We start from the raw sequence: 143,291 nt of genomic DNA, 5'->3' as shown, positions 1-143,291 counted from the left end.
TTCCCTAGTCCCTATTCTCAAATCAAAGTTAGTTAAATTTCTTATTTTCCAAGAAGGCATGTGAGCTTTAGAAACAAATACCTCTTCACCCCTTGATTCTACTGCAGTTCAGTATATTAATTGAACAGTATACTTTACTACGTTTATTTTTTATAAAGTGTTCCATATCCTGACCTATTGTTTTATACTATTGGAATGTTCCAATTTAAACTATTGGATTTCCCTGGTGGCTCAGACGGTAAAGAATCCGCCTGCAATGTGGGAGACCTTGGTTCAATCCCTGGGTTGGAAAGATCCCCTGGAGAAGGGAATGGCAACCCACTCCAGTATTCTTGCCTGGAGAGTCCCACGGACAGAAGAGCCTAGCTGGCTACAATCCGTGGGGTCACAAAGAGTTGGATATTACTGAGCAACTTTGTGACTGACTGATTAGAATGTTCAGACCCCTGTTTCTTGAGTTACAGTTTAGAATATAAAATACTGAAATAATCATCCCATTAGGCCTTTTCTTAACTGATACGTGATTCTTTAAAAATTCTGGAATAAAATTGAGACTCTTATGTCTATGGATCTACTTTTTAATGACATAAACCAATTATTCAACCATTTAACATATAGCCAAAATTAACTGCTCAAAATTTCTTTTAAGATAGATTTTTATATTTCAGAGAGTGAGAGTAAAGGTTAATTTTGAAGTGTGTCTGGCACATATCTATGCCAGAGCCCTGAACATGAGTGAAGTATAGGTATACAGTGGGGGTTTAGAGTTGGGCTTCATCAGGATGTTAGAGATGGGGGAGAGAAGAGAGATGTGATTGAAGGAAACACAGAAATGAAGATGGGAAGGAAGGAAAACAAATTTTCCTATCTTTCTTCTAACTGCCCTGGTGATCTTTGGGGACATCCATGATCCGCTTTAATTGTAGTCTTATAACCTACAGTTATTAATTTGTAGGTCTGGGTATCAGGGTATTACTTTGCAATATTACTGATGGCATAATCTGACTGGGCCTGAACATGTGCACACAGGCAGCATGTGGTTAATAGAAACAGTGTAGTTCTAGGGCCACATAGAATGGCGAAGTCATATTCAAACTACATGACTATTAAACAAGTTACTTAATTTGAAGTTTAGTAAGATATCTACAAATAAACATCAATTAAAATATGAGTCAGTCACAGACACAGAAAATTTATGATTACCTAAGGGGAATGAAGGGCAGGGGTTAGGAGAGGGGAAGTGGGGAGAGATAAATTAGTAGTTTGGGAATAACATATACAGAATACTATATATAAAATAGATATAACAAAAAGACCTACTATGTAGGACAGGGAACTATACTCAACATCTTGCAATAACCTGTGATGGAAAAGAATATGAAATATATATGTATATGTATATAAAACTGAATCACTTCACAGTCCACTTGAAAATAATACAGCATTATAAATCAACTATACTTCAGTTTTAAAAACATGAATAAATTCCGTAGTTAGTGTTTTGTGGAGGTTGATATATAACTCAGATATATTTTTATCCTCAAAACATGCAACTAGGGCACATGCAAAATTATCATCATTAAGACCAAGACAATTGTTACTTTGAAGAAGCTTAATTTTCTAGACTTCAGTCTTATGATCTACTAAACAGCTACTGAACTGGTTTAAGGTACCCAGAAAGACCAGGACTTATTTTCTTATACCAGACATATGGTCTCAATTGGTAATTTTCACTCCAAATCTGGCATTTTACTTTTGTAAGGTGAAGGTGATTCAGCATAGTCATGAACACTTGAGCTTAGAAATGGAGTCTTATTCTTGTTCCATTGCTGATGCAACATCTTTGTTACATACAGAAGGCAGTTATACTCTCTCTTTCAGTTTATTAATCTGCCTAGTCCAGAACCTGACATATATTTCATATTCACTAAATTCTGTGGAAAAATCCATGCATATATTTACATGCATGTGCATATGCACGTTATATTTAATTACCAAGCTTGTTTAACTAGTGAACCTTGTTTTTAACTTTTGGAACATAAGCTTAATCTTCTAAACACAACATTCAAATCTTCATGTCAAAGAAAAACGACATCAACAGATTTTAAAAGAAAAAAAATATATTTCTGCTCTTTGCAGAGTGCCCATTTAATAAAAAAAAAGAAAGAAAGAAAGAAAGAAACTGCAATTGCAGGTCATATACAATTAATGTCTAATACTTCATAGGTCAGAGTTGAAAGAAATGCAAGATATTTAAGTTCTGGAAAGAATGAGCTGTTTCTGCAGTTTGCTGGCTTTTTTTTCCTGTTATCTTTTTCTACACGTTTTCACTGAACATTACTCAGTTTACTTACCTATACTTTCTAAGCTCCTGAAGATATTTAACTAGTTGAGTTGCTCCAAACCTAAATAGGAAATCTAGAACTGTCTATTTATATCTCCTTCTAAGCATTTCTCAGACCCAAGATCATCACCCCCGGGGGACTGAATTTAACTCCTCTCACAGAGATAATTTGGAGCTGGCTCTAGTACATAACCCTCAGGGAGAAGCACTCTTATTTTCTCTTGCTTTACAATGTGTGTGGCTTTTGCTCTGGCGAGAACTCTTGGACACCCTAGTTAAAACATACTGCTAAATATCCAAGTTTCCTTTATGTATCAGAGACTCAGACCACAGCAATGATATCTTGTCTCCATGGAGGCATCTGAAAATTTGAGTTGTCAATGCCACATACTGAAGAACTATACGCTTTCGAGATGGCCTTTAAAATTGGATTTTGTCATCTTATTTACCTTGAAAATTGAAGGCTGTTTGGCTTCGCCCCTCTTTCATTGGTCACACGGTAGGAATCGTTAGCATCACAGAGAATCTGCCAGCAACACAGGTCCAGAAATACTATCAGCTACTGCAGAGATCCCTTTCATCCTTTGAGGGATCCAGATGGAGGAAAGAAGAGGTGGAAACAAATTCCTTGATAGGTGGGACTCAAAACTGACTCCATGCAGATGAAAGATATTTGTGAAGGAAGATGTTTTCTTATTACCTTCTTCAAGTGAATCTTTCCAAATGTCATTATATGCTGATACTTAGTAAGGACTTCCGGGAAAAATTTTTACCTATATAAGTAAATTTCCTATAGATATGATGCCTGACCATGAGCTGCCTTTGACTGGACAATCAATGCTAAGCTAGTACCTGAATCATCCAATAAGTTACCTAGACATTTTATACGCACTGGCTAAGAGAGACTATATCTTATTCAGTCATTCAGTTCAGCCGTGTCCAACTCTTTGAGACCCAATGGACTGCAGCAAGACAGGCTTCCCTGTCCATCACCAACTCCTGGAGCTTACTCAAACCTGTCCTTTGAGTCGGAGATGCCATCCAACAATCTCATCCTCTGTCATCCCTTTCTCCTCCCGCCTCCAATCTTTCCCAGCATCAGGGTCTTTTCCAATGAGTCAGTTCTTTGCATTAGGCAGCCAAAGTATTGGAGTTTTAGCTTCAGCCTTTGTCCTTCCAATGAAAATTCAGGACTGATTTCCTTTATGATTGACTAGTTTGCGCGCCTTGCAGTCCAAGGGTCTCTCAAGAGTTTTCTCCAACACCACAGTTCAAAAGTATCAGTTCTTCGGTGCTCAGCTTTCTTTATAGTCCAACTCTCACACCCATAAATGACTATTGGAAAAACCACAGCTTTGACTAGATGGACCTTTGTAGGCAAAGTAATGTCTCTGCTTTTTAGTATGCTGTCTGGGTTTGTAATAGCTTTACTTCCAAGGTGCAAGCATCTTTTAATTTCATGACTGTAGTCACCATCTGCAGTGATTTTGGAGCCCCAAAAAATACAATCTCTCACTGTTTGCATTGTTTCCCCATCTATTTGCCATGGAATGATGGGACCAGATGCCATGATTTTAGTTTTCTGAATGTTTAGCTTTAAGCCAGCTTTTTCACTCTCTTCTTTCACTTTCATCAAGAGGCTCTTTTTAGTTCTTCACTTTCTGCCATAAGGGCGGTGCCATCTGCATATGTGAGATTATTGATATTTTTCCCAGCAATCTTGATTCCAGTTTGTGCTTGAAAATAATGTCTTATTACACAAGAGTAAATGCTGTTTGGAAGGACAGACACTCAATGTTCCCTGTATTTCAAATACTTTCCATAAAAAGGTTTTGAAACCATAAATGATGGTTAATGGAATAGTTTCTCCTTGACGGTTTGGACATAAAAAAAGAACAGTACTTATCTGCCCACTTGCCTTTGGAAAACGAATTAAGGGAACCAAAGCATGTCAAAGGAAAAGAGATTGAGGAAGAACAATGAGGAATTATGTGACCGTAAGAATTGGCCTCTGTGGTGATCAGAAGAACAAAGAATATAATCCAGAGGAGGAGGCTATAGGCTCTATTGATGAATTATTTTAATATTTCCAAATTTTGGAAATATATAGCTCTAGTTGTCCGATTTACTTGAAAAGTTCTGCATTTTTTGACCAAAAGCTTTTGTTAAATAATGATTTCTGAGATATATAATCTCAAAATAGCAGTGAGCCTTTACTAGTTTAAAATCCAGCTCTACTAATATCCTACAGAGATGAATTAATCATTATTCATGACCTTCAGTGTGTTCAATCTCTCATAGATATCTACGGGGCTTCCCTGGCGGTTCAGCGGTAAAGAATTCACCTGCAATGCAGGAGAGGTGAACAAGCAGATTTGATCCCTGGGTCAGGAAGATCCTCTGAAGAAGGAAATGGCAATGCAGTCCAGTATTCTTGCCTAGGAAATCCCATGGACAGAGGAGCCTGGTGGGCTCATGTCCATGGAGTCGCAAAGAGCCGGACACGATGAGCAACTGAGCACTCACACCAGATACCTATAGTCTGTCACCTGAACTCTTGGGGCCGTGTGTTTTAGGAAAATAATTTTCCAGAGTTTAGAAAGGTTACAAGATCATATTCTTGATGTTATATAATCATGTCACTGGGATCTTGATGATTTCATCCTAATTCAATAGATTGACATTATTTCAAAGAGCCTATGAATATTTAGCTATGCAGGATAAATAAAGATGATAAATATCCTTACATCAGTTCATGTCAGATTTTGCCATCACTTTAGATCAAGTCATGCAGCCAGAAGCTTCAGGTATCAAAATTCTGTGGATTTCAAGAGACAGATAAGCGATCATGGTTTTGTAACTAAGGTAGTGATAGAAATTCATTGGGCTTAAGCTTTCTATATGTTGATATTGGACTGATGGGGATTTTAGCTCTAAATCTGTTTTAGCGTTTAAGATGATCAAAACTGACTCTGGGGAACTGTTTGATAGGCAAATAGAGTCCTGAATGCTAGTTCTTCAGTTAGAAAGTGAGAGAACTCTCATTAAACTTTCAATTTCCTATAGGACCTAAAAAGGGAATGGTTAGAAAGGAACCCCAGATAGTCCTTACTTGGGACAGCTAATTTGGACATAACTGGATACCTTCCTTCATTTCATTCTTAAGACAATGCTGCTGGGAGTTTGTATTAGACAAAAAAGCATAACTATTTCCTTTTCATTAGTAAAATGTATCATTTTTCAGTGATTGGGAGCAGTAATTCAGAAGTCTTGAATTTTTCTCGAAGTGATTTGTTCTGACACAGTGAAGAATACGTTTAGTGACAGCAACTATTCTGTCCACTTGTTCTTTGTAAATCACTTTCCTGAGGATCTTTATCTGGGAAGAATCACTAATGTAGTATCTCTTAGATTTGCTACTATAAGGAACTTAAGGTTATTAGGTAACTTGTTCTGAGGAAAAATATACAAGGACTATCTGTAAGGCTTAAGGAGGTTTGTGCTTTTTCGAATATATTGTAAAATTTAGGCTTGACATAGACAAACGAGCATAGGGCCAGTGCAACTGCTTATATTGAAAAGAACAAATTTCAACCCTTTATTTTGTCTTTTTTAAATTTAATATGTTTTATTAGATTTGTTTAATTAAAAGAGTGATGCATGCTCATTATAACAAATCAAAAAGCAAATGTTAGTCATCTTTTTTTCCTCCTTCTGATGCTATCCAATATGATCAGGATGGAGACATTTTACCCCTTTGTCTGTGCTTAGTGACATGAAAACTTTATCTGAGCATGTTATCCCAGTTGGGAGATACTACATGTCTTATTTAGCATCTTATTTTTTCACAGAAAAAATCATAGGTTTCAATTAAGAAATCATTTAGGGATTTAAGAATCTGTAAATCAAGAATATTGATCTATATCCTTGTTTGTAACAGCTACATAATAATAAGCAGATGGATGTATGGATAATTTATTGTCAAACATAAATTATTCACTATTTATCTTTCCTTGAAAGCTAGTTTTCCTGACACTGCTCCTAGATGTTAACTAACTGTGCCCTGTCCCAAGCAACACAGGGCTCTGAGACACTCGGGCTTGCATTTCCAAGTGGCCTCACATCCAGAATGGTGAGGTTCACTCTGGCGATATCCACCTTTGTATGAGAGTTTTCCTTTCCCTTTTTTCCCTTTTGCTTAAGCAAAGGAAGCTGTTAGAGGAGAGTCTGAGCCTTTGATCCTCCATAACTGCTCACTTATAGGCAAAATGAGGGCTTCCCTGGTGGCTCAGCTGGTAAAGAATCTGCCTGCAATGCAGAACTGGGTTTGACCCCTGGGCTGGGAATATCCCCTGGAAAGGGAATAGCTACCCACTCCAGTATTCTAGCCTGGAGACTTCCATGGACTACATACTCCTTGGGGTCACAAGGAGTCAGACACGACTGAGTGAGTTTCACTTCACTTGTCTTTCCTTGAGTACTCAGATCTGAATGAGGGAAAGTTATCAGGGGAGAAAGATGCAATGAAATACACTGGTGGCTGTTTTTCAGTAACAAAATAAGATAGACTGACATGGTAATAGATGGAGAATGAAGATCACAGCTAAAGAAAAATGCATTTATTAAGTAATGCACATATAAAACATATTTGATTAATAGTTTTTCAAAGTTATAGTAGTGTGTTCATATAGCATGGGGAATAACTGGTATGCTATTTGGTAGAAATAAATACATAAAACTTAAAGACTGAACAAAACATGACTTGATATGACATATGAAGATGTAAAAAACACCAGAAACAAACTAATCTGACATAATGAGGTTTATTGACCTACTGCAAAGAGGAAGACAGCATACCAGAAGAACCAAAGGACATTTCCCAAAGAAATTAATAAAGTCATTATAGGATTCTGGGCAAAGTTGAGCCATAGCTAAAATTTAAATAAATCCATTTTTTCACAGTTTTATTGAGGTATAATTGCTATACAAAAACTGCACATATTTAATGTTTGAAGTTTTACTACATGGTGTTTCATGCCTAAGAAGGTAAGTCTCATATTGTGTTCTTATAACAAAACGAACAAATAAACACACAAAAGATACAAAGAAACTTTTGGAGGTGACAGACATGTCTATTACCTTGACTGTGGTGATAGTATCATTGGTGTCTGATATATATCCAAACTCATCAAATAAAGCCATATTTTAATAGGCAAAAGCAAGCACTCATACAGATTCTGATTTGGTAGGAAGACTAGAGCCCAAGATTCCACATTTCTTATGAGCTCCCAGATGGTGCTGAGGCTACAGGATTAGAAACCACACTTTTGGTAGAAAAGTTTTAAGATATAAATTCCCACGCAAAAGAGCTCTTGGCTGAGTTGATATTATTTTTAAAGTTTTAATCAGAAACATTCTAGAAAATGATGCATTTTAATTTTCCTCCTCTGGAAGTCTCTATCACTCTATCAGATTTTTCCTTTTTCAAGTAATGGTCACAAAGATCCCAGGGAACAGAAACATAGCCTCCTGTAGAAAATCCTTTGTGTATTTAACAATAAGATCACTTTAGAAAAATTAGGAGGTATAGTGTACAGTGAGTATCTGATTATGAATTTATTATAGCACATTACTTTTTACTAAAATCACATTTCGAATCCATGGCCATGTTCTGTCATTTGTAAGGGTCACTAATCTCTCCCATTCTGGACCTTAACTTTTTGATATGAGAGCTAAATGGATACCTGCTCAGCCGAGACTTTCTAATTTCCTGCCCCCTACTTCTGTCTCCACACCCCAGCTCTTTTAGCTTTCTCATGATTTGTTATGATTTCATTTTAGGGAGCAGTGCAATGACATGGCAGTCTACCTATAACAAAAGGAAAAAAGAAGAGAACCTATTTTTTTTAAACTCACCATTTTGGAAGTATTTCTTACCCAAGCTGGATTATATCTTTTAGGCTTTATAATAAAGTCATGTCAACTCCTAAAAGGTCATTGTTTCTCATTGGCTCTTCAGGCTACCAGACTGACAGCAGCCCCAGGGACGGACTGCTGAATTCATAGATAAAAGGTTTTTTAGCCCTTGAAAGCTAGGTTTCAAGGAATAATAGCTCTGATCCCTCCTATGAGATTATAGAATTACTGAACTAATTGTCCTCTTTGTCCCTGCACAGATATCTAAGTGACTCTTGTGTTCCTTCTTTTGAAAACATAACTAAATTATTTAGAAGGGAACCTGTGTTAATTTACATTTGAACTCAGAATCAGTGGTAAACAGTTTCACATTTACCTCTTTAGATCTTTAAAGATTCAAAACAAAATCGGCTTCTAGCCCAATGGCAATGGCAGTGAAGTCTGCATATAAAATGTGACAAGTAAGTCTGTATAAAAATAACAATTGTTATATAAAATATAGCAATTTAAATTAGATATGGTACAAGTAAAATCCAAAGTCGTATTTTGTTATATGTCCTCTTTACATTCTAGATCTACACTGTTTAATGCAGTAGCCACTGCATTGTCCAATGTAATGGCCTTTTAACATTTAAATATAGATGAAACACAATCAAATGGGGCTTCCCCAATGGCTCAGCAGGTAAAGAACCACTTGCAGTCCAGGAGACACAAGAAACATGAGTTCAAGCCCTGGGTCAAGAAGATCTCCTGGAGAAGGGACTAGCAACCCATTCCAGTATTCTTGCCTGGAGAATTCCATGGACTGAGGAGCCTGGTGGGCTACAGTCCTAAGGGCTGAACAATCAGACACAACTAAGTGATTAAGCACATTAACCACAATAAAACAGAGTTGAATATGTAGTTGCCCAGTTGTACTACTTACATTTCAAGTGTTCAGTAGCCATATGCAGCTAGTAGTCTGTGTTTGTATTTATTACTCTATTTTAGAGAACATCTTTATCATTTTAGAAAAATTATTGTTGCCGTTCAGTCACTAAGTCATGTCTGACTCTTCACTGCCCCATAAACTGTAGCACGCCAGACTTCCCTGTCCTTCACCATCTCCCAGAGTTGGCCCAAGTTCATTCCCATTGCGTCAGTGATGTTATCCAACCATTTCATCCTCTGTTGCCCTCTTCTCCTGCCTTCAATCTTTCCCAGCATCAGGGTCTTTTCCAATGAGTCAACAGTTCGAAGCAGGTGGTCAAATTATTGGAACTTCAGCTTCAGCATCAGTCCTTCCAAAGAGTATTCAGAGTTGATTTCCTTTTAGATTGACTGGTTTCATATCCTTGCATTCCAAGAGTCTCTCAAGAGTCTTATCCAGCACCAGTTTGGAAGCATCAATTCTTTGGTACTCTGCCTTCTTTATGGTCCAGCTCTCACATCCATGCATGGCTACCAGAAAGACCATAGCCTTGACTATGCAAACCTTTGTTGGCAAAGTGATGTCCTTGCTTTTTAACGCACTGTCTACATTTTCTTATAGCTTTCCTACCAAGAAGCAACTGTCTTCTAGTTTCATGGTTGCCATCACCATCTGCAGTAATTTCAGGGCCCAAGAAGAGAAAATCTGTCACTACTTCCATCTCCTCCCCCTCTATTCACTATGAAAAATGCTAGTGGACAATTCTGGCCCAGACAATCATCACAAAATTTCTGTCAGTTGGGTATTTTCCCTATTTTAAAGATTAAGTAACTGAATCTCAGATAATCAAAAATGCTTCAAGTTACCCACTTTTGAAACTAAAAGACCAAGTATTTGAATCTTACTTTGTTTCCATGCAAAAAAGTGCTCAAAAAGCCATTCTGGGTATGTTAAATAGGTTTATACATTTTTGAATATGGTTACAATTATGGCATTACCTATGTCTGTCTTGTTTACACAAATTTAGAAGGAATCCATGGAATGCATCAGATAGAATCTCCCACCTCCATCCCTAAAAACAGCTGACTTCCAAGACATAGGCTAGGATGGAACTTGTTTGAGGTGATTCTCTACATTTAAAGTGTGTTTTAAAATCAAGGATCATGGGTTCAGGGCTAAAGTCTTAATTAAAACAAAGTGTATTTTTGTATTGATATTTGCTTGTGTATTTTTACTGGTGTTATTTTGTTTTTTGAACACTGTAATATCTCAACATATTTTTAGAGAAAAGAGTCTGAGCATTCTGCTACGAATCTGTTGGATCTTGACACTGTAGATGATAGGGTTCATCAAAGGTGGAAAAAGGATGTAGATGTTGCCCATAAAGACATGGACCATTGGGGAGAGATGCTTGCCAAATCGGTGCACCATTGTAAGGCTAATGATAGGAATGTAGAACACAAGGACAGCGCAAATGTGGGAGATGCACGTCTGAAATGACTTATGCCGTTCCTCCCGAGAGGCAATTGCCAGAACTGACTTAAGAATCAGGACATAGGAGAAGAGGATAAGTACAGCATCCAACAATAGTGTGCAAATAACCAGCATCAGGGCATAGTAGCTATTGAATCGAATGTCTGAGCAGGCTAGGCGGAGAAGGTCTTGGTGCAGGCAGAATGAGTGAGAGAGGATGTGGGGATTGCAGTAGTGGAAGTATTTCAAACAAATGATAGGGGGCGTAATAAAGAAGAAACTCCTACCTAAGATGGTGAGTCCGATTTTGATAATTCTGGAATTAGTCAGGATGGAGGAATAATGCAGTGGATTGCAAATTGCAATGTACCGGTCAAAGGCCATAGTTAGGAGAACAGAGGATTCCATGAAGGACAGACCATGGATGAAATAGGCCTGGGTAATGCAGGAATCCAGGCTGATCTCTCGAATCAGCCCCAACAGGATCCCTAGCACTGTGTTCACTGTGGACAGTCCCATGCACAAATCAGTGATAGCCAGCATGGCCAGGAAGTAGAACATGGGTTGATGCAGGCTAGGTTCAGTCCAGATTACATACAGCACCAGGCAGTTACCCAAAAGAACAACAGCGTAAATGGTGGAGAAGGGAACAGAGATCCAGGGATATTGCTGCTCCAGACCAGAAAATCCTGTGAGAAGGAAGGAGGAGGAATTAGTGTTGGGGCTTACTAAAGCTATCATTCTGGATCTGAGATAATTTTTCGAGGCAGCAAGAAAGTACTTTTCAAAGAGAATGCTCTGATTTCAGATGAGGTAGAATTTCTAAGTAAACAAAATTATGCTAAAAGTTAACTAACTTTACATGATGTAGTCAAGCAACTCTGTCCTTTAGAGGCATATTATCTGTTGGCTGGAAGAGAAGAGTGTTCTCCTGATGTCATTTAAGTGTCATTATTCATCCCCTGGCAGAGATACCTTAGAAGACACCTGTAATGATGAACAGACTGGAGCAGGAAACTAATTTTTGGAAAGGATATGTTTTCTGGGACATTTTCCCAGGGGTGCTGGTGAGATGGTATCCCTATAAAATTGAGAGAGAAGATTCTCGAAAGAATTCTTAGTTTTCTCCTTCCAACTCATAAAGCATTTAGAATGAAGAGTACTATAAAGTCGTCACTCTGCACCCATATTTCTCCATTTGTATTGTTTCCAAGCATATTTTCCTCCAAATAGTAGAGTGGAAATGTTTCTGTTTTCTCCCACTCTAAATGACATAGCCAGAAATTAGTTTTTCAACCTTAGTGATAAGCCAAGAGGAATATTTATGCGTGAAACCTGTGGCAAGTGATTTCCCATGGGAGATTTTTCCCTCTGGGGTGTTCAGCCCATGTGTGCTCCTGTGACTTGGAGACTCGGGTTGAAGACACTTTGCCTCTGACATCAACCCAGAGTTCTCCACCCACTATTCATTCATGTCATCAGTTGGCTAAGTATTCATTTAATAGGCCCTTATTGAAAGGATGAGCAATTATTTTCTCTTCCTTAGAAACTGCCATTCTAAAGATCAGAAGGCCAATGTCGAATAACTAAATCTAAAGGCCTCTTTGCAGCAGAATTGATTGGCTCTTTTTTCACATTATTATCCTGATTTGAATTCTGGCCCTGGAAGTCATTGCAAAGATTTAATGGCTCATATCATGTAGGCAGGTGCTTAAAACTTTATATTGACTTTCATATTTGATTAGGAAACACGTTCATTATTCCAACATGTTAAAGTAGCTTCAGATTCTGGCTTCCATTTATAGCCTATCCTTCATCTTTATCATACCAGTCTCATCAGGCAGCTTCTTTTAGGAGCCTATCCATTTTTATTTCTTGCTCTGATCTTCCCCCACAGCTCAATGGGTAAAGAATCCACCTGCAGTTCAGGAAACACAGGTGATGTGGGTTCAGTCCCTGGATTTGGAAGATCCACTGGAGAAGGATATGGCAACCCACTCCAGTATTCTTGCCCGAAAAATCCCATAGACATGGGAGCCTGGTGGGCTACAGTCCAAAAGGTTGTAAAGAGTTGTGTAAGACTGAGCAACTAGGCATAAGCACAAGCAAGCCCCTCTCAACATTAGATAACTTAGTTCACTATTTTTAGTATATGTTTTTCATTGAGTGCCTGGACTTTCTTTGAACACGTTTATTTTTCAAAACCACCACTGCTTTTTTTTTTTCACAAGATGTTTCTCTTGATGTTCTCTCTGCCAATATGTGTTTCTCCATCTTCTCCCCAACCTCTTTATTCTCTTTTTCAAACAATCTTCCATTTTTTCATCTGAAACATCACTTTTCAGGAAGCCCCTTAACTTGGACAGATATTCTCCAAGTACTTATTATTTTGGTAACATACATTCATCTTTGTATAACTCATTCAGTTTATAATTTGATATTCATTAGATGACTTATTTCACTAAGGTTTCCGTTACACAGCAAACTGTAAGTTTCCTGAAAGTGAAGAGAGTGTCAGTTTTTACTCACTATAGTAGCCTGAAATTTACAAGGCTAAGTTTTTACTCCTTCTGTGATGTTAGACTCATCGATATAATTGTCTCCAGGATATCTCCACTTCGGTATTTAATCTAAAAATTATAATTATGGCAATTAAGTACTTCATCCTCCCCCTAAAAAATTATCTCCCTATTTCCTCCAAATATCACAAAATGACTCCACCAACCACACAATTGCTTACAAAAATTCTAAAACCATTCTTGCTATTCCTCCCCTCTCCATCAAATCCTTTATCAGTTTCTATCATTTCTACCCTAAAACATACCCTGAACCTGCTCACTTTTCACCAGTAGACCTGTATATTCCCAGTATCTTGGTTCATAACATCTTTTCTGTGGTTATTGCAATAATTTGCTAGCCAGCTTAATTGTTTTTGCTCTTGTCTCTAAAAAAGCAGAGGAGCCAGACTGCTTTTCTACAAAACTCTACTAGATAGCATAGCCTTTGTTTAAAAAAATATTCTGGTGGATTCTTATGTTCTTAAAATAAAATGCAAGTTATTTATCATGGATCTACTTCTACATCAAGGACCATTGTTGGCTTCACTCCCTAATCTCTAGGCATCTTTCTCTTCCTCAAAGCAAATTAAGAGTATTCCTGTCTCAGTATCTTTGACCTTGATCTTTTATCTGCTTAGAATTATTTGATTCAAGTTTTTTGTGCAAAATCTCCTTTAATCATTCAGGCTTCAGTTCAATGTTGCTTCTTTAGGCTGATTTTTATGACCCTGCCATTATTGGTTCCATTTTCTCAAAGAAGTCACTCTCATCGCAATATCCTGCTTGATATTTATACTATTTGCTATATGCTGATTGTCCCTTAGATCTACTGGAAGTTCTAGAAGACCAGGAGTTATGTTTGTTTGTTTGTTTGTTTGTTTTCTCCTGATCACTGATATATAAAATGAGATTTAGAATAGAGTGAGCATTTATCAAAGAAATATTTTATTAATGAATTTTATCTATGAAATAAGAGCTGCACACCTTACAAAAGGATTAAAAACAAGACAAGTTTGTAAATAGTTGCCATGAGACCTAAGCAGTCATATCTTAAGGTACTCATATCTGATCCCTGTTTGGCCACACATTTTCAATCTTGGGTCATCATATATAAGATTTATATGATATATAAAACAGATGCCATCCTAGAAATTCTTGCTGATCTTGGTCATAAAATACAAATTTTGAGTATGATTCCTATCATGCCCAGCGTGATCCAAACATATAGGGTCTACCCTAGGAATGATGCCAAAAGATGCAACTATTCTGTGAATGTAGGCCTGCACTGAAAGAACATACTCTCTGTCAAGCTTCTTCAGACAAGCCATGAATGTTAATGGTACTGCCAAAGAGAATATCAACATGAGAGCAACAGAAGAGTAATAAATGTTGGAAATTTTTTTTAAATTCTGTTTGAGATGCAGGATGGGAGCCAGGGAAGTACAGTGTTAATGAGAATGATAAATGAAGATTCCGTGGGGAAAGTATTCAGAGATGTTAGATGCCTCATCTGTACCAAGAGGAATAAAAGAGACCCATTATTTCCCCAAACATCATGCTGTGTTATGTGACCACCACAAAGTCAGGGTGAAGAATACTTCTTTCTGAATTTTGGGCAACCAGAATAATGTCTGACATAAAATACACTGGAGAGGACAAGCATAGGTGAGTTTCCATCCAATGTAACGATAGGATCATGGACTTCCTCTGTGCTCTTTGTCTGGAATGCTGATTTGGAAGCATATCTGGGACTGATTAAACAGAAAACTATTTTTAGGGCAGTCTTTTCTTATATTCTACAGTTTAAACAGACTTATGTGTTCAGACACCTATGGTACTTTTTTTCTGTCCTTTGGAAATAATTCCCTATGTGATTACTTCATGACTTTTTTTGGAATAGGTAATGACCAACAATCCTTGCTTAACCTAAAGGCATAAGAAGTGTTAGTCGCTCAGCTGTATCTGACTTTTTGCACCCCTGTGGACTGTAGCCTGCCAGGCTTCTCTGTTGATTAGATTTTTCCGGGCAGAATATTTGAGTGGATTGCCATTTCTCACCCCAGGGGATCTTCCCAACCCAGAGATGGAGCCTAGGTCTCTTGCACCTCCTGCATTGGCAGATGGATTCTTTACCACTTGCGCCACCTGGAAAGCCAAAGGCACAGAGGGAGAGCGTTAAGTCTAAAAGTCAGTATCTTTATAATTACATTGAATAAGAACAACTCTGTATTCCAGGACAATCCAGACTTTTGCTTGTACTTCAGCATAATTGTTTAATGACACTCACACTGGACCTGCCTCGAAAAATTCGTGATAGTGTCACTCTTAAATAGATGATTCTCATGATCCCAGCAGGGGGCAGAAGCAGGCTGTGAAAGTTTCCCTTTCTTCAAAGATGCATAATTTGCTTGGTAGGTCAGTCCTGTCAATCTCTTTGTGACCCCCGTGGACTGTAGCCCGCCAGGGTCCTCTGTCCATGGGGATTCTCCAGGCAAGAATATTGTACTGAATGGCCATGCTCCACTCCAGGGGATCTTCCCACCTCTTTTCCAGGGATCAAATCCAGGTCTCTCACTTTGCAGGTGGATTCTTTGCCATCTGAGCCACCAGGGAAGCCCCAAAGATGAATAAAATGAATAAGGCAGATTTGTTCCAAATTGAGAATATATAGGTCAGAACAAGTATTTAAGAGTTTTAGAATGACTGAAAAGATAAAAACCCTTTATAAGCTTAATCTAGAGAACTAGATGTTCAGGGGTTATAAATATATTTGCATAAGAGACAGCTTATTTGCCACAAATCTAGAATAGTCTTAAAATCGCAGTTTACGTGAATGACTATAACTATTCATTTCTTGAATGTTCTCCTTTATTATATACTATCTTTATGTATGTTTACATATCTGTACCTATGTATGTTTACATACCTATATGTATATTTACACATATTTATGGTAGCTCAACTGGTAAAGAATCCACCTGTAATTCAGGAGACTCAGTTCCATTCTTCGGTCAGGAAGATCTCCTGAAGAAGGACATGGCAACCCACTCCAGTATTCTTGCCTGGAGAATTGCCATGGACAGAGGTGCCTGGTGGGCCACAGTCCACGGGGACAAAGAGTCGGACATGACTGAGTGACTCAGCACAGCATATTATTTTACTTACTACGTATTGTATAAGATATCTATAAATAATATTCTTAAAATGAATGAGTATTGAAAAATGACTATCCATTACTTAGAAAGCATGATAAAAAATTATGTTGCAGGGTGCATCTAACTGTGGTCATCTGGGTGTTTAAGAAGTTCTCATCAGGATTTGTATGATCTGATTAGACTTAGCATAAATGAGCATCCATGCTCTTGTTAGCTGTCCTTGAAAATACTCAGCAACAGCAAAATATAAGAGGGCATTTGATGATCTATGCATCAGCCAACTGATAGACATTTTTATATTATTTGATATCTTTGTCTTTTTTTGGGCCCTGTGTTATTTCAATTGGACTGTTCTCAGACTGGTTCCTACCATTACATTTTCATCTCTGATTTGACCCCCTAAAATCTTTGACTTAAAAATGAGAGACTTTTCTTTAACTTGTTTCTTTCAACTTTAAAATTTGAAAATAATTCAACTTTCTTCTAGACATAGATGCTGCTAGCATGGTTGCCTTGTTGTTAATATCCATTTTAAAAAAGCCCCCAAATTCCCTACTCTTCAATATTGCCACCCCAGCCTGAGATGTTTTGCATTTAGGAAGAGATGTTAAATGAGTCAACTTACTCTTTGTAAATTCTCACCTGACATTAACTTGTGTTAAAAGTCAAAGTATGGAATTGTGTTGAGACTTTTTTTTTTCATTTTCCTGCAAAACTTAAAAATGACATGTTTATGTACCAAACTGACAGTTAGTAGATTTTTCACAAGGTCAGAGCTAATAAGTAGTAATGTTTTTTTCAACCCTGGCTGTATGATTTCAAAATGATGTTCTAAACTGTTAAACTATCTTGCTTTACTTGTCAATTGGCAGTGCAAACATCTTGTGAGTAATGGCTGAATTGTATCCTCTTGTCTGTGAATTTTTAACTTTAAGAATATGCTTCACTGTGTTCACCAAAATTTATAATCTATTCTATTCTATCCCAGGCAGTTTTGCTTCAATTGTCTTTCCTGTTTACCTGAAATTCTCAGAATACACAAAGACATTATTCATCAGTGATTTGGCCTATGCTATCTTCCTTTTCTTTTCTGACTTTTGTCTTCTTGTCTTCTGGACAATTGTCTATACTACTTATCTTTACCACCCCTTTCATAGCAAGGGCTTCATCCTCAGATCTCATAAAAGACTTGCATACTCATTTACAGTCACTTGTTAGGTGCATTACTTTCAGAACCTCCCCAGCTAGATTCAGAATAGGGAAAGGAGTATATCAAGACTGTGTATTGTCACCTTGCTTATTTAACTTCTATGCCAAATACATTATGCAAAATGTTGGGCTGGATAAAGCACAAGCTGGAATCAAGATTGCTGGGAGAAATATTAATAAACTCAGATAAGAGGAGCTAAAGAGCCTCTTGATGAAAGTGAAAGGGGAGAGTGAAAGAGCTGGCTTAAAAATCAACATTCAAATAATCAAGACCATCTGGTCTTATCTGGTCCCATCACTTGATGGCAAATATACAGGGAAGCAATGGAAACAGGGCTCCAAAGTTACTGAAGATGGTGACTGTAGCTATGAAATTCAAAGATGCTTCCTCCTTGGAAGAAAAGCTATGACAAATCTAGACAGCATATTGAAAAGCAGAGACATTACTTTACCAACAAATGTCCATCTAGTCAAAGCTATGGTTTTTCCAGTAATCATGTATGGATGTGAGAGTTGGACAATGAAGAAAGGCGACTGCTGAAGAATTGATGCTTTTGAACTGTGATGTTGGAGAAGACTCTTGAGAGTCCCTTGGACTGCAAGGAGATCAAACCAGTCAAACCTGAAGGATATCAGTCCTGAATATTCATTGGAAGGACTGATGCTGAAGCTGAAGCTTCAATACTTTGACCACCTAATGTGAAGAATTGACTTATTGGAAAAGACCCTGATGCTGGGAAACATTGAAGGCAAAAGAAGGGGATGACAGAGGATGAGATGGTTGAATGGCATCGCCAACTCAATGGACATGAATTTGAGCATGCTCCAGGAGTTTGTGATGGACAGGGAAGCCTGGCATGCTGCAGTCCATGGGGTCACAAAGAATCGTACACAACTGAGCCACTGGACTGAACTGAACAGAGATTCAGAATTAAAATGCCAGAGGAAACAAAGATTACAAAAAATTCATACATCATGTCCAGAATCAGGTATCCGGATAAGTGGTTATTGAAGGAGAGGATTAAACTAGCATATGTTGCTTCTGGTAACCCTATGTTAATGACTACAAAGGCGGAGAAACCATCAGAGACTGGGTAAAGAGGGCAGACCTCTAGTCACTTCCATGATATAGATGCTAAAGCATCCTGGGGAGAATGGAATTCTGTTTAGTGGAATCCCATGAAAGGATTGCAAGACAGCAGTGACTATCAAGTCACAAAAGTCCCTTTTTACATTCTCATCAATCCAATATTTATCACATTATAATACAAGCAAAGTGAGAGCAAACTACCTCCCCTTGCAGTCCATGGGATTGCAAAGAATCATACACAACTGAGCCACTGAACTGAACTGAACTGAGATTCAGAATTAGGATGCAAGAAGGAACAAGGATTACTCAATATTCATATGTCATTTCCAGAATCCAGGACAGAAGTATCCTTCAGGTAGATCTTTAGAAGATGACAGAGAAAACTAGGATACAAAGAGGTCAGGGGAGGAAGAGCAATGGGGACAGTAAAATGCCTAAAGAAAATTTTAAACAGTGGCGTCTTTAGGCAGAAGAACCTAACGGATTTCAGTGAGGTTCTGGACAATTAAAGAGAGAGAAGACATTTACAAGAAAAGATAAATAACATAATTCATTTAAATAAAACATACCAATGATCTAACTCCCAAATCAAGCTGCAACTTGAATTGCACGAAAAGTAAGACTAAGGGAGCAGAGCCTGTTTTCTAATAACATTAGCTGTTTACAACCACTCTTGTCATGGGGTCCAATATACTGATACATTTTCTCAAAGTCTCAACTTAGCCCTTCATTTATGTCTTCAGTGCTTTGCCATCCCATGTGCCCATCTGAGTAAGAGACAGTGAAATAATTTAAATACACCAGTGCAATGAAAATAAGTGTCTTTATTAGGCAAAGGCCAGATGCTCAAAATGCTTCATAATTTTTCCATATTCAGTTTTTGGGCTCTGAGGATGAAATAACATTTCCTGGAAATCAGGAAGGGGAGCTTAGTGATATCTGTGGGCCAGGGCATTGGCAACACCAGTCACCACCTTCTGAAAGTTAGCCTGCAGCTCCGGGGTGAATTCACCTCCAAAGCGGCGAGCCAGCACAACCACCAGCACATTGCCCAGGAGCTGTGTGGAAAAGACATTAAGCAAGGGCAGGGTTAGTGCAGGTACCCAGGTTAGATTCAGAGTATTTCAGATTCATCCCGAGCTGTGCCCCTAGGATATTAGCACAAAGATAACTGAAGTATAGATGCTACTGCTGATGTGAAGCTACACATATCAGGCTGAATTTATATTTAGAAATGTTTCTCTCTTTCTATCTTAATCCAGAACTTGTTATCATTTTTATTATTTTGAATCATTTCAAAAAGCAATACAACATTTTATCCCTTGAAAGGAACAGATAAGGGGAAAATATTAAATATCATTTTTAAAGTAGATGAAGTCTTTTTTGAAACTGAACACTCAGAGAGTATAATTAAAAAGAGAAGCCATTGCAGACAACAGAGAACAAGAATGAATCTGAAGAAATGATTATTGTGAGCAAAGAGGTTGCTGCTAAGTCGCTTCAGTCATGTCCGACTCTGTGCGACCCCATAGACGCAGCCCACCAGGCTCCCCCATCCCTGGGATTCTGCAGGCAAGAACACTGAAGTGGGTTGCCATTTCCTTCTCCAATGCATGAAAGTGAAAAGTGAAAGTGACGTTGCTCAGTCGTGTCCGACTCTTAGCGACCCCATGGACTGCAGCCTACCAGGCTCCTCCACCCATGGGATTTTCCAGGCAAGAGCAAAGAGGTTAAAAGAATCTAAATGGTTCAGAGAAGTCCTTAGCACTCTAACCAGAATACATCTTCTCCATTCTAAACCACGTCCTGCCATTCAGCCCTCTCCCCATGACATGAGCTTGACCATAAAAAGAAGAAGGAGAATATTCAGGACTCCACAAACTCACCCTGAAGTTCTCAGGATCCACATGCAGCTTATCACAGTGCAGCTCACTCAGTGAGGCAAAGGCACCCTTGAGGTCATCAAGTTGCTTCAGGCCCTCACTAAAGGAGTCTAGCACCTTCTTGCCATGGGCCTTCACCTTAGGGTTGCCCAAAATGGCATCAGCAGAGGACAAGTCCCCAAAGTGCTCAAAGAACCTCTGAGTCCAGGGGTAGACAACCAGCAGCCTAAGGGGAGAAAACAGCACAAGGTCAGAGGAAGTCAGCAGCTTTCAGAATCTCAGGGACCGGCTCAGTCCTCACATGCCCAGGTGCATTTCACTCTCCTTAAACCTGTCTTGTAAGCAGGATACCTACCTGCCCAGGGCTTCACCACCAACTTCTTCCACGTTCACCTTGGCAAATAGGGAGATGACAGAAGCCTTCTCCTCAGCACTCAGCATGGTGTCTGTTTGTATAGTTGCTAGTGAACACGGTTGTGTCAGAAGCAAGTGTAAGCAGCAGCTGGCCCAGCTCTTCCTTTTATGCTTAGCCCTGCCTCCTGCCCTCCCCGCTTCTGTGAGCAGATTGGCTCAGGCCAAGGTGTGGTTCCACAGGGTGAGGCTTGAAGGATGACAGTCATACATCTCCTTGGTCTTCCTGGCACTGACTTTAGACCTTCAGCCCTCTTTCTGGGCATTTCTAGGTCTCAGTCATTCCAGCAATACACATTGCTACTAAAATCATCTTCCTTAGCAAGTTTGCTTGTAGAGATTTTAGAGTCACAATGAGGTAACCTCTTGGAACCCACCTCCTCAATTTTCTTATTATGCAAATGAAGAATCCAGGCTCCAGAAAGTGGAAAGAATTTGTCCACTATGATTCAACTTAAGACTATGTGGATGGATCATCTCCTGGGACTTCAGAATATGCAAAAAAATTACATGGACAGCCTAGATAAACCCTCTGCCCCTGTTTTAAATATGCATCTCTTTTGTTTGCTTGTTTGGGATTAAATCGTTCTGGTATGAAAACAAATATTCATTTGCTTATCTACTCATTCAATTTTTTCTTAATTTAATTTATGACCAAATAAATAATGATAGAAAAATAGAATAAGTATGGATCAAGAGCTCCTATGAAATGGCTACTCCATTAATCCATAGATGAAAACATAGAGACCTCTCCATGTAGTAAGAAATACAAAGAAATAAAAAATCAATCAAGCCCCCAAAGTTTCAATAATCCTGAGAGAGGTAATGTGTTCAAAAACTAAATAGAGGCATATAAATTGTTTCCTCATGGACTGACCTGGGAAAGTATCTTGAAAAACAGAGAAGCTTCTCTGTGATTTAAAAGGAGGGATAAAATTGTGGAAAGACATTCCAGCTTGAATCAGATTATTTGGTCTTCTCCTCTAAACCTCTAAGAGTACTGTATGCATAAAAATTTCTTCTATTTCAATTCATCTTTAATTCTGTTTTCTCTATATACTTTGTTTATACCTTCTTTTACTAAAACTTATCCTTCTTTATCTACAGCTTTTCAAATATTTCTTCTCTCTTTGCATCTCCTCCAACCCATGTAATAAATCCTCTTACCTTCTTAGGGAAGAAATTCTGAAGTATAGAGGTCTGTTTCTTACTACTAGAAGATTCAGTGAAAAAGCAAAAGCATCAAGCATTTCTGAGCTCAGCATTAGATCTCAGAGTTCCCTGAGTGTCCCCTACTTTCTATCATCTCTACTTTCTGCATCTTCCCTTCTTCTTGAATTTCCACTTCCTTTCAGTAAGGATAGGAGCATAAATATTTACTTCCCTTCTCTCACCTTAGAACCTTCTCCTGATTCAGACAACTTGATGCCTAGAATCACCTTTCTGTCAACTTTGCCATCACTGGCAAAACGTGTTTTTAAAAATCTCAAAGAGACACAGATGTATAGAACAGACTTTTGGACTCTGTGTGAGAGGGAGAGGGTGGGATGATTTGGGAGAATGGCATTGAAACATGTATACTATCATGTAAGAAATGAATCGCCAGTCTAGTTTCGATACAAGATACAGGATGCTTGGGGCTGGTGCATTGGGATGACCCAGAGAGATGATATGGGGAGGGTGGTGGGAGGGGGATTCAGGATTGGGAACTCATGTACACCTGTAACGGATTCATGTAAATGTATGGCAAAACCAATACAGTATTGTAAAGTAAAACAATACAATAAAAATAAAGAGCACAAAAAAATAAATAAATAATTTAAAAAATCTCTCATTCTCTCAGCTCTATGTCTCTGTAACTCCAACTAATATATTTTTAGGGGAACTAGAAGGAAAGGACTTCTGCATATCTAGTTGTTACAAAGAAATTCATGAATGTCCAGTTTTCGTTACTCCATCTTCCAAAATATTTTTTCCATCATTGCTAGGTAAATGAAGATTCCTCACCCCTTTGATCTGGCCTATTCCCAATCAAGTACTTCTGAACAAATTCATTCTGATATTTTCAGACATGTAGAAAACTCTTGGATCTTGCCTGGCTCTCTGGAAGTTAGGGTAGGATTATATCCCCACAAGATTATAGGGGAAAAAAATATAGAGTTTAAATATTTTCAATTTATATTCACTCTTTTCTGCAACCTTCAAAGAAAAAGGCTCTAACTATTGGTCTATACTTAGAAAAAAATTTCCACATGTTGACTTCTGGGAAAAGAAATCTTTCAAATGTTTTAAATGTTAAAAACAAAAAACTACATTTGATTTGACCTTTAGTTTTGAGTTTCAATTGATTAAACTGAAATCTCTGTTAGCTTTATCATTTTTATTTTTGTTGTTGTTTTTTAATTTATATTTATTTATTTTAATTGGAGGCTAATTACTTTACAATATTGTATTGGTTTTGCCATACATCAACATGAATCTGCCACAGGTGTACATGTGTTCCCAATCCTGAACCCCCCCTCCCACCTTCCTCCCCATACCATCCCTCTGGGTCATCCCAGTGCACCAGCCCCAAGCATCCTGTATCCTGCATCGAACCTGGACTAGCAATTTGTTTCTTACATGATATTATACATGTTTCAGTGCCATTCTCCCAAATCATCCCACCCTCGCCCTCTCCCACAGAATCCAAAACACTGCTCTATTTGTACTCTTTAAAAGACCTATTTCACATCTCTGATATCAGAGGTCAGGCATATGTGAGTGAAAGGACTTCTTCTGGAAAACTTTGGACATATCTTTTCAGGAAGTCTGTGTTATGGAAAACTCACAGAACTTACTAAATAATAGTGTAGTCTATTCCTATATTTTCTTGTAAAGAAGCCAAATTGTCAGGGCTACAATTTTGCTGTCTTGACTGACAGAAATTAACATGTACTTAGACTTCCCCTATCATTTTCTGTTTTCAGAGATTATTTCCCTAGTTCATTAGCTTTGAATTAATTATTTTTAAATATTTGATCTATAATATTATATTAGTTTCAGGTATACAACATAGTGATTCAGTATTTTTAAAGACTATGCACCATTTAAAGTTGCAATAAATTATTGACTATGTTTTCTGTTCTGCACAATATATCCTTGTTGCTAATCTATTTTGTACATTGTAATTCTTATCTTTTAATCCCCTACCCCTATCCTGACCTTCCCTCTCCTCTCTCCCCATGGGTAACCACTAGTTTGTTCTCTATATCTGTGAGTTTGTTTCTGCTTTGTTATATTAATTTGTGTTGCTTTTTATGTTCCACATATAAGTCACAATAAACAGGATTTTGTTTTTCTTTGTCTGACATTTCACCAAGCATAATGTCCTACAGCTTCATCCAATTTGTTACAACTGGCAAAATTTCATTCTTTTTCATACCTGAGTAGTATTCCAGTATATATATGTGTGTGTGTGTATATATATATATATACACAAATAATTCTACTGTATCTTCTTTTTTAAGTCTTCCTTTGCCACGAATGGTCTATGACCCCCTCTGTTGTACTGACTGCTGCAGCCACCATCATGCAAGTCTCAGGGCAAGAGTTGTCTTTCACCATTGCTGCTGCTGCTACTGCTGCTAATTCGCTTCAGTCTGCTTGGTATGATTAAAGAGTGAAACAGGTTTTTCTTTCTATTACCATAACTCTGCAAGGACAAGGCTTCAAGTTGTTATAAGACAATCAAAAGTCAGGCAAAAATAAGGAAGAGTGAATAGTTATAGAAGTAGGGTGATGTTCAGAGCCTAAAGTGCAAATCCCGGCCGCTACTAAAAAGTTTCTGGAATGCTTCTTAGGCCCACTACTGTCTTCACCATCATGAGCTTTCTTGGACGCTGTGAAGGGATCCACAGCATGTCTGCTCTACTTTGTTTCCAGCCCCACTGAGCATTGAACATACACACACAAGCACACACTCATACAAATCCACAGAGAGGGAAATAAACAGGTTTTTGTTGTTGTTGTTTTTCCCCCTTTATTCCAGTCTGGCAAGGTCACCTAATTCCTAATGTTCTATACCAGGATGGGCCTACTCTGAGTATAATTAAGTGGGTAAATATTGACTTTCTTCAAGAGAATCATGACATTCATCCAGAGATGTGTGGTTACATCATTTAGTTCAAAAATTTCACTCAACTAGAATTCTTTTGTACATGCTTTGATGTTCAGTTTTAATTACCCAAGTAAAATATTTCACCAAACTCATCTGTATTTTTCTGGGTAAGGTAGCTGTTTATTCGATTATTTTCCATTAGTTTATGACAAGATAAAGCAGTTATTATTTATGCTTCTTTCCCAGATGTACAATATCTTATTTACCTCAGTTTTAGCATTGTTTCAAAAATAAAGTAAAATAAAATAAAATGAAGTAAATTCTTCTTGAAGAGCAGAACTCATAAAAACAGAGGTAATAAACAGAATAGTTTAGAAATGGTGCAATTTAACTCATGTTTTAAAAGGTCATTTTTTTCTGAAAACAGTAATATAGCAATAACTTTGATAAAATATATCCTAATTATTAGAGGACAGTTAATGTCTCAGTTTATCAATGGCATATTAATATTTCCTCCACTGGGCTCAGGTTTTAATTCATTCAGAATTAGCTTTTATTTACCTCAAAAGTGGGGTATGGTATTGATTTATCAAGAACAAAGGGGCAGTCTTTCTCAAGTGAAATTTGAAGCCGTATGTCTGGAAAGGCAGGATCATGGCTTCAGACTGGGCACCCTTGACAAATATATAAGGCATTAATTCCCAAAACCAACTTTTAGGGCACTTAAGCGTCTGCCTGGAATGCGGGAGACCCGGGCTCAATCCCTGGGTTGGGAAGATTCCCTGGAGAAGGAAATGGCAGCCCACTCCAGTACACTTGCCTGGAGAATCCCACGGAGGGAGAAGCCTGGTAGGCTACAGTCCATGGGGTCGCAAACAGTCGGACACGACTGAGCGACTTTACTTTACTTTACTCTCTGAGGCTTAAGAGATGGAAAATCTAGAATAACATCCTAAATTCCCATGACATTCAATTGGCTGATTTTAAAATGATTATGGAAATCAATGCACGACATTACTTACTTCTCGCTCTCTCTCCTCTCCTTTCTCCCCTCTCTTCTTCTTCCCTCCCTTTCTCTCACTCTGACTCTTGTGTCTCCCTCTCTCTCACTGTCCTTCTCTCCTTGTCTCTGGTCTCTTTCCATCTTTCTTTCTCCTACATATACACTATCTGCATTAACACATACTGAACATGATCTATGAAGCAACATGATAGGCTGGAACTAGAAGTAACTTGGGTACATTATCAAGTAAAATCAAATATTAAGGAATTAATTTTACTCTTAGACTTTTACAGAAGCTCCACTTTAGGAAGGAATGAAAACATATAACAAGCTGCCAAGTCTCTTTCCATCCTTTGACTTCCTCACTCCCAACATAGAGACACCAACACCAGCAATACAGCAACAGTTTGAACTTGATCCAAATTCCACCCCAGTGATGTTCTCTTGAATTCTACAGTATTGGGATTTTCAGTCCCAACTTCTTGCCTAGATTCATTGGCCAGTTCCAAAGGTAAAGGAATAAAAGAGAGTACAGTAAGTTCTTCAGATATTCTATAGTTTTTTATGAACATTTAGAAAGAAGAAGGGTACTTTGCTTTCTCATTCCAAATTGTGAAACACACAGTCTCTCTTATCCTCTTTAAAATCTTTTGAAAATGTCTAATTCTTATGATGACTTTTCTGTGCTCAGGAGTGTGAAAGGAAACTTCCTAAAATTTTCCTCAGATACCTCTGATTCTGGGATGTGACCCTGTGGTTATTAAACATAGTGTTGGGATGTAAAGGATTCTTGTTGCCTACTATGTATAAAAACATGAGAAGAAACAAATAAATATTTAAAACCTCATTTGCCTTCAGACAGTTCTAAATACAGTGGTGAAACAGTAAACTTTAATGCATTGTCTATAACCTGGTAGTAAGATAGAATTATTCTGAATATACATTTTATAGAAGGAAACAACATATTCTGTTTCAGATAGTCAAGTCTAAATTTAATCAACAGGAGTGTGATATAGATTTTAAGAAATGCATGCAAGTTAGAAGGTTCTAGAAGTCCTTCCAATTTTACATATTAAAAAAATTAATTTCACAAGGGATAGTTAGTTAGGGAGTTTGGGATGGACAAGTACACACTGCTATCTTTAAAACAGATAAATGACAAGGTCTTACTGAATAGCACTGGAAAGTCGATCAATAGCACTGGAAAGTCGACTGGAAAGTCGAGCCTGGATGGGAGGGATTTTGGGGAAGAATGGAAACATGTATATATATGGTTTAGTCACTTTGCTGTGTACTTGAAACTATCACAACAGTTTTAATTGGATATACTCCATATTAAATAAAGAGTTGAAAAGTTTTTAAGAGTATTACCTATAATCAGAAAGCAAGTATCTAATCAGTAATTTACCTTCCTGTGTGCTTCCTCATTGTATATTGTAGCACTAACACCAAAGAAACACTATGCAATAGCATATTTTTCAGATTGTTCTCTACCCCCAGGAGTTTTGGGACAAGAAATAATTGTTCATTCATTGATTACTTCACTTAATAAACATACACTTACTGTCTATGGAGGATCTGCTATATAAGACATGGTAATCAGGTAGGATAGTACAAAAGGCAGAAACCCTTATACAGCACACAGAGTGAGTATGCTAGACAGGAAAAAATTGGAAAGTTTGAAGTGGAAGGGTTTGGAAGAACCTTCTTAGGCAATACTGGAAATTTCACTGATGCCAAGGTCAAAAGATTCAAGCAACTGTTATGTGAGCACTGAACTTTTTAACTGAAATTGGAGGTTGAGGTTAATTTTGGAGGTGTTTTGGGGCAAGTGGAACAGGGAGATTATACATTAGAATGGGAACACCTGATGTAACAGCATTGTTGCCTAAAACGTGCAGGAAAGAGAAGTATGAAAAAAGGAAACGTTAGTAACAGTTTCTTGAGCAATCATTATGTCTCTGATTGAGCATATTATTTCTTTAGTAATTAGTGGGTACGGATCAGAGTGTTATCTTGAAGTTTCTGTCTAGATTTGAAGTTTCCCATGAGCCCCTGTAATGCTAGTATCCTCACTATATTTTAAACCTTCTTATAGTTCTTACGCTTTGAGACAGGAATGTCATCCAATATTGACTGTGTGTGGTCCCCTTACTTTTCTCATTTCCCTTGTTCTCTCTGTATAAGACACAAAGGCTCTCTATCTGTAGACCCTCAGGGACTTTCCCATATCCTTCAGTTCAGTTTAGTTCAGTTCAGTCGCTCAGTCATGTCCGACTCTTTGCGACCCCATGAATCGCAGCACGACAGGCCGCCCTGTTCATCAACATCTCCCGGAGTTCACTCAGACTCATGTTCATCGAGTCCATGATGCCATCCAGCCATCTCATCCTCGGTCATCCCCTTCTCCTCCTGCCCCCAATCCCTCCCAGCATCAGAGTGTTTTCCAATGAGTCAACTCATATCCTTAGCAGAAAGAAAAAAAAAAAAAATGAGTAAAATGAATCAGGAAATTGAGCTGAAAGTTCTTTATTAGGAAGAAGTCATATCATTGAGGGTGGACATTATTTCCCCAAGTTCAAAAGATAAAATCTGGAAAAATACTGGGACTTTCATGACAATCTAGTGTTTAAGACTTGGTCTAATGCAGGAGGTGAGAGTTCTATTTCTGTTCAGGGAGCTAAGATCCGACATGCCTTGTGGACTAAAAACCTGAACATAAAAACAACAGAAACAATATTTTAACTCAAAAATGACTTTAAAATTTTTGAATTATTAAAAAATAGAAAAATGTAGGGAAATAGGATCTTCCAGATGAAAGTTTTAATTTTTAGGTAGATTGATAAGGAGTCCAGGGCAGTCAAGGGGTCTGGAGATCTGGAGGAGGAGAAAAGGACAAATTATTTTTTTCTACATTACATTGTCTTAGTCACATAAGAAATTTTTTCTTAAACTTTGAGTTGTTTTGACAATAGTCTTGAAGATTAGCTTTCTTTAAGCCCAGAGTTAATATGGAATGAAGCAGGGCAAAGGCTAACAGAATTTTGACAAGAGAACGCAGTGGTCATAGCAAACATCCTCTTCCAACAACACAAAAGAAGACTCTAAACATGGACATCACCAGATGATAAACACTGAAAATAGACTGATTATATTCTTTGCAGCCAAAGATGGAGAAGCTCTATACAGTCAGCAAAAAGAAGGCGGGGAGCTGACTATGGCTCAGTATGACCTAAATCAAATCCCTTATGATTATACAGTGGAAGTGGGAAATAGATTTAAGGGACTATATCTGATAGATAGAGTGCATGATGAACTATGGACTGAGGTTCGTGACATTGTACAGGAGACAGGGATCAAGAAAATCCCCATGGAAAAGAAATGCAAAAAAGCAAAATGGCTGTCTAGGGAGGCCTTACAAGTAGCTGTGAAAAGAAAAGAAGTGAAAAGTAAAGGAGAAAAGGAAAGATGAGCATCTGAATGCAGAATTCCAAAGAATAGCAAGGAGAGATAAGAAAGCCTTCCTCAGGGATCAATGCAAAAAAATAGAGGAAAACAACAGAATGGGAAAGACAAGATCTCTTCAAGAAAATTAGAGATACCAAGGGAATATTTCATGCAAAGATGGGTTTGATAAAAGATAGAAATGGTATAGACCTAGCAAAAGCAGAAGATATTAAGAAGAGGTGGCAAGAATACACAGAAGAACTGAACAGAAAAGGTCTTCATGACCAAGATAATCACAATGGTGTGATCACTCACCTAGAGCCAGACATCCTGGAATATGAAGTCAAGTGGGCGTTAGGAAGCATCACTATGAACAAAGCTAGTGGAGGTGATGGAATTCCAGTGGAGCTATTTCAAATCCTGGAAGATGATGCAGTGAAAATGCTGCACTCAATATGCCAGCAAATTTGGAAAACTCAGCGGTGGCCACAGGACTGGAAAAGGTCAGTTTTCATTCCAATTCCAAAGAAAGGCAATGCCAAAGAATGCTCAAACTACCGCACAATTGCACTCATCTCGCATGCTAGTAAAGTAATGCTCAAAATTCTCCAAGCCAGGTTTCAGCAATGCGTGAACCATGAATTTCCAGATGTTCAATCTGGTTTTAGAAAAGGCAGAGGAACCAGAGATCAAATTGCCAACAACCGCTGGATCATCAAAAAAGCAAGAGAGTTCCAGAAAAACATCTATTTCTGCTTTATTGACTACACCAAAGCCTTTGACTGTGTGGTTCACAATAAACTGTGGAAAATTCTGAAAGAGATGGGAATACCAGACCACCTGACCTGCCTCTTGAGAAATCTGTATGCAGGTCAGGAAGCAACAGTTAGAACTGAACATGGAACAACAGACTGGTTCCAAAGAGGAAAAGCAGTACATCAAGGCTGTATATTGTCACCCTGCTTATTTAACTTCTATGCAGAGTACATCATGAGAAACACTGGGCTGGAAGAAGCACAAGTTGGAATCAAGATTGCTGGGAGAAATATCAATAACCTCAGATATGCAGATTACACCACCCTTATGGCAGAAAGTGAAGAACTGAAAGCCTCTTGATGAAAGTGAAAGAGGAGAGCAAAAAAGTTGGCTTAAAGCTCAACATTCAGAAAACGAAGATCATGGCATCTGGTCCCATCACTTCATGGGAAATAGATGGGGAGACAGTGGAAACAGTGTCAGACTTTATTTTGGGGGGTTCCAAAATCACTGCAGGTGGTGACTGCAGCCATGAAATTAAAAGACACTTACTCCTTGGAAGAAAAGTTAGGACCAACCTAGATAGCATCAAAAGCAGAGCCATTACTTTGCCAACAAAGGTCCGTTTAGTCAAGGCTATGGTTTTTCCAGTAGTCATGTATGGATGTGTGAGTTGGACTGTGAAAAAAGCTGAGCACCGAAGAATTGATGCTTTTGAAGTGTGGTGTTGGAGAAGACTCTTGAGAGTCCCTTGGACTGCAAGGAGATCCAACCAGTCCATCCTAAAGGAGATCAGCTCTGGGTCTTCTTTGGAAGGAATGATGCTAAAGCTGAAACTCCAGTACTTTGGCCACCTCATGCAAAGAGTTGACTCATTAGAAAAGACTCTGATGCTGGGAGGGATTGGGGGCAGGAGGAGAAGGGGACGACCGAGGATAAGATGGCTGGATGGCATCACTGACTCGATGGACTTGAGTCTGAGTGAACTCCGGGAGTTGGTGATGGACAGGACGGCCTGGTGTGCTGTGATTCATGGGGTCGCAAAGAGTTGGACAGGACTGAGCGACAACACTGAACTGAACTGAACTGAACTGAATGATTAAACAAAAAAACAATTCATCTTGCTCCTGGGTATGTTTTTCTTTAAGCTTTGTACCAATGATTATATAAAAACAATGGATGTTGCTTGAAGACATGGTTCTCCTTCTTAAGAACCTTCTGACTAATCCTGTTAGCTCAGGATTTAGGGAGAGGGTTTGATAAGACCTTTCTATTATTAGTAACCAATTGAAAAATTATATAAGGTCTTTATAAGACTAGCTAGTGGGGCATTCTCTTGTTCCCCTTCTGATATCTATGTCAGAGGCTTTCTCTGTCTATTTTTCACTGTATTAAAACTGGGAGAATGGCACTGAAATATGTATAATATCATATAAGAAACAAATCGCCAGTCTAGATTCAATCCAGGATACAGGATGCCTGGGGCTGGTGCACTGGGATGACCCAGAGGGATGGTATGGGGAGGGAGGTGGGAAGGGAGTTCAGGATTGGGAGCTCATGTACACCCGTGGCGGATTCATGTTGATGTATGGCAAAACCAATACAGTATTGTAAAGTAAAATAAGGTAAAATAAAATTAAAAAAAAAAAAAAAAAAACTGCCACGCAAAACCTCTGAGTGACCAAGTTTTGTCTCTGGGCCCAGATTGAAACTGTCTGCTCTGGAAGCCAAAAATCTGACACCATTCAACATACACTATCACAATGGTCATCAACTCAAAGAATTCAAATGGGAACTCTGTAATAACCTAGAGGGGTGGGAATGGGCCAGAGGTGAGAGGGAGATCCAGGTGGGAGGGGAAATATATACACCTATGGTTAATTCATTGGAGAAGGAAATGGCAACCCACTCCAGTATTCTTGCCTGGAGAATCCCATGGATGGAGAAGCTTGGTGGGCTACAGTCCTTGGGATCGCAAAGAGTCGGACACAACTGAGCGACTTCACTCACTCACTCATGGTTAATTCATATCAATGTATGATAGTAATCAAACCAATATTGTAAATCAATCATCAATCAGTTAAAAATAAATGTTCCTTTGGGGGCAACAAAATAGGACAGGATCTCAATGGTATTTGTAGGTGAGGGCATCAGCCACATCAGCCACCACCTTCTGATAGGCAGCCTGCAACTCTGGGGAATTTCTTGCCTAAGTTTCAAGCTAGTGTACTCACCAGTTTGTTGCCCAGGAGCTGTGTGGTAGAGATAAAAAGCAAGGACACTCTTAGCGGAGGCACCCAATTTGGACTTAGTATTTCAGTCTCATCCCAAGCTGTGCCCCTAGAATATAAGCAGAAAGATGGCTGAAGTGTAGCTGTTACTACTGATGTGAAGCCACCTGTATCAGCCTGAATTTATACTTAGAGATGTTTCTCTCTTTCTGTCTTAATTCAGAACTTGCTATCATTTTTTTTTGAACTATTTAAAGAAGCAACACATCATTTTGTCTTCCTTACTTAGAAAGAGATAAGGGAAAATCACGAGACAAAATTTTTAAGTGACTTAGAAGAAAGTCTTAATACTCAAACACTTAAACACCCAATATTTAAATATAAAGAAGATACTGCAGAGAACAAACAGAGAAAAACAAGAATGAATGAGAGGAAATGATGCCTGGAAACAAAGAAGGTAAAATATTCCCCATAAATCATCAAAGGACAAGTCTCCAAAATAGTCGAAGAACCTCTGAGTTGAAGGGTAGACAACCAGCAGCCTAGAGGGTGAAAACAGCACAAGGTCAAAGGGAGTCAGAATCTCTGGCAGATGCCTGCCAGAATCTCAGGCGATGGCTCTGTCCCCACTCGCCCAGCTGACATTCACTCTCCTTCAGCCTGCCTTGTAAGCTGAATACCTGCCTGCCTAGGGTTTCAACACCAACTTCAGCCACCCTCATCTTGCTCCACAGGGCAGTGACAAGTAGCCTTCTCCTCTAGAGTTAGATGCACCATGATGTGTGTTTACCCAGCTGCAAGTTGTGTCAAAAGCAGGTGTAAGCAGCAGGGGCCCTGGTCTTCCTTGTGAGCCCCACCCAGCCTCCTGCCCTCTCTGCTTCTGAGAGTAGATTAGCCCAGGGCATAACACAAGTTCATTGGTTTGGGGGAATGTAAGATGCACTCCTCTTCCTCAGTGTCCTTCATCTGTGATTGGCTGATCCAGTGCGTCTAGACTCAGAAACTCTGCTCTCCCTGCTCTTACCTCTTAGCCTCATTTCCTTCATCCATCCATTGCCTCTACAAATATATTCCCATTCTCATTTATGCATAAATATTTTAGTCTGATATTGTGTAATGCATCTTACAGCTTAAACCTATGAATTACATTTTATCTATGAAATTAAAAAGTTAAATTCGTAGATAAGAAAACTAAGACTTAGAAAGCAAAAATTTTATCAACTTGACTTTATATGGAGCTTCATTCTGTTTCTGGAAATATTTGTAAGAGGTTGAAATGGATAAATATTTGGTCATAGGGGTAACTTGCTTTCTTTCTCCTTGTGTAAATACTTTGGACCACAAAATTTGATTTTCATCCATCCTGTCATTGAAATAAAGCTCTATCAAGTTAATCAAAAATAATAAATATTGTCTTTCTAGAAGCTACTGAACTAGGTTTATGGAGCATGGATGATAATAGGAACAATTTAATGAGAAATAAAAAAATATATAACTGATACTTATGATATGACTGTAGAGAAAATGCAGAGGAATTGCAATCAAGATTCATCTTATTCAGCTTGATAAAGTCTGACAGGATTTCTGGGAAAATACCAAGTGCAGAAATTTCCACATCTGCGTCCTCAAGAAAAAAGTGAAAATGGACCCAGGAATGAACATTCAAATCAAATTTCATTCTTCTCAATTCAAATAATACTACAATGATATACAAATATATACCCACCAGCTCCCTGGAAAGAAGGAAGGAAGGAAGAAAAGAAGAAGAAAAGGAGGAAGGAAGAAGGATGGATGGAAGAAGGGCCTAGGAGAAAAGAAAATAATGTAACAAAAGGGAAGGAAGAGGAAAAGAATATAAAGAACAAGAGAGCTTGACAATTCCAACATTTTGCAAACCTGTAGATAAAGAAAAATATTCATACTTTGCTAGTGATAACGTAAAACAGTATAATTGATTTTGAAAATATTTGATGGTGTTTACTGAAGCAGAGTTATGACCTAAATCAAATCCCTTATGATTATACAGTGGAAGTGAGAAATACATTTAAGGGACTAGATGTGATAGACAGAGTGCCTGATGAACTATGGACTCAGGTTTGTGACATTGTACAGGAGACAGAAATCAAGAAAATCCCCATGGAAAAGAAATGCAAAAAAGCAAAATGGCTGTCTGAGGAGGCCTTACAAATTGCTGTGGAAAGAAGAGAAGTGAAAAGCAAAGGAGAAAAGTAAAGATACAAGCATCTGAATGCAGAATTCCAAAGAATAGCAAGGCGAGATAAGACAGCCTTCCTCAGCAATCAATGCAAAGAAAAAGAGGAAAAGAACAGAATGGGAAAGACAAGATCTCTTCAAGAAAATTAGAGATACCAAGGGAATATTTCATGCAAAGATGGGCTCGATAAAGGACAGAAATGGTATGGACCTAACAGAAGCAGAAGATATAAAGAAGAGGTGGCAAGAATACACAGGAGAACTGAACAAAAAAGATCTTCATGACCAAGATAATCACAATGGTGTGATCACTCACCTAGAGCCAGACATCCTGGAATGTGAAGTCAAGTGGGCCTTAGAAAGCATCACTATGAACAAAGCTAGTGGAGGTGATGGAATTCCAGTTGAGCTATTTCAAATCCTGGAAGATGATGCAGTGAAAATGCTGCACTCAATATGCCAGCAAATTTGGAAAACTCAGCGGTGGCCACAGGACTGGAAAAGGTCAGTTTTCATTCCAATTCCAAAGAAAGGCAATGCCAAAGAATGCTCAAACTACTGCACAATTGCACTCATTTTACATGCTCGTAAAGTAATGCTCAAAATTCTTCAAGCCAGGCTTCAGCAGTACATGAACCATGAATTTCCAGATGTTCAAACTGGCTTTAGAAAAGGCAGAGGAACCAGAGGTCAAGTTGCCAACATCCACTGGATCATCAAAAAAGCAAGAGAGTTCCAGAAAAGCATCTCTTTCTGCTTTATTGACTATGCCAAAGCCTTTGACTATGTGCATCACAATAAACTGTGGAAAATTCTGAAAGAGATGGGAATACCAGACCACCTGACCTGCGTCCTGAAAAACCTATATACAAGTCAAGAAGTATGAGTTAGAACTGGACATGGAACAACAGACTGGTTCCAAAGAGGAAAAGGAGTACATCAAGGCTGTATATTGTCACTCTGCTTATTTACTTCTATGCAGAGTACATCATGAGAAACACTGGGCTGGAAGAGGCACAAGCTGGAATCAAGATTGCTGGGAGAAATATCAATAACCTCAGATATGCAGATGACACCACCCTTATGGTAGAAAGTGAAGAGGAACTAAAAAACCTGTTGATGAAATTGAAAAAAGAGAGTGAAAAAGTTGACTTAAAGCTCAACATTCAGAAAACGAAGATCATGGCATCTGGTCCCATCACTTCATGGGAAATAGATGGGGAAACAGGGGAAACAGTGTCAGACTTTATTTTTGGGGGCTCCAAAATCACTGCAGATGGTGACTGCAGCCATGAAATTAAAAGACGCTTACTCCTTGGAAGAAAAATTATGACCAACCTAGATAGTATATTCAAAAGCAGAGATATTACTTTGCCAACAAAGGTCTGTCTAGTCAAGGCTATGGTTTTTCCTGTGGTCATGTATGGATATGAGAGTTGCACCGTAATGAAAGCTGAGTGCCGAAGAATTGATGCTTTTGAAGTGTGGTGTTGGAGAAGACTCTTGAGAGTCCCTTGGACTGCAAGGACATCCAACCAGTCCATTCTAAAGGAGATCAGTCCTGGGTGTTCATTGGAAGGAATGATGCTGAAGCTGAAACTCCAGTACTTTGGCCATCTCATGCGAAGAGTTGACTCATTGGAAAAGACCCTGATGCTGGGAGGGATTGGGGGCAGGAGGAGAAGGGGACAACAGAGGATGAGATGGCTGGATGGCATCACTGACTCGATGGATGTTAGTATGAGTGAACTCTATGAGTTGATGATGGACAGGGAGGCCTGGCGTGCTGTGATGAATGGGGTCGCAAAGAGTCGGTCACGACAGAGTGACTGAACTAAAGTGAACTGAACTGAAGTAGAAGGCATGATCCAAGATGGACGGATCATGCTGGAGAGTTCTGACAAAAAGTGGTCCACTGGAGAAGGGAATGGCAAACCACTTCAGTATTCTTGCCTTGAGAGCCATATGAATAGTATGAAAAGGCAAAAAGGTATAGCACTGAAAGATGAACTTTCCAGGTCGGTAGGTGCCCAATATGCTACTGGAGATCAGTGGAGAAATAACTCCAGAAAGAATGAAGAGAGGGAGACAAAGCAAAAACAATGCCCAGTTGTGGATGTGACTGGTGATGCAAGTTAAGTTTGATGCTGTAAAGAGCAATATTGCATAGAACCTGGAATGTTAGGTCCATGAGTCAGGGGCAAATTGGAAGTAGTCAAACAGGAGATGACAAGAGTAAACACAGATATTTTAGGAATCAGTGAACTAAAATGGACTGGAAAGGGTGAATTTAACTCAAATGACCATTATGTCTACCACTGTGGACAAGAATCCCTTAGAAGAAATGGAGTAGCCATCATAGTTAACAAAAGAGTCTAAAATGCAGTAATTGGGTGCAATCTCAAAAATGACAGAGTGATCTCTGTTCGTTTCTAAGGCAAACCATTCAATATCCAAGTCTATGCCCCACCAGTAATGCTGAAGAAGCTGAAGTAGAACGATTCTATGAAGACCTACAAGACCTTCTGGAACTAACACCCCAAAAAGATGTCCTTTTTCATTATAGGGGACTGGAATGTGAAAGTAGGAAGTCAAGAAACACCTGGAGTAACAGGCAAATTAGGCCTTGGAGTACAGAATGAAGCAGGGCAAAGGCTAATAGAGTTCTTCCAAGAGAATGCACTGGTCATAACAAACACCCTCTTCCAACAACATAAGAGAAGACTCTACACATGAACATTACTAGATGGTCAATACCAAAATCAGATTGATTATACTTTTTGAAGTCAAACATGGGAAGCCCTAGACAGTCAGTAAAAACAAGATGAGCAGTTGACTGTGGCACAAATCATGAAATCCTTATAGGCAAATTCAGACTTAAACTGAAGAAAGTAGGAAAAACCACTAGACCATTCAGGTATGACCTACATTAAATCCCTTATGATTATACAGTGGAAGGGAGAAATAGATTCAAGGGATTAGATGTGAGAGACATAGTGCCTGAAGAACTATGGACAAAGGTTTGTGACATTGTACAGAAGGCAGTGATCAAGACCATTCCCATGAAAAAGAAATGCAAAAAGACAAGATGATTGTCTGAGGAGGCCTTACAAATAGCTGTGAAAAGAAGAGAAGTGAAAAGAAAGGAGAAAAGGAAAGATATACCCATTTGAATGCAGAGTTCCAAAGAATAGCAAGGAGAGATAAGAAAGCCTTCCTCAGTGATCAATGCAAAGAAATAGAGGAAAACAATAGAATGGGAAAAGCTAGAGATTTCTTCAAGAAAATAAGAGATACAAAGGGAACATTTCATGCAAATATGGGCACAATAAAGGACAGCAATGGTATGGATCTAACAGAAGCAGAAAATATTAAGAAGTGGCAAGAATACACAGAAGAACTGTACTAAAAAGGTCTTCATAATCCAGATAACCACCATGGTGTGGCCCCTCACCTAGAGCCAAACATCCTGGAATGGGCCTTAGGAAGCATCACTACAAACAAAACTAGTGGAGATGATGGAATTCCAACTGAGCTATTTCAAATCCTAAAAGATGATGCTGTAAAAATGCTGCACTCAACATGTCAGCAAATTTGGAAAACTCAGCAGTGGCCAGAGGACTGGAAAAGGTCAGTTTTCATTCCAATCCCTAAGAAAGACAATGCCAAAGAGTGTGAAAATGACTTCACAATTGCATTCATCTCACGCACTAGTAAAGTAATGCTCAAAATTCTCGAAGCCAGTCTTCAACAACACATGAATCATGAACTTCCAGATGTTCAAGCTTGGTTTATAAAAGGCAGGGGAACCAGAGATCAAACTGCCAACATCCGTTGGATCTTCAAAAAAGCAAAAGAGTTCAAGAAAAGCATCAATTTCTGCTTTATTGATTATGTCATAGCCTTTGACTGTGTGGATCACAACAAACTGGATAATTCTTAAGAAGATGAGAATACCAGAGCACCTGACCTCCCTCTTGAGAAACCTGTATACAGGTCAAGAAGCAACAGCTAGAACTGGACATGGAACAACAGATTGGTTCCAAATAAGGAAAGGAGTACGTCAAGGCTGTATATTGTCAGCCTGCTTATTTAACTTCTTTGCAGAGTGCACCATGAGAAACGCTGGACTGGATGAAGCACAAGCTGGAATCGAGATTGCCAGGAGAAATATCGATAACTTCAGATATGCAGATGACACCATCCTTACAGCAGAAATCAATGAGGAACTAAAGATCCTCCTGATGAAAGTGAAAGAGGAGAGTGAAAAAGTTGGCTTAAAACTCAATATTCAGAAAACTAAGATCATGGTATCTGGTCCCATCACTTCACGGCAAATAGATGGGGAAACAGTGAAAACAGTGTCAGACTTTATTTTGTGGGGCTCCAAAATCACTGGAGATGGTGACTGCAGCCATGAAATTGAAAGATGCTTACTCCTTGGAAGAAAAGCTATGACCAACATAGACAGCATATTAAAAAGCAGTGACATTACTTTGCCAACAAAGATCCCTTTAGTCAAAGCTATGGTTTTTCTGACTCTTTGCCACCCCATAGACTGCAGTCTGTCAGGCTGTTTTGTCCATGGGATTCTCCAGGCAAGAACACTGGAGTGGGTTGCCATTTCCTTCTCCTCTGGACCCTCTAGCAGATTCTATAATTTTATACTACCCCACTGTTCTTAATTTATCTTCTTTGAATTGGATCTGACATGATGGATCTTGAATTTGTCATTTTTTCTCATAAATGGCCTTTGTCTCTACCAAAGGCTTGATAGAATTAAAAATGTTTCCCAGGTCACAGAGCTCCCAAATAATATATCATTAGTACCATGGCATGGCATACCCTTCAGTGTCTTTGCCTGGAGAATCCCATGGACAGGTTATATATATAATCTGGCAGGTTACAGTCCATGGGGTGGAAAAGAGTCAGACATGACTGAAGCAACTAAGCACGCCCCATTGAAGATGCAAGGAAAAAGTTGAGAGCAGAGCTGGGTGTCTAAAATACCATCTTCATTGCACCTATAGCTACTAAAAATACGACTCATATTAAATAAAAGTAGTCCAGAAAGAGCTCTATCCAGCATTTATACAAATAACAGACTATACAGGTCCCTTACTTTGTGTCCTAACAGCTCACTATTAACAATCATTTTGCATTTCTCAGGAGTAACTCCATTTCTTTCCTTTTTCTAAAGATCTTCTCTGTTTCAGGAGCTTAATTTCCCCTCCTAGGATTAACTACCCACTGAAGTCACTTTTACAGAATCTTATTAGGGTTCCTTCTATAACCTCCCCAAACTCTCAATTTCCAATATTCCCAGTTCCAATAAGAATGTTTCTTTTTCTTTTTCTTTTTTTTTTTTTGCTGAATCAACTTATAAAAGATAAAAACAAAGAGAAAATACAAAGATATTTGTTAGAGACCCTGACTTTTATTTGATTTGTATTATATTGGAGTTATGTCTGGAATCAGAGCTCTCTCCCTCTGTTTTCAGGAGATGAACTGCTGGGACACTGGGCCCTCAGATAGGCACCAACATGGTAGGCCAGGCAACTAGTGGTACTTGTGGGCCAGAGCATTAGCCACAGCGTTGGTCAGGTTTTGCTAGGCAGCCTGCATCTGCGGGGTAAATTCCTTGCTGAAGTGCGTTGCCAAGATAATCAATATCATGTTGCCTAGGAGCTGGGAATAAAAAGACAGTACATAACGAAGAGAAGGTCTCAGGCTGCCCTTCCAGCAAATAGATGCCACATCCATTTCCTTCTTCATAAGAGGGTGAGCAGCTTTCATGGCCATATTCCCACAAAAGTGCATCATTAGAGACCTGGCATTGGCTTCAGTGACTCCCAGCCCGAACCCCCACTGTGTTATATCCTTCTCCCATTTTCTCTGTCAACGTCCAAGCCTGAGCATTGCTATGGATTCCTTCTCTCCTTTTTTTAAAAAAGTAAAATTATAGTGCTGAAAGGGGACTTGATATACATATTGTGTCTTCAGATATTACATACATTCAGATTGTTTGGACATCCATTTGACAAGGAATCCAACACCTTGTATACAAAAACATTTCATCATTGCTAGAGACAAAGAAGGAGGCCTAAATCATGAAAAGTTGCTCTTATTTTGCCCTGTTTAGTCCTCATTCAAAACTCAAAAATCATAAAGAAATGTATTTATCAATTTTCATAGAAAATTTCAGTTATCAAAGGCAAGATATTCTTTTGCTTGGCTCAATTTGTGTTCTCCAGGCCAAAACACATAGCTCAAGTTTGGTTAGTGTTCTTCACAACATTTTTTCTTTTCTCAGAATTATTAGATGACCAGTGACCTCCACTAGTCATAGAATAATTACCTGGTCTTACCTTTGACCTCTGGAACAACCTACCAAGATCAAGCCTTTCTCTGAAATATTACCTCCAAAAAATACTTCGATAGCTTAAGTTAGTGTTCTCATTATAACCACAGCATAGAAACCTGGATGAAAGAACAAAGCACAGGCATGCCCAGAACTCACCCTGAGGTTCTCGGGATCCACGTGCAACTTGTCACAGTGCAGCTCACTTAGATCTGCAAAGGTGCCCTTGAGGTCATCCATGTGCTTAATGGCATTTCCAAAGGAGTTCAGCACCTTCCTGCTATGGGCCTTGACCTTGGGGTTGCCCATTATGGCAGACTCGGTGCATAAGTTACCAAAACTGTCACAGAACCTCTGGGTCCATGGGCAGAAGATCGGGAGCCTATGGGATGATCATAGTCACAGAACAGATGAGAAGTCAGAGTATGTAAGAAACCTAACCAGTCCCTCTTTTCTGGAACACTTTCTGCATTTCTACACCTTGTCTTACCTGTGTCCAGTGCTCGCCTTGCCACGCTCTCACCACTGACCACCTCCACATTCACTTTGGCCCACAGATTAGCAACAGCAGCCTTCTCCTAGGTAGTAAAATGCACCATGGTGTCTGAGAGCTTACTGGTGATCCTAATGGGCCAAAAGCAAGTCTGTGCCTCTGATTCACTGCATGGCCTTTTATTCCTCATCTGCTGTCCCAAGGCCCTTCCTTCCCCCAATAAAATGAGACTATTGGTCAAAGGTAGGTGGTCACTGCCAGGGGTGGGATTTGGGCAAGGGAGGGTCAGCAAGATGGACATCTGTGTCTCTGATAGTGTCAGTGGCTCTATCAGGGCTATTCTGCTGTGTTCTCCCCTTACCCTCTACTGTGCAATTCATATCTCAAGGTCCCCGCCTCCCTTCCTGAAGTGACCAGTAGACTGACCATGAAGCATAGCTAGACTTAGGAAGAGCATCATTTAGAACTCTGTTGAGGATTGTGTCGGGTGTTTATAAGACACTGTTCTGCTGTTTGGCCAGCGTATATTAGTAGGAGAAGCCACAGCTCTTCCTGGGTTACCAATGCTTCTAAAGCTTATATGGGGCTCATACTTTCATAGATGACACCACCCTTATGGCAGAAAGTGAAGAGGAACTAAAAAGCCTCTTGATGAAGGTGAAAGAGGAGAATGAAAAAGTTGGCTTAAAGCTCAACATTCAGAAAATGAAGATCATGGCATCTGGTCCCATCACTTCATGGGAAATAGATGGGGAAACAGTGGAAACAGTGTCAGACGTTATTTTTTTGGGCTCCAAAATCACTGCAGATGGTGACTGCAACCATGAAATTAAAAGATGCTTACTCCTTGGAAGAAAAGTTATGACCAACCTAGATAGCATATTCAAAAGCAGAGACATTGCTGTGCTGACTAAGGTCTGTCTAGTCAAGGCTATGGTTTTTCCAGCAGTCATGTATGGATGTGAGAGTTGGACTGTGAAGAAGGCTGAGCACCGAAGAATTGATGATTTTGAAGTGTGGTGTTGGAGAAGACTCTTGAGAGTCCCTTGGACTGCAAGAGATCCAACAAGCCCATTCTGAAGGAGATCAGCCCTGGGTGTTCTTTGGAAGGAATGAGGCTAAAGCTGAAGCTCCAGTACTTTGGCCACCTCTTGAGAAGAGTTGACTCATTGGAAAAGATCCTGATGCTGGGAGGGATTGGGGGCAGGAGGAGAAGGGGACGCCCGAGGATGAGATGGCTGGATGGCATCACTGACTCGATGGACATGAGTCTGAGTGAACTCGGGGAGTTGGTAATGGACAGGGAGGCCTGGTGTGCTGTGATTCATGGGGTCGCAAAGAGTCGGACAGGACTGAGCAACTGAACTGAACTGAACTGAACCAAATAAAAATGATCCCAATCCAGCATCAGTTTAGAAACACAATAGGTAAGAACTTCGTAAAATGTAGAGAAGAATTGAACATCAGCCCTTTGTTACTGAGTTCTATCAGTAATATGTGTACTTGTCTGAATAATTTTTTTCACTCTGATTATATGGAAAGTGTCTCTGGCCAGTAGATGTATCTATGCATCCATATCAGAGGATACACTAGTGAATGTTGGGGAATAAGTGCTTCTGTGTTTAATGAAGAGAGTATTAGAATTCTCCTTGGCAATGGCTCTGGATGAACTGAGTTGTCTCATGTACTGGGTCCACACTCCTGACTGAGTGTGATTTCTCTTCACATCTAATTATTCAAAGGCAACCTTCACTGACAGTACTCTACACACCACTGCCACTGTGATTTAAGGTACTTTGTTCTCATGCATCCAAATAAGCATGTACAAGATTGGGAAAAGCACATTTCTAGTGGGAGAGGGAATGATTCATTGTATTTCAGAATTTGTTGCTCCCACATTTTGACGTCCAGAAAGCTAGGTTATTTCTCCCTGACATCACTCTTACAAATATATGTACATATAATAAAAATAATTTTCATGTGTATTTACAGAGGGACCCTAAAACTTAGAGTTCAACCCAATGTGTTATATTGACAGCAAATTTCTACTATTAGAAAAATAAATCCTTTCTGTCTCTTTGATATAATGAAACACTTTTATCGATTCAACCTGAAAAGACTTAAATGTAAAATGTGGATAAAAATTTCTGTTTCTGGAAGCTGGTTTACCATGACAGAGTGGATAATCTGTGAGCACTGATTTATGTGAGCACTTCGGTACAAAGATACAAAGAACATAGTTTGGATTGCTGTCAAAAGGATTTGCTTCAAGAAAAGTGATCAGAGAAATAAAAGAAAGAAGAGGAAACTATGAACACAGCCAGGAATCTCTCTCACACTCAGCTGGGGTGTGTCTGGCCTGCAGGTTTGGCTCTGGGTACTTTCTATCTCTAGCCCTGATGCCCATCTTCAGTGGAGTATGTGCCCCCTGCAAGGCCGCAGACTCAGGGGCTTCTGCAGCTCTGAATGTTGGGGAATAACTGCCCATCTTTTCAGCAAAGCAGGCAATGATTTGGAAGTCACCTCTCATTCCTGATTTTCTCTCACACTCTTTAGACAGTCCCTCTCTCCGAGCAGTTTACAAAGGTCTCTCCTCTTTGAAATGCTGTAGCCAGCCTGCTCATGTGTGTCTCCATACGTGCAATGCAACAATCAATTTAACTTCCCCTCCCTGGTGGTCTAGTGGCTAAAATTCCTGACAACCAATACAAGAGCCACAGATTCCATTCCTGGTCAGGGAACTAGATCTTGCATGCCATATTTAAAGTTGCTGCATGCTGCAAAGTCGAAGATCCTGCCTGTCACAGCTAAGACCTGGCACAGCCAAATAAATAAATACAAATAAATATTTTAAAAAAAAAAAAAAAGCCCTGAAGGGGGGAAAAAAAAAAAAAAAAGCCTTCCTAGGCAGCTCTCTTCACTTAAACCAAACAGTTCTTTAGTAAAGCCCATGAACAATTCTTTGAAGTTAACTTTTAAAAGAGGGTATCCCCTGCTCTGATCTCCACCCCACCCATCCGAATCTCTCTTCACAAGTGCTGGGACAAGCCAGCTGCTTTTAGAAAATGCGTTCTTAGAATGGAATGACATCCTTACTTGGACATTGCCATCTTAAGACCTGGGCTAATTTTCCTGTAAAGAATCTCCACTTTGGTACTCTACCTCCATTCAGAACCTTTGTATTCACTTAAGCCTTTTTTGAGACCCACTTAATCATCTGATCCTGAGGCGTTCTTGTCCCCTGATACCCTTCCCCTCCCACCTGAATGCTCCTATATCTTTAACTGGAAAAACTCATGAGTATGTATTTATCCCAAGTGTATGTCTCAACCACATCCCTTTGGTGCTCTGTTTTAAATTTTCCTGCAGAAATTTCTACTTCATTCGAAAACTGAATGGTGAGCCTCCCCAGTCCCCCCAGCCCCCAATACAGTTCAACATAGAATCCCTAAGGTTTTCATGTATTTAAAAGCACATGAGAAAAGCAGACCTGAGGACAATTACCCTGAGGAGAACTCTTAGCGGAGCATTACTGCTACTGCTACTCTTGTTGTTGCTGTTATTATTATTATTAATTCAAAGAAGCTTTTCCTTAGTGACACTGCACTACTGGGCAGGGCCCTCAGTGATACTTGTGGGCCAGGGTGCTCACCAGTCCAGTCACTGTCATCTTCCAGGCAGCCTGCACTGCGGGGTTCATTCTGTATCAAAGTGGTTTGCTAGACAATCGCTAGCACAATTTCCAGGAGCTGCGGAGGTGTAAAGAGATATGCACAGTGAGCAGAGAGTTCCAGGCTGGCCTCTCTGGTCCCATTTTGAACCGAATGATATTAACTTCCTGCAAAGCCTGGGGCCTTGCCTTGTCTTTAAGCACAGCTAATTTGTTCCCCTTACTAGACTAGGACTTGACCATGATTTCCATCCCATATGCCTAGCACCAGCAACTTCACGTTTTGCGGGCATAAAAATAAACACTCATAGCTTTATTATTGTACTCACTCCAGCCCACGTGTTTCAGCTCTTTTCCTCCCTCAGAGACACTTCATCCCACTTCTGGATTTATAGGATGCAAACTTGAAATGGCTGTCTAGAAACAATTCTGTACAAGTGCTCAGCCAATGTATGAATGTGCTGTATGCTTAGTCAGTCATGTCCGATCGCATGGACTGCAGTCTGCCAGGCTCCTCCCTCCATGGGGATTCTCCAGGCAAGAATGCTGAAGCGGGTTGCCAGGCCATCCTTCAGGGGAGCTTCCCAACCCAGGGATGGAACCCAGGTCTCCCTCATTGAGGGTGGGTTTTTTACCATCTGAGCTACCAGGGAAGCCCTAATGTATGTATAGCCTTAGCAATGTATTTGTGAACTCTAAGTTCTTTCCTTATACAGAGCCAGCATATGCTGTATAGACATTTCTCCTTGGCATTTTTTCTTTTTCTGCCTCCAGGAGAGGAAAAGTGAAAAATAACAAAGGCACAGTTCCTTTCAGACAATTATACTTTCCAGTAGACACTTTCCTCATCCCTATATAGGTTTCTTCTAAAAGTAAACAAAGTCCAAAAAAACCCCTCTAGCCTTCTGAGGGCAGTCTTTAGTCCCGATTGCATTCCTCTTGGCCTTAGTTCAGCCTTCTGGAGTTTCTTTCCTTTCAACATCATTACTGCCAAAAGTTTCGCCTCCCACAGCTATTCTTGTTTCCTTACCATCCCTCTGTTTTTGGACTCATCTCTTCTCTTTCCTCTAGACCTGTCTTGCTGATTTCTCAAATTCAGGCTTTGAATTTTCCATTTCCTCAGAAAATGATCTTTTATTTCCACCAAAGCTCAATCAGTTTCAATAATGATAACTATCCTTATAGCTAAATATTTTTTAAAAAGCATTATTATTAGAGACAAAAGGTCACATATATTTATGAATACATATACACATATAATACAGCTAGATAGAGCTTATAGATAACATAAATACTACTGCCAAAAGATAGAAGTTATAGATACAGTCAATTATTTTTAGAGAAAGAGATAAAGAGAGCTTATGTTCCAGTTAGTGAACTAAAGATGTGAGATATATTAATGTATTTAATTCTCTAAAAAAATGAACTTAGATAAACATGATTGCTGAATGAGAGCTTAGGATATTAAGTGATGCATCTCAAATTGCAGAGCTAGCAGGATGCTCAAATTCAAACCAAAGCAGCAGATTCTAAGGTCTTAGAGCTGGCTCCCCATTAGTACAAATGACAACACCGGGGAAAGGCCAAGAAAGGGTCCTTGACTGTACTCTGAGAAACACATTCCATCTCAGGACAGCTGATCAAACATTATGTTTCTTACATTAAATAAAATTAGCTATAATGTTTTTTCAAACTTTCATTCCCATGGATACTTAAATGTACATTTGATAACTATTTGTTGCATGACTTTGTGTTATAATTGATCTATGTACTGGAGATTTAAGATACAAAGAACCTAATTTGGGGGTGGAAGATAGAGAAAATGAATAAGTAAACCCATCAACAAATAATTTCAGCTATTATCATTTGTTATGAAGGAAATTAATATCTGGACATAATGAGCTGCTGCTGCTGCTGCTAAGTCACATCAGTCATGTCCAACTCTGTGAGACCCCAGAGATGGCAACCCACCAGGCTCCCCATCCCTGGGATTCTCCAGGCAGGAACACTGGAGTGGGTTGCCATTTCCTTCTCCAATGCAGGAAAGTGGAAAGTGAAAGTGAAGTCACTCAGTCATGTCTGACTCTTCACGACCCCATGGACTGCAGCGCACCAGGTTCCTCCGCCCATGGGATTTTCCAGGCAAGAGTACTGGAGTGGGTCGCCAGTGCCTTCTCCAGGACATAATGAGAGAGGGACACAAACATATCAGAAATAAGTCTCTCTAAGAAGGTCATAGTTGAGGCAGCCCAGAATGAAAAGAAGGAATCTGTCAGCTGAGAGTATTAGGATAGAGGTCTTGAAGGTTGCGATAGTGGCTCCAAATCTCTAAGGAAGGTAAAACAAACGTCTGGTATGCTAGAGATATGAGTGATAGGGTGGTTGATATGTAAATAGTAAAAGTAAGAATGGCAGAAAATACTATTGTAGAGAAAGCATTAACCTAATAACTTAGAACTTCTCCTCAGTGATAGCGAATAAGAAGTCATTATAGGATTTTAAACCTAGTAATGACAATCTCTAAACCCTTTGGCTCTCAGTTAAATTAATATTCCCAGATAAATGTATTATCACATTATTTTTCTCAGCTGACTCTTATGGTCTATCAACAATAATTAGACACCTTTTCATCTATTAAAAATTTGAGCCCTCTAGACCTGAATATATGCATATATGTGTGTGTGTGTGTGTAAATTGTGTTTTTGTTTTCAGTTCAATTGTCCTGAGCTGGCAAAATCCAGATCTAAACTTAGAACATTAAGGGAGGAAGAATGTATCTTCTGTTTGCTCCCTCACCATCACCATCCCTGACCCCTTGATATTCAGAGTAAGAATAATAGTTGAGAGGCAAGAAGGATGAAAAAGAGATCAATTGATTTAAAAAGTACTTTGCTCTCATTTGTTGACTGACTGGATGAGGTTTCATGCCACAGAGAGTCTTTCTTTACTCTAGGGAAGGGAAGGGAAAGTTGCTCAGTCGTGTCCGACTCTTTGCAACACCATGGACTGTAGCCTACCAGGCTTCTCCGTCCATGGGATTTTCCAGGCAAGAGTACTGGAGTGGGTTGCCATTTCCTTCTCCAGAGGATCTTCCCGACCCAGGGATCGAACCCGGGTCTCCCGCATTGTAGGCAGACGCTTTACCCACTGAGCCATCAGGGAAGCCCTTCTTTACTCTATTTAGGGGCATATTAAGAGGCAATGGGGAACTTTCTTGGTGGTCCTATGGATAGGAATCCTCCTTACAATGCAGGGGACATGGAAACAATCAATCTCTAGCTGGGCAACTAGGATCCCACAGGCTGTGGGGCAACTAAACCCAGAGATGTAACTACTGAGCTCAAATGATACAACAGAGATCTCCCAACCATTACTAAGATCCAATGCACTCAAATAAATAAATAGGTAAGGGAGCACAGACAGACCAGTGTGTTGACAGTCTGCAAAAATGTAATCACTGGTCTTTTAGCCGCACTGTGAAGACAAAAGGCCGAATTCGAAGGTAATTCACAGGACATATTGACTCATTTGAAAATACCCTGATGCCCAGAAAGATTGAAGGCAGGAAGAGAAGGGGACCACAGAGGATGAGATGGTCAGATGGCATCACCGACTCAATGCACATGAGTTTGAGTAAACTCCAGGAGTTGGTGATGAACAGGGAGTCCTGGTGTGCTGCAGTCCATGGGGTTGCAAAGAGTCAGACACAACTGAATGACTGAACTGAACTAAACTGATTATAATTAATGTATGGAAGTAATGAAATGAATGCCTCATAGAGTTAAATTTGCCAGTCCTCAAGAGGACAATTTGACTCAAAGCCTGGAGCTCATGATTCCCTGAGCAATCTGGCAGTGATGCCCTCAAGAATAATTCAGTTAATGCTTCTCTGACATGAAACCCCCAGGTCATTGCAGGTTTCTTCTTGTTAGAGCCAGGCTGTGAGTTTTCTCAACTGCTGCCACTCTCTCTCTTCTCATCCACCCCAGTCAATCAGAAAATATGTCCTCTTTACTCTCCCCTTCCTCATCCTTCACTTTTTGCAGACCTCCCTGATCTTCTTCCAGGGCTTCCCTGGAGGTCAGCGCTAAAGAATCTACCTGCCAAGCAGGAGATGAAAGTTCCATCACTGGGTCAGGAAGATCCCCTGGAGAGGAAATGGCAATGAGCTTTAGCATTCTTGCCAGGAAAATCCCACGGATAGGAGAGCCTGGTGGACTATAGTCCATACAGTCACAAAAAGTCAGACACAAATAAACACACTGCTCTTCTTGGATTGAGTCCATTATATCTGTCCTCCTCAATTAGCATCCATGTCTAGTCTCTGAAATTTTCAATTCATTTTGTATGAGTTAAGCATATTATTTGCCCCCTCCAAATCCTACTCCTTGAGTCATTTAAAGTTCTAAGAATATTCATTGCTTACTCTTACTACTATCAAGGTAATAACTTTTATTTTTATCTTCAAAACCTTATATTATCTAGTCTTTCCTAATCCTCTACCTATGTCTTACTCTCTCTTCCACTTCCAGAGAGCCATTTTCATGCACATTGCCAAGCTCTGGCTGGCTAATTTTAGACTATGAGACTTAGTTAGTATCTTATCTCCTACATGAAGTCTTAGTCATCCCCCTGTTCATCTGAATTCATACACTATCCTAAATCTAATTTTACTTCAGTACACATTACATTCAATCAGAATATGATGTAGGATGATTTCAAGTGTCTTAGCCTTGGCTTTGTAAGGAGACAGTGGAATCCTTTAGAAAAGGGTAAGCTATTGTTGGTTCACAGAGATTTTTTGAAAATTCTCAGCCACCCATCAACTGATCTTCTTATCTCCAATTCAGTCTCATAAGATATATGATATCTTAGTTGACTCAAAATGTACATTAGAGCAAACTAAAAAAGTAACCCTAGTCTAGAAGATGAATCCCTACAAAGCTTTTATTTTTTTCTGCAAACTTTCTGGCACGTACTATAAATCTATCTTGTTTTCTCTCAGACACCACTTACTACATCTGCCTTCCTGCTACAGTAAGTTTTTGTCACACTGCCTTGTGGCAGTCAGTCCCCAACCGCAGAATAAACATTTCCAAACACAGAAAACTTCTTTCTCCACCTTAACTTTCTCCCAGTAATCCTAAATCCTACCAGAATGTCTGTCTTCCACTGATGAGTTTCCCAATGCTTCTCAAAGGACTGTTACTTCTTCCTATGTCTCTCCTCATCCTTCAGCGAATGAACCATTTCTCCTTTAGCACAAGATGAAATGATAGGGAAGATGCAATGTTAATTTTTGACCCCTGAATAGAATGTACTTTATTAAACAGAAGCTGGGCTCTCAAGGCCAAACCCCAGTCCCTGTGGGCAGAAAGAAGGCACCGGGGACACAAAATGGTGAATTGAAAAGAGGATTCAGTGGTATTTGTGGGCCAGAGCAGTGGCAACGCCAAAAGCAACAGCAGCTTCTGCCAGGCAGCCTGCATGTCAGGGGTGAATTCTCTGCCAGAGTCAGTAGCCAGAAGATAATCACATTGCCCAGGAGCTATTGGATGAGAGACAGAATGACAATTAAGTATGTCAAGTAGAAGTTTCCTAAAAGAGTTACAGAAAATAATGGCTTAGTACCTACACTCACTCCCAAGCCCACATCTTAAACTGCTCCATGGGTTGTTACCTATACAATAAACTCAGATGAGCTTGTCCTTCAATTTAATTTAAATTCTATGAGCCCTCCATTCAACATTTTTCTACCTGTATCCCCTGCCTCTCTCCTATTTCACTATTTTTATTTGCCTCTCTCCCTCCCTCTAATTTTTATATTCATAGGATTTCAGGATTGCATGGGTTCCTAGAATGAGTTTAGTAAAACCTCCAAACTAAGCCTCTACTTAGTCACGATACTGATGGGTAATTTAATAGAGAATTGATCTATTTTTCTTTAAGATGAATGGCCTAAAAATTATTCTCCCAAATATTTTCCTAACTTCAATCATCAGGAATCACATACGATATTTCTCCTTCCTTGAGGTTGGACTTCATCTATCAAAAGTCAGATTTTATTTCTCCTTGAACAAATATGCTATTCTTTGGTATTTTCTGGGGGTAAATACATCCAGTTCTGACAGAAGTTCCCAAAAATTTTTAAGCAAACTTAAGGCTGTTCACTGTGACACCAATGGTAAAGAGCCTTCCTACCAATGCAGGAGATGTAAGAGATACAGATTTGATCCCTGAGTCGGGTAGATCCCCTAGAAAAAGAAATGGCAACACATTTCTGTATTCTTGCCTGGAGAATCCCATGGACAGAGGAGCCTGGTGGGTTACAGCCATGGGGTCACAAAGAATCTGACACCTGAAGCGACTTAGCACGCATGCACAGTAAGGCTGCCCATAGCTCTTTATGTCACTAGTCCTGAATCAAGGTGGGCTCGGTATGCCCAGTGGAAACCTGTCTTCCTAACACCCAGTTTGATCTACGAATTCTGAGATCTTTGCTAGTCATTCCAATAAAACACTCAACTTCCATTATTATTGCAAAGTAAAAATCCAAAGGGAACACACGAACACTTCCTGAACTCACTCTGAAGTTCTCAGGACCCACGTGCAACTTGTCACAGTGTAACTCACTCAGCTCAGCAAAGGCACCTTTGAGGATGTCCAAGTTCTTAATAGCTTGTCCAAAAGAGGTCAGCACCTTCTTGCCATGGGCCTTGACCTTGGGGTTTCTCATTATGGCAGAGGCAGAGGACAAGTTGCCAAAGCTGTCAAAGAATCTCTGGTCCAGGGGTGGAGGACCAGTAGCCTATGAGATGGAACCAGCAGATAGAAAATCAGTGACTTGAAAATTTTTTCAGAATTTGCTGATCAATTTGCCAGGCTCATATTCACCATCCTCCCCCATGAAGTCCACTTCCTACCTGCCCAGAGCCTCGCCTCCAGCCTCTTCTACATTTACTTTGCCCCACAGGCCAGTGATAGCAGCCTTCTCCTCGGCAGTAAAATGCACCATGATGTCATGTCTTGGAGCTTACAGGTGATCACAGAAGCATCAGAAGCAAGTCTGTGCTACTGTTGTATGCTGCGGCCTTTATTCTTTATTGATGAACTTTTTCCCCTTTGCTCCTGCTTGTCCTTTGAAGTCATTGGTCAAGGTTAGGCTATGTCCCTCAGGCATGGAGTAAGAACAGCTGATGGTCACAAAGAAGATGTATATTGAGTGTATGATAACATGTTGGTTCCTAGACACCCTTCCTTTGTTATGTCCTCCTCCATCCTCAACACTATTTTCCACTCATTCCCCGTTTTTGCTCTCAGCTCTTCCCATGTCATCCTCCACGATGGCATCCATCTCTCCCATTCTCCTTCTCCCAGAATGATCCATGGAGTGTAGCTAAGCATCAGACTAGGAAGGAGTTCCATTCAAACCATTTTAGTGTTGGTTAAAGATGGTGAGATGCTGTCAAGGACAAAAACATGCTCAAGATAAAAAATACAATCGTAGACAAGAAACTCAATCAGTTCTAGCTCTCTTGAGGAGTGAATTATAGCCAAGCTCTGGGTTTTATTTTTCCAAGGGAGAAAAAAAAACACACACACATATGTATGGTTACTTCATGAAGCTGAATGGAAATGCAAGGGATCTACAATAGATCTAAGTGCTCAATCCCAAATTTAAATATCCAAAGGTTATTTCATAGAGAGAACAGGCAGAATAAGCTTGCATCCTGTGCTTCCAGGGAACTCTGTTCATTTCTCTGTGACAACAAGAGAAATTGTCCTCTGGAGACATTGCCCTGAGTTTTCTTCTTGATTTTCTCTTCTTATTGATACCAGTGAGGCAGATAAGAAGTCTGAAATTATTTAATACTAGGACTTGTGATCACACTAAGGAATAAATGAATTGATATGAGAGGCTAGGTGTTGGAGTATGTTTAATGTTTGTTGAATCCATCAGTGATGGGGACTTCAAATTTCTCTAGTGTCCTTGTTTTGTTTTGTATTTTGATGTCCCTGTTGTCTGTAGGCTCCCTAAGAACACATCATCATCATGAAATAGAGTCTGTACCTTACAACTTTTTCATCTACAGCCCACTGTTATTTTACTGGAGTCCTGTTGATATGATGGTAAGGAATGGGGGGAGGGGGAGAAGCAGCCCATAATTGTATAATTAAAAATCAGCCTTTAGTGGATCAGTTTTCCTGGGCTGTGACCTTCACAAGTATTTCTAAGCTTCCCCTCCCTTAAGAAAAATTAAAAAGACACCCTAGGATAGACTACCTAACCTCAGTCAGTTAGCTCAGTTGCTCAGGTGTGCCCAACTCTTTGCAATCCCATAGACTGCAGGATACCAGACTTCCTTGACCATCACCAACTCCCAGACCATACTCAAACTCATGTCCATCCTGTCAGTGATGCCATCCAACCATCTCATCCTCTGTTGTCCCCTTCTCCTCCTGCCTTTGATCTTTCCCAGCATCAGGGTCTTTCCCAATGAGTTGACTCTTCGCATCAAGTGGTCAAGTTATTGGAGTTTAAGCTTCAGCATCTGTCCTTCCAATGAATATTCAGTACTTGATTTTCTTTGTGATTGACTGGTTGGATCTCCTTGCAGCCCAAGGGACTTTCGAGAGTCTTCTCCAACACCACAGTTCAAAACATCAATTCTCCATACTCAGCTTTCTTTATAGTCCAACTTTCACATCCATACATTCCTACTATAAAAAAAACCATAGCTTTGACTAGATGGATCCTTGTTGGTAAAGTAATGTCTCTACTTTTTAATATGCTATCTAGGTTCGTCATAGCTTTTCTTCCAAGCAGCAAGGGTCTTTTAATTTCATGGCTGCTGTCACCATCGGCAGTGATTTTGTAGTTCAAAAAAATAAAGTCTCACACTGTTTCTGTTGTTTCCCCATTTATTTGCCATGAAATGATGTAACCAGAGGCCATGATCTTAGTTTTCTGAATATTGAGTTTTAAGCCAACTTTTTCACTCTCTTCTTTCACTTTCAGCAAGAGGCTCTTTAGTTCTTTGCTTTCTGTCATAAGGGCACTATCTATCATCTTCATATCTGAGGTTATTGATATTTCTTCCAGCAGCCTTGATTCCAGCTTGTGCTTCATCCTGCCTGGCATTTCACATGATGTACTCTGCATAAGTTAAATAAGCAGGGAGAGTATACAGCCTTGATGTACTCCTTTCCTAATTTGGAACCAGTCAGCTGTTCCATGTCCAGTTCTAACTGTTGCTTCTTGACCTGCATACAGATTTCTCAGGAGGCAGGTCAGGTGGCCTTTTATTCCCATCTCTTGAATAATATTCCACAGTTTGTTGTGACCCACACAGTCAAAGGCTTTGGTGTAGTCAATAAAGCAAAAGTAGATGCTCTTCTGGGACTTTCTTGCTTTTTCGATGACCCAGCAGATGTTGGCAATTTAATCTCTGGTTCCTCTGCCTTTTCTAAATCCAACTTAAATATCTGGAAGCTCACAGTTCATGTACTATTGAAGCCTGGCTTGGAGAATTTTGGTTTGCTAACAGGTGAGATGAGTGCAATTGTGCGGTAGTTTGAATATTCTTTGGCATTGCCTCTCTTTGGGATTGGAATGAAAACTGACCTTTTCCAGTCCTGTGGCAACTGCTGAGTTTTCCACACTTCCTGGCATATTGAGTGCAGCACTGTCACAGCATCATCTTTTAGGATTTGAAATAGCTCAAACCTAGGATGACACAATTCTAGGTCAAGAGAGCAGATATTTTATCACTGAAATAGAAGACCAATGAAAGGACAAGAAATGTCTGTCTACACTGTGAAGAACAGCCCTTGTGTGAATAAGAGTATTTTTTTCCTGGATTTGGTTTGCAATGTTATGCTAGTTTCAGGTGTTCAGCAAAGCAACTCAGTTACACAGTAAGCCCCTATATATGAACCTTCAAGTTGCAAACTTTCAGAGATGCGAACATGTGTTCCATCTGCTTCAGGTGTGAGTCAAATTGCAGCTTGTTCTCCATCTCCTATTGCTGATGATTCTCCAGCTCTGCCATCTCCCACTTCTTCTCCCTTCTCCAGGCAGTAACTCCTCTTGCCTGTTCACTTGATGCCAGCCCCTGTATGCCAGCTGCTGTGCGGTACTAGTGTAGTTTTCAAGATAGCGTGTTTTAAGATCAAAAACGTTGTCTTTATTTTTTGTATTTGTTTTTTATGGTATTTGTGTAAAAAGTATTGTAAACATATTACATACTGTACTATATGTCTGTTTATATTAGCTGATTATGTCAATTGACTGAGTGCATGCTCAGTCATGCCCAGCTCCTTGTGACCCTATGGACTGTAACCTGCCAGGTTTCTCTGTCCATGAGATTTTCCAGGCAAGAATACTGGAGTGGGTTGTCGTTTCCTTTTCCAGTGGATCTTTCTAACCCAGGGATTGAACCTATGTCTCTTACATCTCCTGGATTGCATGTGGATTCCTTACAGCTTGAGCCACCAGAAAAGCCTTGTTAGTTTGGTACCTAGGCTAACTTTGTTGTACCTAGGATTGAACCCTCAGAATTGAACTCATTCATACAGAGGGGACTTAATGTTTATATATATATTTTTTTCAGATTATTTTCCCTTATAGTCTATTACAAAATTGTATATAATTCCCTGTGCTATGCAGTAAGTTCATCTATTTAATACATAGTAGTGTGTTTATGTTAATCCCAAGCTTCTAATTTATCCCTTGCTCACCTTTCCTCTTTGGTAACCAAAAGTTTATTGTCTGCAGGTCTATTGCTCTTTTGTATGTAAGTTCATTTGTATTATCTTTTGTTGGGGGGCTTCCCTGGTGGCTCAGTGGTAAAGAATCTACCTGCCAGTGCAGGAGATGTAAGTTTGATCCCTTGGGCAGGAAGAGCTCCTGGAGAAGGAAATGACAACCCATGCTTGCCTGGGGAATCCCAAGGACAGGAGAGTCTGGCGAGCTACAGTCCATAGTAGTAGTGAAGTCGCTCAGTCATGTCCTGACTCTTTGCGACCCCATGGACTGTAGCCTACAAGGCTCCTCCATCCATAGGATTTTCCAGACCAGAGTACTGGCATGGGTTGAAGAGTCAGACACAACTTAGTGAGTAAACAACAATAGTACACATACACACACATCTTTTTTATCCATTCATCTGTTGAGAGACATTTAGATTTCTTACTTGTCTATTATTGTAAATAATGCTACTTCAAACACAGCAGTGCATGTATCTTTTTGAATTACATTTGATATATTAATTAGTAGACTTAGGGCTCTAGGATTCCAAGGCAAATTTCTATAGATCCACAGTATGAGGACAATGATTCTTTCTTTAGACCTTGGATATGAGGATCAGACATTGCCAAAGCCCAGGGAATAAGAATCAGATTCTATAAGACCAAGAGTTGGGGAAATAAATCCCACCTGAAGCAAACAGTTTGAATATATCCCATTCTCTTTCCAGAGTGTGGACACCAGCCTTCTTTTAAATTCAGGATGTGAGACTGGTCCCTCTCCTTCTCCCTCATACCCACTTCAGGGCTCTATATACTTCTCTGGAAACTGTCTTTGGGAACAGAACTGGCATGTCTCCAGGGATCTAATCCATCTCTTGCTTTCTTATTACTAAATGTTGTGGAAAAGGGCTTTAGAAAGGTTATAGGGTTGAAAGGCAGCATGTGTATAGCTTGGTAAAGCCTTATGAATTCCGATTCTGAAGTCACATAGCCTGAATAGAATTTCATTTTTACTTAGGTGCTTGCTGATTCAAGCTATTATCTCAGCTGCCCATTTTGAAATATTTTACTTATGCCTCCTATGAAATACCATGATTATTGTCTCTTTTTCCCAGATGAAAAACCCAAAGTTTAGAGAGATAAGTGATATGATTATCCATGATACATCAGAAAGATTAAATGGTAAGAAAAAAACTAAGATTATTCATTTAAGCCTATAAGTTAAAATTAAAATATTATATCTAAAGGTATTTGAATAAAAAGGACTTTTAAAATAAAATATCAATAACCTCAGATATGTAGATGACACCATCCTTATGGCAGAAATAGAAGAACTAAAGAGCTTCTGGATGAAAATGAAAGAGGAGAGTGAAAAAGTTGGCTTAAAGCTCAACATTCAGAAAATGAAGATCATGGCATCCGGTCCTATCACTTCATGGCAAATAGATGGGGAAACAGTGGAAACAGTGGCTGACTTTATTTTTCTGGGCTCCAAAATGACTGCAGATGGTGACTGCAGCCATGAAATTAAAAGATGCTTGCTCCTTGGAAGGAAAGTTATGACCAACCTAGACAGCATAGTAAAAAGCAGAGACATTACTTTCCCAACAAAGGTCTGTCTAGTCAAGGCTATGGTTTTTCCAGTGGTCATGTATGGATGTGAGAGTTGGACTATAAAGAAAGCTGAGCACAGAATTGATGCTTCTGAACTGTGGTGTTGGAGAAGTCTCTTGAGAGTCCCTTGGACTGCAAGGAGATCCAACCAGTCCATTCTAAGGAAAAACTGATGCTAAAGCTGAAACTCCAATACTTTGGCCACCTGATGCAAAGAGCTGACTCATTTGAGAAGACCCTGATTCTGGGAAAGATTGAGGGCAGGAGGAGAAGGAAAAAACAGAGGATGAGATGGTTAGATGGCATCAACAACACAATGGACATGGGTTTGGGTGGACTCCAGGAATTGGTGATGGACAGGGAGGCCTGGCATGCTGTGATTCATGGGATTGCAAAGAGTCGGACACAACTGAGTGACTGAACTGAACTGAACTGCTTATAAGTTAAAATTGATAAAATAAAAATATTATATTTGCTGCTGCTGCTAAGTCACTTCAGTCGTGTCTGACTCTGTGCGACCCTGTAGATGGCAGCCCACCAGGCTCCCCCATCCCTGGGATTCTCCAGGCAAGAACACTGGAGTGGGTTGCCATTTCCTTCTCCAATGCATGAAAGTGGAAAGTGAAAAGTGAAAGTGAAGTTGCTCAGTCATGTCCCACTGTTTGCGTCCCCATGGATTCTTTGGATCCATGGATTTCTCTAGGCCAGAATACCAGAGTGGGTAGCCTTTCCCTTCTCCAGGGAATCTTCCCAACCCAGGGATTAAACCCAGGTCTCTTGCACTGCAGGCAGTCTTTACCAAATGAGCTATGAAGGAAGCCTGTTGCTTTCATTTATTTTTATGATTAAATTTTTGAGAAATCCCAGGGGTTTTATGTCCAGTTTAAATACTATTACCTAATGTAGTCTATGGGAGAAGGCAATGGCACCCCACTCCAGCACTCTTGCCTGGAAAATCCCGTGGAAGGAGAAGCTTGGTGGGCTGCAATCCATGGGGTCGCTAAGAGTTGGACACGACTGAGCGACTTCACTTTCACTTTTCACTTTCATGCATTAGAGAAGGAAATGGCAACCCACTCCAGTGTTCTTGCCTGGAGAATCCCAGGGATGGGGGAGCCTGGTGGGCTGCCGTCTACGGGGTCGCACAGAGTCAGAAACGACTGAGGTGACTTAGCAGCAGCAACAGCAATGTAGTCTATGAACTAAAACATAGCATGTCATTGAAAAAGAAATCTACACATATCTGAAACAGGATAGATTTGAAGTTAAGTAACTAAGCAGGGCTTAAATGGAAGCAGTGCTGCTTATATTTAGATCCTACCCATTAATAAGATCATCTACTATGAGAAATTATGAGAAACTAGGATCCTTTGTATTATATGGTCTAGTGAGAGCAGTTAGGAATTGCTCCTCTCCCAAGCCCCTTTCCATGCCGTGCCATGCTATGCCACTTTAGTCATGTCTAACTCTCTGCGACTCTATGGATTGTAGCCTGCCAGGCTCCTCTGTCCATGGGATTCTCCAAGCAAGAATACTGGAGTGAGTGCCATGCCCTCCTCCAGGGGATCTTCTGACCCAGGGATCAAACCTGTACCTCTTAAGTCTCCTGCATTGGCAGGAGGGTTCTTTACCACTAGCACCACAGGGGAAGGCCCAACCCCCTTTCAAACTTTGCTCATTCTCGCCCCAGAAAGACTCTTTCAGAAACCAAATTTCCACAGACCCTACCTTACTGAGTCTGAGGTATGTCTGAGGGAAAGGAAAGCTTCTTAGATCCCTAGACCAACAAGCTACTGTAGTCCTGCTTTCTACTCTAGCCCATTCAGGCATTAGTGCCACCAATCATTTCCTGCACCTGTTTCATTTAGTCTTTTTCCTTTCCCTTTCCTTTATTCTTCTCCTTCTTCTTTTTCCTCCTCTTACCTGTCTCCTTCTCCTTCTTCTCTTCTATCTTATTCTTCTCCACCATCTCCTATTTCTTCTGTGTTCACATGCTTTCTGGGGCTTGGAAGGGGGTGGGACATTTATTTTATTTTGGTGTGTTTTTAATTAACAGAGATAGACAGATCCAGTGGTTTTCTTCTTCTGCATACCCTGGCTGGAGATAGCTCAGTGGATCAGAAAGTGTGAACATAGATAAGGGTTCAGGAGTACACAGAGCTGTGGCAAAGGAGAGTACTAGCTAAAGACAATGAAAGCCAGGGTGCTTCTTCAAAGACTCTGTCCTTAGTCTCCACGCAAGTAGATAAATGAAAGAGATTATGAGTTTGTGCTTGGGGGTCTTGCATGGTTAACTGTTCAGAAATGCCTGGTCAATATGCCCTGTGTAAAATGTGTGTGTGTGTGTGTGTGTGTGTGTGTGTGTGTGTGTGTGTGTGTGTTTATAAATAAGGTTACAGTGGCTAGATAAAAGGCAAGGCCTTGAAAGCCATATGAATAAATTTCACTCTAATTTTAATTGCAATTAAAAATAAACTTAGTTTAAAAAGTTATGAAAACTAATTTAAATACAAAAAACAGACACAACATCACCTGAAAGAAAAAGAATGCTTCTCAGGCCAGAAACTCTGAACTATAATCTTTGGAATGTTCCAATGTGTCAAAAGTGTGTTAATTGTTAGAGAATTGAACAATAAGGGAAATATAGGAAAAAGAAGGTTGCTCTGTTGGCTTAGAATCTAGAGACATTGAACCTCACATAATATTTATGTTCAGGCCATATCTATCTTTCTCATGAAGAGGATGAATAAGCCATGTCTGAACTTACTGTCAAGATGCTTTCTTGGCATGACTGAATCCAGCTACATGCTTTGTAAGTTTGCTTCCTCTACTTTTACTTGATTGATATAAGGAAAGAATGTATTACTCACGAAGACATGAAAATTCAAGTTATAAATCCCAATGTAAATTAATAAATAAGTACATTGATTTCTATTTTTAGGCTTGTGTGCCTTTTATTTTGACCAAAATAGGTCTTCAAGAGTTAATCTCAACCTACGAACAAATGGGCCACATTCTGAAACTAACTAATTAGATCAAGGCCCTGTTTGCTGAGGTGTAAATAGTGCTGATTGGCATTACCTCTTTTGACATTACTCCACTAATGTTTTTGTATGCGTGTAGTGGTGGGTGCTTAGGTATGTGTTCACACATGCTAAGTTGCTTCAGTCGTGTCTGACTCTTTGCAACCTGGACTGTAACCTGCCATCTCCTCTGTCCATGAGATTCTCCAGACAAGAATACTGGAGTGGGTTTCCATGACCTCCTCCCGGGGATCTTCCCAACCCAAGGACCGAACCTGTGTCTCCTGCATTGGCAGGTGTGTTCTTTACCACTAGGGCCAACAGGGAAGCCTGTTTAAATGTATAGGTGCCAACAAGCATGCATGCGCACTAAGTCACTTCAGTCTCATCCTACTCTATGACCCTATGGACTGTAGCTGGCCAGGCTCCTCTGTCACGGGGTTCTCCAGGCAAGAATACTGGAATGAGTTGCCATGCCTTCCTCCAGGGGATCTTCCTGACCCAGGGATTGAACCTCGGTCTCCTGTGACTTCTGCATTGCAGGTGGATCCTTTACCACTGAGCCACAGAGGAAATCCGTAGGTGCCAATATAAATATTAGCAATTGTTATTGTATGAAATTTGGCTTTATTATGAGTGATACAGGAAAATACCAGAGAACCTTGGACAAAGATATTACCATACACAATTTGCATTTTTACCAGTGTGTTTTGACTACCATATTGGGAAGACACTGTCAGGAGCAGCAGTAGAATGATCAGTTAGGAGTCTACACTAAGCATTGAGGTGGAGATTACATTGCCTTACACGAGGGAGGTGGTAGCAAGGAGTCAACCTGTAAAGAAATGTTTAACACCAAGTGGATTTTCTAATAGGATGTGGACTTTGTGAGCTGTTGGCATGTGTATGAGCATGCATACATGCACATGCTCTTGTACGTGCTAATTTCTGAACGTGGGTATCTGTGTGGAAGGATGTGAAAGCCAGACAAGGAGAGTCTTTATGTTGAGTTTGGTCAGTTCCTTTGTCCATCACACTAACTGCCTCAGAATTCTTGCTCTAAAATGAGGATAACTGTACCTCCCTGGTGGTCCTGTGGTTAGAAAAACACCTGTCAGTGTAGGGGATACAGGTTTAATCCTTGATAAGTCTGGAAAGATTCCATGCCACTGAGCAATTAAGCCTGTGGGCCACAACTGCTGAGCCTAAGCACCACAGCTGCTGAAGTCTGTGTACCCTGGAGTCCGTGCTCCGCAGCCAGAGAAATCACAGTGAGAGGCCTAAGCACCACAGCTGGAAAGTAGCCCTTGCTTGCTGCTACTAGAGAAAGCCTATATGCATCAATGAAGGACTAAGGCAGCCAAAATTAAATAGATAAAATGAAGATGGTGGATGGTAGGTAAGAAAATCAGAAAATATCTCTGGAGCATGTTCACACATTCAAATTTTAGCCAAAGTGACATGAACAGTGACAGCACTTAGCGGCTGCTGATCAGAGGCCTAGAAGGTAAGACATTTTCCCCTGAGAGCAGCAGCGCCAAGACAGGCCTGAGATGGTTCCTAAGGTCGGGCGTTCCCTGGTGTCATCCCCAGTCAGATCTGCCCAGCATGTCACAGGCCCTTTGTCAGCTGATGTCGGGGGTGCCCTAAAATCATTAATGATGTTTTCCTCTTCCTGTTTCATGCCCCCCTCTTTCATCCTCATATCTCAGTCCATAACCAGAGAACCCTGCAAAGAGGATGTACACTATGTGGAATTTTAAAAACATGATACCTAGGACTTGCCTGGTGTACAGTAGATAAGAATTTGTCTGCCAGAGGAAGGGACATGGGTTTGACCCCTGGTCTGGGAATATTCCACATGCTGCAAAGCAACTAAACCTGAGCTCCCTGGCTACTGAGGCTGCACCGGACTACTGAGGCCCACACACTGCTACTACAGAAGCCCATGCACCCGAGAGCATGTGCTCCACCAGGAGAAGACACTGCAATGAGAAGTCCACACACAATGAAGAGCACAGTTTCATCTCTGATTTGACCCCGTAAAACCTTTGACCTAAAAATGAGAGACTTTTCTTTAACTTGTTGATTCTAGATGTCCGTGGCAATTCAACTTTCTTTTAAATATGGATGCTGCTAGCATGGTTCCCTTGTTGTTAAGATCCATTAAAAAGAAGGCTCCAAAATTCCCTACTCTTCAATGTTTCCATTTCAGCCTGAGACCTTTTGCATTTAGGAAGAGATGTTAAATGAGTCAACTTACTCTTTACAAATTCTCACCTGACATTAACTTTTGTTAAAAGTCAAAGTAGAGAACTGTGTTGAGACCTTTTTTTCATTACCCTACAAGATTTAAAGACGACATTATTTACACATTATATATACAAATTGACAAGGGTAGCTGATTTTTCACAAGGTCAGAGTAGTAATTTTTTTCAGTCTTGGCTGTCTGATTTCAAAATGATGTTCTAAACTGTTAAACCACTCTACTTTACTTTTTGATTAGAAGTGCAAACATCTCGTGAGTAATGTCTAGATGGTATATTCTTGTTTGTGAACTTTTAACTTTAAGAATGCATCCACAGTGCACACCAAAATATGTTATCTATTCTATTCTATCTCAGGCAGTTTTTTTTTTTTTTCATTGTCTTTCTTGTTTACCTGAATTTCTCAGAATACACAAACACATTATTCATCAGTGATTTGGCCTATGCTATCCTCCTTTTCTTTTCTGACTTTTGTCTTCTTGTCTTTTGGACAATTGTCTATACTACTTATCTTTACCACCCCTTTCATACCAAGGGCTTCATCATCTGATCTCATAAAAACCTTGAACACACTCATTTACAGTCACTTGTTAGATGTGTTAGTTTCAGAATCTCCCCAACTAGATTCAGAACTGGGAAAGGAAAAAGTCAAAGCTTGCATATTTAACTTATACGCAGAGTACATCATGAGAAATACAGGGCTGGATGAAGCATAAGCTGGAATCAAGATTGCCAGGAGAAATATCAGTAACCTCAGATATGCAGATGACATCCCCCTTATGGCAGAAAGCAAAGAAGAACTAAAAAGCCTCTTCATGAAAGTGAAAGAAGAGAATGAAAAAGCTGGCTTAAAACTCAACAGTCAAAAAATGAAGACCATGGCATCCGGTCCCGTCACCTGATTGCAAAGAGATGGGGAAGCAATGGAAATAGCGACGGACTTTATTTTCCTGGGCTCCAAAGTCACTGAAGATGGTGACTGCAGCCATGAAGTTAAAAGATGCTTGCTCCTTGGAAGAAAAGCTATGACCAACATAGACAGCTTATTAAAAGGCGGAGACATTGCTTGGCCGACAAAGTTCCATCTAGTCAAAGCTATGATTCTTCCAGTAGCCATGTATGTATGTGAGAGTTGTATCATAAAGAAAGCTGACTGCCAAAGAATTGATGCTATTGAACTGTGATGTTGGAGAAGACTATCAAGAGTCCCTTGGAGTGCAAGGAGATCAAACCAGTCAAACCTGAAGGATATCAGTCCTGAATAGTCATTGGAGGAACTGATGTTGAAGCTGAAGGTTCAGTACTTTGGCCACCTGATGTGAAGAACTGACTCATTTGAAAAGACCCTGATGCTGGGAAAGATTGAAGGCAGGAGAAGGGGACAACAGAGGATGAAATGGTTGAATGGCATCACCAACTTGATGGACATGAATTTGAGCAAGCTCCAGGAGTTGGTGATGGACAGGGAAGCCTGGCATGCTGCAGTCCATGGGATTGCAAAATATCGTACACAACTGAGCCACTGAAATGAACTGAACTGAGATTCAGAATTAGGATGCAAGAGGGAACAAGGATTACTCAAAATTCATATGTCATTGTCAGACTCCAGCACAGAAGGTTCTGTCCTTCTTGTAGATCTTCATAAGATGATAGAGGAAAGTAGGATAAAAAGAGGTAGGGGAGGAAGAGCAATGGGGACAGTAAAATGCTTAAAGAAAATCTTAAAACAGTGGTGTCTTTAGGCAGAAGAACTTAATGGATCTAAGTGATGTTTTGGATAATTAGAGAGAAGACATTTATAAGAAAGGCTAAATAACATAATTTATTTAAATAAAACATACCAACGATCTAACTACCAAATCAAGCTGCAACCTGAATTCTTTAAGGCAGAGTAAGACTAAGGAGCAGAGCCTATTTTCCAATAACATCAGCTGTTTACAACCATCTTGTCATTGGGTCCAAGATACTGATATATTTTCTCAAAGTCTCAACTTAGCCCTTCATTTTTTTATGTCTTCATTGCTTTGCCCTCCCAAGTGCCCATCTGAGTAAGAGACAGTGAAATAATTTAAATACACCAGTGCAATGAGAATAAGTGTCTTTATTAAGCAGAGGCCAGATGCTCAAAATGCTTCATAATTTTTCCACATTCAATTTTTGGGCTCTGAGGATGAAAAAACCTTTCCTGGAAATCAGGAAGGGGAGCTTAGTGATATCTGTGGGCCAGGGCATTGGCAACACCAGCCACCACCTTCTGAAAGTCAGCCTGCAGCACCGGGGTGAATTCACTGCCATAGTGGCGAGCCAGCACAACCACCAGCACGTTGCCCAGGAGCTGTGTGGAAAGATATTAAGCAAGGGCAGGGTTAGTGCAGGTTAGTAAAGTGAAAGTTGCTCAGTCATGTCTGACTCTTTGCAACCCCACGGACTATACAGTCCACGGATTTCTCCAGGCCAGAATACTGGAGAGGGTAGCCTTTCCCTTCTCCAGAGGATCTTCCCAACCCATGGATGGAAGAACCCAGGTCTCCCGCACTGCAGGCAGATTCTTTACCAGCTGAGCCATAAGGGAAGCCCAAGAATACTGGAGTGGGTAGCCTATCCCTTCTCCAGCCATTCTTCCTGACCCAGGAATCGAACTGGGATCTCCTGCATTGCAGGCAGACTCTTTACCAACTGAGCTATGAGAGAAATTCAAGGTTAGATTCAGAGTATTTCAGTCTCATCCCAAGCTGTGACTGTAGGATATAAGCACAAGGATGACTAAAGTGAAGATATTACTACTGATGTGAATCTACCCATATCTTCCTGAATATATATTTAGAAATATTTCTCTCTTTCTAACTTAATCCAGAACTTGTTATCATTTTTATTATTTTGAATCATTTCAAAAAGCAATAGAACATTTTATTCCTTGAAAGAAACAGATAAGGGGAAAATATTAGATAAGATTTTTAAAGTTGATAAAATAAATATTTTTTTCAAATTAAACCCTCAAAATAAAAAGTACAATTAAAAAGAGGACATTGCAGACAACAGAGAACAAGAATGAATCAGAGGAAATGATGGTTGTGAGCAAAGAGGTTTAAAGAGTCTAAACGGTTCTGAGGAGTCCTTAGCTCTCTAACCAGAATACCTCTTCTCCATTCTAAACTGTGTCCTGTCATTCAGCCCTCTCCCCATGACATGAGCTTGATCATAAAGAGAACAAGGAAAACACTGAGGACTCCACAAACTCACCCTGAAGTTCTCAGGATCCACGTGCAGCTTATCACAGTGCAGCTCACTCAGTGAGGCAAAGGTTCCCCTGAGGTCGTCGAGATGCTTCATGCCGTTACTAAAGGAGTCTAGCACCTTCTTGCCATGGGCCTTCACCTTAGGGTTGTTCATAACAGCATCAGCATTGGACAAGTCCCCAAAGTGCTCAAAGAACCTCTGAGTCCAGGGGTAGACAACCAGCAGCCTAAGGGTTGAAAACAGCACATGGTCAGAGGAAGTCAGCAGTTTTCAGAATCTCAGGGACCGGCTCAGTCCTCACATGCCTAGGTGCATTTCACTCTCCTTAAACCTGTCTTGTAAGCGGGATACCTACCTGCCCAGGGCCTCAGCACCAACTTCATCCACTTTCACCTTGCCCCAGAAGCCGGTGACGGCAGCCTTCTCCTCAGCAGTCAGCATGGTGTCTGTTTGTGTATCTGCTAGTGAACACGGTTGTGTCAGAAGCAAGTGTAAGCAGCAGCTGGCCCAGCTCTTCCTTTTATGCCCAGCCCTGCCTCCTGCCCTCCCTGCTTCTGTGAGCAGATTGGCTCGTGCCCAGTTGTGGTTCCACAGGGTGAGGCTTGAATGGTGATAGCCATACCTCTACTTGGTCTTCCTGGCACTGACTTTAGACCGTCAGCCCTCTTTCTGGGCATCTCAAGGTCTCAGTCATTCCAGCAATACACATTGCCACTAAAATCATCTTCCTTAGCAAGTCTGCTTGTAGAGATTTTAGAATCACAACGAGGTAACCTCTTGGAAACCTACCTCCTCAATTTTCTTATTACATAAATGAAGAATCCGGGCTCCAGAAAATGAAAAGGATTTTTCTACTATGATTCAATTTAAGACTATGTGGATGGATCATCTCCTGTGCCTTCAGAATATGCAAAAGAATTACAAGTACAGCCTGGATAAAACCTCTGCCCCTGTTCTAAATATGCATCTCTTTTGTTTGCTTGTTTGGGATTAAATCGTTCTGGTATGAAAACAAATATATTCATTTGCTTATCTACTCATTCAATTTTTTTAATTTAATTTATGATCAAATAAATAATGATAGAAAAATAGAATAAGTATGGATTGAGAGATCCTGTGAAATACTTACTCCATTAATCTGTATGTGAAAACATAGAGACCTCTCCATGTAGTAAGAAATACAAATAAGTGAAAAATCAATCATAACCCCAAGGTTTCAATAACCCTGAGAGAGGTAATGTGTTCAAAGACTAGTAGAGGCATATAACTTGTTTCCTCATGGACTGACCTGGGAAAGTGTCTGGAAGAACAGAGAAGCTTCTCCATGATTTAAAAGGACGGATAAAATTGTGGAAAGACATTCCAGCTTGAATCAGATTGTTTTCTTCCTCTAAGCCTCTAAGGATATTGTGTTCATAAGAATTACTTCTATTTATTTCATCCATAATTTTGTTTTCTCTATATACTTTATATGTTCTTTCACTAAAATTTATTCTTCATTACCTACAGCTTTTCATATATCTTCTCTCTTTGCCTCTCCTCTCACCCATATAATAAATCTTGTTACCCTCTTAGGCAAGAAAAAACTTCTGAGGTATAGAGGTCTGTTTCTTACTACCAGAAGATTCAGTGAAAGCAGCAAAAGCAGCAAGCATTTCTGAGCTCAGCAGAACTTCAGAGTTCCCTGAGGTTCCCCTACTTTCTACCATCTCTACTTTCTGCATCTTCCCTTCTTATTCAATTTCCACTTCCTTTCAGTAAGGATAGGAGCATATATATTTACTTTCCATGATCTCTCTCCTTAGAACCTTCTCCTGATTCAGACAACTTGATGTCTAGAATCACCTCTCTCTCACCTTTGCCATCACTATCGAAACATGTTTAAAAAAATCTCTCATTCTTTCAGCTCTATGTCTTTGTAACTCCAACTAATATATTTTTAGGGGAACTAGAAGGAAAGGACTTCTGTATTTCTAGTTGTTACAAAGAAATTCATAAACGTCCAGCTTTTGTTACTCCATCCTCCAAAATATTTTTTCCATCATTGCTAGGTAAATGAAGATACCTCACCCCTTTGACCTGGCCCATTCCCATTCAAGCACCTGTGAACAAATTCATTCTGATATTTTCAGACATGTAGAAAAGTCTTGGCTCTTGCCTGGCTGTCTGGAAGTTAGGGCAGAATTATATGCCCACAAAAGATTATAGGGATAAAAAATATAGAATTTAAACATTTTCAATTTATATACACTCTTTTCTGCAACCCTCAAACAAAGAGGCTCGAACTATTGGTCTATATTTAGAAAAAAATTCCCACATGTTGACTTCTGGGAAAAGAAATCTTTCAAATGTTTTCAATGTTAAAAACAAAAAGCAAACAAAAAGCTGCGTTTGGTTTGACCTTTAGGTTTTGCATTTCAATTGTTTAAATTGAAATCTCCATTAGCTTTATAATTGTTTTATATTTGTACTATTTTATTTTTTTTCTTTTTTCTTTTTTTTAAAATTTTTATTTTTACTTTATTTTACTTTACAATACTATGTTGGTTTTGCCATACATTGACATGATGCAAGACAGCAAAATAGACACAGATGTGTATAGCGGACTTTTGGACTCAGAGGGAGAGGGAGAGGGTGGGATGATTTGGGGGAGTGGCATTGAAACATGTATACTATCATGTAAGAATCGAATCACCAGTCTATATTTGTACTATTTTAAACACCCTAATTCACACCTCTGATATCAGAGGTCAGGCATATGTGAGTGAGTGAAAGGACTTCTTCTGGGAAACTTTGAACATCTCTCTTCAGGATGTTTGTGTTATGGAAAACTCACAGAACTTACTAAATTATAGTATAATTTATTCCTATATTTCCTTGTAAAGGAGCCAAATTGTCAGGGCTACAATTTTGCTGTCTTGACGGACAGAAATTAGCGTGTACTTAAAGACTTCCTGTATCATTTTTTTTTTTAATCTTCAGAGATAATTTCCCTAATTCATTTGCTTTGAATTAATTATTTTTAAATATTTTATCTATAATATTATATTAGTTTGAGGTGCACAGCATAGGGATTCAGTATTTTTAAGGACTATCCACCATTTACGAGAAGGCAGTGGCACCACACTCCAGTACTCTTGCCTGGAAAATCCCATGGATGGAGGAGCCTGGTGGGCTGCAGTCCATGGGGTCACGAAGAGTCCAACATAACTGAAGCGACTTAGCAGCAGCAGCAATATGCATTTAAAGTTGCAATAAATTATTGACTATGTTTTCTGTTCTGTACAATATATCCTTGTTGCTAATCTACTTTATACACAGTAGTTTGTATTTCTTAATCCCCTACCCCTATCGTGACCCTCCCCTCTCCCCATGGGTAAATACTAGTTTGTTCTCTATACCTGTGAGTTTGTTTCTGCTTTGTTATATTAACTTGTTTATTTTGCGCTTTGTGTTCCATGTAAAAGTTGCAACATACAAGATTTTGTCTTTCTTTGTCTGATATTTCACCAAGAATAATATCCTACAGGTTCATCCAAGTTGTTGCAACTGGCAAAATTTCATTCTTTTTTATACCTGAGTAATATGTAATATTCCAGTATACATATGTGTGTGTGTATGTATAAATATATACAAATTCTTCTACTGTGTCTTCTTTTTTATGTCTTCCTTTGCCATGAATGGTCTATGAGTCCCACTTTTGTACTGATTGCTGCTGCAGCCACCATCATGCAAGTCTCAGAGCAAGAGTTGTTACTATCTTTCACACTTGCTACTTGGTATGATTAAAGAGTGAAATGGGTTTTTCCTTCTAACTCTGCAGGGACAAGTCTGAAAGTTTTTATCAGACATCAAAAGTTCAGGCAAAAATAAGGAAGAGTGAATAGTTATATAAATGGGGTTATGTTCAGAGCCTAAAGTGCAAATCCAGGCCACCACTAAAGTTTTGGAATGCTTCTTAGGCCCACTATCATCTTCACCATCGTGAGTTTTCTTGGACTCTGTGAAGGGATCCACAGCATATCTGCTCTACTTTGATTGAAGCCCTGTTGAGCATACATACACATGCACAAACTCACACAAGTCCACAGAGAGAGAGCCATTTTTTCTTTCTTTTCCTTTATTGCAGTCTGGCAAGGTGACCTAATTCCTAATGTTCTATACCAGGATGAGCCTATTCTGAGTATAATTAAGAGGATGAATATTGACTTTCTTCAGGAGAATCGTGACATTTCATTCAGAGATGTGTGGTTTCATCATTTGGTTCAAAAATTTCATTCAGATAGAATTCTTTTGTACATGCTCTGCTGTTCAATTTTTAATTATCCAAGTAGAATATTTCAGCAATCTAATCTATATTTTCTGGGTAAAGTAGATATTTTCTTCAGTTATTTTCCATTAGCATTTATTACAAGATAAAGCAGTTATTTACTCTTTTTCCCCAGATGTGCAATATCTTAATTACCTCAGTTTTAGCACTGTTTCAAAAATAAAGTAAAATAAAACAAAACAACAACAAATAATGCTTTGTGAAGAGCAGAACTCATAGATGTCATAAACAGAACAGTTTAGGAATGTTGTAGTCTAATTCATGTTTAAAAATGTCAAATTTCTTTCTAAAAACATTAAAATCAATATAGCCATAATTTTGATAAAATATACCCTAATTATTACAGACCAGTTAGTGTCTGTTTATCAATTCCACATTAATATTTCCCCCACTGGGCTCAGATTTTAATTCTTTCAGAATTAGCTTTTATTTACCTCAAAAGCGGGCTATGGTCTTGATTTATCAAGAACAAAGATGCAGTCTTTCTCAAGTAAAATTTGAAAGTGTATGTCTGGAAAGGCAGAATCATGGCTTCAGACTGGGCACCCTTGACAGATACATAAGGCATTAATTCCCAAAGCCAACTTTCAGAGTACTTCTCTGAGGCTTAAGAGATAGAAAATCTAGAATAGCATCCTAAATTCCCATGATATTCAATTGGGTGATTTTAAAATGATTATGGAAATCTATGTACAAAATTACTTCTCGCTCTCTCCCCTCTCCTCTTCTTCCCTCCTTTTCTCTCTCTCTGACTCTCTGTGTCTCCCTCTCTGCCTCTGTTCTTCTCTCCTTGCCATTGGTCTCTTTCCATCTTTCTTTCTTCCACGCATACCCCATTTGCATTAACACATACTGAACGTGATCAATAAAGCAACATGATAGGGAGGAACTAGAAGTAACTATTGGGTAAATTATCAAATAAAATAAAATATTAAGGAATTAATTTTACTCTTAGACTTTTACAGAAGCTCCACTTTAACAAAGAATGACTTCCCTTGACCTCCTCACTCCCAACGTGGAGACACCAACACCAGCAATACAGCAACTGTTTGAACTTGATCCAAGTCCCACCCCAATGATGTTCTCCTGAATTCTCCAGTATTGAGATTTTCAGTCCCAACTTCTTGTCTAGACTGATTGGCCAGTTCCAAAGGTGAAGGAACAAAAGAGAGTACAGTAAGTTCTTCAGATATTCTTAAAACTTTTATGAACATGTAGAAGGAGAAGGGTACTTTGTTTTCTCATTCAAGATTGTGAAACTCACAGTCTCCCCGTACACTCTTTCAAATCTTTTGAAAATCTCTTTGTCTCCTAATGTCTAATTTTATGATGACGTTTCTGTGCTCAAGAATGTGAAAGGAAACTTTCCAACATTTTCCTGAGATGTCTCTGTTTCCATGATGTGACCCTGTGGTTTTTAAACCTAGTGTTGGGGTGTAAAGGATTCTCAGTGCCTACTATGTATAATGACATGGGAAAAAAACAAATAAATATTTAAAAGCTCATCTGCCTTCAGATAATTCATATATAGTTGTGAAAAAGTGAACTGTAATGCATTGTCTATAACCTGGTAGTAAGATAGAGTTATTCTAAAAATACATTTTATAGAAGGAAGCAACATGTTCTGTTTCGGGTAGTCAAGCCTAAGTTTAATCAACAGGAGCATGATATGGATTTAAAGAAATGCATGCAAGTTAGAAGGTTCTAGAAGTCTTCCAATTTTACATATGACAAAAATAATTTCACAAGGGATAGTTAGGGAGTTGGGATGGACATATACACACTGCTATCTTTAAAATGGATAACCAACAAGGTCTTACTGTATAGCACAGGGAAGTCTGATCAATGATATGTGCCAGCCTGGATGGGAGGGAGTTTGGGGGAGAATGGAAAAAAAAAAATATATATATATATATATGTATATATATATATATATATACATATATATATATGCACACACACACACATATATATGGTTTAGTCACTTTGCTGTGCACTTGAAACTATCACAACAGTTTTAATTGGATATATTCCAATATAAAATTAAAAGTTAAAAATTTTCTAAAGATATTGTACTACCTATAATCAGAAAGCAAACATCTAATCAGTGATTTACTTTCCTGTGTGCTTCTTCATTGTATATTGTAGCATTAACACCAAAGAAACACTGTGTGATAGCCTATTTTTAAGATCATCCTCTACTCCGAAGAGTTTTGACACAAGAAATGATTGTTCATCCATTGATTATTTCATTTAATAAATGTACACTTACTGCTATGGTGGATTTGATGTATAAGACATGGTAATCATGTAGGATAGTACAAAAGGCAGAAACCCTTATACAGCACACAGGGTGAGTATGCTAGAAGAAATGTGAAAAGTTTGGAGTGGGAGGGTTTGGAAGGATTTCCTTAGGCAATACTGGAAATTTCACTGATGCCAGTGTCAAAAGATTCAAGCAAGTGTTATGTGAGCACTGAGCTTTACCTGAAATGGGAGGTTGGGGTTAATTTTGGAGGATTTTGGGGGCAAATGGGAGAGGGAGATTATGCATTAGATTGGGAACATCTGATGTAATGTATCACCATTGCCTACAATGTGCATGCAAGGGAAGTATGGAAAAAGGAAACAATAATGGTTTCTTGAGCAATCATTATGTCTCTGATTGAGCACATTATTTCTTGAGTAATTAGTGGATATGGATCAGAATTAGCCTGAAGTTTCTGTCTAGGTTTTCCATGAGCCCCTGTAATGCCATTATCCTGTCTATATTTTAAACCTTCTTAATAGTTCTTATGCTTTGAGGCAGACGCTTTGTCCATTATTGACTATGTGAGGCACCTTCCTTTTCTCATTCCCCTTGTTCTCTCTGTATTAGACACAAAGGCTCCCTATCTATAGACCCTTAGGGACTTTCCCATATCCTTAGGTGGGGGGGGGGGGAAGTAAGTAAACTGAATCAGGAAATTGAGCTGAAACTGCTTTATTAGGCAGAAGCCATACCATTGAAGGTGGATATTATTTCCCCAAGTTCAGAAGATAAATTCTGGGGAAATACTGGGACTTTCCTAACAGTCTAGTGTTTACGGCTTAGTGTAATGCAGGGGGTGAGGGTTCTATTTCTGTTCAGAGAGCTAAGATCCGACATGCCCTGTTGCCTGAAAACAGGAACATAAGAAACAACAGAAGCAATATCGCAACTGAAAAATGACTTAAAAAGTTAAATTGTAAAAAATAGAAGAATCTAGGGAAATAAAGTCTTCCAATTGGAGAGTCAATTCTTAGGTAGACTGATAAGGAATCCAGGGTGCTCAAGGGGTCTGGAGCTCTCAAGGAGGAGAAAAAGACAAATGTTTTTTTCTAGATTGCTTTGTCTTAGTCACGTAAGACATTTTTTCTTAAACTCTGGGTTGTTATGACAACAATCTTTAAGACTAACTTTCTTTAAACCCGGAGCTCTTTAAGCCCATGCATAACCTAGGTGGTTAAAGTAAAGGTAAAGGGCTTCCTTGGTGGCTCAGACAGTAAAGAATCTATCTGCAATGCAGGAAACCTGGCTTCGATGCCTGGGTTGGGAAGATCCCCTGGAGGAGGGAGTGGCAACCCACTCCAGTATTCTTGCCTGGAGAATCCCATGGACAAAGAAACCTGATGGACTCCATGGGGTTGCCAAGAGTGGGACACTGACTGAGCAACTAACACAGACGCAAAGAGGCCTATTTACTAGATGAAGGACAAAGAAGGAAGTGCCATCAAGTCCTGTTTCCAAGCCTATTCTTAATGATGGTGCCATTGCAGGATACATTCATGGTTTAGGTATTCTCCTTTGTGCTGGATGTAGTATCAGTGGCCAAGTCTCTTAGAGAAAGACTGATTGATCTTTACCAAACCTCTTCTGTAACTCAAGTGATTAGATCTTACTCTCCAAACAAGAAGAGCATGAGAGGCCAACAGAAACCTAGAAGACTTAAGTCCTTTTAAAACATACTGCTTTCCTACCTCCCATCGTTTGTCTCGTCTAAAAAAGTAGAGGGTCCCTTTCAATAGTCCATTTTCCTCCATTTTAGTTACACCAGAGACAGAGGCCTTACATGGACTTGTTTGCTCCTAAGATTTGCTTGGAGAAATGAGTGGAACTGCTTTTTTTACAGCTGGAATTTGGGAACCAGACAGTGCAGTGTTCAGGACCTGCAGACCAGTATAGGGTTATCTATGCTGTTTCGCCATAGTAATGCCGTTCATAAACATTTTAATCCTTATTTTTACCTCATCAAAGTGTTAAGAAATTTCTTTTCTGTTTGGCAACAAACTTCCTAATTTTAAAGTTAGGCTCAAAATATACTTTAATTGCTGAAAAAGTCAGTCCAAGGAATAAAGCTGACCTTCTACCATGGCTTCCCTGGTAGCTCAGATGCTAAAGTGTCTGCCTGCAGTGTGGGAGACCCAGGTTTGATCCCTGGGTGGGGAAAATCCCCTGGAGAAGGAAATGGCAACCCACTCCAGTACTCTTGCCTGGAAAATTCCATGGAGAGAAGAGCCTTGTAAACTACAGTCCATGGGGTCACAAAGAGTCGGACATGACTGAGTGACTTCACTTCACAAAACAATTCATCTTTCTCAAGGGTATGTTTTTCCTTAACTTTGTACTAATGATTATATAACAACAATGCATCTTGCTTGAGAACCTGGTTCTCCTTCTTAAGATCCTTCTGACTAATCCTGTTATCTTAAAATGTATGGTGTGAGAGAGGGTTTGATAAGACCTTTCTATTGTTAGTAACCAGTGGAAAAAGTATATAAGGTCTTGATAACACTAGCAAGTAGGGCACTCTCCAGTTCCCCTTCTGATGTCTATCTCAGAAGCTCTCTCTGTCCCTTTTTCACTGTAATAAAATTTCTGTCACGCAAAAGCTCTGAGTGATCAAGCCTCTTTTCTGGCCCCAGATTGAAATTGTCTCCTCTGGAGGCCACAAATCTGACACTGTTTACTGTTCACTTCAGTTCAGTCCCTCAGTCGTGTCCGACTCTTTGCGACCCCATGAATTGCAGCACACCAGGCCTCCCTGTCCATCACCAACAACCCGGAGTTCACTCAGACTCACGCCCATCGAGTCAGTGATACTATCCAGCCATCTCATCCTCCGTCATCCCCTTCTCCTCCTGCCCCCAATCCCTCCCAGCATCAGGGTCTTTTCCAATGAGTCAACTCTTCACATGAGGTGGCCAAAGTACTGAAGTTTCAGCTTTAGCATCATTCCTTCCAAAGAAATCCCAGGGCTGATCTCCTTCAGAATGGACTGGTTGGATCTCCTTGCAGTCCAAGGGACTCTCAAGAGTTTTCTCCAACACCACAGTTCAAAAGCATCAATTCTTCGCCGCTCAGCTTTCTTCACAGTCCAACTCTCACATCCATACATGACTGCTGGAAAAACCATAGCCTTGACTAGACGGACCTTAGTCGGCAAAGTAATGTCTCTGCTTTTGAATATGCTATCTAGGTTGGTCATAACTTTTCTTCCAAGGAGTAAGCGTCTTTTAATTTCATGGCTGCAGTCACCATCTGCAGTGATTTTGGAACCCAAAATAATAAAGTCTGACGCTGTTTCCATTGTTTCCCCATCTATTTCCCATGAAGTGATGGGACCAGATGCCATGATCTTCAATTTCTGAATGTTGAGCTTTAAGCCAACTTTTTCACTCTCCTCTTTCACTTTCATCAAGAGGTTTTTAGTTCCTCTTCACTTTCTGCCATAAGGGTGGCATCGTCTGCATATCTGAGGTTATTGATATTTCTCCCAGCAATCTTGATTCCAACTTGTGTTTCTTCCAGTCCAGCGTTTCTCATGATGTACTCTGCATAGAAGTTAAATAAGCAGGGTCACAATATACAGCCTTGACATACTCCTTTTCCTATTTGGAACCAGTCTGTTGCTCCATGTCCAGTTCTAACGGTTGCTTCCTGACCTGCATACAGATTTCTCAAGGGGCAGGTCAGGTCGTCTGGTATTCCCATCTCTTTCAAATTTTCCACAGTTTATTGTGAACCACACAGTCAAAGGCTTTGGCATAGTCAATAAAGCAGAAATAGATGTTTTTCTGGAACTCTCTTGCTTTTTCCATGATTCAGCGGATGTTGGCAATTTGATCTCTGGTTCCTCTGCCTTTTCTAAAACCAGCTTGAATATCAGGGAGTTCACGGCTCTTGTATTGCTGAAGCCTGGCTTGGAGAATTTTGAGCATTACTTTACTAGCATGTGAGATGAGTGCAATTGTGCGGTAGTCTGAGCATTCTTTGGCATTGCCTTTCTTTGGGATTGGGATGAAATCTGACCTTTTCCAGTCTTGTGGTCACTGCTGAGTTTTCCAAATTTGCTGGCATATTGAGTGCAGCACTTTCACAGCATCATCTTTCAGGATTTGAAATAGCTCAGCTGGAATTCCATCACCTCCACTAGCTTTATTCATAGTGATGCTTTCTCAGGCCCACTTGACTTCATATTCCAGGATGTCTGGCTCTAGATGAATAATCACACCATCGTGATTATCCAAGTCATGAAGATCTTTTTTGTACAGTTCTTCTGTGTATTCTTGCCACCTTTTCTTAATATTTTCTGCTTCTGTTAGGTCCATACAATTTCTGTCCTTTATCGAGCCCATCTTTCCATGAAATGTTCGCTTGGTATGTCTAATTTTCTTGCAGAGGTCTCTAGTCTTTCCCATTCTGTTCTTTTCCTCTATTTCTTTGCATTGATCGCTGAAGAAGGCTTTCTTATCTCTCCTTGCTATTCTCTGGAACTCTGCATTCAGATGCTTATATCTTTCCTTTTCTCCTTTGCTTTTTACTTCTCTTCTTTTCACAGCTACTTGTAAGGCCTCCCCAGACAGCCATTTTGCTTTTTTGCATTTCTTTTCCATGGGGATGGTCTTGATCCCTGTCTCCTACACAATGTCACGAACCTCATTCCATAGTTCATCAGGCACTCTATCTATCTGATCTAGGCCCTTAAATCTATTTCTCACTTCCACTGTATAATCATAAGGGATTTGACTGAGGTCATACCTGAATGGTCTAGCGGTTGTCCTGACTTTCTTCAATTTGAGTCTGAATTTGGCAATAAGGGGGTCATGATCTGAGCCACAGTCAGCTCCTGGTCTTGTTTTTGTTGACTGTATAGAGCTTCTCCATCTTTGGATGCAAAGAATATAATCAATCTGATTTTGGTGTTGACCATCTGGTGATGTCCATGTGTAGAGTCTTCTCTTGTGTTGTTGGAAAAGGGTGTTTGCTATGACCAGTGCATTTTCTTGGCAAAACTCTATTAGTCTTTGCCCTGCTTCATTCCGCATTCCAAGACCAAATTTGCCTGTTACTGCAGGTGTTTCTTGACTTCCTACTTTTGCATTCCAGCCCCCTTTAATGAAAAGGACATCTTTTGGGGGTGTTAGTTCTAAAAGGTCTTGTTGGTCTTCATAGAACCATTCAACTTCAGCTTTTTCAGTGTTACTGGTTCGGGCATAGACCTGGATTACTGTGATATTGAATGATTTGGCTTGGAAATGAACAGAGATCATTCTGTTATTTTTGAGATTGCATCCAAGTACTGCATTTCAGACTCTTGTTGACCATGATGGCTACTCCATTTCTTCTGAGGGATTCCTGTCCACAGTAGTAGATACAATGGTCATCTGAGTTAAATTCACCCATTCCAGTCAATTTTAGTTCGCTGATTCCTAGAATGCTGACGTTCACTCTTGCCATCTCTTGTTTGACCACTTCCAATTTGCCTTGATTCATGGACCTGACATTCCAGGTTCCTATGCAATATTGCTCTTTATAGCATCGGACCATTCTTCTATCACCAGTCACATCCACAGCTGGGTATTGTTTTTGCTTTGGCTCCATCCCTTCATTCTTTCTGGAGTTATTTCTCCACTGATCTCCAGTAGCATATTAGGCACCTACTGACCTGGGGAGTTCCCCTTTCAGTATCCTATCATTTTGCCTTTTCATACTGTTCATAGCATTCTCAAAGCAAGAATACTGAAGTGGTTTGCCATTCCCTTCTCCAGTGGACCACATTCTGTCAGACCTCTCCACCATGACCCACCCATCTTGAGTTGCCCCACGGGCATGGCTTAGTTTCATTGAGTTAGACAAGGCTGTGGTCCTAGTGTGATTAGATTGACTAGTTTTCTGTGAGCATGGTTTCAGTGTGTCTGCCCTCTGATGCCCTCTTGCAACACTTACCATCTTACTTGGGTTTCTCTTACCTTGGGTGTGAGGTATCTCTTCACAGCTGCTCCAGCAAAGCGCAGCCACTGCTCCTTACCTTGGATGAGGGTTATCTCCACACCACCGCCCTTCCTGACCTTCAACCTGTGATAGCTCCTCTAGGCCCTCCGTGCAGCCACAGCTCCTTGGACATTGGGTTGCTCCTCCCTGCCGCTGCACCTGGCCTTGGGCGCGGGGTTGCTCCTTCCAGCCGCCACCCGGGCCTTGGACGCGGAGTGGCTCCTCTCGGCCGTCGCCTCTGACCTCGGACGCGAGGTGGCTCCTCCCGGCCACTGCCTCTGACCTCGGACATGGGGTAGCTCCTCTCCGCTGTGCTTAGTGTGGCAATTGCGGTTTCCGCCTGTGCTTAGCGCGTTGGTGGTGGCAGCCTCACTGTAAGCTATCACAGTGTTCATCCACTCAAGGAATTCAAATAGGGCTCTGTAATAACCTCAGTTCAGTTCGGTTCAGTTCAGTCACTCAGTCATGTCCGACTCTTTGCGACCCCATGAATCACAGCACGCTAGGCCTCCCTGTCCATCACCAACTCCCAGAGGTCACTCAAACTCACGTCCATTGAGTCAGTGGTGCCATCCAGCCATCTCATTCTCTGTAGTCCCCTTCTCCTCCTGCCTCCAATCCCTCTCAGCATCAGAGTCTTTTCCATAGAGTCAACAGTTTGCATGAGGTGGCCAAAGTACTGGAGTTTCAGCTTTAGCATCATTCCTTCCAAAGAAATCCTAGAGCTGATCTCCTTCAGAATGGACTGGTTGAATCTCTTTGCAGTCCAAGAGACTCTCAAGAGTCTTCTCCAACACCACAGTTCAAACACATCAATTCTTCGGCACTCAGCCTTCTTCACAGTCCAACTCACCCATCCATACATGACTACTGGAAAAACCATAGCCTTGACTAGACGGACCTTAGTTGGCAAAGTAATATCTCTGCTTTTGACTCTACCAGTATTTTGCCACGGAGCTGTGTGGAAGGAATAAAAAAACAAGGACATAGTTAGCAGAGGCATCCAATTTGGACTAAAGAGTATTTCAGTCTCATCCCAAGCTGTGCCCCTAGAATATAAGTAGAAAGATGGCTGAAGTGTAGGTGTTACTACTGATATGAAGCCACCATATCAGCCTGAACTTGTTCTTAGAAATGTTTCTGCCTTTCTGCCTTAGTCTGTTATCATTTATTATTCTTTTGAACCATTTCAAGAAGCAATGCATCATTTTGTCTTCCTTGCTTTGAAAGGAAGAGGTAAGGGGAAAGAATGAGATAAAATTTTAAGTGACTTAAAATATGAAAGTGTTTTTAAACACTCAAAATGTTTAAATAAAAAGAAGATATTGTAAAGAACAAACAGAAAAAAAAAAACAAAACAAGATTGGATAAGAGGAAATGATGGCTGGGAACAAAGAAGGTAAAGGAAATGAAATGGTCCTGAGAAATCCATAGTGATGTAACCAGAATACCTCTTCTGCATTCTGAACTGTATCCTGCTGCTTAACTCTCTCCCCATGATAGAAACTTGACCACACACACACACACAAAAAAAAAAAAGATGGAGAATATTAAGGGTCCCGTAGACTCACTCTGATGTTCTCAGGACTGACATGCAGCTTCTTATAGTGCAACTCACTCAGCAAAGCAAAGACTCCCTTGAGATGGTCAACATGCTTCAGGCCTTCAGTAAGGAAGACTAGCACCTTCTTGTCATAGGCCTTCACCTTAGCGTTGCTCATAACAGCATCAGCAGAGGGCAAGTTCCCAAAGGACTCAAAGAACCTCTGAGTCCAGGGGTAGACAACCAGCAGCCTAGGGGGTGAAAACAGCATAAGGAGGGAGGGACTCAATGCCTGCCAGAATCTCAGGCAATGGCTCTGTCACCACACACCCAGCTGACATTCACTCTCTGTCAGCCTGCCTTGTAAACTGAATACCTGCCTGCCTAAGATTTCAATACCAACTTCAGCCACTCTTGTTCCACAGGGCAGTGACAAGTAGCTTTCTCCTCAAGAGTCAGATACACCACGATGTGTGTTTGTGCAGTTGCATGTTGTGTCAAAAACAGGTGTAAGCAGCAGGGGCCCTGGTCTTCCTTGTGAGTCCCACCCAGCACCTTGCCCTCTCTGCTTCTGAGAGTAGATTAGTCCAGGGCATAATACAAGTTCATTGATTTGGGGGAATGTAAGATGCACTCTTGTTCCTCAGTACCCTTCATCTGTGATTAGCTGACGCAATGTGTCTAGACTCAGAAACTCTGCTCTCCCTGTTCTTGTTTCTTAGCTTCATTTCCTTCATCCTTCCATTGCCTCTACAAATATATTCCCAGTTTCATTTAGGCATAAATATTTTAGTCTAATTTTGAGTAATGCATCTTACAGTTTAAGCCTATGAATTATAGTTTATCTATGAATTTAAAAAGTTGAATTAATAGGTCAGAAAATTAAGACCTAGAAAGGATATATTTTATCAAGTTGACTTTGCATGGAGCTTCACCTTGTTTCTGGAAATATTTGTAAGAAGTTGAAATGGATAAATATTTTGTCATAGATTTAACTTGTTTTTTTTTCTCCTTGTATAAATACTTTGGGCCACAAAAATCTTTTTTCACTTATCCCTTCATCGAACTAAGTCTCCATAAAGTTAATGAAAAATAATAAACATTGCCTTTCTAGCAGCTATTGAGCTAGGTTTATGGAACATGGATGATAATGGAAACAATTTAATTAGAAATAAAGAAAAATATCTGATACTTATGATATAACTGTAGAGAAAATGCAGAGGAATTGTAAACAAGATTCATCTTATTCAGCTTCATAGAGTCTGACAGGATTTCTGGGAAAACACCAAGTGCAGAAATTTCCACCTCTGCATCCTCAGGAAAAAAGTGAAAATGGACCCAGCAACGAAGATTCAAGTCAAATTTCATTATTTTCAATTCAAAATAATACTACAATGATTTACAAATATACACCCACCAACGTACCTGGAAAGAAGGAAGGAAGGAAGAAAAGAAGAAGAAAGAGAGGAAAGAAGAAGGATGGATGGAAGAAGGGTCTAGGAGAAGGGAAAATAATGTAACAAAAGGGAAGGATGAGGGAAAAGAATATAAAGAAGAGGAGAGCTTGACAATTCCAACATTTTGCAAACCTGTAGATAAAGAAAATGTTCATATTTTGGTAATGATAATATAAAACAGTATAATTAATTTGAAAATATTTGTTGGTGTCTACTGAAGCAGAGGGGCTTCCCTGGTAGCTCAGCTAGCTGGTAAAGAATCTGCCTGCAGTGCAGGAGATCTCAGTTCATTTCCTGGTTCAGGAAGATCCTCTGGAGAAGGGATAGGCTACCCACTTCAGTATTCTTGGGCTTCCGTGTTGGCTCAACTGGTAAAGAATGTGTCTACAATGTGGGAGACCTGGATTCAATCCCTGGGTTGGTAAGATCCCCTGAAGAAGGGAAAGGCTACCCACTCCAGTATTCTGGCCTGGAGAATTCTATGGACTGTGTAGTTCATGGGGTCACAAAGAGTCGGACATGACTGAGTGAGTTTCACTTTCACTTACTGAAGCAGAAGATGTGCAACACCTATGACCTGGCAATTGAAAAGCATGTTAGTGTGCATCGAAAGATGTGTATAGGAATGCTTATAGCATCCATATGCACCAGAATCTCAATTCAGTAGCAATTTTAATGTTCCTAATTTAGTGGAGCAGATAAATTTTGGTACAGTAAAATGATGAAATAGTTACAGCAATGGTAAGAATCTGCATCACATGCTGTAATACAGATTTATTGTATAACATAATGCTGTTTAAAAATTACCAGGGACAATAATTCAAATTATGTGATTTATATATAGAAAGATATGCAGTGTGACTGTGATTCAGATGACAGGGAAATGTTTTGTGATAGGAAGATGCTATGAATGATTTTTATGCTATGTTACAGATTTTTTTTCCCTTAACCTGAAAGTCAAGTAGAACTATTGAGAAATCCAAGGAATGGAGTGACATGACTGATTTGTAGTTTTTAAAAATTATTGTGCCTTCAGTGTATAAATGAATATAGGAATAGAATAAGTGAGAGACATATAGAATGATACTGCAGTAGGAAGGAAAATATAATTGTCATCTCTGTTTCCAGTCTTGAGCAACTGATGATGTCATGATCTTTAAGATGTTATGGGGCTTCCCTGGTGGCTCAGATATGAAAGAATCTTCCTACAATATGAGAGACAGAGGTTCGATCCCTGGGCCAGGAAGATCTGGAGAAGGGAATGGCAACTTACTCCAATTTTCCTGCTTGGAGAACTCCAACAGAAGAAACACCATCTCTAGTTTCAGACTTCAGCAATTAATGATGTCATAGTCATGAAAATGGGGAACATGAAAAGAAGGCTCAGTTAGCAGAAATACATTAGAAAATGATCAGGAGTTCAGTTTGGGACATACTGTATTTGAGTCACCTTTGAGCAATCCAAGATGGGATATTAAATAGTTAGATAGCTAGATATGAAGCTCAGAAACAATGGAATCAATTCAAGAGTATACAATGAAACAGGGCACAGAAAAGTAGATCATAGAACATCATACAAACTACTACGACTACCTTGGCAAAATGACAGACAACACACTTTATAAACATCTCTTTGGAACCTCAGAAGTGAGGGTGATAGGGATCATTTGTGAGGCAGAGATAGAGATAATTATCCCAATTTACAAACAAGGAAATTAATTCTAAAAAAATATTAACTAAATGTTTCAAGGCAATGGAGCAATACTTTGACCTTGTCTGTTAATTCCAAGGCTTTGGCTTTTCATTTTATGCCTGTGGCTTGAGTACAGAAATTTGAAAAGATTTTTACAAGGGTGGCTATGCCCATTACCAGCTCCAAGCAAGAGATGTCTAGGTTTTTTCCCTCTTCTGTCAAGAAATTTCCTCTGCTCATTCACCAGATAGGGAACATGGCTGTCATCCATGACTTCCCCACTCTCATTTCACTGTGTTTCAAGTCTTCAGGCATCATTGCCACAATAGTCCAATATTTGATTTTTCAGTCTTCCTTCCCTTGCTTCGGTCAAGTTGGGTCCTTTACCTATAGCTTTATTATAATCATAGCCAATTCCTAAGCCCAGATTCTGCCTTGCCTGGTCTATACACACACATGGATCAATTTCCCTACAATATCCTATTCATTATGTCACTCTCCTGTTCAAGAAACTTCACTGGTTCTTTTTGCATGCAACAATAGCTTTATTTCCTGATTTCTCTGGTCTCTCTAGCAAAGTTTCTAATTTTATACTACCACTGCTTTTAAAGGGCCAGTTCATCTTCTGTCAATTAGACCTGACAGGATGAATTGTGAATTCATCATTTTTCCTAATAAATGGCCTTTGTCTCTAGCAAAGGTTTAATAGAATTAGCAATGTGTTCCAGGACACTGAGCTCCCAAGTAATATAGCATTAGTACCATTGAAGATGCGAGGAAACCACCGAGAGCACAGTCCTTGACTGGGTGCCTAAAAAGTACCATCTTCATTGCACTTACAACTACAACATATATGACTTTTGCATTAAATAAAAGTAGTCCAGAAAGAGCTCTATCCTGCATTTATACAAATAACAGGCTATACAGGTCCCCTACTTTGTGTCCTAACAGCTCACTATTAACAATCATTTTGCATCTCTCTAGAGTAACTCCGTGTCTTTCCTTTTTCTAAAGACCTTATCCATCTCAGGAGTTTACATTCCCCTCCTAAGATTAACTACCCACTGAAGTCACTCTTATAGAATCTTATTAGGGTTCCTTCTATAACCTCCCCAAACTCTCAATCTCTAATATTACCAGTTCAAATAGGAATGCTTTTTTTTTTTTTGCTGAATCAACTTATAAAATATAAAAACAAAGAGAAAATACAAGGACATTCATTATAGACCATGACTTTTATTTCATTTGTATTATATTGGAGTTTTATGTGTGCAGAAAGCTCTCTCCCTCTGTCTTCAGGAGATGAACTTCTGGGACACTGGGCCTTCGGATAGGCACCAGCATGGTAGGCCAGGCAACTAGTGGTACTTGTGGGCCAGAGCACTAGCCACAGCGTTGGTCAGCTTCTGCCAGGCAGCCTGCATCTGCGGGGTAAATTCCTTGCTGAAGTGGGTTGCCAAGACAATCAATATCATGTTTCCTAGGAGCTGGGAATAAAAAGATAGTACTTAATGAAGAGAAGGTCTCAGGCTGCCCTTCCAAGCAAATAGATGCCACATCCAGTTCCTTCTTCATAAGAGGGTGAGCAGCTTTCATGGCCATACTCCCACAAAAGTGCATCATTAGAGACCTGGCATTGGCTTCAGTGACTCCCAGCCTGAACCCCCACTGTGTTACATCCTTCTCCCATTTTCTCTGTCAATGTCCAAGCCTGAGCATTGCTATGGATTCCTTCGCTCCATTACTTTAAAAGTAAAATTATAGTGCTGAAAGGGGACTAGATATCTATATTGTTCTTCTGATATTACATACATTCAGGTTGTTTGGACATCCATTTGACAAAGAATCCAGCACCTTGTACACAAAAACATTTCATCATTGCTAGAGATGAGAGAAGAAGGCACAAATTGTGAAAAGTTGCTCTTATTTTGCCCTGTTTAGTCCTCATTCAAAACTCAAAAATCATAAAGAAATATATTCATCAATTTTCCTAGAAGCTTTCAGTTATCAAAGACAAGATATTCTTCTGCATGGCTCAGTTTGTGTTCTCCAGGCCAAAACACATAGCTCAAGTTTGGTTAGTGTTCTTCACAACATTTTTTCTTTTCATCAGAATTATCAGATGACCAGTGACCTCCACTAGTCATAGAGTATTTACTTGGTCTTACCTTTGACCTCTGGAACAACCTATTAAGATCAAGCCTTTCTCTGAAATATTACCTCCAAAAAATACCTCTATAGCATAAGACTTGAGTCAGTGTTCTCATTATAGCCACAGCACAGAAACCTGGATGAAAGAACAAAGCACAGGCATGCCCAGAACTCACCCTGAGGTTCTCGGGATCCACGTGCAACTTGTCACAGTGCAGCTCACTTAGATCTGCAAAGGTGCCCTTGAGGTCATCCATGTGCTTACTGGCATTTCTAAAGGAGTTCAGCACCTTCCTGCTATGGGCCTTGACCTTGGGGTTGCCCATTATGGCAGACTCAGTGCATAAGTTACCAAAACTGTCACAGAAACTCTGGGTCCATGGGCAGAAGATCGGGAGCCTATGGGATGATCATAGTCACAGAACAGATGAGAACTCAGAGTATGCAAGAAACCTAACCAGTCCCTCTTTTCTGGAACACTTTCTGCATTTCTACACCCTGTCTTACCTGTGTCCAGTGCTCGCCTTGCCAGGCTCTCACCACCGACCACCTCCACATTCACTTTGGCCCACAGATTAGCAACAGCAGCCTTCTCCTCGGTAGTAAAATGCACCATGGTGTCTGGGAGCTTACTGGTGATCCTAATGGGCCAGAAGCAAGTCTGTGCCGCTGCTTCACTGCATGGCCTTTTATTCCTCTTCTCCTGTCCCAAGGCCCTTCCTTCCCCCAATAAAATGAGACTATTGGTCAAAGGTAGGTGGTCACTGCCAGGGGTGGGACTTGGGCAAGGGTGGGTCAGCAAGATGGACATTTGTGTCTCTGATAGTGATGGTGGTTCTATCAAGGATACTCTGCTGTCGTCCCCCCTACCCTCCACTGTGCAGCTCATATCTCAAGGTCCCCACCACCCTTCCTGAAGTGACCAGTAGGCTGACCGTGAAGCATAGCTAGACTTAGGAAAAGCAACATCTAGAGCTCTGTTGAGCATTGTGTCAGGTGTTTACAAGACACTGTTCTGCTGTTTGGCCAGTGTATATTAATAGGAGAAGCCACAGCCCTTCCTGAGTTACCAATGCTTCTAAAGCTTATATGGGGCTCATACTTTTATAGTTCTCATAACCAAGTAAAAATGATCCCAATCCAGCATCAACTTAGAAACAAGATAGGCAAGAACTCTGTAAAATGTAGAGAAGAATTGAACATCACCCCTTTGTTACTGAGTTCTGTCAGTAATATGTGTACTTGTCTGAATAATTTTTTTCACTCTGGTTATATGGAAAGTGTCTCTGGCCAAGACATGTATCTATGCATTCATATCAGAGGATACACTATTGAATGTTGGGGAATAGGTGCTTCTCTGTTTAGTGAAAAGAGTATAAGAATTCCTCTTGGCAATGGCTCTGGATGAACTGAGTTGTCTCATGTACTGGGTCCACACTCCTGACTGTGACTTTTCTTCACATCTAATCAGTCAGAGGCAACCTTCACTGACAGTACTCCACACACCACTGCTACTGTGATCTATGATACTTTTTTCTCATGCATGCAAATAAGCATTTATAAGACTGGAAAAGACACATTTCTAGTGGGAGAGGGAATGATTCATTTTATCTCAGAATTTGTTGCTCCCACATTTGACCTCCAGAAAGTTGGTTTGTTTCTCCCTGAGATCACTCTTACAAATATATGTACATATAATAAAAATAATTTTCATGTGTATTTACAGAGGGACTCTAAAATTTAGAGTTCAACCAAATGTGTTTATATTAATAGCCTAATTTGTACTATTAGAAAATAAATCCTTTCTGTCTATTTGATATAATGAGACACTTTTATCGATTCAACCTGAAAAGACTTAAATGTAAAATGTGGATAAAAATTTCTGTTTCTGGAAGCTGGTTTACCATGACAGAGTGGATAATCTGTGAGCACTGATTTATGTGAGCACTTCGGTACAGAGATATAAAGAACATAGTTTGGATTGCTGTCAAAAGGATTTGCTTCAAGAAAAGAGGTCAGAGAAATAAAAGAAAGGAGAGGAAACTATGACCACGTCAGGAATCTCTCTCACACTCAGCTGGGGTGTGTCTGGCCTGCAGGGTTGGCTCTGGGTACTTTCTATCTCTAGCCCTGATGTCCATCTTCAGCGGAGTATATGCCCTCTGCAAGGCCCCAGACTCAGGGGCTTCTGCAGCTCTGAATGTTGGGGAATAACTGCCCATCTTTTCAGCAAAGCAGGCAATGATTTGGAAGTCACCTCTCATTCCTGATTTTCTCTCACACTCTTTAGACAGTCCCTCTCTCTGAGCAGTTTACAAAGGTCTCTCTTCCTTGAACTGCTGTAGCCAGCCTGCTCATGTGTGTCTCCATACGTGCAATGTAAAAATTAATTTAACATTCCCTCCCTGGTGGTCTAGTGGCTAAGATTCCCGACAAGAAATGCAGGCGCACCAGGCTCCATCCCTGGTCAGGAAACTAGATCCTACATGCCACATTTAAAGTTCCTACATGCTGCAAAGTCGAAGATCCTGCCTGCCACAGCTAAGACCTGGCACATCCAAATAAATAAATACAAATAAACATTTAAAATTAAAAAAAAAAGCCTTCCTAGGCAGCTCTCTTCACTTTAACCAGACAGTTCTTTAATAAAGCCCATGTGCAGTTCTTTGAAGTTGACTTTGAAAAGAGGTATTCCCTGCTCTGACCTCCAACCCCTCCCATCCGAATCTCTCTTCACAAGGGCTGAGACAAGCCAGCTGCTTTTAGAAGCTGTGTTCTTAGAATGGAATGACATCCTTACTTGGACATTGCCATCTTAAGACCTGGGCTAATTTTCCTGTAAAGAATCTCCACTTTGGTACTCTACCTCCATTCAGAACCTTTATATTCACTTAAGTCTTTTTTGAGACCCACTTAACCATCTGATCCTGAGGCGTTCTTGTTCCCTGATACCCTTCTCCTCCCACCTGAACGTTCCTATATCTTTAACTGGAAAAACTCACGAGTATGTATTTCTCCCAAGTGTATGTCCCAACCACATCCCTTTGGTGTTCTGTTTTAAATTTTCCTGCAGAAATTTCTACTTCATGCAAAAACTGAATGGTGAGGCCCCCCAACCTCCTCCCAAATACAGTTCAACATAGAATCCCTAAAGTTTTCACATATTTAAAAGCACATGTGAAAACCTTCCCTAGGACAATTATCCTGAAAAGAACTCTTAGCAGAGTGTTACTGCTACTGCTACTCTTCTTGTTGCTGTTGTTATTATTATTATTAATTCAATAAAGCTTTTCCTTGGTGACACTCTACTACTGGGCAGGGCCTTCAGTGATACTTGTGGGCCAGCGTGTTCACCAGTCCAGTCACTATTATCTTCCAGGCAGCCTGCACTGGGGGGTTAATTCTGTATCAGAATGGTTTGCTAGACAATCACTAGCACAATTTCCAGGATCTGTGGAGGTGAGAGAGATCAAAGATGTGCACAGTGAGCAGAGAGTTCCAGACTGACCTCTCTGCTCCCATTTTGAACTGAGTGGTATCAACTTCCCGCAAAGCCTGGGGCCTTGCCTTGTCTCTGAGCACAGCTAGTTTGTTCCCCTTGCTAGACTAGGACTTGACCATGGTTTCCACCCTTCTATCTTCCTAGCACCATCAACATCATATTTTGTGGTTTTAAAAATAAACACTCAGTTTTATTATTGTACTCACTCCAGCCCACATGTTCCAGCTGTTTTCCTCCCTCAGAGACACTTCACCCCACTTCTGGATTTATAGGGTGTAAACTTGAAATAGCTGTCTAGAAACAATTTTGTATAAATGCTCAGCCAGTGTATGAATGTGCTGTATACTTAGTCAAGTCATGTCCGATTGCATGGACTGCAGTCTGCCAGGCTCCTCCCTCCATGGGGATTCTCCAGGCAAGAATGCTGAAGCGGGTTGCCAGGCCATCCTTCAGGAGAGCTTCCCAACCCAGGGATGGAACCCAGGTCTCCCACATTAAGGGCGGATTTTTTACCATCCTAGCCACCAGGGAAGCCATAATGTATGAATAGCCTTAGCAATATATTCGGAGAAGGCAATGGCAACCCACTCCAGTATTCTTGCTACTCTTGCCTGGAAAATCCCATGGATGGAGAAGCCTGGTAGGCTGCAGTCCATGGGGTCGCTAAGAGTCGGAGACGACTGAGTAACTTCACTTTCACTTTTCACTTTCATGCATTGGAGAAGGAAATGGCAACCCACTCCAGCGTTCTTGCCTCGAGAATCCCAGAGATGGGGGAGCCTGGTGGGCTGTCGTCTATGGGGTCACACAGAGTTGGGCACGACTGAATCGACTTAGCAGCAGCAGCAGCAGCAGCAATATATTTGTGAACTCTAGATACTTTCCTATATAGAGCCAGCATATGCTGCATAGACATTTCTCCTTGGCAATGTTTTTTTCTGCCTCCAGGGGAGGAAAAGTGAAAAATAACAAAGGCACAGTTCCTTTCATACAATTACACTTTCCAGTAGACACTTTCCTCATCCCTATATAGGTTTCTTCTAAAAGTAAACTAAGTCCAAACAAACACAGCTAGCCTTCTGAAAGCAGTCTTTAGTCCCTAATGCATTACCTCTTTGTCTTAGTTCAGTCTTCTGGAATTTCTTTCCTTTCAACCTAAATACTTCCAAATGTTTCACCTCCCACAGCTATCCTTGCTTCCTTACCATCCCTCTGTTTTTGAACTCATCTCTTCTCTTTCCTCTAGACCTGTCCTGCTGATTTCTCAAATTCAGGCTTTGAATTTTCCATTTCCTCACCAAATAATATTTTATTTCCACCAAAGCTCAATCAGTTTCAATAATGATAACTATCCTTATAGCTAAATTTTTAAAAAAGCATTATTATTAGAAACAAAAGATCACATATATTTATGAATACATATATATAATGCAGATTAAGTTTATAGTAACATAATACTACTGCTAAAAGATAGACGTTATAGATACAGTCAATTATTTTTAGAGAAAGAGATAAAGAGAGCTTATGTCACAAGTAGTGAACTAAAGATGTTGGATATATTAATATATTTAATTCTTTAAAAAATAAACGTAGATAAACACTATCAGTTAATGAGGGATTAAGATATTAAGTGACGCATCTCAAATTGTAGAGCTAGCAGGATGCTCAAATTCAAACCAAAGCAGCAGATTCTAAAGTCTTAGAGCTGGCTCCCATTAGTACAAATGACAACACCGGGGAAAGGCCAGGCAAGGGTCCTTGACGGTACTCTGAGAAACACATTCCGTCTCAGGACAGCTGATCAAACATTATGTTTCTTACATCAAATAAAATTAACTATAATGTTTTTTCAAGCTTTCATTCCCATGGGTCCTCAAATGTACATTCAATAACTACTTTGTATTATAATTGTTCTATGTAGTGGAGATTTAAGATAGACAAAGAAGAATCTAATTTTGGGGTAGAAGATACAGAAAATGAATAAGTAAACCCATCAACAAATAATTTCAGCTATTATAATTTGTTATGAAGGAAATTAATATCTGGACATAATGAGAGAGGGACACAATTCCATCAGGAATAAGTCACTCTAAGAAGATCATAGTTGAGGCAGCCCAGAATGAAAAGAAGGGATCTGTCAATGGAGAGTATTGGTATAGAGGTCCTGAAAGTTGGGATAGTGGATCCAAATCTCTAAGGAAGGTAAAACAAATGTCTGGTATGCTAGCGATATGAGTGATGGGCTGTTTGAGATGAAAATAGTAAAAGTGAGAATGGCAGAAAATACCATTGTAGAGAAAGCATTAACCTAATAATTTAGAACTTCTCCTCAGTGATGAGGAATAAGAAGTCATTATAGGATTTTAAACCTGGTAATGACAATATCTAAACCCTCTGACTCTTACTTAGATTAATAATCCCAGATAATTATGTTATCACATTATTTTTCTCAGCCGACTTTTATGGTCTATCAACAATTAGACATCTTTTCATCTATTAAAGATTTGAGCCCTCTAGACCTGAATATATGCATATACATGTGTGTGTAAATTATGTTTTTGTTTTCAGTTCAATTGTCCTGAACTGGCAAAATCTAGATCTAAACCTAGATCACTAAGGGTTGAAGAATGTATCTTCTGTTTGACCCTTCACCATCACCATCCCTGACCCCTTGATATTCAGAGTAAGAATAATAGTTGAGAGGCAAGAAGGATGAAAAAGAGATCGATTGATTTTAAAAAGTACATTGCTCTCAATCGTTGACTGACTGTATGAGAAGATTTCATGTCACAGAGAGCCTTTCTTTACTTTATTTAGGGGCATTTTAAGAGGCAATGGGTAACTTTCTTGGTGGTCCCCTGGATAGGAATTCATCTTACAATGAAGGGAACATTAATTCAATCTCTATTTGGGCAACTAGGATGCCAGATGCTGTGGGGCAAATAAACTCAGAGATGTAACTATAGAGCTCAAATGATGCAACAAAGATTTTCCACCCATTACTAAGATCCAATGCAGTCAAATAAATAAATAGGCAAGGGAGCACAAACAGACCAGTGTGTTGACAGTCTGCAACAATAGAATCACTGTTCTTTTACCACCATTGTGAACACAAAGGGTCAAATTAGAAGGTAATTCACAAGACATATTGACTCATTTGAAAAGACCCTGATTCTGGGAAAGACTGAAGGCAGGAGGAGAAGATACTGACAGAGGATGAGATGGATGGATGGCATCACCGATTCAACGGACATGAGTTTGAGTAAACTCTGAGAGTTGGTGAGGTACAGGGAGGCCTGGCCTGCTGCAGTCCATGGGGCCACAAAGAGTTGGACATGACTGAGCGAATGAACTGAACTGAACTGATTGTAATTAATGTATGGAAGTAATGAACTGAATGCCTCATAGAGTTAAACTTGCCAATCCTCAAGAGTACAGTTTGACTCAAAGCCTGGAGCTCATGATTCCGTGAGCAATCTGGCAGTGACATACTAAAGAATAATTAAGTTAGAGCTTCTCTTCTTGTTAGAGCCAGGCTGTGAGTTTTCTCATCACTCTTCTTTCTCATCCACCCCAGTCAATCAGAAAATATGTCCTCTTCACTCTCCTCTTCCTCATCCTTCACTTTTTGCAGACCTCCTTGATCTTCTTCCAGGGCTTCCCCAGAAGTCAGCGGTAAAGAATCTGCCTGCCAAGCAGGAGATGAAAGTTCCATCACTGGGTCAGGAAGATCCCCTGGAGAGGAAATGGCAACGAGTTCCAGCATTCTTGCCAGGAAAATCCCACAGATAGAAGAGCCTGGTGGACTATAGTCCATACAGTCACAAAAAGTCAGACACAAATAAACATACTGCTCTTCTTGGATTGAGTCCATTATGTCTATTCTCCTCAATTAGCATTCATGTCTAGTCTCTGCAATTTTCAATTCATTTTGTGTGAAATAAGCAGATTACTTGCTCCCTCCAAATCCTACTCCTTGAGTCATTTAAAACTAAGAATACTTATCATTTACTCTTACTACTATCAAAGTAATAACTTTTATTTTTATGTTCAAAGACTTCTATTATCTAGTCTTTCCTAATCCTCTACCTATGTCTTACTCTCTCTTCCACTTCCAGAGAGCCGTTTTCATGCATGTTGCCAAGCTCTGGCTGGCTAATTTTAGACTATGAGACTTAGTATCTTATCTCCTACATGAAGTCTTGGTCATCCCCCCGTTCATCCGAATTCATATACTATTCTAACTCTAATTTTACTTTACTACATATTACATTCAATCAGAATATGATGTAGGATGATTTCAAGTGTCTTAGCTGTGGCTTTGTAAGGAAACAGTGAAATCCTTTAGAAAAGGGTAAGCTATTGTTAGTTCATGGAGATTTTTTGAAAATTCTCAGCCACCCTTCAACTGATCTTATCTCCAATTCAGTCTCATAAGATATATGATAACTTAGTTGACTCAAAATGTACGTTAGAGCAAATTGAAAAAGTAACCCAAGTCTAGATAATGAATCCTTACAAAGCTTTTATTTTTTTCTGCAAACTCTCTGGCATGTACCATAAATCTATCTTGTTGTCTCTCAGACACCACTTACTACATCTGCCTTCCTGCTACAGTAAGTTTTTGCCACACTGCCCTGTGGCAGTCAGTCCTCAACCGCAGAATAAACATTTCCAACCACAGAAAACTTCTTTCTCCACCTTGACTTTCTCTCAAGCATCCTGAACCCTACCAGAATGTTGTCTTCCACTAATGAATTTCCCAATGCTTCTCAAAGGACTGTTACTTCTTGCTATGTTTCTCCCCATCTTTCAGCTAATGAACCATTTCTCCTTTAGCATAAGATGAAGTGATAGAGAAGATACAATGTTAATTTTTGATCCCTGAATAGAATGTACTTTATTAAACAGAAGCTGGGCTCTCAAGGCCAAACCCCAGTCCCTGTGGGCAGAAGGAAAGCACTGGGGACACAAATGGTGAATTGAAAAGAGGATTCAGTGGTATTTGTGGGCCAGAGCAGTGGCAACACCAGACACCAGCTTCTGCCAGGCAGCGTGCACGTCAGGGGTGCATTCTCTGCCAGAGTGAGTAGCCAGAACAATGACAGTCACATCGCCCAGGAGCTATTGGGTGAGAGACAGAATGACAATTAAGTATGCCAAGTAGAAGTTTCCTAAAAGAGTTGAAGAAAATAATGACTTAGTACCTATACCCACTCCCAAGGCCACATCTTAAACTGCTCCATGGGTTGTACCTATACAATAAACTCAGATGAGCTTGTCCTTCCATTTAATTTAAATTCTAAGAGCCCTCCATTCAACATTTGTCTATCTATATCCTCTGCCTCTATCCTATTGCACTATTTTTATTTGCCTCTCTCCCTCTCTCTAATTTTTATATTCATAGGTTTCAGGGTTGCATGGGTTCCTAGAATGAGTTTAGTAAAGCCTCCAACAAATGCAGCAATAAGCCTCCACTTAGTCATTATATGGATGGGTAATTTAGTAGAGAATTAATCTATTTTTCTTTGGGATGAATGGTCTAAAAATTATTCTCCCAAATGTCTTCCTAAACTTCAGTCATCAGGAATCACATAGATATTTCTCCTTCCTTGAGGTTGGACTTCATCTATCAAAAGTCAGATTTTATTTCTCCTTGAACAAATATGCTATCCTTTGATATTCTCTGGGGTAAATACATCCAGTTCTGACAGAAGTTCCAGAAAATTTTAAAGAAAAATTAAGCCTCTTCACTGCGACATTAATGATAAAGAACCTGCGTGCTGATGCAGAAGATGTAAGAGATACAGATTTGATCCCTGAGTCGGGAAGATCCCCTAGAAAAAGAAATGGCAACACATTCCTGTATTCTTGCCTGGAGAATCCCACGGACAGAGGAGCCTGGTGGGCTACAGCCATGGGGTCACAAAGAATCTGACACCTGAAGTGACTTACCATGCATGCACAGTAAGGCTGCCCATAGCTCTTTATGTCACTAGTCCTGAATCAAGGTGGGCTCGGTATGCCCACTGGAAGTCTGTCCTTCTAACACCTAGTTTGATCTACAATTTCTGAGATCTTTACTAGTCTTTCCAATAAAACACTCAATTTCCATTATTATTCCAAGGTACAAAGCAAAAGGGAACTCACGAACACTTCCTGAACTCACCCTGAAGTTCTCAGGATCCACGTGCAACTTGTCACAGTGCAGCTCACTCAGCTTAGCGAAGGCATCTTTGAGGTTGTTCAAGTTTTTAATAGCTTCTCTGGATGAAGTCAGCACCTCCTTGCCATGAGCCTTGGCCGTGGGGTTTCCCATTATGGCAGAGGCAGAGGACAGGTTGCCAAAGCTGTCAAAGAATCTCTGGGTCCAGGGGTAGATGACCAGGAGCCTATGAGATGGAAACACAGTAGATGGAAAATCAGGGACTTGAAATTTTTGAAGAATTTGCTGGTCAATTTGCCAGGTTCATATTCACCATCCTCCCCCATGAAGTCTACTTCCTACCTGCCCAGAGCCTCGCCTCCAGCCTCTTCCACATTGACTTTGCCCCACAGGCCAGTGATAGCAGCTTTCTCCTCAGCAGTGAAATACACCATGATGTCAAGTCGTGGAGCTTACAGGTGATCACAGAAGCATCAGAAGCAAGTCTGTGCTGCTGCTGGATGCTGTGGCCTTTTATTCTTTACTGCTGAACTTCTGCTCCCTGCTCCCCCTTGTCCTTTGAAGTCATTGGTCAAGGTTAGGCTGTGTCCCTCAGGGGTGGAGTCAGGTCAGCTGATGGTCAGCAAGGAAGATGTATATTGAGTGTGTGATAACGTGCTGGTTCCTGAGACATCCTTCCTTTGTTAGATCCTCCTCTATCCTAAATACTGTTTTCCACTCATTCCCCATTTTTCCCCTCAGCTCTTCCCATGTCATCCTCCACAATGGCATCCTTCTCTCCCATTCTCCTTCTCCCAGAATGATCCATGGAGTGTAGCTAAGCATCAGACTAGGAAGGAGTTCTATTCTAACCATTTTAGTATTGTTTAAGGATGGTGAGATGGTGACAAGGACAAAAACATGCTCAAGATAAAAGATATTATTGTAGACAAGAAACTCAATCAGTTCTAGTTCTCTTGAGGAGTGAATTATAGCCAAGCTCTGGATTTTAGTTTTCCAAGGAAGAAAAACAAACAAACAAACAAAACACACATTTATGGTTACTTCATGAAGCTGAATGGAAATGCAAGGGATCTACAATAGATCTAAGTGCTCAATCCCAAATTTAAATATCCAAAGGTTATTTCATAGAGAGAACAGGCAGAATAAGCTTGCATCCTGTGCTTCCAGGGAACTCTGTTCATTTCTCTGTGACAACAAGAGAAATTGTCCTCTGGAGACATTGCCCTGAGTTTTCTTCTTGATTTTCTCTTCTTATTTATACCAAGGAGGCAGCTAAGTAGTCTGAAATTATTTAAAACCAGGACTTGTGATCACACTGAGGAATAAATGAATTGATATGAGAGGCTAGGAGTTGGAGTATGTTTAATGTTTGTTGAATCCATCAGTGATGGAGACTTCAAATTTCTCTAGTGCCCTTGTTTTGTTTTGTATTTTGATGTCCCTGTTGTCTGTAGGCTCCCTAAGAACACACCGTCATCAAGAAATGGAGTCTGTACCTTACAACTTTTTCATCTGCAACCCACTGTTATTTTACTGGAGTCCTGTTGATATGGTAAGGAATGGTGGAGGAAAAGCAGCCTATAACTGTATAATTAAAAATCAGTCTTTAGTGGATCAGTTTTGCTGGGCTGTGACCTTTATAAGTATTTCTAAACTTACCCCTTCCTTAAGAAAAATAAAAAAGACACCCTGGGATAGACTACCTAACCTCAGTCAGTTAGCTCAGTTTCTCAGGTGTGTTCGACTGTTTGCAACCCCATGGACTGCAGGATGCCAGGCTTCCCTATCCATCACCAACTCCTGGAACGTACTCAAACTCATGTCCATAGTGTCAGGGATGCCATCCAACCATCTCATCCTCTGTTGTCCCCTTCTCCTCCTGCCTTCAATCTTTCCCAGCATCAGGGTCTTTTCCAAGGAGTTGACTCTTCGCATAAGGTGGTCAAAGTATTGGAGTTTCAACTTCAGCATCAGTCCTTCCAATAAATATTCAAGACTGATTTTCTTTATGATGGACTGGTTGGATCTCCTCAAAGCCCAAGGGACTTTCAAGAGTCTTCTTCGTAGTTCAAAACATCAATTCTTCAGCACTCAGCTTTCTTTAAGTCCAGCTCTCACATCCATACATTACTACTGGAAAAATCATAGCTTTAACTAGATGGATCCTTCTTCATAAAGTAATATCTCTACTTTTTAATATGCTATCTAGGTTCGTCATAGCTTTTCTTCCAAGGAGCAAGGGTCTTTTAATTTCATGGCTGCTGTCACCATCGGCAGTGATTTTGTAGTTCAAAAAAATAAAGTCTCACACTGTTTCCGTTGTTTCCCCATTTATTTGCCATGAAATGATGTAACCAGAGGCCATGATCTTAGTTTTCTGAATATTGAGGTTTAAGCCAACTTTTTCACTGTCCTCTTTCACTTTCATCAAGAGACTCTTTAGCTCCTTTTCGCTTTCTGCCATAAGGGTGGTGTCATCTGCATATCTAAGGTTACTGATATTTTTTCCAGCATCCTTGATTCCAGCTTGTGGTTCATCCAGCCTGGCATTTCACATGATGTACTCTGCGTAAGTTAAATAAGGAGGGAGAGGACACTGCTTTATGTACTGTTTTATGTACTGCTTTCCTGATTTGGGACCAGTCAGCTGTTCCATGTCTAGTTCTAATTGCTGCTTCCTGACCTGCATACAGATTTCTCAGGAGGCAGGCAGGTGGCCTGGTATTCCCATCTCTTGAATAATATTCCACAGTTTGTTATGATCCACACAGTCAAAGGCTTTGGTGTAGTCAATAAAGCAAAACCAGATTTTTTTTGGAACTTTCTTGCTTTTTTGATGATCGAACAGATGTTGGCAATTTGATCTCTGGTTCCTCTGCCTTTTCTAAATCCAACTTAAATATCTGGAAACTCACAGTTCATGTACTGCTGAAGCCTGGCTTGGAGAATTTTGGTTTGCTAGCATGTGAGATGAGTGCAATTGTGTGGTAGTTTGAACATTGTTTGGCCTTGTCTTTCCTTGGGATTGGAATGAAAACTGACCTTTCCAGTCCTGTAGCCACTGCTGAGTTTTCCACATTTCCTGGCATATTGAGCACAGCACTGTCACAACATCGTCTTTTAGGATTTGAAATAGCTCAAACCTAGGATGACACAATTCTAGGTCAAGAGAGCAGATATTTTATCACTGAAATAGAAGACCAATGAAAGGACAAGAAATGTCTGTCTACACTGTGAAGAACAGCCCTTGTGTGAATAAGAGTATTTTTTTTCCTGGATTTGGTTCACAATGTTATGCTAGTTTCAGGTGTTCAACGAAGTGATTCAGTTACACAGTAAGCCCCTATGTATGAACCTTCAAGTTGCAAACTTTCAAAGATGTGGCCATGTGTTCCATCAGCTTCAGTTGTGAGTGAGATTGCAGCTTGCTCTCCATCTCCTATTGCTGATGATCCTCCAGCTCTACCATCTCGCATCTCTTCTCCTTCTAGCCAGTAACTCTTCTTGCCTGTTCACTCAATGCAAGCCCTTGCTTGCCAGCTGCTGTGCTATATTACTGTAGTTTTTGAGATAGTATACTTTAAGATCAAAAATGTTTTCTTTATTTTTTGTATTTGTTTTTTATGTTATTTGTCTAAACACATTACACATTGTGCTATATGTCTGCTTATATTAGCTGATTATGTCTTTGACTGAGTGCATGCTCAGTCATGTCCAACTCCTTGCGACCCTGTGAACTGTAACCTGCCAGGTTCCTCTATCCATGAGATTTTCCCAGCAAGAATAGTGGAGTGGGTTGCCATTTCCTTTTCCAGGGGATCTTTCTAACCCAGGGATTGAACCTGTGTCTCTTGCATCTCCTGGATTGCGTGTGGATTCTTTATAGCTTGAGCCACCAAGAAAGCCTTGTTAGTTCGGTACCTAGGCTAACTTTGTTGGACCTAGGATTGGACCCACAGAATTGAACTCATTCATATAGAGGGGACTTAATGTTTATATATATATACATATATATGTATATATTCAATATTTATTTATATTTAATATTTATATTCAATATATATATATATTTCAGATTATTTTCCCTTATAGTCTATTACAAAATATTGCATATAGTTCCCTGTGCTATGCAGTAAGTTCATCTATTTAATATATAGTAGGGTGTTTATGGAGAAGGCAATGGCACCCCACTCCAGTACTCCTGTCTGGAAAGTCTCATGGATAGAGGAGCCTGGTGCATTGCAGTCCATGGGGTTGCTAAGAGTTGGACACGGCTGAGTGACTTCACTTTTACTTTTCACTTTCATGTATTGGAGAAAGAAATGGCAACCCACTCCAGTGTTCTTGCCTGAGAATCCCAGGGACGGCAGAGCCTGGTGAGCTGCATAGTCCAGTCTATGGGGTCGCATAGAGCCAGACATGACTGAAGCGACTTAGCAGCAGCAGCAGCAGCAGCAGCAGTGTGTTTATGTTAATCCCAACCTTCTAATTTATCCCTTGCTCACCTTTCCCCTTTGGTAACCATAAGTTTATTGTCTGCAGGACTATTACTCTTTTGTATATAAGTGCATTTGTATCATCTTTTGGGGGACTTTTCTGGTGGCTCAGTGGTAAAGAATCCACCTGCCAGTGCAGGAGATATAAGTATGATCCCTGGGTCAGGAAGATCTCCTGGAGAAGGAAGTGACAACCCATGCCTGCCTGGGGAATCCCAAGGACAGAAGAGTCTGGCTGGCTACAGTCCATAGGGTTGCTAAAGAATCAGACACAACTTAGTGAGTAAAGAACAATAGTACACACACACACACACACACACACACACACACACACACACACACATTATATATATATATATACAGGGCTTCCCTGGTGACTTAGATGGTAAAGAATCCACCTGCAATGTGCGAGACCTGGGTTTGATCCCTGTGTTGGGAGGATCCCTGGAGAAGGGTATGGCAATCCAATTCAGTATTCTTCCCTGGAGAATCCCCATGAACAAAGGAGCCTGGTGGGCTACAGTCCATGGGGTTGCAAGAGATGGACACAACCAAGCAGCTAAGCACAGCACACAACACACATACACATACACACACATATTCTTTATCTATTCATGTGTTGACAGACATTTAGATTGCTTACTTGTCGATTGTAAATAATGCTACTTCAAACATAGCAGTGCATGTATCTCTTTGAATTACATTTGATATATTAATTAGTAGACTCAGGATTCCAAGGCAAATTTCTATAGATCCATAGTATGAGGACAGTGACTCCTTAGACCTTTGATATCAGGATCAGACATTGTCAAAGCCCAGGGAATAAGAAACAGATTATATTAGACCAAGAGTTGGGGAAAGAAACCCCACCTGAAGCAGACACTTTGAGTACATCCCATTCACTTTTCAGAGTGTGGACACCAGTCTTCTTTTAAATTCAGGATGTGAGGCTGGTCCCTCTCCTCCCTCATACCCACTTCAGGGTTCTATATCCCTCTCCAGAAACTGCCTTTGGGAACAGAACTGGCTTGCCTCTAAGGATCTGATCCATCTCTTGCTTTCTTATTACTAAAGGTTGTGGAAACGGGCTTTAAGAAAGGTTATAGGCTTAAAAGGCAGCATGCCTATAGCTTGGTAAAGGCTTATGAATTCTGATTCTGAAGTCACATAGCCTGAATAGAGTTTGATTTTTACTTAGGTGCTTGCTGATTCAAGCTATTATCTCAGTTGTCCATTTTTAAATATTTTACTTATTTCTTCTATGAAGTACCATGATTATTGTCTCTTTTTCCCAGGTGAAAAATCCAAAGTTTAGAGAGATAAGTGATATGATTATGCATGATATCTATCTTTATGATAGAAAAATTAAATGGTCAGAAAAAACTAAGATTATAACTTATTGCCTATAAATTAAAATTCAGTTCAGTCACTCAGTCGTGTCTGACTCTGCGACCCCATGAATTGCAGCATGCCAGGCCTCCCTGTCCATCACCAACTCCTGGAGTTCACTCAGACTCATGTCCATCAAATCAGTGATGCCATCCAGCCATCTCATCCTCTCTCGTCCCCTTCTCCTCCTGCCCCCAATCCCTCCCAGCATCAGGGTCTTTTCCAATGAGTCAACTCTTCACATGAGGTGGCCAAAGTACTGGAGTTTCAGCTTTAGCATCATTCCTTCCAATGAACACCCAGGTCTGATCTTCTTTAGGATGGACTGGTTGGATCTCCTTGCAGTCCAAGGAACTCTCAAGAGTCTTCTCCAACACAACAGTTTAAATGCATCAGTTCTTCGGCACTCAGCTTTCTTCACAGGCCAACTCTCACATCCATACATGACTACTGGAAAAACCATAGCCTTAACTAGATGGACCTTTGTTGGCAAAGTAATGTCTCTGCTTTTGAATATGCTATCTAGGTTGGTCATAACTTTGCTTCCAAGGAGTGAGTGTCTTTTAATTTCATGGCTGCAATCACCATCTGCAGTGATTTTGGAGCCCAAAAAAATAAAGTCTGACACTGTTTCCCCATCTATTTCCCATGAAGTGATGGGACCAGATGCCATGATCTTCATTTCCTGAATGTTGAGCTTTAAGCCAACTTTTTTGCTCTTTTTCAGTTTCATCAAGAGGCTTTTTAGTTCCTCTTCACCTTCTGCCATAAGGGTGGTGTCATCTGCATATCTGAGGTGATTGATATTTCTCCCAGCAATCTTGATTCCAGCTTGTGCTTCTTTCAGCCCAGCATTTCTCATGATGTACTCTGCATAGAAGTTAAATAAGCAGGGTGACAATATGCAGCCTTGACGTACTCCTTTTCCTATTTGGAACCAGTCTGTTGTTCCAAGTCCAAATTAAAATTAATAAAATAAAAATATTATACCTAAAGGTGTTTAAATTAAAAAGACTTTTTAAAAGACATTTTAAAATTTGACAAAGATTGTTCTTGCCTCTTTTATATTTTTTATCATTTGTACTTTGGTAAATGCTCTTCAGGATTCTAAGAAATATAAGATGCCTCTTTTTAGCACGGAAAAGTAAAAATATTTTATTAAACCTTGCTAGCTAAATACGTGGAGGAGGCAATGGCACCCCACTCCAGTACTCTTGCCTGGAAAATCTCATGGATGGAGGGGCCTGGAAGGCTGCAGTTCATGGGGTCGCTGAGGGTCGGACACGACTGAGCGAATTCACTTTCACTTTTCACTTTCATGCATTGGAGAAGGAAATGGCAACCCACTCCAGTATTCTTGCCTAGAGAATCCCAGGGATGGGGGAGCTTGGTGGGCTGCCGTCTATAGGGTCGCACAGAGTCGGACACAACTGAAGCGACTTAGCTGCAGCAGCAGCAGCAGCAGCTAAATATGACATATATACTAATCCTTTAAGTCAAATATTGTATTATCCTTAGGTGCTATTAGCATGGAGAATTATATAAATTATAAATTTTAAGAGATAAAAATAGATCTTTGATTCCACTACATTTTTTTTCATACTATTAGCTGAGCAAAAAAGTACTTCACAAGTTACTCTTCATCACAAATGCGGTTTTCTATTTTCATCTTTAAAATTGGAAAATTGAAGATACAAAAAAGGCTGCTTAGTATTCTTGATTAGAGAGGCTATAAATTAGTCTGCTTTCATTATAATCTGAATTTGTCTTTTTATCATAGAAATAGATAAGATCAAATTTCCTATTAAGTGTTGTATTAGCCTAGAATAAACTGGATACCACTGTTCTTAATCACTCAGTCCTGTTCAGCTGTTTGCAATCCCATGGACTGCAGCCTGCCAGGATCCTCTGTCCATGGGGATTCTCCAGGCAAGAATATGGGTATGGATTGCCATTTCCTTCTCCAGAGGATCTCCCCAACCCAGGGGTTGAACCCAGGTCTCCTGTATTGCTACTTAAGCCACCAGGGAAGCCCCTGGATACCACTAGTAGCTGGAAATTGTAATGGCTGCCAGGCACTAAGCCAATGAACATCTTTTGTTATATTAATAATAGCAATGAACTAAAGAACAGGTGCAACTCCTAGCCAGGCAACACTCCTGCTTTGTAAACACAGGGCTTCTGCATCAGCTCCCACAAAGACTGAAGGTGACTCTGAACCCCAGCTTGGTCCATTCCAGGAGGGATTTCTTTATGTTGGTGGCTGACAGCACAGGCATCAATGCTTTGAAAGGGACCTCTGGGACCACTGTGACTTAGGCATAGCCAGAGATGCCTGAGAATGTTAATTAAGCAAGAGGAATCTACTAGGAAGAGGGAATGGAAAATCAAAACCAGCCAGTTATTGCACACTTGTCTACATAATGAACTTTGAAGGTTAAATCTGAAATCTGGCAACTTAGAAAAGTCATAAACTTCTCATTTTCCCATTTTATAACTTTATTTTCTTGGCTTCATTGACTTTTTTTTACCTTAGGCAAAAGTGAAAGAAAGTGAAATTCGCTCAGTTGTGTCTGACTCTTTGTGTCCCCGTGGACTACAGGCCAGAATATTGGATTGGGTAGCCTTTCCCTTCTAAGGGGATCTTCACCACCCAGGGATTGAACCCAGGTCTCCCACACTGCCGGCAAAGTCTTTACCAGCTGAGCCACAAGGGAAACCCAAGAATACTGGAGTGAGTAGCCTATCCCTTCTCCAGCTGATCTTCCCGACCCAGGAATTGAACCTGGGTCTCCTGCATTGCAGGCAGATTCTTTATCAACTGAGCTATGAGGGAAGCCTGTTACTTTCATTTATTTTTATGATTAAATTTTTGAGAACTACCAGGGGTTTTATGTCCAGTTTAAATACATAATGTAATCTATGAAAGAAGACATAGCATGGCTCTTAAAAAGGAAATCTATTTGAAACAGAATAGATTTGAAGTTTAGTAACTAACCAGGACTTAAATGAAAGCAGTGATGCTTACATTTAGATCCTACCCATTAACAAGATCAACTACTATGAGAAATTATGAGAAACTAGGATCCTTTGTATTATATGGTCTAGTGAGGGCAGTTAGCAATTGCTCCTCTCCCAAGTCCTTTTCCACGCGGTGCCATGCTATGTCACTTTAGTCATGCCTGAATCTGTGTGAACCTATGGACTATAGCCTGCCAGGCTCCTCTGTCCATGGGATTCTCCAAGCAAGAATACTGAAGTGATTGCCATGCTCTCCTCCAGGGGATCTTCAGACCCGTTGCTCTTAAGTCTCCTGCATTGGCAGGTGAGTTCTTTATTGCTGGCACCACAGGGGAAGACCCAAGCCCCTTTCAACCTTTGCTAATTCTGATCTCAGAAGGGCTCTTTCTGAAGCCAAATTATCACAGCCCCTATATTACTGAGTCTGAGATATCTCTGAGGGAAAGGAAGCTTCTTAGGTCCCTAGACCTACAAGCTACTGTAACCCTGCTTTCTACTCTAGCCCATTCAGGCATTAGTGCCACCAATTATTTCCTGCACCTGTTTTTTTTTTTTTTCTTTCCTTTATCCTTCCCCCTTCTTCTTTTTCCTCCTCCTACCTGTCTCCTTCTCCTTCTTCTTCTCTTCTGTCTTATTCTTCTCCTCCATCTCTTATTTCTTGTTCTAAGTGTTCACATGTTTCTGGGGCTCAGAAGGGGGTGGGCCATTTATTTTACTTTGGTTTGTTTTTAATTAACAGAGATAGACAGATCCAGTGGTTTTCTTCTTCTGTGGACCTGCACTGGAGATAGTTCAGTGGGTCAGAAACTGTGAACATAGATAAGCGCTCAGGAGGAAACAAAGAGAGGAGTGGCAAAGGACAGGACTAGCTAAAGACAATGAAAGCCAGGGTGCTTCTCTTACTGCTTTCAAAGACTCTGTCTTTAGTTCCATACAAGTAGATAAGTGAAAGATTGTGGGTTTGTGCTTGGGGGTCTTGCATGGTTAACTGTTCAAAAATGTCTGGTCAATATGTCCTGTGTAAAATATATGTGTGTGTGTATGTTTATAAATAGGTGCTGCTGCTGCTGCTGCTGCTGCTGCTAAGTCGCTTCAGTCTTGTCCGACTCTGTGCAACCCCATAGACAGCAGCCCACTAGGCTCCTCTGTCCCTGGGCTTCTTCAGGCAAGAACACTGAAGAGGGTTGACATTTCCTTCTCCAATGCATGAAAGTGAAAAGTGAAAGTGAAGTCGCTCAGTCATGCCCGACTCTGTGCGACCCCATAGATGGCAGCCCACTAGGCTCCTCCGTCCATGGGATTTTCCAGGCAAGAGTACTGGAGTGGGTTGCCATTGCCTTTTCTGATAAATAGGTGAGTACTGTCAAAATATAAAGGCTACAATGGCTAGATAACATGCAAGACCTTGAAAGCCAGAGGAACAAATTTCACTCTAATTTTAATTGCAATTAACAATAAACTTGGGTGAACTCTTGGAGTTGGTGATGGACAGGGAGGCCTGGCGTTCTGCGATTCATGGGGTCACAAAGAGTTGGACACTACTGAGCGACTGAACTGGACTGAACAATGAACTTAGTTTAAAAAGTTATGAAAACTAATTTAAATACAAAAAAAAAAAACAGACTCAAAATCATCTGAAAGAAAAAGAATGCTTCCCAAGCCAGAAACTCTTAACTATATCTTTGGAATGTTCCAATGTGTCAAAAGTGTGTTAATCATTAGATAACTGAACAACAGGGAAGTATAGGAAAATGAAGTTTGCTCTGTTGACTTAGAATCTAGAGACATTGAACCTCACATAATATTTATGTTCAGGCCATATCTATCTTTCCCATGAAGAGGACGAATAAGCCATGTCTGAACTTACTGTCAAGATGCTATCTTGGCATGACTGAATCCAGCTACCTGCCTTGTAACAGTTTGCTTCCTCTACTTTTACTTGATTGATATAAGGAAAGCATGTATTACTCACAAAGACATGAAAATTCATGTTATAAATCCCAATGTAAATTAATAAACAATTACATTGATTTCTATTTTTAGGCTTGTGTGCCTTTTATTTTGACCAAAATAAGTCTTCAAGAGTCAATCTCAACCTACAAACAAATGGGCCACATTCTGAAACTAACTAATTTGATCAAGGCCCTGTTTGCTGAGGTCTAAATAGTGCTGGAGTTATTTCTCCACTGATCTCCAGTAGCATACTGGGCACCTACTGACCTGGGGAGTTCCTCTTTCAGTATCCTTTCATTTTGCCTTTTCATATTGTTCATGGGTTCTCAAGGCAAGAATACTAAAGTGGTTTGCCATTCCCTTTTGCAGTGGACCACTTTCTGTCAGACCTCTCCATCATGACCCACGCATCTTGGTGGCCCCACAGGACACGGCTTAGTTTCATTTAGTTAGACCAGGCTGTGATCTGTGTGATCAGACTGGCTAGTTTTCTGTGATTATGGTTTCAGTGTGTCTGCCCTCTGATGCCCTCTCGCAACACTTACCAGCTTACGTGGGTTTTTCTTATCTTGGACGTGGGGTATCTCTTCACTGCTGCCCCAGCAAAGCACAGCCGCTGCTCCTTACCTTCAGCGAGGGGTATCTCCTTACCGCCACCCCTCCTGACCTTGAACGTGCCGGCTGCAATGGACCACGTCACATCACTTCATGGGAAATAGATGGGGAAACAGTGCAAACAATGTCAGACTTTTGGGGGGGGGGGAGCTCCAAAATCACTGCAGATGGTGACTGCAGCCATGAAATGAAAAGACACTTACTCCTTGGAAGAAAAGTTATGACCAATCTAGATAGCATATTCAAAAGCAGACATTACTTTGCTGACTAAGGTCCGTCTAGTCAAGGCTATGGTTTTACCTGTGGTCATGTCTGGATGTGAGAGTTGGACTGTGAAGAAAGCTGAGCGGCGAAGAATTGATGCTTTTGAACTGTGGTGTTGGAGAAGACTCTTGAGAGTCCCTTGGACTGCAAGGAGATCCAACCAGTCCATTCTGAAGGAGATCAGCCCTGGGATTTCTTTGGAAGGTATGATGCTAAAGCTGAAACTCCAGTACTTTGGCCACCTCATGTGAAGAGTTGACTCATTGGAAAAGACCCTGATGCTGGGAGGGATTGGGGGCAGGAGGAGAAGGGGACGACAGAGGATGAGATGGCTGGATGGCATCACCGACTCGATGGACATGAGTCTGAGTGAACTCCAGGAGTTGGTGATGGACAGGGAGGCCTGGCATGCTGGAATTCATGGGGTCGCAGAAAGTCAGACATGACTGAGCGACTGAACTGCACTGAACTGAAATAGTGCTGATTGGCATTACCTCTTTTGGCATTACTCCACTGATGTTTTTGTGTGCATGTAGTGGTGGGTGCTTAGGTATGTGTTCATGCATGCTAAGTTACCTCAGTCATGTCCAACTGTTTGCAACCTGGACTATAGCCTGCCAGCTCCTCTGTCCATGAGATACTCCTGACAAGAATACTGGAGTGGGTTGCCGTGCCCTCCTCCAAAGGATCTTCCCAACCCAGGGACTGAACCTGAGTCTCCTTCATTGGCAGGTGTGTTCTTTACTATTAGCACCATCAGGGAAGCCCTTTTAAATATATAGGTGCCAACAAGCATGCATGCGCACTAAGTCACTTCAGTCTCATCCTATTCTATGACCCTATGGACTGTAGCCCACTAGGCTCCTCTGTCCATGGGGTTCTCCAGGCAAGAATACTGGAATGAGTTGCCATGCTCTCCTCCAGGGATCTTCTTGACCCAAATATCAAACCTGAGTCTCCTGTGACTTCTGCATTGCAGGTGGATTCTTTACCACTGAGCCACAGAGGAAGTCTATAGGTGCCAATATAAATATTAGCTATTGTTATTGTATGAAATTTGGCTTTATTATGAGTGATACAGGAAAATCCCAAAGAATTTTGAACAAAGAGATTGCCATACACAATTTGCATTTTTACCAGTGTGCTTTGACTGCCATATTGGGAAGACACTGTCAGGAGCAGCAGTAGAATGATCAGTTAGGAGTCTGAAGTAAGCATTCAGGTGGAGATTACATTGCCTTACACCAGGGAGGTGGTAGCAAGGGGTCCACCTGTAAATAAATGTTTAACACCAAGTGGATTTTCTAACAGGATGTGGAATTTGTGAGCTGTTGGTGTGTGTATGAGCGTGCATGCATGCACATGCTCTTGTACGTGCTAATTTCTGAATGTGAGTATCTGTGTGGAAGGATGTGAAAGCCAGACAAGAAGAGTCTTTATGTTGAGTTTGGTCAATTCCTTTGTCCATCACACTAACTGCCTCAGAATTCTTGCTCTAAAATGAGGATAACTGTACCTCCCTGGTGGTCCTGTGGTTAAGAAAGCATCTGCCAATGTAGGGGATACAGGCTTAATCCCTGATAAGTCCAGAAAGATTCCATGCCACTGAGCAATTAAGCCCATGGGCCACAACTGCTGAGCCTAAGCACCGCAGCTGCTGAAGCCTGTGTACCCTGGAGTCCGTGCTCCGCAGCCAGAGAAATCACAGTGAGAGGCCTAAGCACCACAGCTGGAAAGTAGCCCTTGCTTGCTGCTACTAGAAAAAGCCTACATGCATCAGTGAAGGACTAGGACAGCCAAAATTAAATAAATAAAATAAAATGAAGATGCTGGGTGGGTAGGTAGAAAAATCAGAAAATATCTCTGGAGCATGTTCACACATTCAAATTTTAGCCAAAGTGACATGAACAGTGACAGCACTTCGTGGCTGCTGATCAGAGGCCTAGAAAGTAAGACATTTTCCCCTGAGAGCAGCAGCGCCTAGACAGGCCTGAGATGGTTCCTAAAGTCGGGCGTTCCCTGGTGTCATCCCCAGTCAGATCTGCCCAGCATGTCACAGGCCCTTTGTCAGCAGATGCCGTGGGTACCCTAAAATGGGTAACAATGTTTTCCTGTTCCTGTTTCATGCCCCCCTCTTTCATCCTTATATCTCAGTCCATAACCACAGAACCCTGTAAAGAGGATGTGCACTATGTGGAATCTTAAAATCATGAGACCTAGGACTTGCTTGGTGTACAGTAGATAAGAATTTGCCTGCGAAAGCAAGGAACATGGGTTTGACCCTGGTCTGGGAATATTCCACATGCTGCAAAGCAACTAAACCTGACAACCCTGGCTACTCAGCCTGCACCAGACTACTGAAGTCCACACTCTGTTACTACTTAAGCCCATGCACCCAAGAGCATGTGCTCCACCAGGAGAAGACACTGCAATGAGAAGTCCACACACTACAATGAAGAGCACAATTTCATCTCTGATTTGACCCCCCCTAAAACCTTTGACTTAAAAATGAGAAACTTTTCTTTAACTTGTTGATTCCAGATGTACATAGCAATTCAATTTTCTTTTAAACGTGGATGCTGCTAGCATGGTTTCCTTGTTGTTAAGATCCATTAAAAAGAAGGCTCCAAAGTTCCTTACTCTTCAATATTGCCATTTCAGCCTGAGATCTTTTGCATTTAGGAAGAGATGTTAAATGAGTCAACTTACTCTTTTTAAATTCTCACCTGACATTAACTTTTGTTAAAAGTCAAAGTAGGGAATTGTCTTGAGACTTTTTTTTTTTTTTCATTTCCCTGGGACATTTAAAGATGACATTATATACCAAACTGACAAGGGTAGCTGATTTTTCACAATGTCAGGGCTTATAAGTAGTAATTTTTTTTTCAGTCCTGGCTGTCTGCTTTCAAAATGATGTTCTAAACTGTTAAACCACCTTACTTTTTTTGTCAATTAGCAGTGCAAAAACTCGTGAGTAATGTCTAGATGGTATATTCTTGTTTGTGAATTTTTAATTTTAAGAGTGCCCTCCACAGTGTACACCAAAATTTATTATCTATTCTATTCTATCCCAGGCAGTTTTGTTTTTTTTTTTTTCCATTGTCTTTCCTGTTTACCTGAATTTCTCAGAATACACAAACACATTATTCATCAGTGATTTGGCCTATGCTATCCTCCTTTTCTTTTCTGACTTTTGTCTTCTTGTCTTCTGGACAATTGTCTATACTACTTATCTTTACCACCCATTTCATACCAAGGGCTTCATCATCTGATCTCATAAAAACCTTGAACACGCTCATTTACAGTCACTTGTTAGATGTGTTACTTTCAGAATCTCCCCAACGAGATTCAGGTTTGGGAAAGGGATAGGTCAAAGTTGTATATTGTCACCTTTCTTGTTTAACCTCTACACAGAGTACATCATGAGAAATGCAGTGCTGAATGAAGCATAAGCTGGAATCAAAATTCCTGGAAGAAATATCAACAACCTCAGATATGCAGATAACACCACCCTTATGGCAGAAAGCAAAGAGTAACTATATACCTCTTGATGAAAGTGAAAGAAGAGAATGAAAAAGCTGGCTTAAAATTCAGCAGGCAAAAAATGGAGATCATGGCATCTGGTCCCATCACTTGATTGCAAAGAGATGGGGAAACGATGGAAATAGTGACAGACTTTATTTTCCTGGGCTCCAAAGTCACTGAAGATGGAGACTGCAGCCATGAAATTAAAAGACGCTTGCTCCTTGGAAGAAAAGTTATGACAAACCTAGACAGCTTATTAAAAAGCAGAGACATTGCTTGGCTGACAAAGGTCCATCTACTCAAAGCTATGGTTTTTCCAGTAGTCGTGTATGGATATGAGAGTTGGATCATAAAGAAAGCTGACTGCCAAAGAACTGATGCTATTGAACTGTGATGTTAGAGAAGACTCTCGAGGTTCCCTTGGAATGCAAGGAGATCAAACCAGTCAAACCTGAAGGATATCAGTCCTGAATATTCATTGGAAGGACTGATGCTGAAGCTGAAACTTCAATACTTTGGCCACCTGATGTGAAGAACCGACTCATTGGAAAAGACCCTGATGCTGGGAAAGATTGAAGGTAAGAAAAGGGGATGGCATAGGATGAAACAGTTGAATGCCATCACCAACTTGATGGACATGAATTTGAGCAAGCTCCAGGAGTTGGTGATGGACAGGGAAGCCTGGCATGCTGCAGTCCATGGATCACAAAGAATCGTACACAACTGAGCCAATGAACTAAACTGAACTGAGATTCACAATTAGGATGCAAGAGGGAACAAAGATTACTCAAAATTCATATGTCATTTCCAGAATCCAGGACAGAAGGTTGTGTCCTTCTTGTAGATCTTTATAAGATGATAGAGGGAACTAGGATAACAAGAGGTCAGGGTAGAAAGAGCAATAGGGACAGTAAAATGCCTAAAGAAAATTTTAAACAGAGCTGTCTTTAGGCAGAAGAACTTAATGGATCTAAGTGAGTTTCTGGACAATTAAAAAAAAGAGAAGACATTTCCAAGAAAGGTTAAATAACATAATTTATTTAAAAAAAAAAAAGCATACCAATGATCTAACTCCCCAATCAAGCTGCAACTTGAATTCTTTAAGGGAAAGTAAGACTAAGGAGCAGAGCCTGTTTTCCAATAACATCAGCTGTTTACAACCTCTTCTGTCTGGGGTCCAAGATATTGATATATTTTCTCAAGGTCTCAACTAGCCCTTCATTTCTTTATGTCTTCAGTGTTTTGCCCTCCCATGTGTCCATCTGAGTAAGAGACAGTGAAATAATTCAAATACACCAGTGCAATGAAAATAAATGTCTTTATTAAGCAGAGGCCAGATGCTCAAAATGCTTCATAATTTTTCCATATTCAATTTTTGGGCTCTGAGGATAGAAACACTTTTCCTGGAAAGCAGGAAAGGGAGCTTAGTGATATCTGTGGGCCAGGGCACTAGCCACACCAGCCACCACCTTCTGAAACTCAGCCTGCAGCTCCGGGGTGAATTCCTTGCCAAAGTGGCGAGCCAGCACAACCACTAGCACATTGCCCAGGAGCTGTGTGGAAAAGACATTAAGCAAGGGCAGGGTTAGTGCTGGTGAGTGAAGTGAAAGTCGCACAGTTGTGTCTGACTCTTTGCAACCCCATGGACTATACATCTTCCCAACCCAGGGATTGAACCCAGGTCTCCTGCACTGCAGGCAGATTCTATACCAGCTGAGCCACAAGGGAAGCCCCAAAATACTGGAGTGGGTAGCCTATCCCTTCTCCAGCCCTTCTCCCCAATCCACAAATCGAACTGGGATCTTGCGCATTGCCGGCAGACTCTTTACCAACTGAGCTATGAGGGAAGCCCAAGGTTACATCCAAGGTATTTCAGATTCATCCCAAGCTGTGCCCCTAGGATTTTAGCGCAAAGATGACTGAAGTATAGATGCTGCTGCTGATGGGAAGCTGCCTATATCAGGCTGAATTTATATCTAGAAATGTTTCTCTCTTTCTACCTTAATCCAGAACCCATTATCATTTTTATTATTTTGAATCATTTCAAAAAGCAATGCAACATTTTATCCCTTGGAAGAAACAGACAAGGGGAAAATATTAGATACCATTTTTAAAGTTGATAAAAGAAGAATTTTTTTTCAAATTAAACTCTCAAAATAAAAAGTATAATTAAAAAGAGGACATTTCAGACAACAGAGAACAAGAATGAATCAGAGGAAATGATGGTTGTGAGCAAAGAGGTTAAAAGAGTCTAAACAGTCCTGAGGAGTCCTTAGCACTCTAACCAGAATACATCTTCTCCATTCTAAACCACGTCCTGCCATTCAGCCCTCTCCCCATGACATGAGCTTGACCATAAAAAGAAGAAGGAGAATATTGAGGATTCCACAAACTCACCCTGAAGTTCTCAGGATCCACATGCAGCTTATCACAGTGCAGCTCACTCAGCTCAGCAAAGGTGCCCTTGAGGTCGTCAAGATGCTGCACGCCGTTACTAAAGGAGTCTAGCACCTTCTTACCATGGGCCTTCACCTTAGGGTTGCCCAAAATGGCATCAGCAGAGGACAAGTCCCCAAAGTGCTCAAAGAACCTCTGAGTCCAGGGGTAGACAACCAGCAGCCTAAGGGGTAAAAAGGGCACAAGGTCAAGGGAACTCGGCAGCTTTCAGAATCTCTGAGGGGGACGGCTCTGTCCTCACACGCCCAGGTGCCTTTCACTCTCCTTAAATCTGTGTTGTAAGTGGGATACCTACCTGCCCAGGGCCTCAGCACCAACTTCGTCCACTTTCACCTTGCTCCAGAAGCCAGTGATTAGGGCCTTATTCGGCATGGTGTCTGTTTGTGTAGTTGCTAGTGAACACGGTTGTGTCAGAAGCAAGTGTAAGCAGCAGCTGGCCCGGCTCTTCCTTTTATGCCCAGCCCTGCCTCCTGCCCTCCCTGCTTCTGTGAGCAGATTGGCTCAGGCCAAGTTGTGGTTCCACAGGGTGAGGCTTGAAGGATGATAGTCATACTTCTCCTTGGTCTTCCTGGTACTGACTTTAGACCTTCAGCCCTCTTTCTGAGCATCTCAATGTCTCAGTCATTTCAGCAATACACATTGCTACTAAAATCATCTTCCTTAGCAAGTTTGCTTGTAGAGATTTTAGAATCACAACGAGGTAATCTCTTGGAAAACACTTCCTCAATTTTTTTATTACACAAATTAAGAATCTGGGCTCCAGAAAGTGGAAAGGATTTGTACACTATGATTCAACTTAAGACTATGTGGATGGATCACCTCCTGTGCCTTCAGAATATGCAAAAGAATTACAAGGACACCATGGATAAAACTTCTGCCCCTGTTCTAAATATGCATCTCTTTTGTTCACTTGTTTGGAATTAAATCATTCTGGTATGAAAACAAATATTCATTTACTTACCTACTCATTCAATTTTTTCTTAATTTAATTTACGACCAAATGAATAATGATAGAAAAATAGAATAAGTGTGGATTGAGAGATCCTGTGAAATACTTACTCCATTAATCCATATGTGAAAACGTAGAGACCTCTCCATGTAGTAAGAAATACAAATAAGTAAAAATTCAATCATAACCCCAAAGTTTCAATAACCCTGAGAGAGGCAATGTGTTCAAAGACTAAATCAAGGCATATAATTTGTTTCCTCATGGACTGACCTGTGAAAGTGTCTGGAAGAACAGAGAAGCTTCTCCATGATTTAAAAGGGGGGATAAAAATGTGGAAAGACATTCCAGCTTTAATCAGATTGTTTGTTTTCTTCCTCTAAGCCTCTAATAATACTGTGCTCATAAGAATTACTTCTATTTTATTCATCATCCATAATTTTGTTTTCTCTATATACTTTATTTATACCTTCTTTTACTAAAATTTATTCTTCATTAACTACAGCTTTTCAAATATTTCTTCTCCCTTTGCCCCTCCTGCCACCCAGATAATAAATCCTGTTACCTTCTTAGGCAAGAAAAAACTTCTGAAGTATAGAGGTCTGTTTCTTACTACTAGAAGATTCAATGAATAAGACAAAAGCAACAAGCCTTTCTGAGCTCAGCAGAACTTCAGAGTTCCCTGAGGTTCCCCTACTTTCTACCATATGTACTTTCTGCATCTTTCCTTCTTATTCAATTTCTACTTCCTTTCAGTAAGGATAGGAGCATATATATTTACTTTCCATGATCGCTCTCTTTAGAACCTTCTCTGGATTCAGACACCTTGATGTCTAGAATCACCTTTCTCCCACCTTTGCCATCAGTGGCAAAACATGTCTAAAAAAATCTCTCTTGCTTTCAGCTCTATGTATCTGTAACTCCAACTAATATATTTTTAGGGGAACTAGAAGGAAAGGACTTCTGCATTTCTAATTGTTACCAAAAAATTCATAAATGTCCAGCTTCCGTTACTCCATCCTCCAAAATACATTTTCCGTCATTGCTAGGTAAATGAAGATTCCTCACCCCTTTGACCTGGTGCATTTCCATTCAAGCACTTGTGGACAAATTCATTCTGGTATTTTCAGACATGTAGAAAAGTCTTGGCTCTTGCCTGGATGTCTGGAAGTTAGGGCAGAATTATATGCCCACGAAAGATTACAGGGGCAAAAAATATAGCGTTTAAACATTTTCAATTTATATATACTCTTTTCTGCAACCTTCAAACAAAGAGGATCTAAGTATTGGTCTATGCTTAGAAAAAAATTTCCACATGTTGACTTCTGGGAAAAGAAATGTTTCAAATGCTTTCAGTGTTAAAAACAAAAAGCAAACAAAAAGTTACATTTGGTTTGACCTTTAGGTTTTGCATTTCAATTGATTAAATTGAAATCTCCATTAGCTTTATCATTGTTTTATATTTGTACTCTTTTAAACATCCTAATTTCCACCCCTGATATCAGAGGTCAGGCATATGTGAGTGAAAGGACTTCTTCTGGGAAACTTTGAACATGTCTCATCAAGATGCTTTTGTTATGGAAAACTCACAGAACTTGCTAAATAATAGTATAGTCTATTCCTATATTTCCTTGTAAAGGAGCCAAATTGTCAGGGCTACAATTTTTCTGTCTTTACTGGCAGAAATTACTTGTACTTACTTGTACTTAAAGACTTCCCGTATCATTTTTTATTTTCAGAGATGATTTCCCTAATTCATTTGCTTTGAATTAACTATTTTTAAATCTTTGATCTATAATATTATATCAGTTTCAGGTACACAGCATAGTGATTCAGTATTTTTAAGGACTATGCACCATTTAAAGTTGCAATAAATTATTGACTATGTTTTCTGTTCTGTACAATATATCCTTGTTGCTAATCTACTTTATACACAGTAGTTTCTTAATCCCCTACCCCTATGGTGCCCCTCCCCTCTCCCCATGGGTAAATACTAGTTTGTTCTCTATACCTGTGAGTTTGTTTCTGCTTTGTTATATTAATTTGTTTATTTTGCTTTTTGTGTTCCATGTAAAAGTTGCAACATACAAGATTTTGTCTTTCTTTGTCTGGTATTTCACCAAGCATAATATCCTACAGGTTCATCCAAGTTGTTGCAACTGGCATAATTTCATTCTTTTTTATACCTGAGTAATATGTAATATTCCAGTATACATATGTGTGTGTATGTATAAATATATACAAATTCTTCTACTGTGTCTTTTTTAGGTCTTCCTTTGCCATGAATGGTCTATGAGTCCCTCTTTTGTACTGATTGCTGCTGCAGCCACCATCATGCAAGTCTCAGAGCAAGAGTTGTTGCTATCTTTCAAGAAATTTTTTTTTTTTTCTTTTCCTTTATTCCAGTCTGGCAAGGTGATCTAATTCCTAATGTTCTATACCAGGATGGGCCTATTCTGAGTATAATTAAGAGGATGAATATTGACTGTCTTCAGAAGAATCATGACATTTCATTCAGAGATGTGTGGTTTCATCATTTGGTTCAAAAATTTCATCCAGCTAGAATTCTTTTGTATGTGCTCTGATATTAAATTTTTAATTACCCAAGTGGAATATTTCAGCGATCTAATCTATATTTTTCTGGGTAAAGTACCTATTTTTTTCAGTTATTTTCAATTCACATTTATTACAAGATAAAGTGGTTATTATTTACTCTTCTTCCCCAGATGTACAATATCTTAGTTACCTGTTTTAGCACTATTTCAAAAATAAAGTAAAATAAAATAAAACAACTACAACAAAATAAGTAAATTTTTGTGAAGAGCAGAACTCATAGAAACTGATGTCATAAACAGAATAGTTTAGGAATGATATAGTCTAATTCATGTTTAAAAAGGTCAGATTTCTTTCTAAAAACAGTAAAATCAATAGAGCCATAATTTTGATAAAATATATCCTAATTATTACAGGCCAGTTAGTGTCTGTTTATCAATTCCATAATAATATTTCCCCCACTGGGCTAAGATTTTAATTCTTTCAGAATTAGCTTTTATTTACCTCAAAAGTGGGCTATGGTCTTGATTTATCAAGAACAAAGATGCAGTCTTTCTCAAGTAAAATTTGAAAGTGTATGTCTGGAAAGGCAGAATCATGGCTTCAGACTGGGCATCCTTGACAGATACATAAGGCATTAATTCCCAAAGCCAACTTTCATGGCACTTCTCTGAGGCTTAAGGGATAGAAAATTTAGAATAGCATCCTAAATTCCCATGACATTTAACTGGCTGATTTTAAATGATTATGGAAATCAATGCACGACATTACTTCTCTCTCTCTCCCCTCTCCTCCCCTCTCCTCTTCTTCCCGACCCTCTCTCTCTCTCTCCTCTCCTTTCTTCCCTCTCTTCTTCTCTCCCTTCCTCTCTGTGTCTTCCTCTCTGCCTCTGCCCTTCTCTCCTTGCCTCTGATCTCTTTCCATCTTTTTTTCTTCCACACATACCCCATCTGCATTAACACATACTGAACGTGATCTATAAAGCAACACGACAGGGAAGAACTAGAAGTAACTATTGGGTAAATTATCAAATAAAATCAAATATTAAAGAATTAATTTTAGTCTTAGACTAAGCTTCACTTTAACAAGGAATGAAAACATATAACAAGCTGCCAAGTCTCTTTCCATTCCTTGACTTCCTCACTCCCAATGTGGAGACACCAACACCAGCAATACAGCAACTGTTTGAACTTGATGCAAGTCCTACCCCAGTGATGTTCTCTTTAATTCTCCAGTATTGGGATTTTCAGTCCCAACTTCTTTCCCAGACTGATTGGCCAGTTCCAAAGGTGAAGGAACAAAAGAGAGTACAGTCGTTCTTCAGATATTTTTAAAATTTTTTTGAACATTTAGAAGGAAGAAGGGTACTTTGTTTTCTCATTCAAGATTGTGAAACTCACAGTCTCCCCTTACACTCTTTCAAATCTTTTGAAAATCTCTTTGTCTTCAAATGTCTAATTTTATGATGACGTTTCTGTGCTCAAGAATGCAAAAGGAAACTTCCCAAAATTTTCCTGAGATGTCTCTGATTCCACGATGTGACCCTGTGGTTTTTAAACCTAGTGTTGGGGTGTAAAGGATTCTTAGTGCCTACTATGTAAAATGACATGGGAAAAAAACAAATATTTAAAAGCTCATTTGCCTTCAGATAATTCAAAATATAGTTGTGAAAAAGTGAACTGTAATGCATTGTCTATAACCTGGTAGTAAGATAGAATTGATGCTTTTGAACTGTGGTGTTGGAGAAGACTCTTGAGAGTTCCTTGGACTGAAAGGAGATCCAATCTAAAGGAGTCCATTCTTAAGGAGATCAGTCCTGGGTGTTCTTTGGAAGGAATGATGCTAAAGCTGAAACTCCAGTACTTTGGCCACCTCATGCGAAGAGTTGACTCATTGGAAAAGACTCTGATGCTGGGAGGTATTGCAGACAGGAGGAGAAGGGGACAACAGAGGATGAGATGGCTGGATGGCATCACTGACTCGATGGACATGAGTTTGAGTGAACTCTGGGAGTCGGTGATGGACAAGGAGGCCTGGCCTGAATTGAACTGAACTGAGTTGATATGACAACAATCTTTAAGACTAACTTTCTTTAAGGCCAGAGCTAATGATTAAACAACAAAGCGATTCATCTTGCTCAAGGGTATGTTTTTCCTTAACTTTATACTAATGATTATATAACAAAAATGCATCTTGCTTAAGGACCTGGTTCTCCTTCTTAAGATCCTTCTGACTAATCCTTGTTATCTTAAAATATATGTTGTGAGAGAGGGTTTGATGAGACCTTTCTATTGTTAGTATGGGATTCCCTGGTGGCTCAGATGGTAAAGCGTTTGCCTCTAATGAGGGAGACCAGGGTTCAATCCCCGGGTTGGGAAGATCCCCTGGAGATGGAAATGGCAACCCACTCCAGTACTCTTGCCTAGAAAATTCCATGGATACAGGAGCCTTGTGGGCTACAGTCCAAGGGGTGGCAAAGAGTTGGACACAACTGAACGACCTCACTCACTCACTCACTTCTATTGTTAGTAACCAATTGAAAAAGTATATAAGGTCTTGATAAGACTAGCTAGTGGGGCACTCTCCCGTTCCCCTTCTGATGTCTATGTCAGAAGCTTTCTCTGTCACTTTTTCACTGTAATAAAACTTCTGCCACACAAAAGCTGAGAGATCAACCCTCGTCTCTGGCTCCTGATCAAAATTGTCTCCTCTGGAGGCCACAAGTCTGACACTGTTTACTGCAAGCTATCACAATGTTCATCCCCTCAAAGAATTCAAATACGGCTCTGTAATGACCTCAGTCAGTTCAGTTCAGTCACTCAGTCATCTCCAACTCTCTGTAACCCCATGAGTCACAGCACACCAGGTCTCCCTGTGCATCACCAACTCCCAGAGTTCACTCAAACTAACATCCGTCGAGTCGGTGATGCCATCCAGCCATCTCATCCTCTGTCATCCCCTTCTCCTCCTGCCCCCAATCCCTCCTAGCATCAGGGTCTTTTCCAATGAGTCAACTCTTCACATGAAGTGGCCAAAGTACTGGAGTTTCAGCTTTAGCATCATTCCTTCCAAAGAAATCCCAGGGCTGATCTTTAGAATGGACTGGTTGGATCTCCTTGAAGTCCAAGGGACTCTCAAGAGTCTTCTCCAACACAACAGTTCAAAAGCATCAATTCTTCAGCACTCAGCTTTCTTCACAGTCCAACTCTCACATCCATACATGACCACTAGAAAAACCATAGCCTTGACTAGACGGACCTTTGTTGGCAAAGTAATGTCTCTGCTTTTGAATATACTATCTAGGTTGGTCATAACTTTCCTTCCAAGGAGTAAGCGTCTTTTAATTTTATGGCTGCAGTCACCATCTGCAGTGATTTTGGAGCCCCAAAAAATAAAGTCTGACACTGTTTCCACTGTTTCCCCATCTATTTCCCATGAAGTGATGGGACAAGATGCCATTATCTTCATTTTCTGAATGTTGAGCTTTAAGCCAACTTTTTCACTCTCCTCTTTCACTTTCATTAAGAGGCTTTTTAGTTCCTCTTCACTTTCTGTCATAAGGGTGGTGTCATCTGCATATCTGAGGTCATTGATATTTCTCCCGGCAATCTTGATTCCAGCCTGTGCTTCTTTCAGCCCAGCGTTTCTCATGATGTACTCTGCATAGAAGTTAAATAAGCAGGGTGACAATATACAGCCTTGACGTACTCCTTTTCCTATTTGGAACCAGTCTGTTGTTCCATGTCCAGTTACCTAGAGGGATACAAATTGGTGGGAAATGGGAGGGGGATTCAAATGGAAGGGGATATATGTACGCCATGATTAATTCCTGTTAATGTATGATGGTGATCAAACCAGTATTGTAAACCAATCATCAATCAATAAAAAATAAATTTCCTTTTTTTTTTTTAAAGAAAAAGGCCAGGATTCCAATGGTATTTATAGGTGAGGGCATTAGCCACACCAGCCACCGCCTTCTGATAGGCAACCAGGAACTCCAGGGTGAATTCCTTGCCAAAGTTTTGAACCAGTGTAATTACCAGTATTTTGCCAAGGAGCTGTGTGGAAGGGATAAAAAAAACAAAGACATAGTTAGCAGAGGCACCCAATTTGGACTAAAGAGTATTTCAGTCTCATCCCAAGCTGTGCCCCTAGAATATAAGTAGAAAGATGGGTGAAGAGTAGGTGTTACTACTGATGTGAAGCCACCCATATCAGCCTGAACTTGTTCTTAGAAATGTTTCTGCCTTTCTGCCTTAGTCTGTTATCATTTATTATTCTTTTGAACCATTTCAAGAAGCAATGCATCATTTTGTCTTCCTTTCTTTGAAAGGAAGAGATAAGGGGAAAGAATGAGATAACGTTTTAAGTGACTTAAAATATAAGTGACTTAAAATTTAAGTGACTTTAAACAGGCAAAATGTTGAAATAAAAAGAAGATATTGTAAGAAACAAACAGAAAAAAATAAGATTGGGTAAGAGGAAATGATGGCTGGGAACAAAGAAGGTAAAGGAAACTAAATGGTCCTGAGGAATCCATAGTGATGTAACCAGAATACCTCTTCTGCATTCTGAACTGTATCCTGCTGCTTAACTCTCTCCCCATGATAGAAACTTGACCACAAAGGAAAAAAAAAAAAAAAGATAGAGAACATTAAGATTCCTGTAGACTCACCCTGATGTTCTCAGGACTGACATGCAGATTCTTACAGTGCAACTCACTCAGCAAAGAAAAGACACCCTTGAGGTGGTCAACATACTTCAGGCCTTCAGTAAAGGAGTCTAGCACCTTATTGTCACGGGCCTTCACCTTAGCGTTGCCCATAATATCATCAGCAGAGGGCAAGTTCCCAAAGGACTCAAAGAACCTCTGAGTCCAGGGGTAGACAACCAGCAGCCTAGGGCGTGAAAACAGCATAAGAACAGAGGGAGTCAGTGCCTCAATCTCAGGCAATGGCTCTGTCCCCACACACCCAGCTGACATTCACTCTCCTTCAGCCTGCCTTGTAAGCTGAATACCTGCCTGCCTAGGGTTTCAACACCAACTTCAGCCACCCTCATCTTGCTCCACAGGGCAGTGACAAGTAGCCTTCTCCTCTAGAGTTAGATGCACCATGATGTGTGTTTACCCAGCTGCAAGTTGTGTCAAAAGCAGGTGTAAGCAGCAGGGGCCCTGGTCTTCCTTGTGAGCCCCACCCAGCCTCCTGCCCTCTCTGCTTCTGAGAGTAGATTAGCCCAGGGCATAACACAAGTTCATTGGTTTGGGGGAATGTAAGATGCACTCCTCTTCCTCAGTGCCCTTCATCTGTGATTGGCTGATCCAGTGCGTCTAGACTCAGAAACTCTGCTCTCCCTGCTCTTACCTCTTAGCCTCATTTCCTTCATCCATCTATTGCCTCTACAAATGTATTTCTAGTCTCATTTATGCATAAATGTTTTAGTCTAATTTTGAGTAATGCATCTTACAGTTTAAGCCTATGAATTATAGTTTATCTATGAATTTAAAAAGTTGAATTAATAGGTAAGAAAACTAAGACCTAGAAAGGATATATTTTATCAAGTTGACTTTGTATGGAGCTCACTTTGTTTCTGGAAATATTTGTAAGAGGTTGAAATGGATAAATATTTTGTCTTAGATTTAACTTGCTTTCTTCCTCCTTGTATAAATACTTTGATCCACAAAAATCTTTTTTCACCCATCCCTTTATTGAACTAAATCTCAATCAAGTTAGTGAAAAATAATAAATATTGTCTTTCTAGCAGCTACTGAACTAGGTTTATGGAGCATAAATGATAATGGGAACAATTTCATGAGAAATAAAGAAAAATATTGGATTCTTATGATATGACTGCAGAGAAAATGCAGAGGAATTGAAAGCAAGATTTATCTTATTCAGCTTGATAAAGTCTGACAGGATTTCTGGGAAAACACTAAGTGCAGAAATTTCCACCTCTGCATCCTCAGGAAAAAAGTGAAAATGGACCCAGTAATGAAGACTCAAATCAAATTTCATTTTTCTCGATTTAAAATAATACTACAATGATATACATATGTACACCCACCAGCATACTTGGAAAGAAGGAAAGCAGGAAGAAAAGAAGAAGAAAGGGAGGAAGGGAGGAAGGATGGATGGAAGAAGGGCCTAGGAGAAGGGAAAATAATGTAACAAAAGGGAAGGATGAGGGAAAAGACTATACAGAAGAGGAGAGCTTGACAATTCCAACATTTTGCAAACCTGTAGATAAAGAAAAAAGTTCATACTTTGGTAATGATAATATAAAACAGTATAATTGATTTTGAAAATATTTGTTGGTGTCTACTGAAGCAGAGGGGCTTCCCTGGTAGCTCAGCTAGCTGGTAAAGAATCGACCTGCAGTGCAGGAGATCTCAGTTCAATTCCTGGTTCAGGAAGATCCTCTGGAGAAGGGATAGGCTACCCACTCCACTATTCTTGGGCTTCCGTGTTGGCTCAACTGGTAAAGAACCTGCCTACAATGTGGGAGACCTGGATTCAATCCCTGGGTTGGTAAGATCCCCTGAAGAAGGGAAAGGCTACCCACTCCAGTATTCTGGCCTGGGGAATTCCATGGACTGTGTACTTCACGGGGTCACAAAGAGTCGGACATGACTGAGTGACATTCGCTTTCACTTACTGAAGCAGAAGATGTGCAACACCTATGACCTGGCAATTGAAAAGCATGTTTGTGTGCATCGAAAGATGTGTATAGGAATGCTTATAGCATCCATATGCATCAGAATCTCAATTCAGTAGCAATTTTAATGTTGCTAATTTAGTGGAGCAGATAAATTTTGGTACAGTAAAATGATGAAATGTTTACAGCAATGGTAAGAATCTGCATCACATGCTGTAATACAGATTTATTGTATAACATAATGCTGTTTAAAAATTACCAGGGACAATAATTCAAATTATGTGATTTATATATAGAAAGGTATGCAGTGTGACTGTGATTCAGATGACAGGGAAATGTTTTGTGATAGGAAGATGCTATGAATGATTTTTATGCTATGTTACAGATTTTTTTCCCTTAACCTGAAAGTCAAGTAGAACTATTGAGAAATTCAAGGAATGGAGTGACATGACTGATTTGTAGTTTTTAAAAATTATTGTGCCTTCAGTGTATATATGAATATAGGAATAGGATAAGTGAGAGACATATAGAATGATACTGCAGTAGGAAGGAAAATATAATTGTCATCTCTGTTTCCAGTCTTGAGCAACTGATGATACCATAATCTTTAAGATGTTATGGGGCTTCCCTGGTGGCTCAGATATGAAAGAATCTTCCTACAATATGAGAGACAGAGGTTCGATCCCTGGGCCAGGAAGATCTGGAGAAGGGAATGGCAACTTATTCCAATATTCCTGCTTGGAGAACTCCAACAGAAGAAACACCATCTCTATTTTCAGACTTCAGCAATTAATGATGTCATAGTCATGAAGATGGGGAACATGAAAAGAAGGCTCAGTTAGCAGAAATACATTAGAAAATGATCAGGAGTTCAGTTTGGGACATACTGTATTTGAGTCACCTTTGAGCAATCCAAGATGGGATATTAAATAGTTAGATAGCTAGATATGAAGCTCGGAAACAATGGAATCAATTCAAGAGTATACAATGAAACAGGGCACAGAAAACTAGATCATAGAACATCATACAAACTACTACGACTACCTTGGCAAAATGACAGACAACACACTTTATAAACATCTCTTTGGAACCTCAGAAGTGAGGGTGATAGGGATCATTTGTGAGGCAGAGATAGAGATAATTATCCCAATTTACAAACAAGGAAATTAATTCTAAAAAAATATTAACTAAATGTTTCAAGGCAATGGAGCAATACTTTGACCTTGTCTGTTAATTCCAAGGCTTTGGCTTTTCACTTTATGCCTGTGGCTTGAGTACAGACATTTGAAAAGATTTTTACAAGGGTGGCTATGCCCATTACCAGCTCCAAGCAAGAGATGTCTAGGTTTTTTCCCTCTTCTGTCAAGAAATTTCCTCTGCTCATTCACCAGATAGGGAACATGGCTGTCATCCATGACTTCCCCACTCTCATTTCACTGTGTTTCAAGTCTTCAGGCATCATTGCCACAATAGTCCAATATTTGATTTTTCAGTCTTCCTTCCCTTGCTTCGGTCAAGTTGGGTCCTTTACCTATAGCTTTATTATAATCATAGCCAATTCCTAAGCCCAGATTCTGCCTTGCCTGGTCTATACACACACATGGATCAATTTCCCTACAATATCCTATTCATTATGTCACTCTCCTGTTCAAGAAACTTCACTGGTTCTTTTTGCATGCAACAATAGCTTTATTTCCTGATTTCTCTGGTCTCTCTAGCAAAGTTTCTAATTTTATACTACCACTGCTTTTAAAGGGCCAGTTCATCTTCCGTCAATTAGACCTGACAGGATGAATTGTGAATTCATCATTTTTCCTAATAAATGGCCTTTGTCTCTAGCAAAGGTTTAATAGAATTAGCAATGTGTTCCAGGACACTGAGCTCCCAAGTAATATAGCATTAGTACCATTGAAGATGCGAGGAAACCACCGAGAGCACAGTCCTTGACTGGGTGCCTAAAAAGTACCATCTTCATTGCACTTACAACTACAACATATATGACTTTTGCATTAAATAAAAGTAGTCCAGAAAGAGCTCTATCCTGCATTTATACAAATAACAGGCTATACAGGTCCCCTACTTTGTGTCCTAACAGCTCACTATTAACAATCATTTTGCATCTCTCTAGAGTAACTCCGTGTCTTTCCTTTTTCTAAAGACCTTATCCATCTCAGGAGTTTACATTCCCCTCCTAAGATTAACTACCCACTGAAGTCGCTCTTATAGAATCTTATTAGGGTTCCTTCTATAACCTCCCCAAACTCTCAATCTCTAATATTACCAGTTCAAATAGGAATGCTTTTTTTTTTTTTTGCTGAATCAACTTATAAAATATAAAAACAAAGAGAAAATACAAGGACATTCATTATAGACCATGACTTTTATTTCATTTGTATTATATTGGAGTTTTATGTGTGCAGAAAGCTCTCTCCCTCTGTCTTCAGGAGATGAACTTCTGGGACACTGGGCCTTCGGATAGGCACCAGCATGGTAGGCCAGGCAACTAGTGGTACTTGTGGGCCAGAGCACTAGCCACAGCGTTGGTCAGCTTCTGCCAGGCAGCCTGCATCTGCGGGGTAAATTCCTTGCTGAAGTGGGTTGCCAAGACAATCAATATCATGTTTCCTAGGAGCTGGGAATAAAAAGAAGACAGTACATAATGAAGAGAAGGTCTCAGGCTGCCCTTCCAGCAAATAGATACATCTGTTTCCTTCTTCATAAGAGGGTGAGCAGCTTTCATGGCCATGTTCCCACAAAAGTGCACCATTAGAGACCTGGCATTGGCTTCAGTGACTCCCAGCCTGAACCCCCACTGTGTTACATCCTTCTCCCATTTTCTCTCTCAACATCTAACCCCAGAGCATTGCTATGGATTGCTTCTCTCCATTACTTTAAAAGTAAAATTATAGTGCTGAAAGGGAACTAGGTATGCATATTGTTCCTCAGATATTACATACATTCAGATTGTTTGGACACCCATATGACAAAGAATCCAGCACCTTGTACACAAAAACATTTCATCATTGCTAGAGATGAGAGAAGAAGGCACAAATTGTGAAAAGTTGTTCTTATTTTGCCGTGTTTAGTCCTCCTTTAAAACTCAAAAATCATAAAGAAATATATTCATCGATTTCCATAGAAAATTTCAGTTATCAAAGGCAAGATATTCTTCTGTATGCCTCAGTTTGCATTCTCCAGGCCACACAGCTCAAGTTTGGTTAGTGACCTTCACATTTTTTCTTTTTTCAGAATTATCAGATGAACAAAGACCTCCACTAGTCATAGAGTAATTACTTGGTCTTAACTTTGACCTCTGGAACAACCTACAACGATCAAGACTTTCTCTGAAATGTTACCTCCAGAAAATACTTCAATAGCTTAAGACTTGAGTCAGTGTTCTCATTATAGCCACAGCACAGAAACCTGGATGAAAGAACAAAGCACAGGCATGCCCAGAACTCACCCTGAAGTTCTCAGGATCCACGTGCAACTTGTCACAGTGCAGCTCACTTAGATCTGCAAAGGTGCCCTTGAGGTCATCCATGTGCTTAATGGCATTTCCAAAGGAGTTCAGCACCTTCCTGCCGTGGGCCTTGACCTTGGGGTTGCCCATTATGGCAGACTCAGAGCATAAGTTACCAAAACTGTCAAAGAACCTCTGGGTCCATGGGTAGACGATCAGGAGCCTATGGGATGATCATAGTCACAGAACAGATGAGAACTCAGAGTATGTAAGAAACCTAACCAGTCCCTCTTTTCTGGAACACTTTCAGCCTTTGTACATCCTCTCCTACCTGTGTCCACTGCTTACCTTGCCAGGCTCTCACCACCGACCACCTCCACATTCACTTTGGCCCACAGATTAGCAACAGCAGCCTTCTCCTCGGTAGTAAAATGCACCATGGTGTCTGGGAGCTTACTGGTGATCCTAATGGGCCAGAAGCAAGTCTGTGCCACTGCTTCACTGCATGGCCTTTTATTCCTCATCTCCTGTCCCAAGGCCCTTCCTTCCCCCAATAAAACGAGACTATTGGTCAAAGGTAGGTGGTCACTGCCAGGGGTGGGACTTGGGCAAGGGTGGGTCAGCAAGATGGACATTTGTGTCTCTGATAGTGTTGGTGGCTCTATCAGGGATACTCTGCTGTCATCCCCCCTACCCTCCACTGTGCAGCTCATATCTCAAGGTCCCCGCCTCCCTTCCTGAAGTGACCAGTAGGCTGACCAGGAAGCATAGCTAGACTTAGGAAAAGCAACATCTAGAGCTCTGTTGAGCATTGTGTCAGGTGTTTACAAGACACTGTTCTGCTGTTTGGCCAGCGTATATTAATAGGAGAAGCCACAGCCCTTCCTGAGTTACCAATGCTTCTAAAGCTTATATGGGGCTCATACTTTTATAGTTCTCATAACCAAGTAAAAATGATCCCAATCCAGCATCAACTTAGAAACAAGATAGGCAAGAACTCTGTAAAATGTAGAGAAGAATTGAACATCACCCTTTGTTACTGAGTTCTGTCAGTAATATGTGTACTTGTCTGAATAATTTTTTTCACTCTGGGTATATGGAAAGTGTCTCTGGCCAGGACATGCATCTATGCATTCATATCAGAGGATACACTATTGAATGTTGGGGAATAGGTGCTTCTCTGTTTAATGAAAAGAGTATAAGAATTCCTCTTGGCAATGGCTCTGGATGAACTGAGTTGTCTCATGTGCTGGGTCCACACTCCTGACTGAGTGTGACTTTTCTTCATATCTAATTAGTCAGAGGCAACCTTCACTGACAGTACTCCACACACCACTGCTACTGTGATCTATGATACTTTTTTCTCATGCATGCAAATAAGCATTTACAAGACTGGAAAAGACACATTTCTAGTGGGAGAGGGAATGATTCATTTTATCTCAGAATTTGTTGCTCCCACATTTGACCTCCAGAAAGTTGGTTTGTTTCTCCCTGAGATCACTCTTACAAATATATGTACATATAATAAAAATAATTTTCATGCGTATTTACAGAGGGACTCTAAAATTAAGGGTTCATCCCAATGTGTTTATATTAATAGCCAAATTTCCACTATTAGAAAATAAATCTTTTCTGTCTATTTGATATAGTGAGACATTTTTATCTATTCAGCCTGGCAAAGACTTAAATGTTAAATGTGGATAAAAATTTCTGTTTCTGGAAGCTGGTTTTCCATGACAGAGTGGATAATCTGTGAGCACTGATTTATGTGAGCACTTTGATACAGAGATATAAAGAACATAGTTTGGATTGCTGTCAAAAGGATTTGCTTCAAGAAAAGAGGCCAGAGAAATGAAAGAAAGAAGAGGAAACTATGACCACAGCCAGGAATCTCACTCACACTCAGCTGGGGTCTGTCTGGCCTGCAGGGTTGGTTCTGGGTACTTTCTATCTCTAGCCCTGATGTCCATCTTCAGCAGAGTATGTGCCCCCTGCAAGGCTCCAGACTTGGGGGCTTCTGCAGCTCTGAATGTTGGGGAATAACTGCCCATCTTTTCAGCAAAGCAGGCAATGATTCTGGAAGTCACCTCTCATTCCTGATTTTCTCTCACACTCTTTAGACAGTCCCTCTCTCCGAGCAGTTTACAAAGGTCTCTCCTCCTTGAACTGCTGTAGCCAGCCTGCTCATGTGTGTCTCCATATGTGCAATGCAAAAATTAATTTAACATTCCCTCCCTGGTGGTCTAGTGGCTAAGATTCCTGACAACCAATACAGGAGCCCCAGATTCCATCCCTGGTCAGGGAACTAGATCTTACATGCCATATTTAAAGATCCTGTGTGCTGCAAAGAAGATCAAAGATCTTATCCTTGGCAACTAAGACCTGGCACAGCCAAATAAATAAATACAAATAAATATTTAAAAGAAAAAAGAAAATAAGTTCTGAAACAAAAATAAATATCTTTCCTAGGCAGCTCTCTTCACTTTACCCAGACAGTTCCTTAGTAAAGCCCATGGGCAGTTCTTTGAAGTTGACTTTGAAAAGAGGTATCTCCTGCTTGACCTCCAACCCCTCCCATCCCAATCTCTCTTCACAAGGGTTATGACAAACCAGTTACTTTTAGAAAATGTGCTCTTAGAATGGAAATACATTCTTGCCTAGACGGTGCCATCTTAAGACCTGGGCTACTTTCCCTATAAAGAATCTCCAGTTTGGTACTCCTCCTCCATCCAGAACCTTTGTCTGACTGAAGTCTTTTCTCCAGACCCACTTAAGATCCACTTGTTCATCTGGTCCTATGGAGTTTATTGTCCTCTGACACCCTTTCCCTCCTGCCAGAGCACTCCCTTATCTTTAACTGGAATAACACACAAGTATATGATTCTCCCAAGTGTATGTCCCAACCATATCCCTTTGGTGCTCTGTTTTTAATTTTCCTGCAGAAATCTCTACTTTATGAAATAATTGAATGGTGAGCCCCCCTCGTCCCCTCAAACACAGTTCAGCATAGAATCCCTAAGGTTTTAACATATTTAAAAGCACATGAGAAAGCAGACCTGAGGACAATTACAGAGAACTCTTAGTAGAGCATTACTGCTACTGCTACTATAAAGCTGTTCCTTGGTGACACTACTGCTCAGGACCCTCAGTTAATCTTGTGGGCCAGGGTGTTCACCATTCCAGTCACCACCGTCCTTCAGGCAGCTTGCACTGGGGCTTAATTCTGTGTCAAAATGGTTTGTCAAGACAATCACTAACACAATTTCCAGGAGCTGTGGAGGTGGAAAGAGATAACAGATGTGTACAGTGAGCAGAGAGTTCCAGGCTGGCCTCTCCACTCCCACTTAGAAAGAAGTGATATCAACTTCCCACAAAGCCTTGGACATTGCCTTATCTCTAAGCACACTTAGTTTGTTCCCCTTGCTATACTAGGAACTTGCCCATGATTTCCCTCCTCCTATCTTCCTAGCAGCACCAGCTTCATATTTTGTGGGCTTAAAAATAAACGCTCATAGTTTTTTATTGTACTCACTCCAACCCACATGTTCTAGCTGTTTCCCTCCCTCAGAGACAATTATCCCGCTTCTGGATTTATAGGATGTAAGCTTAAAATGGCTGTCTAGAAACAATTCTGTACAAATGCTCAACCAATGTATGAATGTGCTGTGTCGTTGGGTGCTCAATCATGGATGAATCTTTGTGGCCCCATGGTCTACAGCCTGCCAGTCTCCTCTGTCCAAAGGGATTCTCTAGGCAAGAATACTGAAGTGGTTGTCATGCCCTTCTCCAGGGTATTTTCCCAATCCAGGGGTTGGACCCAGGTCACCTGCATTGGAGATAGATTCTTTACTGTCTGAGCCACCAGAGAAGCCCTAATGTATTACATCTTGGTCTTAGTTCAGGTCTCTGGAGCCTCCTTCCTTTCAAAATCAATATTTCCAAATGTTTCACCTCCTACATCCATCCTTGTTTCCTTATAACCTCCTGGTTTTTGGACTCATCTCTTCTTTTTCCTCTAGACCTGTCTTGCTGATTCCTCAAATTCAGGCTTTGAATTTATTTTCCGTTTCCCTCATGAAATGATCTTTTATTTCCACCAAAGCTGAATCAGATTCAATAATGATAACTATTCTTATAGCTAAATTTTTTAAAAAGCATTATTATTTGGAATAAAAATCACATATATTTATGAATACATATACACATATAATGCAGATAGATAAAGCTTATAGATAACATAAATACTGCCTCTAAATGATAGAAGTTATAGATAAAGTTAATTATTTTTAGAGAAAGAGTTAAAGAAAGCTTATGTTCCAAGTTGTGAACTAAAGATGTGAGATATATTAGTGTATTTAACTCTGACAAAATAGACTTTGATAAGCATAATCAGTGAATGAGAACTTAAGGTATTAAGTGATGCTTCTCAAACTGTAGAGCTATCAGGATGTTCAAATTCAAACCAAAGCAGCAAGTTCTTAGGTTTAGACCTGGCTCCCCATTAGTACAAATGACAACACTAGGGAAAGACTAGGCAAGGGTCCCTTGATTGTGCTCTGGGAAATATGTTCCATCTCAAGAGAGCTGATCAAAGCTATGTTTCTTACATTAAGAAAAATTAACTATAATGTTTTTTTCAAACTTTCATTACCATGGGTTCTCAAATGTTCACGGAATAACTATTTGTTGGATGACTCTGTGTTATGATTGTTCTATGTACTGGAAATTAAAGATAGACAAAGAAGAAAGCTTTCCTCTTGATCAAATTTTGTGGTGGAAGATACAGAAAATGAATAAGTAAACCCATCAACAAATAATTTCAGCTATTATCATTGGCTGTGAAGGAAATTAATATCTGAACATAATGAGAGAGGGACACAATTAGGTCAGGAATAAATATAAGAAGGTCATAGTTGAGGCAGCCCAGAATGAAAAGATGGAATCTGTAGTGGAGAGTATTAGGATAGAGGTCCTGAGAGTTGGGACACTGTATCCAAATCTCTAAGGAAGGTAAAGCAAATATCTGCTATGCTAGGAATATGAGGGATGGATTGGTGTGGTTGATATATGAATACTAAAATTGAGAATGGTAGAAAATATTGTTTCAGAGAAAACAAAAACTTAATAACTTAGAACTTCTCTTCTAGGATAGGGAATACGAAGCCATTATAGTATTTTAAACCTGCTAATGACAATCTCTAAACCCTCTGACTCTTAAATTAATAATCCCAGATAATTGTGTTATCACATCATTTTTCTCAGCTGGCTTTTATGGTCTATCAACAATAATTAGACATCTTTTCATCTATTAAACATTTGAGTCCTCTAGACCTGAATATATGCATATGCGTGTAAATTATATGTTTTTGTTTTCAGGTAAATTGTCCTGAACTGGCAAAATTTAGAACTAAACCTAGATCATTAAGGGAAGAAGAATGTATCTTCTGTTTGCTCCTTCGTCATCACCATCCAGGACCCTTTGATATTCAGAATCAGAATAACAGTTGAGAGGCAAGAAGGATGAAAAAGAGATCGACAGATTAAAAAAAGTACTCTGCTCTCATTTGTTGACTGACTGGGTGGAAAGGTTTTTGTGCCACACAGAGCCTCTCTTTACTCTGTTTAGGGGCATAATAAGAGGCAATGGTGGACTTCCTTGGTGGTCCCATGTATAGGAATTCTCCTCATAATGCAGGGGACATGGATTCCATCTTTAGTTGGGAAACTGGGCTCTCACATGCTGCAGGGCAACTATACCCACGAGATGTAGCTACTGAGCTCACATGAGGCAACAAAGATCTCCCATCCATTACTAAGATCCAGTGTGTTCAAATCAATAAATAGGCAATGGAACACAGAGAGACCAGTGTGTTGACAGCCTGCAACAATGTAATCACTGGTCTTTTATTCCCATTGTGAAGACAAAAGGCCAAATTAGAAGGTAATTCACAGGACATATTATAATTAATGTGTGGGAGCAATGAAATGAATGCCTCATAGAGTTAAATTTGCCAGTCCTCAAGAGAACAGTTTGACTCAAAGCCTGGAGCTCATGATTCCCTGAGAAATCTGGCAGTGATGCCCTCAAGAATAATTCAGTTAATGCTTCTCTCACATGAACTCCCTAGGTCACTGCAGGCCTCTTCTTGTTAGAACCATGCTGTGAGTTTTCTCATCTGCTGCCACCCCCTTCCTCCTCATTCACCCTAGCCAATCAGAAAATATGTCCTCTTCACTCTCCCCTTCTTCATCCTTCACTTTTTGCAGACCTTGATCTTTCTTCCAGGGCTTCTGTGGAGAAAGCAATGGCACCCCACTCCAATACTCTTGCCTGGAAAATCCTATGGACGGAGGAGCCTGGAAGGCTGCAGTCCATGGGGTGGCTGAGGGTCGGACAGGACTGAGCGACTTCACTTTCACTTTTCACTTTCATGCATTGGAGAAGGAAACGGCAACCCATTCCAGTGTTCTTGCCTGGAGAATCCCAGGAACAGGGGAGCCTTTTGGGCTGCCATCTATGGGGTCGCACAGAGTCGGACACGACTGAAGTGACTTTGCAGCAGTAGCAGCAGCAGTGGAGGCTTAGCAGTAAAGAATCTGCCTGCCAAGCAGAAGATGCAAATTCCATCACTAGATCAGGAAGATCCCATGGAGGAGGAAACGGCAATCAGCTCCAGCATTCTTGCCAAGAAAATTTCATGGATATGGAGCCTGGTGAGCTATAGTCCATAAGGTCACAAGAAGCCAAACACGGCTGCACACACCGCTCTTCTTGGATTGAGGCCATTATATCTGTTCTCCTCAAGTAGAATCTATGTCTGGTCTCTGTAATTTTCAATTCATTTTGTGTGAATTAAGCAGATTACTTGCCCCCTCTAAATCCTACTCCTTGAGTCATTTAAAGTTCTAAAAATACTTATTGCTTACTCTTGCTTATATTATCTAGTCTTTCCTAATTATCTACCTATGTCTTAATATCTCTTCCACTTCCAGAGAGCCATATTCATGCACATTACTGAGCACTGGCTGGCCAATTTTAGACTATGAGACTTTGTTAGTATCTTATCTCCTACATGAAATCTTGGTCATCCTCCTGTCTCCCCAATTTACACACTATCATAACTCTAATCTTATTTTAGTGCACATTACATTCAACCAGAATATGATGCAGAATGATTTCAAGTGTATTAGCCTTGGCTTTGTAAGGAGACAGTGGAATCCTTTAGAAAAGGGTAAGCTACCATTGGTTCATGGAGATTTTTTTGAAAATTCTCAGCCATCCTTCAACTGATCTTCTATCTCCAATTCAATTTCATAAGATATATGACAACTTAGTTGAGCCAAAATGTACATTAGGACAAACTGAAAAAGTAACCCGAGTCTAGATGATGAATCCCTACAAAACTTTTACTGTTTTTATGCAAACTCTCTGACGTGCACCATAAACCCATCTTGCTTTTCTTCAAACACTCCTTACTACTTCTGCCTTCCTGATACAGTACATTTTGCCACCCTGAACTGTGGCAATCAGTCCCCAACCACTAAAATAAATATTTCCCACCCCGGAAAACTTCTTTCCCCACCTTAGCTTTCTCTCAATCATCCTTCCATAATGTCTGTCTTCCATTGATGAGCTTCACAAATGCTTCTCTAAGGACTCTAACTTCTTCCTATCTCGCCCCATTCTTCAGATAATGAACTGTTTCTCCTTTAGTACAAGATGAAATGATAGAGAAGATACAATTTTAATTTTTGATCACTGAATAGAATGTATTTTATTAAACAGAATCTGGGTTCTCAAGGCCAAATCCCAGTCCCCAGGGGCAGAAGGAAGGCACTGGGGACACAAAATGGTGAATTGTAAAGAGAATTCAGTGGTACTTGTGGGCCAGAGCAGTGGCAACACCAGACACCAGCTTCTGCCAGGCAGCCTGCACGTCAGGGGTGAATTCTCTGCCAAAATGAGTAGCCAGAATAATCACAATCACATTGCCCAGGAGCTGTTGGGTGAGAGACAGAATAAGGATTAGGTAGGCCAAGTTGAACTTTGCTAAAAGAGTTGCAGAAAATAATGGCTTAGTACCTAAACCCACTCCCAAGTCCACATCTTAAACTTCTCCATGGATTGTACCTATACAATAAACTCAGATGAGCTTGTCCTTCAATTTAACTTAAATCCTATGAGCCCTCCATATAATATTTTGTCTGCCTATATCCCTTGCCTCTCTCCTATTTCACTATTTTTAGTTGCCTTTTTCCCTCCTTCTAATTTTTATATTCATAGGATTTCAGAGCTGCATGGGTTGTTAGAATGAACTTAGTAAACCCTCAATTCAATGCAACAATAAGCCTCCACCTAGTCACAATACTGATGGGTAATTTAATTGAGAATTGATCAATTTTTCTTTGAGATGATCTGGCTAATAATTATTCTCCCAAATATCTTCCTAAACTTCAGTCATCAGGAATCACATAGGATAAATTCTCCTTCCTTGAGACTGGACTTATTCTTTCAAAAGCCAGATTTCATTTCTCCTTGAACAAATATGCTATTCTTTGATATTCTCTTGGGTAAATACATCCAGTTCTGACAGAAGTTCCAGAAAACTTTTAAGCAAACTTAAGGATGCTCATCATGGTGCTAGTGACAAAGAACCTGCCTCCTATTGAAGGAGATGTAAGAGATACAGATTTGATCCCTGGGCTGGGTAGATCCCCTGGAAAAAGAAATGGCAACACATTCCTATATTCTTGCCTGGAGAATCCCATGGACAGAGGAGCCTGGTGGGCTACAGCCATGGGGTCACAAAGAGTCTGACACCTGAAGCAACTTAGCATGCATGCACAGTAAGGCTGCCCATAGCTCTTTATGTCACTAGTCCTGAATCAAGGTGGGCTCAGTATGCCCACTGGAAGTCTGTCCTCCTAACATCTAGTTTGATCTATGATTTCTGAGATCTTTCTAGTCTTTCCAATAAAACACTCAACTTCCATTATTATTGCAAGGTAAAAAGCCAAAGGGAATGCATGAACACTTCCTGAACTCACCCTGAAGTTCTCAGGATCCACGTGCAACTTGTCACAGTGCAGCTCACTCAGCTTAGCGAAGGCACCTTTGAGGTTGTCCAAATTCTTAATAGCTTCTCCAAAGGAGGTCAGCACCTTCTTGCCATGGGCCTTGACCTTGGGGTTTCCCATTATGGCAGAGGCAGAGGACAGGTTGCCAAAGCTATCAAAGAACCTCTGGGTCCAGGGGTAGACAACCAGGAGCCTATGAGATGGAAACATAGCATATGGAAAATCAGCAACTCAGATTTTTGAAGAATTTTCTGGCCAATTTGCCAGGCTCATATTCACCATCCTCCCCCATGAAGTCCACTTCCTACCTGCCTAGAGCCTCGCCTCCAGCCTCTTCCACATTGACTTTGCCCCACAGGCCAGTGATAGCAGCCTTCTCCTCGGCAGTAAAATGCACCATGATGTCAAGTCGTGGAGCTTACAGGTGATCACAGAAGCATCAGAAGCAAGTCTGTGCTGCTGCTGGATGCTGTGGCCTTTTATTCTTTACTGCTGAACTTCTGCCCCCTTGCTCCCCCTTGTCCTTTGAAGTCATTGGTCAAGGTTAGGCTGTGTCCCTCAGGGGTGGAGTCAGGTCAGCTGATGGTCAGCAAGGAAGATGTATATTGCGTGTATGATAACCTGCTGGTTCCTGAGACATCTTTCGTTTGTTAGGTCCTCCTGTATCCTCATCATTATTTTCCACTCATTCCCCATTTTCACCCTCTGTTCTTCCCCGCTCATCCTCTGCAATGGCATCCTTCTCTCCCATTCTCCTTCTCCCAGAATGATCCATGGAGTGTAGCTAAGCATCAGACTAGGAAGGAGTTCTATTCTAACCATTTTAGTATTGTTTAAGGATGGTGAGATGGTGACAAGGACAAAAACATGCTCAAGATAAAAGATATTATTGTAGACAAGAAACTCAATCAGTTCTAGCTCTCTTGAGGAGTGAATTATAGCCAAGCTCTGGATTATAGTTTTCCAAGGGAGAAGAAAACCAAACAAAACACACATTTATGGTTACTTCATGAAGCTGAATGGAAATACAAGGGATCTACAGTAGAACTAAGAGCTCAATCCCAAATTAAAATATCCAAAGTTTATTTCATAGAAAGAACAGGTAGAATAAGCTTATATCCTGTGCTTCCAGGGAACTCTGTCCATTTCTCTGTGACAATAAGGGATACTGTGTACTCTGGAGATATTGCCCTAAGTGTTCTTCTTAATTTTCTCTTCTTATTTATACCAGTGAGGCAGCTAAGAAGTCTGAAATTATTTAAAACCATGACTTGTGATCACACTGAGGAAACATGAATTTCAAATATGCGAATTCGTGTTCCATTGACTTCAGGTGTGAGTGAGATTGCAGCTTGCTCTCCATCTCCTATTGCTGATGATCCTCCAGCTCTACCATCTCCCACCTCTTCTCCCTCCTCCAGTCAGTAGCTCCTCTTGCCTGTTCACTCGATGCCAGCCCCTGGATGCCAGCTGCTGTGCTGTACTACTGTAGTTTTCAAGATAATATGCTCTAAGATTTAAAACGTTTTCTTTATTTTTTGTGTTATTTGTGTAACAAATATTGTAAACACATTACAGGACAGTGCTTTATAGCTGCTTATGTTCATTGATTTTGTTAGCTGACGGAGTGCACGCTCAGTCATGTCCAACTCTGCGACGCTGTGGACTGTAACCTGCCAGGTTAATATGTCCGTGAGATTTTTCTAGGCAAGAATAGTGGAGTGGGTTGCCATTTCCTTCTCCAGGGGTCTTCCTAACCCACGGATTGAGCTCATGCCTCTTGCATCTCTTGCATTGCAGTTGGATTCTTTACTGCTTGAGCCATCAGGGAAGCCTCATTAGTTGGGTATCTAGCTAACTTTGTTGGATCTAGGAACAAATTGAACTTATGAACATGCTCTCAGAATTGAACTCATTCATATACATGGAACTTAATGTTTATATATAATATATATTTTTAAATTATTTTCCCTTGTAGTCTATTACAAAATATTGAGAATAGTTCCCTGTGCTATATAGTAAGTATATCTATTTAATATATAGTAGTGTGTTTATGCTAATCCCAACCTTCTAATTTATCCTTCCCCCACTTTTCCCCTTTGATAACCATAAGTTTATTATATCTGTGGGTTTATTATTTTTTTAATAAATTCATTTGTATCATCTTTTGGGGGGCTTCCCTGGTGCCTCAGTAATAAAGAATCCAACTGCCAGTGCAGGAGAAAGAGTGGGTTGGAAAGATCCCCTAGACAAGGAGATGGCTATCCACTCCAGTGTTCTTGCCTGGGAAATCCCATGGACAGAGGAGCCTGATGAGCTACAGCCCATAGTGTTGCAAAAGAGTCAGAAAACTTAGTGACTAAATAACAACACACACACACACACACACACACACACACACACACACGCACACCTTCTTTATCCATTCATCTGTTGATGGACACTTAAATTGCTTACATGTCTTGTCTATTGTAAACAGTGTTACTTCAAACAGGGGTGCATGTATCTTTTTGAATTATGTTTGATTTATTAATCAGTAGACTTAGGGCTCTTGGTTTCCAAGGCAAATTTCTATAGATACACTGTATGAGAAAAGTGACTCTTTCCTTAAACTTTGGGTATGAGGATCAGATATTGTCAAAGCCCAGGGAGTAAGAACCAGCCCCATAAGACCAAGAGTTTGGGAAACAAATCCCACCTGCAGCAGATAGTATGAGTACTTCCCATTTTCCTTCCAGAGTGTGGACACCAGTCTTCTCAATTTCAGAATGTAGAGTCGGGCTCTCTCCTTCTCCCTCATACCCACTTCAGGTACATCTTTCTCTAGAAATGCCTTGGGGAACAGACCTGGCTTCCCTCCAGAGATCTGGACCATCTCTTGCCTGCTTCTTATTAAACATTGTTGAAAATGTTCTAGGAAATATTATAGGGTTGAAAGACAGCATGTCTGTAGTTTAGTACAAGGTTTATGAATTTTGATTCTGAAGTCAAGTAGCCTAATAGAATTTCATTTTTATTTAAATGCTTGTTCATTCAAACTCAATTATCTCAACTGCCCATTTTATTTATTTTTTTTTGATATGTAAAAATTTTTTTTTTAAATTTTAAAATCTTTAATTCTTACATGTGTTCCCAAACATGAACCCCCCTCCCACCTCCCTCCCCATAACATCTCTGTGGGTCATCCCCATGCACCAGCCCCAAGCATGCTGTATCCTGCATCAGACATAGACTGGCGATTCAATTCTTACATGATAGTGTACATGATAGAATGCCATTCTCCCAAATCATCCCACCCTCTCCCTCTCCCTCTGAGTCCAAAAGTCTGTTATACACAGCTGTGTCTTTTTTCCTGTCTTTCATACAGGGTCGTCATTGCCATCTTTCTAAATTCCATATATATGTGTTAGTATACTGTATTGGTGTTTTTCTTTCTGGCTTACTTCACTCTGTATAATTGGCTCCAGTTTCATCCATCTCATCAGAACTGACTCAAATGAATTCTTTTTAACGGCTGAGTAATACTCCATTGTGTACATGTACCACAGCTTTCTTATCCATTCATCTGCTGATGGACATCTAGGTTGTTTCCATGTCCTGGCTATTATAAACAGTGCTGCGATGAACACTGGGGTACATGTGTCTCTTTCAATTCTGGTTTCCTCGGTGTGTATGCCCAGCAGTGGGATTGCTGGGTCATAAGGTAGTTCTATTTGCAATTTTTTAAGGAATCTCCACGCTGTTCTCCATAGTGGCTGTACTAGTTTGCATTCCCACCAACAGTGTAGGAGGGTTCCCTTTTCTCCACACCCTCTCCAGCATTTATTGCTTGCAGATTTTTGGATCGCAGCCATTCTGACTGGTGTGAAGTGGTACCTCATTGTGGTTTTGATTTGCATTTCTCTAATAATGAGCGATGTTGAGCATCTTTTCATGTGTTTGTTAGCCATCCGTATGTCTTCTTTGGAGAAATGTCTATTTAGTTCTTTGGCCCATTTTTTAAACACTGATGAAAGAAATCAAAGAGGACACTAATAGATGGAGAAATATACCATGTTCATGGATTGGAAGAATCAATATAGTGAAAATGAGTATACTACCCAAAGCAATTTACAAATTCAATGCAATCCCTATCAAGCTACCAGCCATATTTTTCACAGAACTAGAACAAATAATTTCAAGATTTGTATGGAAATACCAAAAAACCTCGAATTGCCAAAGCAATCTTGGGAAAGAAGAATGGAACTGGAGGAATCAACTTGCCTGACTTCAGGCTCTACTACAAAGCCACAGTCATCAAAACAGTATGGTACTGGCACAAAGACAGAAATATAGATCAATGGAACAAAATAGAAAGCCCAGAGATAAATCCACACACATATGGACACCTTATCTTTGACAAAGGAGGCAAGAATATACAATGGAGTAAAGACAATCTCTTTAACAAGTGGTGCTGGGAAAACTGGTCAACCACTTGTAAAAGAATGAAACTAGATCACTTTCTAACACCGCACACAAAAATAAACTCAAAATGGATTAAAGATCTAAATGTAAGACCAGAAACTATAAAACTCCTAGAGGAGAACATAGGCAAAACACTCTCAGACATAAATCACAGCAGGATCCTCTATGATCCACCTCCCAGAATTCTGGAAATAAAAGCAAAAATAAACAAATGGGATCTAATTAAAATTAAAAGCTTCTGCACAACAAAGGAAAATATAAGCAAGGTGAAAAGACAGCCTTCTGAATGGGAGAAAATAATAGCAAATGAAGCAACTGACAAACAACTAATCTCAAAAATATACAAGCAACTTATGCAGCTCAATTCCAGAAAAATAAACGACCCAATCAACTGCCCATTTTAAAATAATTTACTTTTTTTCTCCTATGAAATGCCATGATAATTGTTTCTTATTCTCAGATGAAAAACCCAAAGTCTAAAGAGATAAGTGATATGATTATCCATGATACATCAGAAAGATTAAATGGTCGGAAAAAATCTAAGATTATACATTTATTGGCTATAAATTAAAATTAATAAAATAAAAATGTTACTTCTAAAGGTATTTACATAAAAAAGACTTTTAAAAAGAAATGTCAAAATTTGATAAAGACTAACACTTGTATTTTAGGGGATTTTGTAACATTTCTACTTTGGTAAACTTTGCAGGATACTAAGAAATATAAGATGCTGCTTTTTAGCAAGGAAAAGTAAAATATTTTATTAAAACTTTCTAGCTAAATATGACATCTATACTAATCCTGTAAGACAAATAATGTATTATCTTTAGGTGCTATTAGTATGGAGACATATAAATTATTAATAGATAAAAATAGATATTTAATTCCACTATATTTTTTCATAGTATTAGCTGAGAAAAAAAAATACTGCAAAAGTTACTCTTCATCACAAATGTGTTTTTTTATTTTCAATTTTAAAACTGGAAAATTATGAATACAGTTTATAAAACCACTGAAGATACAAAAAGAACTGCTTGGTATTCTTGATTACTGAGAGGCTATACATTAGTTTGCTTTCATTATAATCTTAATTTAACTTGATATAGTAGAAATAGATAAGATCAAAGTTCCTATTAAGTGTTGAATTAGCCTAGAATAAATTGGGTACCACTAGAAGCTGGAAATTCTCATGGCTGCCAGACAGCAGGCCAATGTATACCTTCTGCTATAGTAATAATTGTGATGAAGGAGAGACTAGGCACAACTCCTAGCCAGGCAACACTCCTGCTTTGTAAACACAGGGGCTCTGCATCAGCTCCCACAAAGATTGAGGGTGACTCTGAACCCCAGCTGGGTCCATTCCTAGAGGGATTCCTTTATGTTGGTGGCTGACAGCATAGGCATCGATGGTTTGATGGACCTCTGGGAACACTGTGACTAAGGCATAGCCAGAGATGCCTGTGTATGTTACTTAAGCAAGAGGAAACTTCACTAGGAACAGGGAATGGAAAGCCAGAACCTGCAAGTTATTGCACACTTGTCTATACAATGAACTTTGAAGGTAAAGAGCTGGAATCCGACAACTTAGAAAAATCACAAACTTCTCATTTTCCCATTTATGTTACTTTCTTGGCTCCATTGATGATTTTTGACCTTATAAAATATTGCCTTCATTTACATTTATGATTAAATTTTTGAGAAATTCCAGGGTTTTTATGTCCAATTTAAATATTGTTACCTAATGTATTTGATGAATTAAGGCAACTCTGAATAGTTAGAAGGAATGAGACCATCACTAGAGCCAATGAACTGTAGCTTTCTAGGCTCCTCTGTCCATGTAATTCTCCAGGCAAGAATAATGGAGTGGGTAGCCATTCCTTTCTTCAGGGTATCTTCCCAACCCAGAAATCGAACCCTGGTCTTCTGCATTACAGGCAGATGCTTTACCATCTGAACCATAAGGGAAGCCTTCATTGGAGCCAGTACTTGCTAATCTTCCTTCTTGCTACTGCACAACCATGGCTCATTGGCCCATATCTCATGGATATTACTCAGGCTTTAGTCAACTAGTAATTTTCCAGCTTTGTTCAAATGTATTAATAGTAGCTTTGAAGCATACATAAAATCAAAATTTAAATTTCTATCTAGAGTTGATTCATATGGGATTCTTCTAGGTATAGGGTTTAGAATTCTATATCCTAAGATTGGAAAGTCCTTGACTTGGTGACTTTGAATTCTAAAAGATTAATGACTAAAGTTTTTTCTAGTCATATTATCTTCAATATTTCAGATACTTGGTACTGAATCTATAGCATGGCATATCTCTTGAATAAGAAATCTACACATATCTGAAACAGGATAGACTTGAGGTTTTGAAACTCAGCAGGGCTTAAATGGAAGCAGTGATGACTATGGTTATATCCCACCCATTAACAAGATCATCTACTATGAGGAATTGTGAGAAACTAGGATCCTTTGTACTATATGGTCTAGTGAGGGCCGTTAGTGATTGCTGCTCTCCCAAGTCCCTTTCCATACTGTGCTGTGCCTTGCTAAGTTGCTTTAGTCATGTCTGAGCCTATGAGACTCTATGGACTGTAGCCTGCCAGGCTCCTCTGTCCATGGGATTCTCCAGGCAAGAATACTTGACTGAGTTGCCATGCCCTCCTCCGGGGGAATCTTCCCAACCCAGGGACAGAATGCGTATCTCTTAAGTCTCCTGCATTGAAGGTGGGTTCTTTTACCTCTAGTACCACATAGGAAGCCCCAAGCCCCTTTCAACGTTTGCTAATTCTAGCCCCAGAAGGGCTCTTTCTGAAACCAAATTATCACAACCCCTGTCTTACTGAGTCTGTGAGGGAAAGGAAAATTTCTTAGGTCCCTAGACCAACAAGCTGCTGTAGCCCTTCACTCTACTCTAGCCCCATTCAGGCATTAATGTCACCAATTATTTCCTGCACCTGTTATTTTATTTTATTTTTTGCTTTTCTTTCCCTTTCCTTTCTTCTCCTCCTTTTTCCTCCTCTACCCCTCTCCTTCTCTTCCTTCTTCTCCTTCTTTTCTATCTCTTTCTCCTCCTCTATCTCCTTCTCCTTCTATGTGTTCACAAGTTTTCTGGGACTTTTGGGGGTGGCATTTATTTTATTTTGTTTTCAATCAAGA

At 40.1% G+C, this 143,291-nt stretch overlaps 9 protein-coding genes and 2 pseudogenes across 9 annotated transcripts; all 11 read right to left on the bottom strand.

The window, feature by feature from the left end:
• Window positions 1-10,439: 10,439 nt before the first annotated feature.
• LOC128060879 (olfactory receptor 51V1) lies at window positions 10,440-11,393 on the bottom strand. Its single transcript, XM_052653239.1, has one exon. It carries the CDS (start codon window positions 11,382-11,384, stop codon window positions 10,440-10,442), a length of 945 nt encoding a protein of 314 aa, XP_052509199.1. The 5' UTR covers window positions 11,385-11,393.
• Window positions 11,394-19,584: 8,191 nt separating this feature from the next.
• LOC128060479 (hemoglobin fetal subunit beta) lies at window positions 19,585-20,979 on the bottom strand. Its single transcript, XM_052652884.1, has 3 exons — window positions 20,894-20,979; window positions 20,542-20,764; window positions 19,585-19,713 (listed from the first exon to the last, which is right to left on the bottom strand). The coding sequence occupies exons 1-3, from the start codon at window positions 20,977-20,979 to the stop codon at window positions 19,585-19,587; spliced, it is 438 nt and encodes a 145-aa protein (XP_052508844.1).
• A 19,279-nt stretch (window positions 20,980-40,258) lies between these two features.
• On the bottom strand, window positions 40,259-41,659 carry LOC128060484 (hemoglobin subunit epsilon-2-like; annotated as a pseudogene).
• An 8,982-nt stretch (window positions 41,660-50,641) lies between these two features.
• LOC128060485 (hemoglobin subunit epsilon-1-like) lies at window positions 50,642-52,238 on the bottom strand (annotated as a pseudogene).
• A 12,719-nt stretch (window positions 52,239-64,957) lies between these two features.
• On the bottom strand, window positions 64,958-66,587 carry LOC128060477 (hemoglobin subunit beta). The gene is made up of 3 exons (XM_052652882.1): window positions 66,469-66,587; window positions 66,117-66,339; window positions 64,958-65,211 (listed from the first exon to the last, which is right to left on the bottom strand). The coding sequence occupies exons 1-3, from the start codon at window positions 66,552-66,554 to the stop codon at window positions 65,083-65,085; spliced, it is 438 nt and encodes a 145-aa protein (XP_052508842.1). The 5' UTR covers window positions 66,555-66,587; the 3' UTR covers window positions 64,958-65,082.
• An 18,200-nt stretch (window positions 66,588-84,787) lies between these two features.
• LOC128060483 (hemoglobin subunit epsilon-2-like) lies at window positions 84,788-86,196 on the bottom strand. The gene is made up of 3 exons (XM_052652888.1): window positions 86,105-86,196; window positions 85,757-85,979; window positions 84,788-84,916 (listed from the first exon to the last, which is right to left on the bottom strand). Exons 1-3 carry the CDS (start codon window positions 86,194-86,196, stop codon window positions 84,788-84,790), a joined length of 444 nt encoding a protein of 147 aa, XP_052508848.1.
• A 7,881-nt stretch (window positions 86,197-94,077) lies between these two features.
• LOC128060480 (hemoglobin subunit epsilon-1-like) lies at window positions 94,078-95,682 on the bottom strand. Its single transcript, XM_052652885.1, has 3 exons — window positions 95,591-95,682; window positions 95,252-95,474; window positions 94,078-94,206 (listed from the first exon to the last, which is right to left on the bottom strand). The coding sequence occupies exons 1-3, from the start codon at window positions 95,680-95,682 to the stop codon at window positions 94,078-94,080; spliced, it is 444 nt and encodes a 147-aa protein (XP_052508845.1).
• A 16,138-nt stretch (window positions 95,683-111,820) lies between these two features.
• LOC128060478 (hemoglobin subunit beta-C) lies at window positions 111,821-113,377 on the bottom strand. Its single transcript, XM_052652883.1, has 3 exons — window positions 113,267-113,377; window positions 112,912-113,134; window positions 111,821-112,067 (listed from the first exon to the last, which is right to left on the bottom strand). Exons 1-3 carry the CDS (start codon window positions 113,341-113,343, stop codon window positions 111,939-111,941), a joined length of 429 nt encoding a protein of 142 aa, XP_052508843.1. The 5' UTR covers window positions 113,344-113,377; the 3' UTR covers window positions 111,821-111,938.
• Window positions 113,378-120,378: 7,001 nt separating this feature from the next.
• On the bottom strand, window positions 120,379-121,586 carry LOC128059876 (hemoglobin subunit beta-like). Its single transcript, XM_052652147.1, is given in 4 exon segments — window positions 120,379-120,528; window positions 121,146-121,368; window positions 121,494-121,558; window positions 121,560-121,586. Coding segments are annotated over 4 exon segments (465 nt in total).
• A 4,041-nt stretch (window positions 121,587-125,627) lies between these two features.
• On the bottom strand, window positions 125,628-127,027 carry LOC128060482 (hemoglobin subunit epsilon-2). The gene is made up of 3 exons (XM_052652887.1): window positions 126,936-127,027; window positions 126,588-126,810; window positions 125,628-125,756 (listed from the first exon to the last, which is right to left on the bottom strand). Exons 1-3 carry the CDS (start codon window positions 127,025-127,027, stop codon window positions 125,628-125,630), a joined length of 444 nt encoding a protein of 147 aa, XP_052508847.1.
• Window positions 127,028-134,458: 7,431 nt separating this feature from the next.
• HBE1 (hemoglobin subunit epsilon 1) lies at window positions 134,459-136,065 on the bottom strand. The gene is made up of 3 exons (XM_052653402.1): window positions 135,974-136,065; window positions 135,636-135,858; window positions 134,459-134,587 (listed from the first exon to the last, which is right to left on the bottom strand). The coding sequence occupies exons 1-3, from the start codon at window positions 136,063-136,065 to the stop codon at window positions 134,459-134,461; spliced, it is 444 nt and encodes a 147-aa protein (XP_052509362.1).
• Window positions 136,066-143,291: the final 7,226 nt, after the last annotated feature.

Source organism: Budorcas taxicolor, chromosome 15 (assembly GCF_023091745.1).
Source record: "Budorcas taxicolor isolate Tak-1 chromosome 15, Takin1.1, whole genome shotgun sequence".
Lineage (NCBI taxonomy): Eukaryota > Metazoa > Chordata > Mammalia > Artiodactyla > Bovidae > Budorcas > Budorcas taxicolor.
Note: the sequence above shows the minus strand (reverse complement) of the source record. Positions and strands in the feature narration are given on the sequence as shown.

What these genes read in the sequence shown, in the direction of transcription:
- LOC128060482 (XM_052652887.1), bottom strand. Translation starts at nt 127,027, where the DNA reads ATGGTGCATTTTACTACCGAGGAGAAGGCTGCTGTTGCTAATCTGTGG. An exon ending in GGTGGTGAGAGCCTGGCAAG is followed by an intron (nt 126,811 to 126,935) that starts GTAAGCAGTGGA and finishes ATCATCCCATAG; the next exon opens with GCTCCTGATCGTCTACCCAT. An exon ending in TGGATCCTGAGAACTTCAGG is followed by an intron (nt 125,757 to 126,587) that starts GTGAGTTCTGGG and finishes TTTTATTCCCAG; the next exon opens with CTCCTAGGAAACATGATATT.
- LOC128060879 (XM_052653239.1), bottom strand. Translation starts at nt 11,384, where the DNA reads ATGATAGCTTTAGTAAGCCCCAACACTAATTCCTCCTCCTTCCTTCTC.
- LOC128060477 (XM_052652882.1), bottom strand. Translation starts at nt 66,554, where the DNA reads ATGCTGACTGCTGAGGAGAAGGCTGCCGTCACCGGCTTCTGGGGCAAG. An exon ending in GGTGCTGAGGCCCTGGGCAG is followed by an intron (nt 66,340 to 66,468) that starts GTAGGTATCCCG and finishes TTCAACCCTTAG; the next exon opens with GCTGCTGGTTGTCTACCCCT. An exon ending in TGGATCCTGAGAACTTCAGG is followed by an intron (nt 65,212 to 66,116) that starts GTGAGTTTGTGG and finishes CTTTCCACACAG; the next exon opens with CTCCTGGGCAACGTGCTGGT.
- LOC128060483 (XM_052652888.1), bottom strand. Translation starts at nt 86,196, where the DNA reads ATGGTGCATTTTACTACCGAGGAGAAGGCTGCTGTTGCTAATCTGTGG. An exon ending in GGTGGTGAGAGCCTGGCAAG is followed by an intron (nt 85,980 to 86,104) that starts GCGAGCACTGGA and finishes ATCATCCCATAG; the next exon opens with GCTCCCGATCTTCTGCCCAT. An exon ending in TGGATCCCGAGAACCTCAGG is followed by an intron (nt 84,917 to 85,756) that starts GTGAGTTCTGGG and finishes TTTTATTCCCAG; the next exon opens with CTCCTAGGAAACATGATATT.
- LOC128060480 (XM_052652885.1), bottom strand. Translation starts at nt 95,682, where the DNA reads ATGGTGTATTTCACTGCTGAGGAGAAAGCTGCTATCACTGGCCTGTGG. An exon ending in GGAGGCGAGGCTCTGGGCAG is followed by an intron (nt 95,475 to 95,590) that starts GTAGGAAGTAGA and finishes TCCATCTCATAG; the next exon opens with GCTCCTGGTCATCTACCCCT. An exon ending in TGGATCCTGAGAACTTCAGG is followed by an intron (nt 94,207 to 95,251) that starts GTGAGTTCAGGA and finishes CTCACCCAATAG; the next exon opens with CTCCTGGGCGATGTGACTGT.
- HBE1 (XM_052653402.1), bottom strand. Translation starts at nt 136,065, where the DNA reads ATGGTGCATTTTACTGCCGAGGAGAAGGCTGCTATCACTGGCCTGTGG. An exon ending in GGAGGCGAGGCTCTAGGCAG is followed by an intron (nt 135,859 to 135,973) that starts GTAGGAAGTGGA and finishes TCCATCTCATAG; the next exon opens with GCTCCTGGTTGTCTACCCCT. An exon ending in TGGATCCTGAGAACTTCAGG is followed by an intron (nt 134,588 to 135,635) that starts GTGAGTTCAGGA and finishes CTCACCCAACAG; the next exon opens with CTCCTGGGCAATGTGATTGT.
- LOC128060478 (XM_052652883.1), bottom strand. Translation starts at nt 113,343, where the DNA reads ATGCCGAATAAGGCCCTAATCACTGGCTTCTGGAGCAAGGTGAAAGTG. An exon ending in GGTGCTGAGGCCCTGGGCAG is followed by an intron (nt 113,135 to 113,266) that starts GTAGGTATCCCA and finishes TTTACCCCTTAG; the next exon opens with GCTGCTGGTTGTCTACCCCT. An exon ending in TGGATCCTGAGAACTTCAGG is followed by an intron (nt 112,068 to 112,911) that starts GTGAGTTTGTGG and finishes TTTTCCACACAG; the next exon opens with CTCCTGGGCAATGTGCTAGT.
- LOC128060479 (XM_052652884.1), bottom strand. Translation starts at nt 20,979, where the DNA reads ATGCTGAGTGCTGAGGAGAAGGCTTCTGTCATCTCCCTATTTGCCAAG. An exon ending in GGTGGTGAAGCCCTGGGCAG is followed by an intron (nt 20,765 to 20,893) that starts GTAGGTATCCTG and finishes TTCTCCCCTTAG; the next exon opens with GCTGCTGGTTGTCTACCCCT. An exon ending in TGGATCCTGAGAACTTCAGG is followed by an intron (nt 19,714 to 20,541) that starts GTGAGTTTGTGG and finishes TTTTCCACACAG; the next exon opens with CTCCTGGGCAATGTGCTGGT.